Genomic DNA, 113543 nt, shown 5'->3' with positions numbered 1-113543 from the left:
CGCAGCCGCTCCCGGGCTGACCCACGGCCGCCCCGCAGCTCCCCAGCTCTCTCCTGGGCCTGGTTCTCGTCGGCATTGGCGGTTTTAGGAGTTCGGCGCAATTTTTTTATGTCCTCAGTGTCCCTTCGGCGGAGCGTTCACAAGATTTCGAGCTCAGCGGCTCGGCACGCCGCCTCCCCCGCGCACAAGGCCAGCTCCAGCAGTTTCCACGAGCAGGGAGAATGCATTTGTGTCGTGTCGGCTCTGCCGCAGCCCGGGCACGGGTCTCCCCGGGAGGATCGATGCAGCCGCGGCCGCAGCTCCTCTTGGCCAGCGCCAAGGGCTGTGCAAAGCCGGGGCCAGGCTCACGTCTCCCCCGGGAGCCCGAGCAGAAGCTGGGCCTGAAGGAGAAGCTGCAAATGGGTCGTGGAGATTGAAACTGCTGCTTGCAAGGGTGCTGAGTCTGCGCGCAGCCTCCCCGTTTCTCCGTTTGTACCTTCCTATCTCATACGGATGGGCAAGGGCTCTCTTCTTGCTCCCGTGTTCTCCGCTGCCGAACGCCCTGCGCCTGGCTGGGGCTTCTCCATGCAACCCCAAACCGCCCGAGGAGCGTTAAACAGAAAGGACTCGGGCAAACGTAAGCCAGCGTTGCAGCTCAGCTCCTCTCCTGCAGTCATCGGGCTGGGCTCCATCAGCTCCGCTGCAGGCCACGTCCCCAAGCGACCGCACAACTCCACCTACCTCCGTGCAACCCACCCGCCCGGGTGCTCTTCCAGGCAGATGCTCCCGAGCGTCGACCCCGATTTCATCCAGAGCTCGGCAACTTTGCGATCCTGTCACTGCGATTCGGAGCCTGTGGTGAAGCAGCCTTGTGCCGGGATCCTGCGAGACATCCAGCAATGGCCGTGGTTCCCGTCAGCCGATGCTCTGACAGGCGAAAAACTTGGAAGTGCAGGGTGGGTCTTCAAATACACCTCGGCCCCCCGGTGCGAAACAGGGCCTGTCTGCAAAAGGCAGGAGCAAGGGAAAGGGCTTTTTGGAGGAGAGGACGAGCAGCAGGCGTGGGTCTAACGAGGCGACCCGTGCCCTCAGCATGGGCAAACGCAATGACAAGGGCGACCAGCCGAGCCACGAGCACTTTTCCAGCCCTTGGGGGCTGACTTAAGGCGAATGGACTCTGCATTACGGCAGCGTCATCTCGCAGCCCTCTTGGTGCAAGAACAGAACGCGGGTGCGGTATCCTGAGGTGCTACCGTGATACAAATGGTGGTAACAGACCCGATTTGCTCGTCAGGCACCGCCGGGATGGCAGGAATCACCCCCTGGGAAGAGGGAAGAGGCTCGGGTGAACTGGGACCGCCGGGATGCCCTGCACCGCCGCGTGCAAGCCGGTCCTGGGGTGAACTGAATGTGTCTGAAAACCGCCTGCAGCACCGTGCTCCGTCCTCGGCAAGGAGACAGCGCGGCAGAGGAGCAGCCCCTCGGGCTCAGCCTCTTCGGTGGACCCGAAACCAAGGCGGCAGGAAAAGAGCAGCAGGCTAAACTGCCCGCGTACCTCCCCTGCACGACACCTAGGCAGGGAGCCGACGTGAAGGATTAGGGAAAGCACAAAGCCACCCTCGACGGCAGACGCCGCGGTTCTTCAGGCGACTGAATAGTTCAATTCTGGCTGCTCGCTATGGTGCCATCGGTCGTGCAGGCTCACGTTCCGGCGCGACGCAAGCAGGGACGGCTCCGCTGCGCTGCGCAGGGTTTCACCCACCTACATCAGCTCCGGAGCCTGTTTATGGATTTGATTTGATTTTCTTTCCTTTCCTTCAGATGAAAGCTTCCTCAGAACTTCCTAGTTGGAAATCTCGCAGCAGCTCCTGCACAAGTCGCTCCTCAGATGCCCGACAAATAATAGTGCTTTGCACTTCTAAAGGCCCTTTCATCTGAGGATTTCAGAGGACTTCACGTGTGGATATGCATTAACCCTTCCAGCAGCCCCCAGTTTTATTCCAGTCACTTTACAAACGCAGGAGGCAGCCCTCCCTTCTGGGAGGTTAACGGGCTCCTTTGCATTCCCAGTGGATCAGGCTGGTAAAGGCCAGCGGGATTCCCGACATCCAGCCCCAATTGCCAATAGCAGAAGGTGAAAATCCTGATTTTTCCAAGGCTGGATGCCAGCTGCTCCCGTTGATCCGCAGCGTCTGGGCATCGCCGCGTGTTCATCCTGCTGGGGACACGAGCAGGAATGGGCGGCGCAGCCGGGAGCAGATGGGAGATGGGAAGCGCGGGGTGATCCGTGCGATGGAGCGCGGTCGGACCGGCCTCGGCGTGCTGGGTTTGCAGTAAGGCAGTGAAAGGTGCGGGTTTGGACGTGGGGGTGCTGTGGGGCAGTCGCTCTCAAGTAGGAAGGGAAAGTAGAGAAGCATCCTGAAGAAGAGGGTACCGGCTGCGGGGGGATCAAGGGGGAAGGCATCAGCCGGCTCGGCTGAACCCCGTTTTCACTCAGTTTCCGTGTGATGCGAGTGGAGCCTTCTTCTGGTTCTTTCAGCTGGATCGTTGTCAGGGATGGTGCGAGAGGGAGGACAAGACACGGGAAAAATGCGAGGGTGAGGCAGAGTCGGAGCTGCCGGCGGCGGCGGTTCTGCCCCGGGGAATCCACGGCTGGCTCCGCCGGAGCAGGCACACCCCGGGGTATGACCTTTTCTTTGGAAAACCCCAAAGGAGGAGCAAATCCGAGACGATTGTGGGTCTGTTTGGATACGTTTGGCTCACCCGTGAACTGCTAAGCTTACTTTTGTGACAGCTGGGGTGGACTGTCTGGCTTTTAATGCCTTGGAAATTAAAAAAAACATTGTAAAACAAATTAAAAACTCATAAAAGTCACCCTTCTCTCACTATATGGGGTATTACTGTCCCTTCTGGGGAGAGCGAGATAAAATGTATGTTTATACGAGGTTCCTGACTTGGTGGCGCAGAAGCCAGCGCTCGTTCCACTTGCTGTGAAGCCCCGGGGGCCCCGGGAGACGTCCCCCGGGGTTCAGCCGGGGTTTGCTCCCGCGGGGACAGGGCCAGCGTCCCAGCGCGGTAAAGCCCCGCGCAGCCCCACTGCGTCCGACCGAGGAGCTGATTTTCAGGCTGGCTGCTGAGCTTGAGTTACCCAGCCACGCCTGCGCCCCGGCAGCACTCCTCCTCTCCTCCGGCGACGAGGAACCAACCCAGGGCTTCACGCAAGGGGCAAAACGTGGAGGTTTTCCCTTTCTTTGGAAGCGTCGGGCGCCGGTCATCAGCAGAATTAATGCCCAGCGTAGCACGGGGCTGACACCCAGACTGCTAAAGCAGCAGTTAAACGCCCGGTGTCCTTACAGCACCCGCAGCATGACACACCGGCACCGTTACAGCGCTTTACATCACCGATACGGAGGAGGATTAAAGCGCGGTCTCGACTGAGCGCAATGACTCGCCTGGATTTGCTAGGGGACGTTGGGATAAATAAGAAGAGTGCCGTAAAGAGGATCAGGGATTGGAGTGGAGGGGGATAAAGACAGGGGAGCAGATGGCGAGCATCGCCAGGACACCGAAGAAGTGAGGCGAGGCGCTCGTGAGCCCAGGACCGCCGCTGTCCGGGCGTTGCACAGAAATCATTTCGCTAGTCAGGAGAAAGATGTGACGAGGAAGCAGAGGGGCTGGAGACACAAAGTCTTTTCAGCTTAACTTGGGCTCGACCGGTTAGCCCTGGACTGATTGGCGAAGACGACTTCTAAAGGCCCCAGCTAGCAGGGTTATGAAAGAGCTTTTCTTGCCTTAAAACTCCCTCGACTTTTCCCAAAAACCCTTATGGAGTGGCCAATTAACTGAACATAATTGAGATGTACATGCAGTTTCCAAAAGACAGTGGATAAGGTTCTGGACCCAAAAGGACCTTTGCTTGTTTATTTGCTTTTTTTTTTCCCCTCGTCACTGTTAAAAGGGGAAGCACAATAAGATTATGAAAAAATAATGAGGTGAAGTAAACCATTCCACATAATGAAGCGTGCTCATTTTCCAAGGCCAACAGGAAACCACAGGACTTACTGTAGGCCAGCTCAATAGATGCAGAAATTGTTCCCAAGGCAGTTAATGGAGTTACTTGTATTTACTAATGAGAGATAATTGAGTAGGAAAAAAGACATGCCTACTCACGGGGCGATGACTTTTTTTCCTCTGTTAGAAAAGCAGAGGGTTAAATGGCAGCTGACAAGCAAAGCTAATAGGAAAACAAACTAATTTTTGGCTTCACAGGCCTGGAACTCTTCAAAGATGGAAACTCATCCAAGCCTCATTTTACTCGCCAAGAGCCTCTTTTTTTATGGAGCGCTTTTCCTCAGGAGACCCGAGCGCTGCGGCAGAAGACGTCTTGGACACGAGCATCATTTTAGAGCGTAAGAACGGAGGCACAGGGAGAGGGTCGGGACATTCCCAAGTCACCAGAAACCAGACGCAGAGCCAGGACCGGGACTGGTACGCTGTAAACTTTCTTGCGCACAGGAGAGAGATAGGTAAAGAAAATTATTTCCTATTAATGAAAACCAGAGGAAGAAAACCATCACGAGACATACAGGCACAAGTGTTTCTAAGCAACTACTCTATTTGCCAAAGTTTGCATGAATTTCAGCTCCCCTCTGTGGCAGTCATCTGGTTTTCCTCTCTCCTGTAACTGAAGTTGTTAGCCTTTCACTGACACGATAGGAAGATGATTTTGTTGCCGAACCGAAGATGTGAATTTATAGGAGCAGATGCTTAGTTCCTGGCCCATTTCCAGAGCCGGACTCACTCACGCCACGGGTTGATTTGGCCCCTGGATGCCACAGCGCGGAGGGATGGGGTGGAAGGGGACGCAGGGGTATTTCTTCGCCCATGGTATTTCTTCCGTTAAAAGACTGCTGCTTTTAAGAGGCGTGCAGGGAGATGACCGTCGAACTGACGCGCTGTTTTCACGGCGTACACAAACATTTCCATCTCCTCGATACGCGGGAGCTGACAGAAAGGTGGGAGCTGTCCGTGGCTGGATGCCTGTAGCCGTTGGCTTCCACCGCAGCTTTGCAATAGGATGCGCAGAAGGATTATCTCCTCTTCGCACTCGGTACCTGATGACGTGGCTTTCTGCAGTTTGGCCTTCTCCCACCAGCAGGCAGAAAGCTTTCGAACTGCAACGTCGTACGTCGGCTAACGGGTTCGCCAGGCACGAATGACATCGGTGGGAAGCAGCCGCCGATGTCAGAACGGCTGAGGCATCCGGCTCGAAGGGGCACGTCTAAATTTTTCTAACTCAGCATGTCGTTTGCAACTGGTACCAAGAACGTGTAAACCAGGGAGTTATTCCACGGCGTTGTTTGCGTCAGGGTGGTTTCCAGCCTACGATTTCGACCTGAATCTCTGGGATTTAATTTATGAACTTGTGTTCAATGAGACAGTTTGAGCTGAGCAGTTGCGCGTGAGCGTTGCAACCAAAGGCACGGCTGAAACCGAGAGTAGGAAAAAGTAATGGAAGCACAGTCTGATCCAGTAACGTTACTGGTTTGATACACGGGTCAAATATAAAACAGCCATTTGGAATGTATTCCACGTGAAGCGCAGGTCTGTGGAGTTTCCCACGTCAGTCCCCAGTTTTTAGTGTTTCGCTCCAATTTGGTAAAAGCACCAATATCATCTGCTAGGGCAGAGATGGTGAAAAATGATTTTCCTACGGTAAGAATGAAGTAGAAGCGTTTTAAAGATGTGAGACAGGGATGTGAATCAAAGGTTGCGGAGAGGAGGAATTTTCTGTTATGGGGTAGCGTGTGATGTCCCAGGCAACGCCGACTGCCTTGGTCTCCTTCCTCTTTGAAACAAGAAGAGGAAAATTGACTCCTTTTTAAATAATCAAGATAAAATTTGATCTCCTAAAATAGACGGGACTGTAATCCTTTGACAATCCTATTGACTAAACTTAGGCACCAAAATCTGCCCCTGAAGCTGTTACTGTGCTGTTTAAATAGTAATTGGACTAGAGTAATTATTAGCAAGATTAAATAGATTTTTATTTATACAAATATATATTTGAATGAATTCTTAAGGAAGATTTAAATTAGAAACAATGTCAAACGTTACGTTGTCCAGCAGCAAGTCCCGTTGACAATAAACGGCTCTTCCACCATCCGAAGTCATCCTGTGGGAAAGGAAAATTGTAAAGATTTCCTCAAAATAAAACCACAGTTGCTTTAAATGTCCTAGCTGAAAATAACAGATAAATATCCTACAAATAAGATGGACATTTTCTCTCTCACTGATTAATAAAATGATCATCGGAACTATTTTTACCCTGGAATATTTCTTTTCTGTTACTTTTTATCACGTCCGTTACTTGGTAATTTGTAAAAGCGGTAGATCGGTACAAATCCACCGACTTCTATGGAGATGAAATGTAAATACGAGCAAAACCCAGCACGACAGCCAACAGACGTTTTGCCACATCATCCTCAAAACGACCCAGCCACCTGCGTCCCACACTGACTTTCTGCAGGCGGATAAAGGCCACGGTGGAAGAATAATTATGGGAATCGCGGGGTCTGAACTAAGAAAGCCCGAGGGCCATCCTGGCTCGCCAGCAGAGCGAGTCGGAGTTCGGGACGGTCCCCGAATAGGAGAGCCTTCGACTGCTGGAAGCCGCAGGTTTTATTGTGGTTCCCTTTTGTCCCCAGTTCCCAGAGCGCTGCACCCTTTGGTAGGAACAGAATTGGTCTGCGGCGTTTTAGGGCTGATTTGGAGAGCAGCACCGCGCTCTGTTGGCGACGCTTAGACGGCGGGAGGGGAAAAGGGAAACAGATAAAAAAATCAGTAGCAGCTGACCACAATTTTCTGGATTCGTATGCAGCCGAGGCATTTTAATTACTTGGGCCAGTGACTCTTCACCCACCCAGCTAAGCTGAGAAGGCAAGTAAGATAGAAAGCTACTAAAGATAAAATCTGCATCAGGAGATCTACTTTATATTTCGAAATACGTGAAGTAGATAATTCCTCCAAAGCTTGATGTCGCTAGGCCGGTGTGCCTGCAATTGGTGTTGGGTATTGCTCTTCGGTTGTATTTTTCAAGAAGGTGCTTGGATCCGTCCATTACCGGTACCCTTTTACGCATTTACGGGAGCTTGCGGGACCTTGGTGCCAGCCCAGCTGCGCTAAGGCAGAAGGAAAAGTCCCTGACTCAAAGGTATTTTGCAGAGACATCACAAATGCAATCCCTTCTCTGGCAATTTAAAACCAGGCTCCCGCAGCGGAGGACAATTTACAACCGATTGTGTATTTTTCTATGGTTGAATGTCTTGTAAGCATTAGACTTTATGTTCAGATGTGCCTCCTGCTGCCTAGGTTTGACTAAAAAATCAGTCCCTGATGTCTCAACATGGACACTCAAAATGAGGAGGGAGATGCCGTGTTACAGCTTTTGACGTAATAACAGGTTTCAACAACAAAAAATAGAACTTAGGGTATTTTTGTATCTATTTTACAAGTTTAATGTGAATATAATTTACAGTCTACATAGCAAGTTGGGTTTTTTTAATAAACCTACTGCTTTGCTAGTGCTTTTAGCGTGCATTCACGCTGTTATACATTACCTCAAGCTTCCTTCACCTGTCTGAGTTGCAGCTGTCCTGTAATGAAAGAACATCCCCCCTCAGTAATTACATGAATTTTGAGTCCTTTTTGACAGTAGAATATTAATGTTAAAATAACAAAATAATTCTTGCGTTATACTTTTGATTGGTAATTCATTTAGTCAAATCTATCGCTACAGAAAAATGGCAAAGGCACAAAGAGGCATTTGCGTTCCTTTAAGGACAATGACAAAGATGTATTTAAGAAGGAGACAACACTCTGGGCTTATTTAGTTGAAAAAAATCATCTCTGACATCATTACAAAAGCATTTCCAAGGAAACCGGACAAATAATTAAATGGTAAGTACTTTCCAGACACTAAATCGTGTCAAATCTAAACAAGGCCAGAAAACAATAGGATGCAATTAAATACCAATTTGTTATTTAGTTTGCAATTATTATGCATATAAAGCAGTACCTTTGCCGTGAGCACCCCCACTAACTCCTTACGCACGGTGTCACTCGGTCTGAATAGGAGAAGTAAAATCAGGTGCCTGGAACAGTACGTTTTCTAGAGAAATCCTGAACCATCTGAACCACACAAATCTTTTTTTTGCATAAAGACCTGTACGTATGCAAAACTTCTGGCCTCTAACCGCTCTGTAGGAAGAAGGCCGAAAGTATTTTGAGCAGTGAAGTGAAATTTAAAATGTGATCTCAGTCCTTAAAAGACAACAAAGGTGTAGGTTACTCGATGGAGAAAAAGGGGAGTTGCTTAATTGGAAGCGAACGGCAGGATTTATTCCCTTATCCATTCTCCTATAAATAGTGGTCTGACAGCGAGGGTGCGCTGGCTCTGTGTCGTGCAGCCCCGTTTTAGCTCTGCTCCTCCAGGAATAGCACCTAATCCCAGCTGCTGTTCTTACCGCGATTAGCAGGACCCCGGCTGTTGCGGGTGCCTGGACGTTACTCGGCCAGAGCCAGCGTGCCTGAAGCGGAGCATTACCTAAGTTTCAGGAAAACTAAGTCACGTTCTTGTACTTGGAGCCTGGAAGGACGCTCCTCTGATTTACCAAGCACTCCTCGGCACAAGCACAAATGTAAAAACCTGTGCGATTTTGGGCGTAAGGAGCAGAAGGACAAGTGATGGGAGCGGTGCGAAGGGAGGAGAGGGGGGAAGAGCTCTCGGAAGATGGGATTTGCAGAAGTGTACGAATGGGCGATACAGACAAATAAAAAAGCTCTAATGCCATCCTTACGTTTCCTAAATAGGGACGTAATCTGTGTCAGTTCCTTCCCTGCGGTTGAAGTGGATGAGAAACGGCGGGTTGTCCAAGCAGAGCGAGAAGTTCCTGGGCGCTCCTGTTAACGGTGAATGACAACACTCCCCCGTCTCCTTTACAGGCTGGTTCTAGCCCTCCCGTGCCAGCACGCCCTGGACCAGAGACAGGTTTGTTCCCGAGCCTGCCCGGTTGAAGCCGCGCTGCGTGCCAGGCTTCCCCAGCAGCCTCCCGCCGCTTCCAACAGCCCGGGCTCGGCTCTTACGGCCTGAGCCCGTGTGGCGGGATCATTTTCCCATAGGAAGAGCACCGAGGTCCCCTGACCTTCAAGACCAGGTTCTTTTCTTCCCAGACCTCTCTGGCAAGACATATCGAGATTTAGCTATGGGACCTGCATGAATTCGGTGACCCACGTATCGCAGCTACGCACAGAGTCATCCCAGCCGTATTAATACCGCACAAACATTTTCCATCGGACTGCCAAGTAGATCTCTTCATTACAGCTACATCTTGCGACGGATCCCATTTCTCATTCCCTTTTACTGATGTTGCACCGCAGCTGGTGAAAAGCAGCTTGAACGACATGCCTTGCGTGGCACAGAAAAGGAAGCAGTGGGACACGGGCGTCGCTTGCTCCTGCTGCTGGTTTTAAATTCCCCTGCGGCTTCTGTGCCGGGGGACGCTGAGCGCGAGCCCTGGGTCGCTGCACGCATCGTGTACCCCGCCAGCACGTTTTGGGGCACCGCTGCAGCTCCGCAGCATCCCTCCAAATGTAACAGCTACGACCACTAACCTCTGCGTGATTCTGCGTGGCCATCAAAGCGTCTCCCCGACGAGGCTGCCCAGGCCCCCGCTCCTCCGCTCCGCAGGCGCCCTCTGCCCGGGTGCTGCAGGAATTCAACCACAATTAAAATCCCTGCTAAAATGCCACTGAGCTTTTGTGGTTCGCCCCAGAAGTTGCGTGTTGGGGCTATTTATGTTTAGTTGGTTATTTAACCTAAGCTGCTGCAAGCTTCTTCGATTCCAGTGCTTTAATTAAAACTGATAATTAAATGATACTGACGTGGGGTGTCAATGCTTCTCCAAATTTTTTTCCTAAAACAAAACAAATGCAAACAAACGTTTTACAGCTCAAACCTAAGTACTTTAAATAAAAAAAGATGCATATGTAGCCACCACTTTTGTGAAAACACCTTGGCATGCACCCAAAATTTCTGTTACCTAGCAGGCAAATGAATCACCTCAGCATCTACGAAAAGCTTGGGGTTTCACTTAATTTTTCTAAGCCATTCAGCTAAAAAATGACATTTCGAAAGTGATGATGCAATACATTATCTCATGTTGATATTCCAAGAGGCGTTGGTAAGGCAAACGTTTCCCATTGCTCACCTCGTACGTTCCGTCTGGTTCCTCGGTGCTCTCTTATCTGCTTTAAAAAGAGAAGCACAATCATTTTACCATTTAGTTACCTGCAGACCGTGTGCTTCACATCCAAGTTCTAACTCTGAATGCAAAATATTTTTGTTATCATTTCTTTTAATCTGAATAACGCTACTCAGACTCCTAATACGATACAAGTGTTTTCATTTTAAATCGCCTACAGCCACTACAAAGCGATAGGAAGCATTATGAAGTGTTGATGATAAAGAATTTCCTGTTGGGAAATGCTGAGGTGCACTGTAGATTAACACACATTTTGTTTTATATCGCAGTCGTGAGTTCCGAGGAAAAGAGAATGCAAATAGCAATGAGCACCAATATGGAAACGCTAACAGCGAAGTCTCTGTATAGGAGAAAACCAAAGGTGTTAAACTGATGTGCGTGATTATTCCCTGAGCAACTGCAAAAAGATGTCCCGCAACAAAGTGCCTACACGTTTAAATAAAAATGTAAAACCTACCGCATTTTGTAGCTTCCTATTTTCTGTCCTCAAAGCATCGATTTCCTGGACCTGGGATAGGAAAAAACCACCGCGTTTTGAACATTAAGATCAGTATCAACTTCGTACATCCTTAACGTCGGCTTTCTTCAGGGCTGATTAAGCGTCTTGGATTTTAAAATACCTATAACTTTGCCTTTTAGTCTTTACGCTGCATGCTGTTCCGAATTGCAATACGCAATCGATGCCAAAGCAATATAATCTCATCAAGTTAAACATTCTGCTTGCGCTGCCTGTATTTCTGCTGTTGCAATGTTTATGGCTTTCCAGATGCAAGGGAGAACACACAAATATCTGATCATTTCAGGATGTTTTTATCTTTACCTTACAATAAACGCTGAAACGTACTGGCTCCCCGACGGCAGAAATGACAGCAGCTACCAGATGTTTGCCTCTACGTGACGGATATATTGCGGGGGGTCAGCATGGCACTCGCTGGATCCCACTGGCAAACGAACGACAACCAAATCCAAACGCCTTGAGTTCGTCTGCGAGCCCAGACTAAAGGGAAGGATTTTAAGGCTGTTGCCTCCTGTATTATTGCAGAGACACAGCTGCTTTTTTCCTCCCTCCAGGCCAAGGAGCAGCGAAAGGACACGCAGGTGCCTGCTTTGTTGACACCAAGCAAAAGCATTGCTTTCCCTTTCGCCTTCAATCTTTTAGTGTTATTTACAAACGCGAGACAGCTTTGGCAAAACAAAGCCTTGCCTTAACCTTACCGGGGTGTTGCTTTAACATCCATCTTTGTAGCAATTGTATGCATTTAAAAGCCAAAACTTCCTCAGCTCACTTCATCGGGATGTTCCGCAGCGCTTGACTACAACTGCTTTTTGTGTACAGTAGCTGGGATTTCTAACTCTCACCCCATTTACTCGCTAGAAAGGTGAAGCACTGCGGCTTGTAAGGAGAGAAAATATCAGTAATATTCAGCTTAATGTAGCCAGGGAAAGTACGACGCTTCTGAACGACGCCGTTACACCATGGTATGAACAAACTTCACGTCTCATCTCCGTACACAAACTTCAATCGTCTACGTACGCATCGCTAATGTATCGTGATCGTCTCCAAGAACGCTTCCATAAATACACTTACAGACTGGCTGCTGTCTAAAAAGAAGATTTCATGGACAAGCCTCTTTCTCTGATCTTTACTTTTTCTATAAAATACAGAAATTTTAAGCTATATCCCTATTTCCGTAAGGTATTTTGATGTATATTAAATGTAAATCAAGCAGAACAAAAGATGAACTATAAGCATTCAAGAGTTCCTTTGTGTCAGCTTTTATGAAAAGGTACCTACCAGATTTGCAAATAGCTTTCATTTTTCATCAGCACCTGCTCACCATTTTCTGTATAAAACACGCACGTTAGATGATTACATTTTTATGAACATAATAGCCCTTTTCCAAAATTGTCACACTCAGGAATAATAATAGCGGCAGAATAAATGGCACAGAGACCCGCTCTTTCAAAGGTTAGCGAAGTAGGTATCAGCTCGTCACGCGAGTTATCCCATGAAGGTCAAGCGCTGCGCTCCCCGTCCCGAAGATGAGGGATGCGGAGGGGGAGCAGCGACGCGGAGCGTCCTCCCCTCCCTCCGCCTGCTCCCGAAGCCCTGGTACCGCTCGCTGCGGGTCTTTTTAAGACATAAATTATTACAATTTTTATTTGTTTTTGGAAGCCAAGCTGGCTGGCATAGGGCACGGACTTCCAAAACCGGCCTGGATGAATAAATACGCAGTTAGCAGGGGTGCTGTGGCTGCGTGTCCCGCAGGCAGCCGGGCCAGGTTAAACGGGCCGCTGTTTGCCCACAGGACTCGCCCGCGCCTCGGCACACCAGGCACCGTCCCAGCTTCACCTCGCCCAGGCCCAGACCTTCCCAGAGCCGGGTCCCAGCTTGCTTGCTGGGTTATACTGGTGATAAATTACTGGTCAGAAGGAATGGCCCTGATTACTTTATTATGCACAACATTGAAATGGTATTTTAATGCATCTTTTCTACTTTCCGTTTGCTGGAAAACAAGACTGAGAGCAAGGGCTGCTTCTTCAAGCAGGGGCACGGCGGGAAGGCGGCCTGGAGCGGGGAGAGGGCGGCTTCGGGGCCTGCTGCGGGCAGAGCCGGGCTGGGTTTAGTCTCGAACTGCTTCCCCCCTCCCAGGCCGCTCCCACCCCGCTTCCTCGGCCCGGGTCCCCTTCAGGGCCCTGGGGAGGGCAAAGGGATGAGACCCGGGCGGCTGCAGGAGTTGCCCGAGGGGCCCCGGGGCCGGCGGAGGGGCCGCGCCCGCTCCCCGGGGCCCGCAGCCCCACCGGGCCGCGGCGGAGGGGCCGCGCCCGCTCCCCGGGGCCCGCAGCCTCCCCGGGGCCGGCGGAGGGGCCGCGCCCGCTCCCCGGGGCCCGCAGCCTCCCCGGGGCTGGCGGAGGGGCCGTGCCCGCTCCCCGGGGCCCGCAGCCCCACCGGGGCCGGCGGAGGGGCCGCGCCCGCTCCCCGGGGCCCGCAGCCCCACCGGGGCCGGCGGAGGGGCCGCGCCCGCTCCCCGGGGCCCGCAGCCCCACCGGGGCCGGCGGAGGGGCCGCGCCCGCTCCCCGGGGCCCGCAGCCTCCCCGGGCCTGGCGGAGGGGCCGCGCCCGCTCCCCGGGGCCCGCAGCCCCACCGGGGCCGGCGGAGGGGCCGTGCCCGCTCCCCGGGGCCCGCAGCCCCACCGGGGCCGGCGGAGGGGCCGCGCCCGCTCCCCGGGGCCCGCAGCCTCCCCGGGCCTGGCGGAGGGGCCGCGCCCGCTCCCCGGGGCCCGCAGCCCCACCGGGGCCGGCGGAGGGGCCGCGCCCGCTCCCCGGGGCCCGCAGCCCCACCGGGGCCGGCGGAGGGGCCGCGCCCGCTCCCCGGGGCCCGCAGCCCCACCGGGGCCGGCGGAGGGGCCGTGCCCGCTCCCCGGGGCCCGCAGCCCCACCGGGCGGCGGCGGAGGCCGGCGGGCGGCGGGCGGGGAGGGGCCGCGCCCCGCGGGGCAGGCTGGGAGCTGTGGTCCGGCGCCGCGCTCCGCCCGCCCGGCCCCGCCGCTGGCGGACTACAACTCCCAGGGCGGGCGGCGGCGGCGGCGGAGCGGAGCCGGGTGAAGCGGAGCCGGGTCGAGCGGAGCCGAGCCGAGATGAACGCGGTGCTGGCCGTCAAGCAGTACGTGTCCAAGATGATCGAGGACAGCGGGCCGGGCATGAAGGTGCTCCTCATGGACCGGGAGACGGTGAGCGGCGGGGCCGGGGCGGGGGCCGCTGCTGGCGCTGGGCCGGCGGGGTCCGGCGGCCTCGGGCCGGGGTGACGGGGCGCTGCCGCCTTCCCCCCGCAGACCGGCGTGGTGAGCATGGTGTACACCCAGTCCGAGATCCTGCAGAAGGAGGTGTACCTCTTCGAGCGCCTCGACTCGCCCAGCAGGGAGGCCATGAAGCACCTGAAGGCCATCTGCTTCCTGCGGCCCACCAAGGTAGAGCCCCGCGCCAGGCGGCGTGGGACCCGGGGGCGCGGGGCGCGCAGGACCCTTCCCATTCAACGGTTTTGAAATCTGCTGTTTTCGTCCAGGAGAACGTGGAGCTCCTCATCCAGGAGCTGCGGAGGCCCAAGTACAGCATCTATTTTATTTGTAAGTATGTCCCCTTCTCTGCAGTGAGTCCGACTTCCCCGTCAGAGACCGACCTGACGTTCAGTAGAAAATACTGTGCCGCGACCGCTCCCGCCGACCTTTACTAAAAGGCTGACAATGTGTGAATTCTAGTTTTTATGCCATTTAGGTCACCAAATTCTTTTAGCAAAGGGTACATACCTACCAGATAAAATAATGAAACCAAAGCAGCTCATGAGAGATCTTTACAAAGCAACATCATAAATCTGCATTCCTCTGATACGGCTTATCCCTGAAAATTTCTGGGATTATCACGTTGCTTCGTAAACATGAAAGAAGACTAATGCTGGGGTGACGTGCCTTTATTATAAGGAGAGCTGAGATGCACTGGGTGAGAGACCGGCCCAAATCTTGAAGTTAAATAATTCAGAGATGGGATTAGGGTAGACTTCACATCCCAGCGTTGGACTCAACCTGCTACGCAGCACCTTCTAGTGCCCGCTGTATCAGGCGGTGTCCCTCGTGTCCCGCTCACGCCACGGAGTAGTCTGTGCTTTCGGAAGTTAAGCAGAACAACTACAGCTGGTTTTGTGTCGAAGTCTCGTCCTCCAGCAGAGGCATCTCCTGGTGAGGCTCTGGGAAATGAGCCGAGGTGGCCTCTAGATGTCATTGCCGCTCCGCAGGAACGCAGCGGCGAGGAGCCAGGCTCCGGGCTGCGAGAGGGGACTCTGGGTTGGTGGTGACGGTGAGCTGCGAGCAGCTCAGCAGCGTGGCTGTCGCTCTGGTCAGCCATTTAATATTGCTTTTTACGCATATAAATCTACTGGCTGCGACCGGGCTGTACCTGGTGTCGCCTACTCGGGCAGATGATAGGCAGGGAGAGGAGAGGGGAGAGCCAGCGCTGCCGTTCCAGCACTGCCGCGTCCCACCGGGCGTTTAATCCGTCGTTGACGGTTACGTGGATTACATCCACGCTGATCCGGTGCTGCAGTCGCTTGCTGGGTATCGGCACCAGAAAGTTGGACAGGGAATTAGCTCAGAGTATCCTTGGGAGGTAGCTTCTGGGTTATAATGTCTGCATAATAACTGCCGGTGTAAGGTCAAGGGATCTCTTGCAATCTGCTCCTGCTCCGGGGGAAATTCTGGTCATACGTTCTGCGGTGCTCTTGCGTTACGTGTCGCTCGCAGAGCCCGACTGTTCTTTCCCTCTTGTTTTCTTTCAGATTTCAGTAACGTGATCAGTAAGAGTGATGTCAAGTCATTGGCTGAGGCTGATGAACAGGAGGTTGTGGCTGAAGTTCAGGTGAATTTTGAATATTTTAAATAGATCCCTTAATCCAAAAGCACCAGCAAAGTGAACGTACGAGCTAACAAACTCAGGTGTGGCAATGGGAGGACTCTGTAGTTCTTGAACAGTACGCAGCAGCACTGTGCAACAGTCTTGGACGAAAGATGAACGTGCATGTGGGATTAAAAAGTAAAAGAAAGAGAAACTCCTGTGTCTGCTGTTTCTCCCTGCCCTCCACTTGTCAGAGCCGCTGCTGGTTCTGCTGTCATCTGTTTCACACGGCTGCTCCGTGTTTGTGGTGTTGATGAAGAGCTACGTACTCGAAAAATACACCGGACAAATTGGCAGTGGCGTTGTCCGCAGAAGTGTAGGGATTTGAGAGGTTGGGCGCAGAGGAAGGAGAAATGATCAGAGTCAGCGAGTGTGCACTGCTTAGGATTTTGGTGTCAGTGTGGCTGGTGCTGGAACACGTACTCCTGTAGGCTGCATAAGGGTTGGCAAGACACGTAACTGTATTTGCTTTCGCTTGTTGGCAGGAGTTCTATGGCGATTACATTGCAGTGAATCCACACGTTTTCTCTCTCAACCTCTTGGGCTGCTGCCAGGTATGAAAAAGGCTAACGCTCCTCCAGGGCCTTGTTTTACGGTTAATAGAGAGACCGGTAGCCGCAGCGGGCTGGGTGCGGTGGTGGGCTGCCCAGCAGGCAGGCCGCTGTTGCGGGTCCGTAAGCTGATCCTTGCAAGGAGAGGAACACTGGGGAATCCGGACTGCGGCCCCGGGGGTACCTGCTCCTTCAGTCAAACTGCAGTTTTACTCTAAGACTTTAAGACTTAGAAATAAGACTTTATGTGAGAAGGAGTTTGGGGACGGTGCATCCGTGCTAGAGGCAGCCTTTCCTTCTAGGGTCGCAACTGGGACCCGGCTCAGCTCTCCAGGACGACTCAAGGGCTGACTGCTCTGCTTTTGTCTCTGAAGAAATGCCCCATGATTCGGTACCAGCTCTCTTCTGAGTCAGCAAAGAGGCTTGCTGAATGTGTGAAGGTATGGTGAGAACCTACAGCGATGTGAAATAAGTTTGGCAACGTACCTAAATTTTGTTTGATTTTTTTACATACTGATGCATTTGAGAGAAATACCCTTTTTCAGTCGATTCTTGTAAATTGTGTCATTTACGTTGCTGCGCGGCTTTGGGCAGGTCGCATCCCTCCTCTCTGCCTGCGTCCAAGCAGGTAAAGCCCCCTGTTTCCTGCGAGTGTCACAAATTGCAGGGGGTTACCCGGGGCCTTCTGAGAGCAGGTATCATTTCTTCGTTAGCAGCACAGCTGCTTTTTCACCAGCTCTTCACTTTTTGTCCACCTGTATCCAAACGAAGAGGAAACATTTTTTGGGTATACATAAGATCAAGTGGCTTTTCTTTTTTTCCTTGTCTCGACAGCAAGTAATCACTAAAGAGTACGAGCTGTTTGACTTTCGGCGCACGGAGGTTCCTCCTTTGCTTCTCATTCTGGACCGGTCTGACGATGCCATCACCCCACTTCTGAACCAGGTGAATCATCTCGCGGTCGTGCAAGGGCTGAGATAGGAATGCGAGTTCCAGAAGCGCACAGAGCCCTGTGGCGGTAGCAGCGAGTCGGAGTGCACGCCCTGGCAGGGCATGGTTTATACCTGAAAGGTGAAAAGTATTGCCTCCCGCCCCCGTCCTTTTTGAAATCCCTCTTTTATCTCGTGGCCTGATTTTTCAGACTGGTGAGCACGGATTGCGTGTGCTGGCTTCGGAGGCAGGTGTAGCCCGCACCCTGGAAAACCAGGCCGCTTGCGCTTCTGTGAGACATGCTTTACATTTGGAGTCCTCGTGTCTTGGCAGGGTTTATTTGTACAGGCTGCTGGCAGCACACGGACACAGTTATCGAGTGACCTTGCGCTGGTGTCTCTCTCCCTCAGTGTCATTGATGGGCAGTAGTATTTACTGTGTAGCTGCTGTGATTTTTTGCTTCGCTGTGCTGCAGGTTCTGGCCTCAAACAGTCTGTTTGTTTTCTTGCATTTCTGCGGGTATGCACGGACGCAGGCCGGTCTGGCGATCAGGCGACGGCTGGAGCTGCAGCCGGGCCGCCTCGACAGCAGCCAGCGCTTCTGTAGCGCTGGGGCTGTGGGAGCTGGTGGTGACGCTCGTGTTATTGGGGTGATCTGACAGTCAGAAACCCGGCTCACAGCGGTGTGTAGAGTTAAGGACAGCGTTATCTGCTACGTGGAGATTTTCTACCCAGAAGAGAGACTCAAATGAATGTCAGTGGGGTGTCGGGCATGTCGGTGCTCTGATCAGCTTTCCGTTTTCTCTCTAGATTAATATTAGTCTTCCCAGGATAAATACAGTAACTCACTGATGTGCAGAAACACACGCTGACCGCTCCTACTGCTGCGTACGAAGCAAAGGAGCGTGTAGGAAATTGTACGGTTTGTAACTGTGGAACCTCTGCAGCCAAAAACACACGTCCCTTCGCAGCAGAGGAGGGGGAGGTAACGGTGGCAGGCAGAGCTGTTTGAACCGGAATATTAATCCCCATTGCGCTTCTTTTAGAGAGCCGTGTCTTTTGAACGCACCTGCAGTAAGCACCCTGGAACGGGGTGGTTTTCCTTTGTGTTTGCACCAGCGCCTCTCACCACGGGATGCCCGTCTGTTTATAACAGAAGTAATAATTATTTCTTATCGTAACATTCTGGCAAAAGTTGGAGGGACACGCACTTTGGATCCGCTGTGTGTTACTAGAGGAGTAGAAACTGGCTTGCTCGGAGGTCAGCCTGAAATCCGTTCGTTTTCCAGTGCTGTTTGTGATCTGACGAAGGTCACCTCTTGCCTTTCTCTTTCGCCATCCTTGTTAGTGGACGTACCAGGCTATGGTTCACGAACTGCTGGGGATTAACAACAACCGCATCGACCTCTCTCGGGTACCGGGGATAAGCAAGGATCTCCGAGAGGTCGTCCTGTCTGCCGAGAACGACGAGTTCTACGCCAACGTAGGTATCTCGGCGGGGATCTTCGTGAGTAGCCGAATTTGGGGATCAGGTTCCATTCGTGGTTTTGCCACGTGAAAGGAATTTTCCAATGACTTCGAGCATCGGGGTGATGATGTACTGCATAAGCGGTGAAAATCAGTGTGTTGTGCAACAGCATCTGACATGAAATAACGTGTCCATTTTATGGTTTTATTTCCAACTCGGACCAACGGCAGAGCTGCGCGCTCAAGCTTGGTCTCAGGGAGACGATGTGCAATGGCAGGTCACTCTTTCAGGCACAGAGAATGGCGCTCTCTCAGATCCCTGTCTTGTTCCGTGCAGAACATGTACCTGAACTTTGCAGAGATTGGCAGTAACATCAAGAATCTCATGGAAGATTTCCAGAGGAGGAAGCCTAAGGAGCAGCAGAAGCTGGAATCCATAGCAGACATGAAGGTACAGACAATCTACGCGTAACTGACTGGACTTTTTAAATCCCCTCCATTGCAGGACAGTGCGGATCGCTACTGCCTGTGCTCTGACAGTCCACGCTACCAGCACCAACGGTTCAGATCTCTGTGGCGAGCTAGGTTTGTGGGGCGGGAACCTCCTTTTTGCGCTGTGTTCATTACGGTGCTTCTTCACTGAAGGCCAGGCACTGGGACGGGCCGTTCTGCACCGCTGCAGTGTGGTCTGCAAGCTTGCTTGCTCTGACTGCTCTCTAGGCTGCTGCCGAGAGCTTGCTGGAATCCCGGAGCCCTACAGTTGAATCAGGAAGCTCTGGTTTAAGTACTAAGCTTACCCTGATGTGGCCGTGTGGACTTTATATCTGAGTTGGGTCGCTCGGCAACAGCTCAGAGCACGGGCTATTAATTCAGCCACTGCTCAAGATTTAAAGAATCCCAGCAATGTCTTTGGAGATACCGTCTGTATCCTTTTATTTTAAGAGTAAATAGAAAGTACATCCCTTCCAGAAATCTCCTTGCAATTGGAGAAATCCTGGGGCTCCTGGGATTGAGGTGCCCGATCATCCATATACCCGCACTGGCCTTGCTTATATCGATGCAAGCTGGTTTATGCAATTTGTCACTGGGCTGCACGCATCCGCCGTCTCTTGCTTTTCTTTTGAAGAACCGGTTGCTTTGGTTTCCCCGTTGCAGGCATTTGTGGAGAATTACCCGCAGTTCAAGAAGATGTCGGGCACGGTGTCGAAGCACGTGACGGTAGTGGGAGAGCTCTCTCGGCTGGTCGGTGAGCGGAACCTGCTGGAGGTGTCTGAAGTGGAGCAGGAACTGGCCTGCCAGAATGACCATTCCAGTGCTCTCCAGGTACCCTGGGCTCAAACCCTGGCCTTGATCCTTTGTCTGAATCTAGCTGGTTTGATCCTGTAACTCCCCCGTTGCTGGAAGTTTGATGCTGAAAGTCAGTGGGAGTTCTGCCTGCAGATACCCTGCAGGGCTGGGACATGAGATGTTAGAATTACTCCTCTCCTCCCCGTTCAGTTCAGATGGGGATGAATCATAGTTAATAACTGGCTTGAGAAGCATCTTTGCAAATTTGTCTTTACATTTCACCACACAACATTCCTTCGTTATATGCAGTCAGTTGGCTTCTGGCAAGCTGCCCGTGCAGGCACCAGTGAAAAAAAAAAAAAGCTTGGAAGCCCGTGCAGAAGCTCGTTGTATTTGTTGGGGAGGAGAAGAAATGGAATCCATGAAATCGTCTACGCCAGACTGTCCGCTGAGGTGCTGGCTTTTACCTTTTTTTTTTTTTTTTTTTAATAAAAAACTGGAAAGCCTCTTAGATAAAAGATTTCTTTGGCAAAGAGGACTGAAAAAGCCTAACAGAGCCTCCTGTTGTAGCTGAGTATAGACTGAAGTTTTGACCCCCTGCTGGCTTGTTGGATTCCGTGCCCTGACCCAGTATCTGACGGTATGTCACCAGTGATGAATGGTGGCTGCTGACTATTCAGGGAAAATAGCAGTATTGTTGAGTGTGACTGCATTATAGCAGAGTTCAACCAGCAACTCACTATTAAAAACCGATTCCTTTATTTTTTATGGCCAAGGTAGAAGTTACCCCAAGTAACGGACTCCTTTACACACTACTGGAGAAGCACTTTGGCTAGAAAGTAAAGACAAGCATCTTCAACAGATTTGAAATACATGTCCTCTTTGCCTCTGTTATTCTGTGCCCCAAGTGGGTGGCTAGGCGATAATATTAGACTCTTCAAGTACTGTAATCTGCTCCCGGATCCTGAGCTGATGTGAATCAGTACAGGCCTGTTGAAGTCATCGCAGCTATATAGATGGGCGAGCTTATAGATATGATTCGATAGCTTAAATTTGGTAGAATTCGATGACTAAGTATGGGAACGTAGCCATAAAATGCGTTTGTTGAAAACAGCCTCTGAGGTTCTCTTGCTGTGTCATCGTCCCTAGATCAAGCTTTTGCAGTTTAAAAGTCAAATATTGGAGTTCTAATTCCCCAGCCCATCGTCTCTGTGCTGTGATCTGTTGTTTCTGATACTAACGCAGCACAGAGCGTTAGTGTTGACACTTGGTGCTTGGCCTTGGAGACCATTTTGGTCTACTTTTCTGTCTTTGATGAAGTTATCTGAGATCTGTTGAAGAAAGGGATGATGTGAACTTCTGGCGATGATGCAGTTGCATCACCAGCGCTGCGGTTAAGAGGGTGTGTGGCAGTGCTGGAAACCGGACGGAGACGTGGGCAGGTCAGCCCCCAGCCAGTGCCACGCTGTCACCGCAGGGTGGGTACTGGGGTTCACCTCGGTGCTACTTCAGGTCTGCGTCTGCGCTAACCAGGTGTTGCTGCGGTTTTTAAAGCAGAAGGGCTGCCTGCAGTTTGCTTACAGCCACCTGCCTGAAGGGCTCTGTTGTATTTCTAACAACTGAGACGGACTGGAAAACATGTAGCAGCGAGGAACTAAATGCAAAACTATGGAACTGGTATCTTTCTACAGGAGGGATCAGTATCTCTCAAGCTGCACTGCCCCAGGCTGTTCCCTGTTGCAGCCTCCTAATGGCAGTGAAGGGCCAAGGCCACAGAAACAATGAAGAATAAGGCAGCGTGCGAAATAAAGGCAGAATTGTTCCCCCACTGGTGTAACTTCAGCAATTGTGAATTTCTCTGGTGGCCTAGGGCCTCTGAGTACAGTACATTTTGGTTATTCTTCCCCAGTCTCTTATTAATCCTGACATAGTACATGAGCCTCGAGAGATGAATGGGAGGTTTTGAATCCCATCTCCTTAGATGGACAATAGCTTTTCTGTTTAACACGCTTCCCGCTTATATAGGCATCGCCGCTGCGCTGCCTGCACAGGATCAAAAATCTTGCAAGCAAACATCTCCGTGGGACTCTGTCCCTACCCTCACAGGTGAATTCCTGACCTTAGGAAGGTTAATGGTAAAACTCCTGTTGATCCTCCGCAAAGCCAGGATTTTATCCTGTATTTTTGTAATTAGTCAGCATCGGTCAAACAAATTCCAGCAAATACAGCTGAATCAGCGTGGGAAGTACCAACAGTTTCACAGCCTTGTTTCACAGCTGTTCACTGAATGTTTCCACATTGCCTACCTGTATTGGGAGGGTGGGAGAACCTTGCAAAGATACGCTGGGATTTTTGGAGCGTTTGAAGGTCACGTACACTTACAGAGTGGAAAAATCCTAACTGGTTCTGTCCCTCTCTCGGAACTGCAACCGTAAAGCTGGCAGCTCCTCCGCTCCCGTGCATTTCAGCTAATACGGGCCGATTGGTTTGCTTTAATGTTCAGCACAGGGAGAATTTCAGACTTTGCTGGGTCCTCAAGCATCTGTCCAGCCCTAACCAGATGTCTGCAAACACATCTGGTAGTTGATACCTGTTCTTTGAGAGCCATCTCAAAGCTCGGAGTTAAGCAGCTTATTACTCCCCCTGCTCACCTAAGCTCCCAGCTTGGCTCTGGTGTTTGTTCTGTTAACTCCATTATCTCAGCGCTGTGACTCAACGCGAGGACTGAGAGGTTGCAGGGAGGAAATAAGTGCTTTTCGTTGTAATGAGAAGGAGCAGCACTTAGATGGCCAATTGTCAACTTAGACAAGCAGTTATATCCTGCCTGCAGTCCCCGGACGGTACGGGGCATGCACCGGAGGGTACGGGGCAGTCCCCGGAGGGTACGGGGCATGCACCGGAGGGTACGGGGCATGCACTGGGCGTCCTGGAACTTTTCTGGGAAGAGTCTGCACTTTAACAGGCAGCCTCCTTGGGGCGTGCGCCCTTTATATTTATGGCATCGTGTTCTATTCAGCAGGAAAAGTAATGATCTGCATATTACAAGTAATAAGTGTAGATTTCTGTATTTACCTCCAGTGCTGTAATCTTTCGGTTCCTTTTCATGCTTTAATTCCTTTGCTTCCAAATGCTTGATACTTGCTCCTCCGCTTCTCGCACCCAAAGGTTATCTGAGACTGCGATGCTTCTGCCCCGCACCTTCCAAAAGAAAACAGAATCTGCGTAATTGTCCTAGCTCGTTTTTCTTGGCAGCCAATGTTACGATGGAACCTGTGGGCCGCTTCTGGCCCTACTCAAGTCGGAAAGGGAAGGGCAGAGGTTAAAGGTTTCCGTAAGTGCCTGCTGACCCCCCTGCAGGGGGGGCGTACAGGAACCTGAGCTCACCCCACAGCACGTTATGGAGAGTTAAGAATGGACAACAGAATTGTGTTATGAATTCCCAGCTTCCTGAAAAGACCCAAAAGCAACTTGCGCTCCATCGTACTCCAATAAATCTAACCGCAGAGCACATAAGAAGCTGGGCTCTGTTGCTTATGACACAATTTAATTCCCTTGCATTCCTCCTGCATGCAATTTTGTTGCTAGGCAGTGGGCTTGATATTAGTCTGATTTAATGTCCTTTGAAGGCCTCCCCACTAATCCCGCTCTCTGTCTTGCTGCAGAACGTGCGGCGCCTCCTGCAGAACCCCAAGGTGACGGAGTTCGACGCCGCCCGGCTGGTGATGCTGTATGCCCTGCACTACGAGCGGCACAGCAGCAATAGCCTGCCAGGGCTGATGACAGATCTCAAGAACCGCGGTGTGTCAGAGAAATACCGAAAGGTAATCGCAGCATTTCTCCGTCCGCTGGATGAACGAGTGGGACAGGAGGGCACAGAGGTGGAAAGTCATCGCTAATTGGCGTAAGGCTTGCCCGCTTTAGTTTAGCAGAATGCTTTTTTGTTGAATTGCGCCGCACCTTGCGAAAAGAACCCTGAGCTTGGCCGGGGCCTGCAGGTGTTACTTTAAAAGGCATAACGGATCACTTAATTTCCGTTGCCAAAATCAGTGATATTATGAAGGACTGAATAAAGCAGAGGTGGCAGGCATGGCAGGAGTCTGCGAGGACGGGTGTGTGGCACGCGAACGGGGCCTGGAACATGCTTGCTTTCTCCTTCCCCTCTTCCTCCCCACCCCTTTCCCCCAGCTCCCGCTGAACAGGCAATAGTTGCAGCAGAGGATTTCTGGAGACTGTAAAAGGAGCTTGGCTGGAGGGAGAGGGTGGCAGAGGGTGGCAGCGCTTGGCAAATGTGGCGAGCAGCTGGAGAGGAGGTGGAGAAGCAGGATGATGTCACACTGTATGGAAGATCTGCTCTCGCTGCAGCGGACTATGGAAATGAAAGCCTCTCTCCTTCTGCAGGCAGCGTCACGGCAGCCTGGAGTGCTTGGTGGATATGGGGAGTACTTCTTCTCGTCCCCCTTGCCTCTGTGCTGCCTTATCTGCTTGGGATCGATCTCCCTGGCTCCTTGGTCATCACTCCAGTACCTCCATTGAGCCTAACCAGACCAAAACTGCCTGGAGGCTGCTTTCCCAGGTTAACAGGATTCTGGTTTTGCCTCTCTCTGTACAGCTAGTGTCCGCCGTTGTGGAGTACGGAGGGAAACGGGTGCGGGGCAGCGACCTGTTCAGTCCCAAGGATGCTGTAGCCATCACCAAACAGTTCCTCAAAGGACTGAAGGTATGGATCTGCCACAGGTGAAATAATGACAGTTTCAGTCAAAATTACAGCCATGGAGCAGGACTCGCACGCAGTGCAATGCCACGTGTCCTGGATTTCAGAGATTTAATAGTAAGCGCACTGGGCTTCTAGGGCATAGTTCTCATTGAAGACGTGGGAGTTAGCTGCTGAAAAGCCTCTCTGAATCTGGACTTTAGTAGTTAACGCTTGAGGTATCCATCAGATGATGATGCTCCTTTTATGGGCCTTTGCTGATCTTCTCTCTTAGCTTGCTGCCTTGCTGTATTAATTCATAACAAGAGCTTCTCTTGCACTGCAGGGAGTTGAGAATGTGTATACGCAACACCAGCCTCTCCTTCAAGAAACCCTCGATCAGCTCATCAAAGGAAAACTCAAGGACAGCCAGTACCCTTACCTGGGTCCCAACACGCTCCGTGACAGGTATGTGGGGCCTTGTGGGGCTATTAAGACTGAAATACGGTTGTCTTTTCTTGCTGGCCAAGATGTGACATTCGGCTTGTGAGGGCTCAGGTAAAGGATAAAGCCATTGCACCAAGCTGCCAGGATGTTCACATGATGGATTTCAACATGCCCCCTAACTTCACTCCACGCCATCTGGCGTTTATTTGTAGAGTACCAAAAATAGTCCAACTGCAAGCTCTCCCTTCTGAGCCAGTTACTATTCCTGATGAGGATGGGATCTTGCTGAATATGGCTAATAACTGTAATTGAAAAGAACTCTGGCTGTCTGGTTCTAGCTGACTTCGCTGGAGCTCAGCTAATCAGTTGTCAATGAAGGCATTAAAGGTAAATATGGGCCTCAGGGTGAGGGCACTGAATCATTAGAGAGAAGACGACAACTTCTCCTCTGACGGCATTCTGTACAAATCACTCCTTTCTTCGGTACCGCGGTCTCCTTTCCGTAAATTCAGCTAAGCTTCTGCAGTGTGCTGGGCGGGTGTTTCTTATTCCTTCTAGTGGTAGTCTCCTCTGGGGAGAAGAGCCTTGCTTCCTCTGGGTGATCTGTGATGAGGTCATCACAACGATTCCCTGAATCTTCTCCAGTGTCTGTTAAATGCCCCGGGGTTCTGTGGAAGATGTTTCACTTGCAGCATTAGAACAATCGTCATTGCCTTCACACGCTGCATATTATTGCTTTTTATCAGCAACGGCCACATTTTTAGTGAAGCGGAAAATCAACTCAAGGTAATAATTCTCAACAAATGAGGCGGCTGTTGCAGGGCGCTTTGGTTAAAACCACAGTCTCATTGGGAGCAGGAGAGAAGTAGACTTGGGGACCGAGGTTCAGCAGTGTCAAGCGGGTGGGAGGGGCAGAAGCATGTCAAAGAGCGAGCATTCATGTCTGGCTCTCTTTGAGATGCACGCACACTGCTCTTCCTCCTCAGCCCTGCCTCGGGGCATTTCGATCCATCTGATGAAAGGAAAAATGTATTCTCTAGCAGGGAGGCATCCAAATTCCATGCCAGGCTGACAGCAGGGGACGTTAATCATTTTATTTATGAATAAGAAAGAATTATAGTCATACAAGAAACAATTCGTTTGTGTCTGTCCCTGGTAGACCAAAGAAATATCTGCCTTACTCCAGATTTTCCCTTTAAAATAAAATGGTGAATTGTGGATGGGGTGGATGGGTGGTTTTCATAGGTGTGAAATACCAAGGCCCCTAGCAACAGAAACGCTATCCTCTGTCCTTGAAACCAGCTCTCGACTGAGATGGATTTCAGCCCAACGAAAAGAGGTTGAGGGATGCGGTTTGCGGTGGATCTGAAATGAGAACAGCAGTAACTGCATCCAGGCACCCCTGACCTGGGTTTGTTCTGAGCTCACTAGAAACAAATGCTCTTCTCACCTTTATCTTCTCTTTTTTCAGTTCCCACTTACATTTCCCTGAGCTGTGTTTAACTTAGATTCCTCTTTCAATGTTTCCGGAAAAGGGTACAGCAACCTGCCCCTGAGAATGCTGCTACAAACAACATGCAAAGAATTTATTTGGGGCAGCATGAGAAAGGTTTAATTCCTACCTCGAACTGAAGGAAAACAGAAGTTGGATGAAGGGAAATGGAGTTTGTGCCTCCCTCCCTTCTCCGCAGCGGCTGCAGCCTTGTCTCTTAGCTAAAGACGTGAATCCTGTAGTTTTGTTGAAGTAAATCTCAAAATACAAAGGCAGAGCTTCCAAACTGTTCTTTCCCTTCAATGTCTCACGGTCTTCCTTCGGTCTGGGACTGTCCTCGGGACAGTGGCCGGGTCCACCAGTGCTGCTGCCGGGTCAGATGTCTGCAAAACGATCAAAAGCGTAAGGGCACATGGTTATTAGGGTTGATTCCTGATGGGAATGGTAGATCCTGTTGAGTTTAAGACACAGGAGCTGTAGGAATGAGGGTTCGTAACTGACGAAAAGTAGGCACCTAAATACTTTGTGTCTGGGCTTTACTTGCTGCATAAAACGGGGGCCACAGCACAGTGTTCTCACTAAAGTATGAACGTTCAGTATCATGAAAACGGGGGCTCATCTGTAAACAGGTTTTAGTTAGCAGGTTTGGAAGAAAAAGGCCCACTTGATGGTTTTGCCTTAGTGCCAAACCAATTGAGCGAGGAATTTAAATTTAAGAATTTCACAAAACTCAGTATAATAAATCACAGCCCAAGGCAAACTGGGCTGCACTGTCTTCTTGCTTTCTGCTTTCAGAGGATGGTGTTACAGTGATTGGCAGGAGTTCAGCAGAAGGTCAGGGCGAAAAGCTTTGTATTTTTTGATCAAAGGGACGCAGTTGCTTGAACAGCAAAGAATTTGAAAGGATTCTTTTTAACTATTTCTTTCTGTATTAAACATTACACTGTTGTAAGGGAGGAAAAGCTCCTGGTCCAAATTCAGCTGTGGAAATTGGCAGCAGTGAAGGAAAGGGAATCTTTGCAAAGCACTGAGCAGGGTTCCTAGGAGAGAGCAATAAGCAATTCTGCTTTGTTTTGCTTCTCCTCTGTTTCCCGCTGGGTTAAATATCATCCTTGTCCCGTATGCCATCAGCCTGCAGTCCCTTCCACCTTGCTGCTGGAAAGGACTCGCTGGAGAAGTTCCTACAGCCGCTCTCCGTCGCAGCAGCCTGGGGGAGCCCCAGAAATGCCTCCCGAGGTCTGCCACCCGTCGGCGTGCTCCGCTCGCCAGGCTCTGCCAAAGCCTCCCCGTCGGGTGGAGCTTTTGCTTTGTTTATGCTTTCAGCTGGGGTTTTCTCTGACAGGGCATTTGTCCCCAGCAGAGCAACGGGGCCTGACGGTGCTTACCTACGATGGCTAGAGTCCACTTCTTACAAAACCAAGGTCGTAATCAGACCAGGAGACAGCTCGGTCACTGCTGCACTTCTTAAAACCAAACGTGGGTCCTCAACGTTTCGCATGACCCAGGCAACAGCCTCTGAAACAGCAGCAGGAAAAGGCGTGCTGCTCCCTGGGGATCCAGACGGGACTCGGCTCATTCCCTGTCTCTCTCAAATTACCACAGTTACGTACCTGCTTACTCAAAAATCTTGGAAAGTTACCTTGTCTGAAAGCCCATCAAAGTTCAGACTTAAACGTGGAATGTGAGAACTCGCCGATATCATCTAGCTCAGAGTGTCCTACAGCTTGCAGGCTGGACATGAGCTTTCTCCCTCTGATTTTGTTGAAGGGAAAGTCCCTGTTGACTGAGGAGAGGAGGAATTTGGAACCATTTGGAAATGTCTATAGCTGACACGCATCTGAAGGGATGGGTGAGGTATCTCCTTAGGCAGCGAATATAAAATCTCCTTTTTTGGAAGCATCAGCGTGCAGCATGTGATGTGGAACCATTTGGCTGTATGCTTTTGCATCTGAGCTCGCACATACTGCCCTAAAGATTAGGGAAAGCAGCGCTGTTGCTAAATCATATATATCCTCTTGTGTTTAGTATGGTTTGCGTTTTGTGGGGGTTTTTTAAGGCAAAACTCTGACCGTGTCCTTGTTTGTTCAAGGAAGTTGCTTCTTCCTCCTGTCTGAATGTTTGAGCATTTAGCTGTTAAATTGGTAGTTAACCCGAGGAGATACACAGCCACATCCACAAATTGGGTCTGAGGAGCGCAACAGCTGGAGCGAGCGTCGCTGTAGATTGCTTTCCCACTAATCCTATAACACTCTTGGGGTTTCTTCCTATTCCGAAATTGCTTATTATTTGCCCTTGATATAAGCAGCAATTCGCTGGGCGCTTCGTGAGAACACCGAGATCCCTTTGTTCTTTCCGTAGCAGTCTGCCTCTGCGTGCCTTAGCTCACTTCTGGGCTGCGAGAAGTCTGCAGGGTAAATGCCGGCTGCTTTCAGCAAGGCACCCGAGGTGGGAGAGAGGCCGTAGTTCTGCCTCCGCTCCCCCATACCAGGCTTAATCCTGCCAGAAAGGCAGCAGCAATATAAAAGCAAAAATAAGCATGTTCTGTGCCGTACTCCTCCTACCTGGCAATCACAACTGCTCGGGAAGTAGAGGCAGACCAGGATACAATGTCCAGGCAGGAAGGTTTCTTACCTGCGACCCAGCATCTCGGGCATTACCACTTCAGTTTGCAGCCCAGCGTAGCTATCGGCTCTCCCATGCTGGGCCTGTTTGGATTATCCTTCTTCCTGGATTTCTTTATCTGTTTGACATCTTTTTAGTATAGGTTTTTCTGGATATCAGTCGATCTATTCCTCTCTTCGTACAAAGATTCTCCACCACAACAAAAACTGCTAATACGCAGTGACGGAGCCCTGCCCAAGATGTAACCCAGACTTACTGACCGAGGACGGCAGAGAAATTTTCTTGCTGTCTGTGATGGCATCGCTGGGCTGTTTAGTCTCCCGAGTTGGATAGTGCTTCGTAAAAAGTGCAGAAATGACTTAAAGGGCAAAGGAGCCATTTTCTTACCCTTGTTTTGTACAGCACCCAGCACAGGGGAATTCTGTGCCATGAGAGGGTCTTCTAAACGCAGCAGCTAGGAAAACACAATATATTAAAAAACTCCCAACTTCCATTCATAGTTTTCTTAGCGCAGACCCGTTTGCCTTACCAGTCTGATCAAACGTGTAATCCTCAGCAGCGTCGCGTAAACCGCGGCCGTACCTGCCAGGCTGTGCGCGAGACTGCCTTCATTTCACAGCTCCTGGGGAGTGGGAGGGAAGAGGCCAGGCAGGCAGGGCTTCATGACTTGCTGCTAACTTCTCCTGTGTGTGCTTAGCTCCTCCTTAGCCTGATGTGATTCAAAATGCACTTTATCTTTTTCAAACCTGTTGTAAGACAGCTGTAAATGCCCTCATAAGGTATTTTTCTGTTCTTGAGCCTGGGGTTGAGAAACTAGCAGATCTCCTCTCCTCTGCATCTGGGCTTTGCATGAGCAAGAAACACACGGTTTCCCTGCCGGTGGATGTAATCTTCAGTCCTGCCTTGAGCTGATGAAGTGACTTGGCTGACGGTCTCACCCTCATTTCTGGGGATCCAGCATCTCGTTAGACTAACTCCTCTAACGCCCTCCTAGGAGAAAGCTGTGACCGAGCACTGCATAGGCCTGACTTCAGGGACTGTTAGGGGCATCAGTGATGTGCGTTGGCAGGGGCGGTGGCATGGTGCCAGTGGAAGGTGGTGGCAAACGTAAAGGCTGGTACACCTTAAGATATTCCAGAGGAGTATACGGGAGCTAGCCACGCGACTTCGGCATCTAAATTCCGTAGGTGTTTGAGAGTTCCAACGCAAAATGCATAAATGATGGTACCAGGAGACCGATCCTGTGGATTTCGGTCTGCACAAGACTTCTTGGTAAGAAATTGCCTGGTTTGTTTCTTTGTTGCTCCAGTGATCCAGTTAGTAACGGCACCTTAACCCTAACGGTCCTAACTGACTGCCTGGGCTTCGGGGAGGTGCGGCTTTCTCAGCCTGAGAGGCAAACTGTGGCACGGCCTACTCGGCACCTCTTCCATGCATCACAACAGAAGTGGGCTTGTAGAGATTTTAGGTCTACTTTTTCTGACAACTAACAGCAGCTTATCAGATTCCTTCATTGCTGTGCATTCCCTTTCCTTTGATTTCCCTCCCCAGAAGACTTGGGCACATTTGCATTCAGTTTCCGAAGCCGTATGCCTGACCGTAGCTAGGATGACAAGGTACAGCACTCTGCTGTCCTCTGGGCCGGCTCGGTGACTTGCGTTGTCACTAGGGTGCAAAAACCTCCGTCCGCCTCGGTGAGATGTCTGAACCTGCACAGCCCGAACGCATGGTTGCTATATATAACCTGCTTATCTTAATGCTGCAGCGCAGTTTTCACAGGCTGTTCCCGTGCAGGGGACACGGTGGCTCTGCAGGGAGAGGTGAGCACACCGAACCCTGGGGCTCTGGGAGGGAAGGGAAGACAGCACAGACCGCGTTGCTGAGGTCCCGAGGGCAGCACTGCCTCCACCACCGCTCCTGGCTGGAAGGGGCGAATCATCTGCAGGGTAAAACTCGTCGCTCCGTCCAGAGAGCGCAGGCGTAAGGCATCTAACGGCACGCTCCGCTATTGCGGACTTCTCTACAAAGGATTCCACTTTGAGCCTTGTTCTTTCCAAGGAAGCTGTGCGGTAAACCGCAGCTGGGAGTCTTGGCCGTTATTAGAATTATTAGCGTTCTCAAGGATAACAAGTTGTATAGGACCTGCAGAAGAACTGTACTGAATGCAACAACTTTTTTGTTGTTGAATTAGCAACGCTGTGTGTCACCAGAGGGTGTGCCTGAAGTGATGGGGTCCCCGCGTTCCAGGCATCCAGGCTGCAGCGTTCTCTTTCCACTCTGCACGGGGAGACTACCAGCACCTTCGACAGCATCTCCGAAAGCTCCGTTTGTCTGTCCAAGCCATCCTATGCAGACCTAACCCAAACTTTCTGAAAAGACGTACGATTCGGAAGGTTATTGGTACCAAAGATCACCTTGGGGAGGGGTGTGCGCTAATCGTTTCCATAATTTTTCTTCCGTTTCTGCATCCCCTCCAGGGGCGGGGAGGCAGTTGTGTGGATCTGGCGGCTAACACGCTTGTCCTGAGCCCGTGTCCCGTTCTGACGGCAGAAGCAGTTTTGCTCTGGGTGGTACAGCCCGTTCAGTGATGCCAAGAAAGACATCCCCGACGTTCGTCCTTCCGGGGCGTGTGTTGCTCCTCCGGGCAGTAACAGGTGTCGAGGGCTTTGCAGGTTGGCTTCTCAGCAGGGAGTAACCAGAGACGCAGCCGGGGTGCTATGCTAGGTGCGTGCCGGGGTCATCCCTGTCTCATGCTCCATTTGCTTTGTCACTGATCCAGAGCTTGCACAGACAGAGCAGATGAACGCCTGCCGCTTCCACCGCTGCAGCAAGCAGCTGCGTTCTAGCAGAAGTGCCTGCGTGGAAAGCAGAGATGAGTTTTGAGACTGCAACAGAAAGTTAATTGTGTCGAGGCTTGACTGCTCTGACTCAGGCGGATGACTGACGGGATGTGATCTGCACCTTTTTGCTGTAGATTCTGCAGAAATTGTTCTCTCACCTTGTAGATGGTAGCAGAGCTGATTTCTGGGTTGCAAGCGCATTCTGCTATCCCTGGGAGTGGAAAACTCAAGTGATTGGGTGGTGCAGGGAAGGTGCAGCCTTCCTTTAAAGCAGAATGTGCAGGGCATATGGCTGGTTTTGTATTTTGTCGGGTGAAGGCTCTTCCCTCGTTTCCCCCCTTTCCCCTCACGCTACTTCCCTGGACCATCCCGTATTTCCAGGCTGGCTAGGGAATGTAAGCTCAGAGGTGAACTTAGGCACAAATCCCAGCAGTTCTGTAATCAGCCAGCAAAACTGGAGCTGATCCGTGCCCTTCAAACCAAGCCCGAGAGGTCTGAAGCACCGCTGGTGTCCTTGTTTGACTCCTGAATTGATCTTAATTTAACAGCCGCAGCCGTGTCTCGATCATGCATTAAACATCGGCGTGTGTGTCATGGTGGAGCTCCACAGGGATGCAGCGTGTGGGTGTTGCTGAGGAGGCTTTTAAGGACTGTTAGCACGTTGTGTAAATGTTTAGGAGAGACAATGTTTTAAAAGCGATTTAATGGGCTACGCATTGTTGTCAGACTTGAGCCCAGCGCATCACAGAAATGAGACATGGTCTGGGCGGAGGAATGAACAACATCGTTGCCTCAGCGCCCATGAGAGGTACAGGATTTATCCTTGTGTTTTCTCTGATCCCATCTCAACATTTGTGCCTTTATTGCAGGCCCCAAGATATTATCGTGTTCATCATTGGAGGGGCAACTTATGAAGAAGCGCTGACTGTCTATAACCTTAACCGCACCAACCCGGGGGTCCGCATCGTCCTAGGGGGGACCACGATCCACAACACGAAAAGGTAATAACCGTATTTTTTACTGTGGATCCTGTGTATGTAAAACTGCTGACGTGAGCGTGAATTTGTGACGCCTGAGGGATCTTCATCGCGCAGTAAAACTCAGAAATGTGTGTAAATGGTCCGAGCCCAGCTCTGCTCATTATGGCTGAGGGACATATTACCAAGCTGAAGGTTTAATGTGCATTTTACTGAATTCAAGGGCAGGGAAGTAGATGTGTATAGTTTTTCCTGCTTATAATTCACCGCACACTCCAATAAGAATGAGAAGGCAGCGCAGCACACAGGAATTCAAAACTGACTGTGGTCTCATTGCTCCTGTTGAAATCTGGAGCAACTGCATTCAACAGCAGTGAAGTTAATGTACCTGTGATTAGAACTGAGTTCTATGATTACACTGCTCGCAGGCTCTCTGCCGCCCACAAGCCGGCAGAGCATTGGCTGTGTCTTTTGCATTTCTCCCTGGAGAACGGAGCTTTCCTTACCGGTTTGCCGTACGCTCCGAGTTGCCTTTCCTGGGAGGCCAGGCATTTGTAAGGGCTTCATCCCTCCAGGGACGGAGCGGTGCCAGGGAGCGCTGGCCACGCTGAGCGTCACTGATTTCCTAGGTCGCTGTCTCTGGCTGTTCCGGCAGCTCAGCGCCGGAGCTGGGGGGGCTCGTGCCGGCAATGCTGATGGTGCTTCACGTCCCCTGCGCTCAGCTGAGCGAGCCATTCCTGAGGGTCTCAGTCGGGATTTACAGAGTCAGACGGCTTGTACAGCAACCTGCAACCTCTTTGCTGTAGCTGGCCTAAAATTCCAGTCGCTATGGAATGCCTGGTTTATTTCCTATGAAACGTCTGGTTTATAAATACAAATAATGTTTCCTGAACCCCAGTTATTCATCAGTTATGAGCACAGGTGAAAATTTAGCCCATGCTGGGGATTGTTTCCTATCAGCACGACTTGTTGCTAGCCCAGCAAAGGAGCATGGATTCCTTCAGTCCGTGCCTTGCTCCCTTCCACCACGCTGTTCTGTCCCCGTTCGTAGTGACGCTGCCGGGAGCCGACCGGTTATCGGAAGGAGGGTAATGGCAGGAATGTGACAGGTGACCCACGTCTCTCCCATGTGTTGTAGCAGGAAGCGTGGTGAAATCTAAGTCCCGGGAGAGTCCCTGGTGTTGTCCAGCAGCTGCTCTGAGCCTAAGGGGAGCACCCTGCTCTGAGCCAGGGTGGAAGGAGAGCTTCACCGTTACCACGTAGAAATGCAAACAAAATGCAGTCCTGCAACAGGAAGGAAAAGTTATGCTTCTCAGCATTTGGGATGAAATTTTCAGAGCTGACCAACAGCTTTGGGTGCCTCAGCAGCCTCTTGGAGTCCAGAGAACGCATGCTATTAACACCACAGGCGTTGTATGTCAGAAATACAGCTGTCGGGCACTTCACTGAGCTCAGTTACTGACAGGTGGACTCAAGTGTAGCGAGCAGGCTAAAAAACGGCTTGGTTTTCAGGCCATATACGTGCACTGGTGCTGCATCAGCGTCCGGTGTGATATTTATAAAATCCTTGCACTTTTGCCCTTCCCTTTCATGCCTGTAAGGGATCTTCAGGCTCCAAAGCTGCCTGCACAGAAGCAGTAACAATTCTCTCGCAAGGAAATCCAGTGGCTCCTATCATCACTTGCTCAGAAAAAATGCCCAAACCCTCCAAATTCACAGTCCTCGCTCTGAAATTTGGCCCTTACTTTAGCTTCATGTCAGATGATTGGAAAGCTCCTGAGCTGATGCTAGCCCAGAAGCAAATTGCTTTTATGAACTGGGTTACGAAGGCAAGTCTGTATTAGCCCACATATCGATCAATTCCTGCCCAAATTACCCAGCTTCCTCAAGCTTCTGCTTTACAAAGTAGCCTTTGAACTAAATCCTGTTTTAGCCAAGCCTAGAAATAGTAAGAAAAAGAGATCAGCGGACTTACTAGCCACTCTTTGACTGATAAAAAGAAAGAAGTAAAGTACATCGTCATCTTGCGAGGACGCAAAAAAGCCTGGTTCATATTCAGCCTGGCATCCCCTGTAACCTCTTAGTCTACCAGCGCTTTTTGAGGCTGATTTTGACATCTACCAACACGCCTGCATCAAACTTTTACCAGCATCTGTGCTGAGAACCTGGATGGTACTGTCATCGCGCCACGCTGAACACAAAAAACAGAGTAAGCGATAAGGAGATCTCTGGGATGGCACAGTTTTTCACACCATATTGGAGGTTGAGACCTGCCCCAAAAGCCTATCGGTGTAGCAGATTCAGCAAAAACTGTCGCTGGGGGGGGAACAGAGAAAACTCACCAGCAGCCTCTTGAGTAGGAGAAGGAAAGCAGTAGTGTGGCGAGCAGGACGGGTGCGAGAAGATGGTTTGAGCTTTAGGCTGATGTCCCAGCTCTGCTGTTGACCTGTTGGTGACGCTGGGCAACTTTCTCCTTTGCCTGTATGCACCAGGAGGCCTCTGAGCGGGGACTGTCTCTCACTTCGGCTTTATGAAGTTCAAGATTTGCAGCTACATCGTCGGGCTCCGCTTCTTAGATTTGTGCTGTAATGAGTAACATTAGCTAGTTAGCGTTTCTACCGTGACTACGTTTTGGCGCAGTCTCTGAATTATTTACAGAAAAATGAGGATACTGTATCAAAATTTGCATTTCAAAGAATGAAGTGGAAAAAAAAAAGAAAAAAAAAAAGGCTGTTGCTTTTTAAGGGCTGACTACTACAAGGTCCTGCCTGGGAACTGCGGGGTGAGGACTGCCGAGGGTCCCATTCTAAAAATAGCCCTGCCCCAAGTTATTTGCTTTTCCCTAGTGGCTTGAATAAGATTTCCTAAATGATGAGAGGCCACATTAATAATAACAAAAAATCAGAAACTTGAGTCAGTAAGCTGGAGCCCTTAGCAAGGGAAGACTGGCCTGCTTAGCGCTGCACAGAGAGGGGGAGCAGCCTGCGCAGCGGAGCTCGCTCGCTCAGGACACCCGAGGAACGACGACGTCTCCTGCGCACCGAGTGTTAACCCCAATTCTAGAAAAGCGCATGAGGCTCACAGATATTTCAGCAACTACACCGAGGTGTCTAATGTGAGGAAACCTAGATTTTATTGCGTCCTAACTCCTCCCGTAAGCCACTGGCCTTCCGTTAATGAACCGTTGCTTATTTCTGCTGGATTAAGGTTGATATATCACAATAAACAAGGAGATTTTTATATTAATGCGCTGAGCAGCCCATGTAAGCACACTAATCCTGTGCTTTCATTGTTCTTACCAGTCCAACTTAAATGGTGATCAACATCTGTGCTTACAGGGTGGGGGATGGCTTAAGGGATATCCATTCTGCTTTTTTACAAAGCGGGAGACAAAGAAGGCTTTGGAGCTGGTTATGTTGTTAGAGCTGGATATTTGCGGGAAGCTTATCTGTTTAAGAGACCATCTGCATTGGCCGTGAATATACTGTAAGTAGATGCTTTAAAGTGTGGGGGGGTGAAAAATACTTGGTGTAGGGATGAGAAATACAAGGTTCTGTGTTGGCAAAGAGGGTCTCAAAGTGGGCCTCGGAGGTACTTGTTTAAAGTTTCCTTATGCTACACAGTCATGTCAAGGAGAATCTGTCCCTTTTGATCTTTCTGGATTTATATCCATACAGATGGAAAATAGGGGCAGGCATCTAATAAAAATGCTCATATCCTGAAACGAGGCAGGTAGGCTAAGGGATTCCTTATCAATAAATCATGCTGCAGAAGCTAACAGGCTGTACTGCTGGAGTTGATTCCCCCATTTGAAAAAATCCCAATGGTTTTACAAGGTATGAGAAAAACTTTGTCTCTTGTCTTCCCTCCTCTACCTCTAACAGATAAATCCGTGTCGTGCACCTATTCCTTGGCCTCTTTGCTGACATTACCCACGGGCAGGTCGGTCAGTGATAGGGTTGGGAATGCGGCTTGGGTCCCCTGGTCCTGGCTGCAACCAAGAGTTGTGAGAGAAAAACCCATTAAAGCAGCGGGGGTGCTGAAAAGTCAAGTGATGAAAGCCAGAGAAATGCAGAAATCCAAAGATCAGAAAATCTCTTTGATTATGCACGCTCAGTTTTGTTGCAGATGAGGCCTTAAATCTGTCCCATCTCAGTTTACTTAATTCCTTTTTTCCTCCGTTCCCGTTAACAGGCAACCCTCGCGCTGTTAAGTCTCGGAGGGTATACAGATAGGCGTTTGGTAAGGCTTTGAGATCCTTTGAGAAACGCCAGCAGGGTGGAAAAAAATCTGTTGTTGTCAAGGAATTTTCAGTGTTTTTCTAATCAAACTAGATTGGCTGCCTCTGTTACTTTTGAAATTTTGGCAGCCCTACTAAAAATACTTCTATTATGACTTGATTGTCAAAAAGGTAAAAAAACCTTCCTGGCTGTGTTTTCCTGCATGACGAGCCCAGGCAACAGCTCGCTGCGGAGCCGTGCCCGGCGTACGAGAACTGAAATGCCACATCTGCCCACTTAAGGCCGTTCTTCTACAGCGGACTCGCGCTGGGGACTCGGTCTGCAGCTACGCCATTGCATCTGGCCACGGGTCGACCCAGTTGACAAACAAAGACCTGAGTGTAGAGCTCCTATCTGGTTTTTTTTCCTGCAACATAACGAGCTGTAATGGAAGGCTGGAGATTATTAATCACAGGTTCTTTAAAAAATACATATGTAATATGTATTTAAATTATATTTATGGTGAAAGTGAGAGTTCTTTCTTGATTTGGTGCCATTCCTTAACACTGACCATAGCAACATCTGTAATTACCTGCAGGAACCAGATGGACTTGGGCAAAACTGTGCTGGAGTTAAATCTGTGAGTTTTCAGTTGCTCACACCAAAATGCAGAATGCAAAGAGCTCTTAAAGTCAGTGGCTTTGCTGTGGCATTAGGGCAGGGCGAGAAAAGCCAAGAACACAATTACTGGACTTTGAATTGAAGACACGAGAGAGCCTGATGTGGCTGGCAGCACCTCCTGACTGCTCCCCTTCTTTGGGGCTGAAAGCTGGAAAGAAGTGGCTCTGGCTTCCCCTGCTTCCTAAAGAAAATTCAACATGAGGGAGCTGATTCCTTGCTGTTGGCAAACAGTTTTGCCACCAGTCCCACGGGCAACTAGCTCCCTTCTTTTCCGGTACGGGCAAATGGGTTTCAAGAAAATTCTGCTGGGTTTGGAGGAGAAAGGGTTAAAAAATGATCAATAATCATCTGAAAATGGAAGACCAAGACGAGGAGGAACATCTGGCGCATGGGGCTGATTCATCCAGAGCACAGGTTAAGCACAAACCTGCTGTGACTAATCCAGGGGGATATCTAGCCTGACCCACTTACCCAGTTACAGTAATAGCCTGGTGGTGCCCAGCGCGGCTGCGGCGTGCTTAGCCAGCGGAGCCTGGTCGCTGGGTACCTGTGCCTCTGGGAGGAGCGGTCGGACCAGCCGCGGTTCCTCCTGGCTGCGGAGGGAGGGAGGGTTTGGAGTAGAGCGGAGAGACCAGCTCAGATTCTCCGTGTGGTTTGATATTCGCACTCCGATCAGGGGCTTTCCCAGCCAGAGCTGGGGTAGCCGTGACCACCGCGCTAGATGCTCGCTCTGTTTCTCGCAGGATCCTCGGCGTCCTGGGAAATAACAACAGCCGCAGCACGGCGCAGTTTGCCTGGGCTCAGCTCACCTCACCGCCGCGGGTGGGAGTTTGGCTCCTGCTTCAGCTGCAGTCCAGCCGGGGAGACCTCTCCGCAGGAGATGCTCCGAGGTGGTCGTGCTGCTCGCTTTTAAGTCCTCCCTGAAATGCAAAGTGACAGCGTCTCACTGCATCTCCCTCTCCACACACACAAACTTTCTCTCCAGATAACAAGTAAACAGGAGTCCCCTTTAAAAAGAAAAGCAAGTCATTCTCTGTTAAGGACTCGGTCTGCCTGACTCTAATGCCTAAAAATAAAACTGGAGGAGGGACAGCTCTCTAGCGGTAATCACGGAGCTGAATGACCATAGTGCAAGCAATGTTCCTGTACACCGCTTATAAATCAGGCCGCTGCCCTCCCAGAATGCGTATTTCTAAATGGCGCGGTGTTGAGATCTGGAAATTGGTGCAGGCATTTGCATGAGATTTTCTTTCTTTTTTTTTAAACCCTCACGATTCACAACCTTGGCAGGTAGACCTATTTTAGACCTGTTCTAGGGGAATCACATTTTTGTAGCATTCGTGGTATATCCTGATTTTTATTTCTTTATCTTCTTTTTTTTTTTTAAAGCATTAATGCTCAGATAACTTGATCAGCATATTGAAGGAATGAGTCAACCTAGAAACTGGTAGCGCTTTCTCGCATTGCCAGAGTAACCATCTTCCTGGTAACATATCCTCGTTAGATCTTACGTGGGAGCGTTGCTGTGGTTTTGCGAAGTATTCAGCTGCCTCCCAAACTGCACAGACCGGCAGGTGTGAGTGCCTGCGATGAAGCAATGCCGGCGGGCCAGAGCTGCATTTTGTGGGCCGTCGTCGCAGCTCCTTTGGCTTCAGAGACTTCTCGTACAGATGGCATGCGAAGGTTCGCTCGCAGGCGTCCTGCTCTGGTGTTTTATGACAGCGGCCGCTCAGGAGCTGGATCAGCGCACAGGAGAGGGTCTGGTCGGTGCGCGCTCCAGACAAGGCCAGTCACACGAAAGACGGAGGCGGGGAGCAGCAGGGAAAGGCGGGAGTCACTTGCTGGTGAAACTGGGGCTAGCTCCAAGCTTCGGTCCTAGCGTAGCGCTCACCTCTGTAGGCCGTGCTCCCGTTCGGCTTTTGCAGGCAGGACTGCCGTAGGAAGGCATACAAAAGCCTATAGTCAAACAAAAACAATGCAAGGAGCTTTAAAGCATTATTCTTTCAAAGGTTTTTTTCTTCCTCTTGAAAGGCTTGAATTAGTCTCAAACCTTACCCCACTTTTAGACCTATTTAAACAACTGTGTTTCCAAGGTTTAGCCTTCCTTGCTTTGGCGTGCTTTGCCGGATTAAGCTCCGCTGTGCTTTGTGAGGCAGGGCTGAGGCTGCCGGAGTGCCGGCGCGATGCGGCTGACCTTGGTGCAGCTCCAGCAAACGCCACGCCGTGTGTACCTACTCTCAGCTTGCTGCGCGTACCCGGCCGCCCAGACACGAAATGAATCTGCGCTCGCGACAGGAGTAGGGCTGGCGACCGAAAGGCCGTGGCATGTTTCAGGGATAAAACCGGCCTTTGAAGGCTGCCTGGGGACGGAACGGGCGAAATTCATTTTGCAGACTCATCAAGGTAGAAATCATCTCCCTTGGCACCTAACCCAGCACCATGCGACCCCAGTCCTGCAGGCAGCAGAAATGCTTTGCTGACAAGCAGAGTTGCCTCCGCAGTGATCGTGACTCCCGCCACGTCCATACAAGGCTTTTAAGACGCACCGCAAGCATTCCAGAACGGGACTTTCCAAACGATCAAATGCTCAGCCTAACTCCGCTCCTAAAGACGTAATGGGGCTTAAATGGAAACAGATTTGGGCTAGGAGTGAACGGTCTTGCAAATTCCGATTTCAGGATCTCAGGATCTGAACCAGAGCGAGACGCAGAGCCCAGCCCTCCCGACTCCCAGACATTTTCCTTAGCTGCTGCACGCTCGCCGCCTCCTTCGACCTTTTCTCCCTCTGCGCTTGGCCAACGCCAGCCCCCGGCAGCCGATCTCCACCTGACAATTTTTACCTTAAGAAGCAGTTCACCTATTCGAACGTGTCTCTGAATGCGCTGTCTTTTGGTTTTTGCGTGGAACCATTGCTCTGGCATGCGGTCAAGCCGTTCACTTGACTTTATAGGGCAAACTTGTACATAAGCCTCAAACTGACACGTTCCTTGGGGTCTAGCCCCCAAACTCCCTTGAGTTTCCTTGGAAAATCATACAGAGGAGAGGCTGGGATGAAGCTGAGCGTGTACATAAGCATTTTACTGAGTTAAAACTTTCTTGGGATGCGTCTGAATGAATAGTTAGTGCCCAGAGGTTTCCATGTGGCTCCTTAGTGAGATTTGAGTGTGGTCTGAAGAGGCTGGAAGGCGGAGGGAGGGTCTTGCTGTGGATGTGAGCCCTGGGACGAGGCTGAGGAGCCGGGCAGTGAGGCACAAGCAGTGACCCAGGCTGCTCAAGGGGCCGCTTTCCAGAAAGGCCTGGCTGTGAAATGTCAAGGATGCCTCAGCAGGAGGTTTCCACCCTGCCTCTTCCTGCCTTATCATCCACACAGGAAGACTGAGAGTGAGCAGAAAAACAAGCCTGAACGCTGGCCTTCCTGGCTTTGTTACGGAAAGGCGAGCGGGGCTGCCAGCGCGGGCCAGATGCTGAGCTGAGCCCACCAGGAGCGGCTGCCCTTGTTTTGGATGCCTTACCGTTCACGGCTCGGGGCGAGACAGGAGACCTCCCGGCCAGGATGGAGCGTTTAAGGATGAATGGCCACGTTAAGTGAAGATGTTGACCTGGTGATCCATGCTGGGAGCCCCAGATCTTGGTGCTCCGGGTTTTGGTCCCCAGGGCGGGTCGTTGCAGTCCCATAGCTTTGCACTTTGTTCTCCCTCATTGAATTCATCCTGGCTGGTGGGAGGATCTGTACTGGAAAATGGGAGCGTTCTCCAAGGCTGCCATTCACTTATTTTCTCTTGGATTAGTGTGTCCTAACTTCAGCTGTCCCAGGCTGAGGACATTTCCCCTTGCAGGCAGGTGGAGGAGGCCAGTCCAAGGGTGATCCGTCCACCCTGCCGCTGTCCCTCGGCTGCAGAGGGAAACGGTTAGCCCCGATGCCAGCTCGGGAGGCTGCTTTTACGTGGGAGGAGGTGGGTGTCTCTCTGTCACGGGCTCCTCCAGGGACCCTCGGTCCCTGGCACTTCCTTGCTGCTGTCCCCTTGGGGAGGGAGCTGCTGGGTTTAACGTGAGCCTGATGAGGGGAAGGAGCATCACCGCTGGGACCGGGATCTCTGTTCTGGGTGGGTTTTTTTGTTGGATCCCATGCTGTTGTGGGCAGGTCTTCTCCTCTTTGCCACCGTCACCACATATGAAGGAGTGACTCTGTCCCCCCATCCTGGTGACACCAGGGGAGAAAACGGATGCTTACATAGCTCTGAGGTCGTAGAGCACTTGTCGGTTTTGTTCAAAGGCTTGACACCAGGCCGCGTGGTTACTTTTCTATCTGCATGAGTGAAAAGTTGGCCCTTGTCTCTGCTAACCTTAACTTTGTTTGGCAGCTTCCTCGAGGAAGTTACAGCTTCGGGGTTCCGCGGCCGAAGCACTGAGAGCTCTCAAGTTACGCCAAGGTCAAGCAGCAGGCGGTGAATCTTGGAGAAATCGCCGTCCCGCCCATCCGAAGCTTCCATGAACTGACCGTACGGCTTTGGAGCAGAACTGGACGTTCCCGCGCTGCGCTGCTGCCGTAGCTTCCCCCATCCATGCCAGGAACCTTAATGGGCACGAGAAGCATCTGGGCAGTGAATGCTGGAGTTGGCGTCTGCCCTGATGAACCAGGACATGCCCCAGACTGCAGCACCCTCGCTGTCTGCTCACAAACACAGCTCTGGACGGGACACGGCTGCGTAATTGGAGTTGTCACCTGCAGGAGAGCCTGGGAAAAATGTCCCTGCAGAAGCACCGAGTCTCTGCAGCTCTGCCGGCCTGTGGGAAAGCTGTGCTCTTAGCTGATCTGTCAAAACACGTGGTATGAGGCCCCTACTGAACATCTAATGATCCTGGCCCAGGCTCTGTGTGCATCTCTGGAAGGTGAAGCTGATGGGCACCAGAAACCCTTTGTTCTGCTCAGTTGTCTGTATATTTTGAGTCCTATTAAATAACCCATTTTGACTGAACCTCTTGTCTGTTAAATGATTCCTAATATCCCTTTCGTAATGCCACTGAGGTGTAATTACATTCTTAATCTTCTTTAATAACTTCTGTTTACCGCAAGAAACAAACACAACTCCATGCCCCTGTTGTTGCTCCCATGTTGTGAACTGGAAAAGTGTTGTCGTTTTTTTTTTTTTAACAATAAAAATCATTCTAGCAGTAATAAAACATGTTGGATTTGAAAAGAAACAAGGGAATTGTAATTGTGGAGCAGACCTGGGAGCAGAGGAGGGTGGCTGGCGTCCTCCTGGGCATGCGAGCTGGACCAGAAAGTGCTCGCTCTGCGTCCCGTACCCTGGCTCTGTGGAAGGGGGAGAGACGCAGGGCGAGAGCTGTAATCCCAGCCCTGCCTCCCGCGAGGGCGCAGGCTTCCAGGAGACAAACGCGGGCTCTCTGCACCTTCAGGAGGATTTTTTTTTTTTTGAGTTTCCTTTTATTTTAGGTACAGGAACTGTGAAAAGCAGCACAGGTTAAGAATCAAACAGAATCAGCAGACTGGATGCCTGGCTTCTGTGAATGTCCGCTACCAATGAGCATGTCTTTCCCTTATCTCTTGCTTTCCCATAATTAAATAAGACTGAACCTCGAGCTCCCCGAGAGCTCTGCAGAGCTGCTGTGGATGGAAAGTACTTGAATTCGCACTCATTTCTCTGGCTTGATTCCCTGAAGCAAGGTCACTCCGAGCCTGGGCGCCTGTCCATCCGAAAATCTCCCTGCAGTGCTGAGGATTGATGGTACGTGCGCTGCGGAGCCGCGCCAGGGCTCTCGCATGGAAACAATGGGGTCGGGCTGTGGGGCAGAGTTCCCACGCCACATCATTAGGGAGCATTTCCTTTCTAACTCGGGAGCGTCGGGCGCTGTTTTGGAAGGGATGGGTGCTGGCATGGTTTCCAGTCCATCGCCTTCATCCTCGCATCTAGGAAGCTGACACATTTTGCTCCTCTGCTCCCTGTGGGGTTAACGCCCTGCCGCGCTGCAGTCCTCGGCAGGCAGGGGAGTTCCAAGGTGGGGTTGATGCTGTTGCTGGAGGCAGGCGAGGTACCTAACGAAACAAGGTGTTTGGTTTATTTAGCCAGCAGGCTCTAACCTTATCAGGCAGCTCAGTTTCCTGACAGGGTGCTGTAAAAGGTTGTGCTCCTGGTACTGGATTAAGTGGTGGATTAAGAGACTCCTACGACGTGTGATGTTGCATCAACCTTTCTGAAGTGAAACCCGTCTCCTGTGTATTGCCTTTTGCAGCCTCCTTGGTACGCATTTTTGCTTACTGGCAAATACAAGCACTGAAAGAAAGCGAAAAGGGCTGAAAGAAAGCGAAAAGGGCTGAAAGAAAGACCCTGGACCTGGAGCATCCCTCCTCGGCAGAGCGGGCGCTGCGGGGGGGCTGCCTCCCGATGGGCGTCCCTGCTGTCACCTAGAGATTGTCAAGAACAGCTCCCGGGCGGGTGCCTGGGAGGCCGAGTCCTGCTGGGGAGGCCGGCATCCCGCACGCCCCAGGCTCCGACACCCCTGTATTTTCTGTGCTGCCAAGAGCTTCGGCTCCTGGGTGTGACACGGGCTCGCCCCTGCTGAGCCCGCAGCGATCCGCGTCCCGTTTCCAGGCACCTGTAAGGATTTTGCTCCTGAACCGTTGGCGCTGGTATAAAATGAGTGCGCTTTAGCGATGAGCATGGAATCGGGGCTTTTGGTTCACGCAAAGCTCTGAACCCAGCCTGGGCCACATGAGACAAGCCAGAGAACTTTACTCAGTGGTTTCTACATCTCTTTTATAACTCTGCTTAAGCTGAAGTGCACGTTAACAATGTACCCAATCTTTGTTTAAAAACACATATCCCCCGACTGCCTATCCTCCCTGGATTTCTCTTTTTTTCTTTTTAAGTACACACTGTAGCTAAAATTGGACTTGCTTCAATTTTCAGCCGCTGGATTCTGCTCTGTCTTCTCTTTCAGAGCTGTCTGCCGTGCCAGTGGATGCACAGATGACACTCAAGACAATTTTAGCCCCTAGTATACGTGGGGCTATTGCTTTGCCTCCGGGAGGCCGTGTAACGTACTGGCTGGGTGGGGGGAAGAGAAGCAGCTCCCAGGGGCCTTCCTCTGACGTCTTAGGAAGATTCTGTTTTCCCCTCTGGAAGGAAAGGCGTATGATGCCTCTGGTTTAGGGCATCATGAACAAAAGTCCCCCCCACACTGGAGAATCAGTTTCCCAGGGCATTTTCTCATGGAAAAATCACTGAGCTGAAAAGGAAACAGCAGGGCCCTTGGTAGGAGGTGGGAAGACTCTCTGCGAGGCTGGTTCCTTTATCACTCTGCTGAGCCACGGCTTTTTGTGGCTGGGCTTGTATTGTTCCTGCGCTCACAGAGGCAAAATGGGAGAGTCTCAGTCATTCAAACCCTCGCTTCTTTCCTTGGCACGGGTGACTAATACTTCTGCAGATGGAGATTTATTGGGCAATTGCTAGGCTCCTTGCAAAATGGGAAGCGCCTTGTAATTTCTTCTTTTGGCCACAGCTTCAATCTGTTCAAGGAGCAGGAATAAAAGAGAATACAGATGGAATAATGTCCCTTGCTGTTTTCCGTACCCAAGTGCTGGAATACAAAGTGCGAGTTGCTGTTATGTGGAGGATGAGATGATAATAGTTTACAGAGAAAGGGAGGTGATACCTCTGCATGATGCTGAAACTGGATGAGGCTGGAGCTAAGTGAAGTTTTTGCACCCAAGCTGCTTTTTCAGAGAAAAATGCAAGTGTGGTAGCAGTGGAACACTTTGCAAACGTGTTTTGCTGAATTGTTGGGGAGGTTGTTGTTTTTTCAATATCAAAACTCTGGAGAAACTTTTCATTTAGAAAATATCAAAACATTTTGAGAGGTGTGAAATAAAAAATCCTTTTTGTTTCCAGCTTTTCCTTTCTTTGTAACTGAAGGAGTTTAAGACAGCTCAGAAATAAAGGATTTTGTTCGTGTTTTATCTGCTGCGTGCTGACCCAAGCGGGGCTCTGCTGGTTAGCGGCCCTGGCTAGCACAAGCGATACCGGTCCTAACGCGGGGCGAGTCCCCTTAGCTCTGCCCAGTACATTTGTCCCTGGGGGGGCCTTGTGAGGGCCAGCAGAGCGCTCGTGAGCACTGCAGGACCTGAGGACCCCCGACTGTCCCGGCTCCCTGCCTCCCTGCTCTCTCCTACCCGCGGCATAACCGCGTTGAGCGGCGGCAGCCACGGATGCCGGGACCCTGCAATCCCCACGGTTACGTGAAGGGTCCCGCTGAGAAACCTGCAAGTGAGTTTCCAGATCTCTGACACGTGGCCTTTAATCAGCGATTGACTTGGGAATTAACAAGCCAGATCAAATGAAATGAGCTCCTAAATCCCTGGGAATTATCTTAGCATCACAAATAGGTCCTCTTGATGTGGAGCAAAGCGAGAGAGAGCAAAGTCCTGCAGTGGCGAGGGGGCCAGCCAAGCCTGGCTAGCAGTGTCCCTCGGGGTGTGTCCTTGACAGCTCTTCTTCGTGTTGGAAAAAGCACGCGGCCATCGTCAGGCAAGGAGCCGATCCCTCCAGCCAGATCGCGCAAGCCGTACCTGAGGGACGCGGTGAGGAGCCGCAGGGACGCGGATCCCTGTGCTGTGGACCTGTGTCCCGCTGGGAGCGGGGGTGAGGACACAGCACCAAGGAGGGAACCTGGCTGGTGTCCCACGTCGGCATCGGTGTGGCCTGGGGGCTCCTCCGCTCTGCCGGAACTCTCCACAGAGGCAGGGTTGCTGGAGCAGTGCCGGAGGGGTAAGTCAGGGCATAAAAACCCTGTCGAGATTAATGGTTTTCAGGCTGTGTGCTGGCTGACAGAGCCAGGCAGACGTGTTGGTTTCTCTCCTCCTCTCTCTGCTAATGTTTTAGCTCCCGTGAATGCTGCTACCTCGTTTGCCCCCGCGCTGCAGGAAGAGCTAGCCCTGCGCAAGGTGTGAAGCTCTGGGTGAACGCCAACCTTACCAGGCCCGTGTTTACCATCTCAGCACTCCCCGCAGACCCCTTCTGCCCTGGGATCATTAGTCTGCAATTTCCCAGGCCAAGGCCCACCTTATATCCCCCTCTGGTTCCTGACCTCTCCCTCCTGTGTTATCTTTTCCGTCTTGAGCTATGTTTGCAGAACTGGCCAATTTGTTAGCTCTCCGCAAATTTCATTAGCAGGCTGGTTTCCTCCCCCTTCCACATCATTAAATTAGAGATGTTAAATAAAACTGGACCTCTGGGAGGAAAACCAAGGCAGAAAGGAAAAACACATTGCAGTAGGAACACACAGATTTCATTTAAGGTAAAAAAAACCACCAAACCCAAACTTCCAAACCTGTCTATAACGAATATCACCTGCAGGGGAAATAAAGGCCTGTTTCTCTGTTACATGGAGGCTACTTTACAGCAGATCAGCAGTGCTGCAGGGTCAAGGGAGAGGGGATGCTAAATTTGCAACTGCTTTAAAGCACCAGTGAAAGGAGTCACCGAGAATGGCCATCAGGTAGGAATGCAGTAGGTGCAATGGTTTAGCCCAGGTTTATACTGGTTAGACCTATACTGGGACAGTCTTGAACGTACTGTGAAGGTAGGCTGGTATAAAGGTGCCTCGTCTCAGCAGAGTTTACCTTCACATGGGAAATGCCACGCCAGGAGCGGGCAGAGCCCTGGCCTGCGTCTCTGGAGACCCTGGGTCTACTCCTGGCCCTGCCACTCACTCTTATTACTGTTGCCTTAGCTCAGCTTCAAACTTGCCCTTGACCCCAAGTTCCCAGCAGCCCAAATTTGTTTGCCTACACCCTAGCTCATGTCTAGCCTAAGCCAACCTGATCTCCAGATGCGCTTGGCTCAAATTCTGTGAACGTCGAAGATCTCCTCCTGCAGGCCGTGGGCCAGAGATAGGTTCCAGCTCCGGCTCCAGCTCCATCTCTGGCTCCGATTCTGCTTCTGCCCTGCTGGAAGCCCCTGTGGGATTTAAGGCACTTCATTAGGACACGGAGACAGCCTGACCTGCTCAGAATGACACCCCTGTTGAGCGCTTCTCTGGACAGGAGCCTCTCTCTCTTTCCCACCCTCTCCCTGCCCCATACAGTAAATTTTAAGTTGTTGGGAATGGGGCAGAGCCTTGAGGGAGTCACTCCACAGCAGGCAGCTCTCAGATCTTGCGGCCAACCTGAGCCACCAGACCCTGAAAGAGTCTTGCAGAGGGGAGAGCTGTCTTGGGCTCGACGATCTTAAAGGTCTTTTCCAACCTAAATGATTCTATGATTCCATGGCCCTGAAAGGAAACTTGGGCAGTCCCCTGGCCGGGTCCTTTCCAGAGGGGTAAATTCGCCCATCAAGCAGACCCCTTTCCCGGACAACAGTGCTGTAATTATCTTCAGAGACAAGGAAAAACACATGTCCTAATTAAACTCAATTCATCTCCTAAGCAGCAGTTTCACACTTGATATCCAGAGGCAAAATTATGCGGGGGGGGGTGTTAAATACATAAATAAACTGAGAGTGTTTGTTGTTCTGCTTTTGCAGCAAGAAGATATTTTGGTAACTGTTTATTATGAATCAACACATCATAGGGGAGCAAAACTGCAACATCAGGGCTGAACGGAGCAAATAGGATGTTTGAGGACAGCAAGCAGGAGGACATAAACATAACTTTAGAGAGAGCTTCTCTTTTCATTTTGCCCACATTTCCAAGGTCCTTTCCCTTCCTCTTCCACCCTCCTCCCTCTTGTGAAAACAATGATATTTTTGTGCTCCGTGTAACAAAATTCGAAGCCGTGATATGAACAATTCCCTGCAAGTCCGTTATTCCCTGCTCCCTTAGCGAAAAGATGGTCAGCCGGGAGCGAAACGCGGCCCGGGAACGCAGCCCCAGGCTCGCAGACCCCCTGCAAAGGAGAGCGCAGCAACCCAGCCTTCCTGCACCCGCGACCACGGTGCACGCTTCTGTGGAGACCCTCCCGCATTCCCCTGCCACGGCAAGGCCTCCTTGTGCCCAGATTCAAAGCCCTTTGCGCCGGCGGAGCCTCTGCGGAACCAGGTTTTCAGATTGCAGCTTTACAAAGCAAAAGGTGGAGACTTTGGGCGGGTTTGTGTAGCACGGAGGAGGCCTGAGCATGGCAGGGGCTGTTGGAAATACCGTGCCGCACCTCCAAACGTACAGCACCGAGCGCCAGGACCGAAGTCGCTTGGCGATGCTCACAGCAGGAAAATCACATCCTGACACGGACTCCTCAGAGCTACCGCAAGAAGGTACTAAAGAAGCGATCACCGTAGTTTTGTAACATTATAATCTAAATATTTCTGGTTCCATCTCTCCTGCTCAGGGCCAGGTGGTTGCTCCCAGCTCTGAGCCACAAGTTGCTTTTTCCTGCCGTGTTATTTATTAGGTACTTTTGGTGCATCCTGCAACCACAATAAAACGTACATCGCTACTGAAAATACAAACTGGGAAGACAAATCATCCCAGAATACAGTCTACACAAAGGTTGTTAAACTATGGACTGAGTTAATTAGCAGCTAATAAAAGACTAAATTCTTCCATTAGCTATTCCGGTATGCGAGATCCACCGATTTCACTGGGGCCGTTCACGGCTGTGGGCACAAGGCCACATTTACTGGGGTAACCATGAATGCAAATCACAGGACAACCAGGGCTCGCCGCAGCTGGGGTGGGGACGGGGACGGGGACGGGGAGGGGGATGCGGAGCTGCACAGCCGTACAGGCAACTTCACGTGCCACACCGGTGCAAGCGCGGCTCAGGGAGGCCACAACCGCCTCCATCCCTCCCCGCCGCCTTCCCCAACCCAGTACATCCAGCGTGAGCAATGTCCGGGGGTCAGTTCCACCGCTGGGAGTGTGACTGCCTGTTTCAAGCACGGAAATTGGAGCTGGACTCCCTCCTATCTCCCTTCCTTCCTTATAAATTGTTGATGTTTCCAGATCTGAATGACTGGTCACATCCTTTACAAACGTGAGTCACTGTCGTACTCCTGCCTGCAGGCTTGTTCAACCAGCTACGCCCCTTGTGTTTTCCGAAACAGCCCGAGGATTTCAGCTTGAGCTAAATTCCTCCTCCCTGGGACGGGTGTGCAGGTGCTTTACCTGGTGCAGCTACGAGGCGACTTCCCTGGCACGAGGCACAGCCACAACGGCCAGGGATGTTCGTCTGCATGGCACGAGAGCCCAGCTCTGCCGGGTGAGCGGTGCCAAGGGCCATCAGCGCCCGTCGAAAGCCAGGCCATCGCCTGGAGGGCTCCCAGGTGGCTGAAGACCCTCCTCGGCCACCATCAGGGCTGCTTGGCCGTTGCGTTTCCTCATCTTTGCGGTTCGTGTGCGAAAGGGATGGCCCCTTCCAGCAAGGAGCCCTGCACGCTCCCCCCAGGACGAGAACAGACGTAGAAGTGCCACGAGATTTATGATGCCAAACGCTTTTTATATTTTTTTTCAAAGCCCCTTTTACACTGCCTGGATAAATCGATTACCTGCCGATGGGGGAGTGGGAAGGGCTGTTCATTGGGAAGCACCGAACAAGAGTTTGTTGGGATCAGAAGAAACCAGTAGGAGTGACCCACTGCCCTTTCCTTTGATCTCTGCAAGACGTGCCCGGGGAAGGCACGCCGGAGCCAGAACAATAACGCAGAGCGTGCCGGCAGCATCAGCCCGACTGCCGCCCAGGCAGCCGCTCCTCCGACGGCGGCGTCTCCTCTGCGCGCTGCCGGCACCCAGACCACGCTCCGCCAGCCAGGGCTCGCCGCTGGCAACGTGCAACTGGGTGAAAACAAGTTTTATGTCGTCAGACCGCACCGTGGGTACGCATTGTGTCGTGAAGATGGCAGGCGGCTGCTTTAGTAAAGGCGACTTAGGTGGCAGCCGAAAGCCTGCCGGTGGCAAACTTTCGGGTTTAAAAATTGTACGGTTTAAAAATTCGTGTGTGACAATGGGGCATCTTACGCCAGTGACTTGGCATACGGCTGCGGGAAGTGTATAGCTAAGGCATGATACAGGCTCTTAAATGGGATTTCAGTGGGCGTGAGGCATCTTCTCCGTCCACTTTTAAAATTCCCATGAGGCACCTAACGATAAGTCTTTTGGCACATAAATCCCTTGATAACACCCCAAACACGATCCCGAGACAAATGGTACTCAGAGTATCAGAGATCTGAGTTAGACTGGTGAAAACAGCCCATCGCTGCGAGTGCCGGGCTGTCCCGGCAGCCCTGCAAGGAGGCCATTTGGGAAGGGAGCGGGCCCTGAGCAGCACGAGCCTTGATTCAAAGGGCATGACAAAGCTGTCCCGCTGCTACCAGCGTCGTGCCATCTGGCGTTGGCCTGCAGCCACCTCTGGGGTGCTCCGCAGGACCTGGCCGCTGAAAACAGGACGTGAGGAGTAGCAAGTCCGGCTGGGAGGCAAAATGTTATTAAATAAATTGGCACACTCCAGCGTGCAGTAAGAGACCCTGCAGACTGCACCGGGGGCTTTAGACAGTCAACTTTTGCTGCAGCGAGCGTGACTCATCTCCGTCCCTCTGCCGCTTCGCCAGCTTTGCCCAGGTGCCGCAATCCAGCTGCCCGGGGCAGGTGCCACCGTCGGGCCTCTGCAGCCCTCGCCGGCCGCGCGCCGTCGCTGTGGCTCTTCCCCCTCCGCCGTACCCGCCTAACCCAGGGCCTCTCAAGCAGCACGGAGCAGCACCCGACACCGCTGAATTTCCTGAAGAGAATAAGGGAAGCAATACTAAAGCGTCGAGCCACTTCCTAACTCCACGCTATAATTGTCCAAAACCCAATTATCCTCATGGTATAAAAGGGGAAACTGAGGCACAAAGATGGCAACTCCCAGTTCTGGGCCCCACGGAGTACGGGGCTGCACAGGCACGGAGGGAAAAGGCAATCCCTGCTCTGAGCATCCTAGAGGGTGGACTTGGCTTAGACAGTAACTTGTTGCACTGTCCCAGGTATTCAGCTCCCGACACAAACAGAGAGCGCTACAGAAATGCCAGCACTTGAAAAAGAAAAGATACAAACCCGCCAGCCCCTCGCTCACAAAAGCTTTGAAAATACCCTCTAATCCAAGCGCTCAACCGCTGCTTGTGCTTCCAGCGTATAATGTTTTAAAAGATGTTAGCAGCACAAGTACATCATCGGTATTCTCGACGCATTAATTCCGAAGTACTTGGGTTAAAATACGGTCTACAGTCGGTGGCGTGGGTGTGTGCCAGCCTGCGGATGGGGTGGAGGGCTTTCACTGTACAGCATACAACCGATCAATTGATCGATGACTGATCGATCTCCTTCTTTATCCGTCTAGTTCTGAACAGAACTATTCCCTCCTTTCTCTGTTTTTCTCTCTTTTTTACACATCTCTCACATAAACCTGGTCTACGACCTCAGTCCCACACTCGGATAGTGCTGCGCTTGCAGGACATACAGGAGGGAGACCAAATAAGCAGAAAAAGGGTATTTTTTAAGAAGCCGAGCATCTCCTCGCTTTTGGGAAGCTGTGCTCTGCATCTCACTGTCTTTTTGCAGCGCAAGTCCCTGCTGCCAGACCCGCGGTGCTAGGAAGCGACCCCTTCTCCCCTGGCCCCCTCCCCAGGGAATCTCCTCTCTGCAGAGCGCTTTTGTTTATAACTTCTTAACACTCAGCCGCTTTCTTGGCAGAAAACCCTCCCGGTGCCACCTGGCCGCTCTTCCGTCTCCCAGGAAGTTTCGCAGTGACCTGTGACACAGCCGGGAACGTGGCTCGGACACGGGGGGGACGCGGGACGATGCGCTGTCGGCTCCCGTCCCCCCCGCTGACCCCAGCCTCGACACGCTCGCGTCCAGCCACACGCACAGACACTCACATCAGCAGTGAGTCAGAAACAAAGAAGAAAAACCCTCGTGGGCTGCGATTCGCCCTTTATTGTGAACTCCAGACGTCATACGCGCACGGCTATAGATGGAGCTCGGGAGCCCAGGCCAGCCCAGTGCAAGCCCACGAGAGCTCAGTGATGGTGGTGGTGGTGCCGGTTGGTGGGGGGGGATGCCGTGTCTGTGTGGCTAAGGATGTATTACAGAGGCGGGCTGCTCTTAATGTAACTAGAGAGCTTCTGTGATCTACAAAGGGTGAAGACAGAGAGGGAGTACGAGGAGGCAGCCTGTGTATTTCCCAGCCACGCTCTCCCCAAGAGGAGGCCGCCGGGAGCCCCTCTCTGATCCCCCCCCCGTCTCCCTCCAGCGCAGCACACCAAGGAATGATGAAAAAAAATAATTCTGCAAAAAGGGTGAGTGGAATCGGTTCTTCTTTGGGGCACGGTGGGGTGGGGGAGGCTCCCGGATGTTTTGGGGAGGGGGGCTTGGCTCTTGATTTCCAGTTGTTGGCTTTGCCTCTGCTCCCCCCGCCCTCGCCTTGCAAAAAAAACCCCAAACCCCAACCAGATCAAAACAAACCCCAACCCAGCACCCGTCTCTCCCGCTGCCCAGCGCCTCTCCTTCCTCTTGCATTCGCCAGGAGATACTATTCGCCGTTCAGCGCGGAGCGATGTAGGCAGGCAGTTTTCATTTTTGATCACAAGGAAACGATAAAATACGGAGACACCATCTATCTGTCGCTCTCTGTCTGCTCTGTGCCGTGTGTGTGTGTCTGCTCTGCCCAGAGATCTTATCGCTGTCTATGAAGAAATCTTAAATATAAACCCATACAGAGATTTCGCCTCTAGGATTAATTGTTCATAAAAGGCTCAAAAATGCAATTTTCACTGCAGTAAAAAATCAGCTAGTTCAAATTCTCCCCAACACCCTCCTGTTCCTCTTTCCACGGGCAAATGCCCGTTGGATGAGGCGAACATAACACAACATAACAGCCTTTCTTATATAATGCACAGAGTGAAACCCTGCCTGCGATTTTTGCATCGTCCCCTCGGTATTATTGTTGTTGCTTCGTGTCTGCAGCAGAAAAATCTATGTAGAGCGAATCAAGCAAAGTACCTCGGTCCCAGCTTCGGTGGAGAGAGGGGCCGGGAGGAGGGGGAGGCGAAAGTTGGGCAAAGAGGGAGAGGGGGAGAAGAGGAGTGTAAAACCAAGAATAATACCATTTTCCCCCATTTTCTTCCCTCTCTCTTTGTGTTAGGGGCAACAGGATGGAAACCAGCAATCTGTGCAGCCAGAGAAGGTCGGCTGGGTGCGGAAATTTTGCGGGAAAGGCATTTTTAGGGAAATCTGGAAAAACCGTTATGTGGTTTTGAAGGGAGATCAGCTTTACATCTCGGAGAAGGAGGTAGGATCGGTTTCATTTTCCTTTCCCATCCCCCCTTTCCTCCCCTTTGCATATGAAAAGCAGGCGCGGAGCAGCCCCGGCCTTTCCCCAGCGCCCCTGCCCAGCCATCGCCCCTCCATCGCCACCCTGGGTCCAGGAGGTTTCTCGGGGGCTTCTCTTCTCCCCAAGCCGGCACCGGAGAAACCTGGCCTGGGTTGGCGTGTCAGCGCCAACAGCGGCTCTCCCAGACAGCTCTGGCTGGGAGACATTTTCCCAGCACTGGACACATGAAAGGATTCACTTAGCGAGAGTTAAAACCCTCATCCTTCTCTCCGCCGCGGTGAAACGGCAATGCCAGCTTCCTTCTGTGCCTGTCCTCTGTCATTAAGTTCGACAGTGGTCTTGTTCCCAGCTGCTGCACTGCTCTATTTGGAAATAACTGTGGTCTCCCAACTGGAATCGAGCCACTTACGGGTCCCTTATCTCTTGTATTTTTTTCCCCCTGAACCACACCACAAGAGGACGACGGGGAAATTTAACCACAGATTCAACACCTTGTTGAAAAATGTGCCCCCTCTCCTCCCCCTTGTCTCCGCTCAACATCGGCTGGGGCTTGGGGTTTAATGTCGTGTTTACGTGAGGCTTAATTGGGTGTGACTATCGGGCTGAGCGTTGCAGGCTCTGGCAGGCTGGGATCCGGCTGTCCTTGCACAGCCTCCCCCCTTAGTTTTTGTCTTGATAAATTCATCAGGAAGAAATCCCCAGGCAACAGCACTCCTCCCCCTGATTACCCTTTAAAAACTCAGGGCTAGCACTGGGGAGAGTTGTGCCCACGAGAAGCGGCACGGGGGCTGCGTGGAGTCCGGCTGGTGTTAGGACAGGGTCGATCCCCAGATCTGGGCCCGGCTCTCGGTGGGTTTCCTCCCACAAGTGGAGGTTACTCCCTGACGGGCGTCGCAGGGCGCGCTGTCGCTCAGATGCGTGCCTACCTGGCCCAGCTTTATCACTCTGGGATCTGGAGAGATAATAGGGTCCAGAGCGCCAAGCATAATTTGATTTAGAGGCTAATTGAATCAGGGGGCATGGCAAAGTGCAGATGGCTCAGGGGTTATTAGAACACAGAAATAGCCTAAAAGCGGACTGAAAGCCCAGGTCGCGCTTAGCTGTGTGTCGGCATTTCACGGCTCGCTCCCATTATCTCTGGGCTGCTCCACAACCAGAGAGAGACACAGGCCTGGGGAATAAATGTTGTCTGCAGGCTGGGGGTTCGGCGCCTTAGAAATGCTCAGGTAAAGAGACGACATAAGAGAAAGATTGGAGACTGCAGACAACACTAGTGGTAACGAAACACTAAACTATGGTGAATGTATAGACAGATTCATGGATGGGGAAAGTTAGATGGAAAGATGGATGCGAGAGGTACGCAGCGAGTGGTACAAATCTCCTTTGATTTGTGGTCCTTCCAAATTTCCCAGCAGTAACGCAGACTGTACGGTGTGTATTTCTCAATGGCAGGCCCGCTTGTCTTGCCTGACTCTTACAAGCAGCTCACATACCTCTGGGGCCCCAGAGCAGAGTTTAGAAACTGCTAGACAGAGAGATTACACGGCTGGAAGGATTTTACCTGCTGCCTTGTGTCCTACCAGTCTGGGTCAGTGGCTCTTCTGTACTGGGGCCCCAATTCAAGGCAGCACTGCAGCACGCGCCTGAGCAGAAACATACACTTAAGCCCAGTTAACGGGGATCGAACTGGAGCTTGTACTTTTTGAGCCAGGACCTGGAAGAGAAGTAATCATGACTAAGTCCAAATGATAGAGGAGCTGCCTGCTTGGATCAGACTGCATCGGCTGTGCCGACGCAGTTGGAACTGCCGGGAAGGGATGGGGAAGAGGCTGCAGTAGGCGGCTCTCTAATGGCAAAGCCACTGCAGGCTGGGCAGATGCTTAACAGCGTTAGCAGGGTGCTTTGTGGTCCTTCAAGCAGGTGTGAAGGTGCAGTATCAGCGATGGACTGAATAATACTGGAGTTCACAGCTGAGTTAGCACAGAGGTTGTGTCCGTGGTTTGCGGGGACTCAGAGACAGACACGGGAACTTCGCAGGCTCCCTCTCGCCGCCGTTCAGCGGGGGAAGGAGCCACATGGGGGGGCAGAGGGAGAAACTTGGCCCCGCTGAAGCGAAGGCAGAACAAGGCGGCTGGGACGTCACCGCACTGTCCCTGCAGGCGGGACGGGAGGCCTGACTGCCGCCCGGGCTGCACCGGCCGCCCGAGCCCACGGGTGCGTTCGGCCTGAACTGAGGACCTCCTCAGAGTACCCTCGCTAGGGAGAGGGACGGGGCACTTCCAGGGAGCGATTCGGCGCACATAAGCCCTGAGCAGCCTCTGGAAGCACCCATTACCGACAGACACTGGTGCCGGTGCTCCTAACGGGGCAGTGCACGCAGGGGAGGCCAGCCTGGCAAACTCCTCCAGGGCTGCCCCGTTTGGAGGATCCTCCCAGGCCCTCCCTCCGCAGCCCAGACCCGCACAGCGGCTCTCCGGGGCAGCAAAGCTGTGCTGTGGGGCACAGTACACTCCTTTAAGCAGTGTGCGAACCCTCCCTTTGATGGGAAATACTCTGGATCTTGCCCGGGAAAACAAAAGTGTTTTCCAAAATCCTGGCCACCCTGAAGTCACCAGCTGGACCGCCACCGGCTGCAGCACCACCGGGACGTCCCGGACACCCAGCGCTGCCAGGGGGGTGGTTGTGTCTCTCCCTGGTACCCCGACTGCTGGAACCCTGGAGAATAAACCGGCAGCAAAGGCTCTACTTGGCTAAGGAGCAGGAAAGCCTGCGCAAGAGAGAATATATTCATACAGGAATCAACACCAGTGAAGAGGTACAGGAAAAAGATGTCTGTCTGTCCATCCCTCCCTCCCTCCCAAATACGTCCAGGTAGCTACCGCTCAAATATCTCTGTGCTCTGAGCCTAGAAAAGGGCCGAGGCTGGCCGAGAGGCCAGGCGGGTGCTCGTCCTGAACAAGGAGCACTTGTGTTTGTTTCAGGGAGCGCGCGCCTATTTCTTTACGGGGAAAAAAACCAATGCATGTGCAACCGAAGCAGCACTGTGGCTCTACGTGCACGAATGTGTGTGTGAAAGACCATAAATAACACGCGGCAGTGCCTGCCTATGTCTTTATATGGAAGAATCTGTGGTTGTGTAGAAATGTGGTTACAGAGGTAACATCTGGCTGCCTGCATGTGCACTGAAGTGACTCTGTGTGCCTGCGGGACTGAAGAATACGCCTGCGTCGCTGGGTCCGCCATCTCCCGGAATCTCGATATCCGAGGTGGCTCCGGCCACCTGGCCCGCGGTACGCTGCACTGCCTGCACGCTTGTGCGCACGTGTGACGGAGGGCACGCGTCTGGTGTGGCCGCCCGTCGCTTCTGCGTCCCCAAGACTTTCTGTTCAAAGACAGACGGGGCTTTTAACACCCAGTGTGGGTTTTTGGTACTGACTGGACCTTTATTCCTTAGCAAAGCCAGGCCTTCGCATATCAACAAGACCTGAGACCTGCCCTGGGGAGGCGCGTAGCCGCACTCCCTCCTGTCCACAGGTCTTAACGCGCGTTTCAGAGCTCTGCTCCCGGAGCACGAGGCTCCCTCTGCGCACTCGCTTTCCTGGCAGCAGGTGCCCGCAGCTCCCGCAAAGCTTGATAAATTGGGATTTGTCAAGCAGAACAGGACGGAGCCTCTTTTGTTTTTTCACACACCAGATTATGCCCAGTGGAGAAAATGGAGCCACTGCTGGGTTGTGCTGATGAGCTGTGCGAGAGGCTCTTCCCTGCTCCGGAGAAAGGCCTCCCCGCTTGTGAATCCCTGCCGCTGCCGGTGTGGCTGATGGGGCAGGCACTGGATGCAGCCAGAGAGAGAATTAAACAGCGGAGACCCCGAGGAGACGTGAATAGAAAACTCGGGTGGAAATGGCCACGAGACAGGTTGAATCTCAGCCCAATTTCTGCAGTGATGGGAGAGGAGACTCAGTTGTCTGTTTCAGGAAAAGATCAAAGTCCTCCTCTGCTATGAATTATTTTTGCTCCATCAAAGCCATCGGAGCAATGTGGATTTGGTGGATGGAGCTTACGAGTTAACTCTCATATTAACCTTGGTGTTTCTTGTCAGCTCCTCTTAAGCTCAGCGGCTGCTCTGGAACAGAAGGCGGGTTGCTTAGCAGGTAAAGCCGGACTCCCGGCCTCTCCCTGTCAGCTCAGAGCACCGCAGAAGAAGGGGTTAAACACCAGGACTCCTGGATGCTATCCTCGGTTCTGCCACGCACTCACTAAATGAATTCAAACCAGACATTTATTTACTTTCCCCTGAATTTCTCCATCTGGAAAGCAGGGCTAATAATACCCATCTCCCTAAGGCACAAGGTGCCTAGGAAGGGGGAATTGCGTGTCACAGACTGTGGGATCCCTCGGGAAAGACGTCAGCTCAGGGCAGGCAATGATGTTGCACGAAGACAAGTGCTCAGAACTGAGCGCCGCTCTGATATCTGGAAGGGCTGAGCGGATCGGTTTCCAAAAGGCTAACTCCCACAGGCAGAGTCAGACTACCAAAACCCCATCGATATCCACATTGATTCCTGCTGGCAATCTGCGTGCTTTTTCAGTTGCCTGCCTCGGACCTGGGCTTGCAGGTTAGAGACAAGCCCTGATTTAGCTATTCTGGTTAGGAGAAGATGTGAACGCCTGATGGAAGCCTGGGCTTTCTCCCTGGCAGAAACCCAGTCTGTAAGGAGAGGAAATATATTTTATCAGACCAGCTGATATATCTGGAAAATGCAAACAGGGCTTTTGAGTCATCTTCTTTTATTAGAGCATCAACCTCTGGAAGCTGTGAAACCTGCTTGAAGACCTAGAACCTTTAGCTCTTCCAGCTGTGCACCAAGATGGTAGCCGAGGCTTACAGACCTCGTTCAGCCAGGGGCCCTGAGCCTGCAGGGCGATCTGTGCCCCCGCTGCAAGCCGAACTCTGTGAACTTATGCAAAAAACCCCTTCATTATTTAGCATTTGGTCATCAGCCAAAAAAAGCACTCAGGGCAGAAATATGCAAGACAAGATGTGCTGAAGTGAGCTGAGCTCCGCTAAGCAAAAGAACACCTTCTAAGTATCATTTTTGCATTCTTTCTCCGCTCTCTCCTCCACACCGGTTCCCTCCCCCCCTGCAAATTTCTGGTAATTGTTCTCTTGTTTCTAGCCCGGCTTTGTTATTGCTTTGCGCTTGGGAATAGCAGTCAGACTACCACAGACCCAGCTGGGCTCCTACCACTTCCTGTCAGGAAGCCCAGGGCCGTCCAGACAGCATGAACGGGCTGTGGGATGACGAGATGTTAATGAGGAAATGCTTCTCGGGGCTTCCTTAAGCCTTTTCTTGTTTGCTACCAAAAGCATCGGCTCAATTAGCACAAGAGCACTTGAAAAGTAGTCTGTTCTCGCTCCTCATTTGTTACAGCACCATCAAACACTGCGCAGCTCTGCCTGGAAGGGGCGTGTGCGTGCGTGTGTGTGTGTGTACACGCTCCAAGTAGTGTCTAGAGTTCACACGTGGTTCACGCGTGTGATGGCGCCTGCAAAGTAGTCGTGGTGTTTCTGTGCACGTGCTGTTCGGGCGCTTCGTACGGTGACGATGCTTCGTGGTGTGCATTTGCACTCGCTGAATGCCTCTGGGTACGGGGAGGCCGTGTTTTCTGCCTCTGTGGCATGTCTGCACGGAAAGGCTGTCGGTGTCCGTTGCGTTCAACATGTACAAGGTGTTAATTGGAGCTGTGCAGTTACGTACGTGTTTAGGGACAGCGGTAGTGCTACGTGTCAGGCTGGTGTGTAAACCCTTGGCTTTCAGACCTGCTGCCCCTTCCATACCTCTCCTGCTCTTGCTCTTTTAAGCCATCCTTTTCCCTTCCACCTTCCTTCTCCTGCTCGGCCAAGCTCTGTTCTACGCTCTGCGGAGCAGGGTGACAAGTCTCGGTGAAGTGTCTTCCCTGTCTCAGTGGCACCATCCTGCACAAGCAGAGAGAGGGCCAAAGAACACTCAGGCAGAAACGGCACGCAGCCTGACGCCCTTTCCCTGCGACGGAGGCAGCTTGTGAGAGGAGGCGGCACGGCTTTAGGATTCGAGTGCAGCACTGGGATGCAAAAGAGCTGGTTCCAGCACAGGGTGTTCTTCAGGGGCCCGTTGATTCTGAGAGCGCTGTGCTTCTGGTAGCCTTGGCTGATGCCTCTTTGGGTCAAGGGACTGGATTGGATAGCAACTTTCTGCTGCCATCCCCTCGTTAGCTCGGGGCAGCAATCTGGCAGTGGAAAGGCCTGGAAGGTCACGCTCGTGCCCTTGAGCTACCGAGTTCATGGTGCAGCCTCCCCCTCGGGATGCAGGTGTGCAGATGGGGAGGCAGTCTCTTGGAGCCCTGCCATTTCTATTCCACCAAGGTCCGGAGGCTCTGGCCGAAACCAGGGTCCCGCAGCGCCGGTGCCTGCACAAACACTCCGGCTGTATCCCTGTCTTCTTTCCACACATGCACCTTAACTGGTACCAGAGAAGGAAAAAGTGGACCCTCTGCAGTGTCCCACTCTACACGGGCCATTTTACCCCGTGTTCACGGCATTTTGCAGGTCCCTCTTACTGGAATACCTGAAACTCTCCCAACGCTCCCTGTATTTCTTCTTCTAGTTCCCGCGCAGACCAGGGCCGCGCAGTTACCCCCTTGCGCAGCCAGTGACAGGCCAGGCCATGGCACTCGGGTCTCCCCCGTCACCTGCAGTCCCCTCGCCAGCGCTGCTTCCCGGCGCTGCCAGAGCCGCTGTTGCACACACGCGTGGGGATTCCTCCCGTAGTGACAGCCTGATTTTAGCGAAGCTCTGCAGAAATTTCTCTCCCTTGCAAGATGGTAGAACCTCTCAGCTTGAGGAAGTGAAACCTTCGTCTCAGCTTGAGAGGGGAACACGCTGGCTGATGCCGTCCCCGAGACTGCCCATGTTTGGATATTCAGCTTTACTGAGAATCTGTAGGTTTCTTGTCACGCCCCGAGCCACGTTACGACCTCTTGAGTGTCTCGTGAATACGCTACACTTGGTGTCTTGTGATTATCTGTACCTTCCGCATTTGCTTTGAGCGTGTCCCATCTCAACAGGGAACTGCTCAGGCAGATCTCCACCAAAAAAATCTGAGGAAAACGGCAGAACTTTGCCTGGTGACCGAGCGACTGCCCTTCCACTGCGCTCCTGGTTTGGCCCCAGAGCACAGCCCTGGTCTGAGAGGTTCGGAGTTGTTGCAGGTGACAACTTGATGAGGGAGGAAATTTTAACTGTCCGTCAGCAGGACATCCAAGGGGCAGGTAATTTAACCCAGATTAGGGATCCTCCCGTTGCCAGAGTGCTGCGAAGGAGCATTCGCGCAGGAGAAAACAGACCTTTAGAAGCATGACTAGCTGCAAGGCTAGAAATAAGCCCTACAAGCCTTTGAGCGAAGGTACTTTGGGTGCCACGGCTGATGTTCTGACCCACTACGCGGCCACGGGACCGCCACGTCCCACGGGCGCAGGGAGTGCCGTCGTGGCGGGCTGACCCTGCTGGGGCAGCAGCTGCGGGGGCGAGGCGTGTGAGGAATGCAGCTCCCCTCCTTGAACTTTAGCAGCGCGCCAGCAATGTCAGCCTCAGCACATCTCGCCGCTGCCTGCGGGCCCAGATTAGCCGGTGGCTGCGTGGCTGGCTGCAGCGTAGCTACACCCCAAGCAGCGGCAGCTGCCGTTGGGAGTGCGCGGTCTAATGGCTCCAGGGTCTAACGTACCCTGCTTTAGGGACCTGGCTTTGTCTTTGGAGATGGGGGGCACTTTGGGTTCCTTCTCTGTGCCTCAGTTTCCCTTCCCTCGCCTGGCCTACTTGGAGTGTGGAGGCATTTCTGGGAGCATGGGGAGGAGCCCAGCTGAACCCCAGGATAAGAAGTTGTTCTGTCCGCCTAGGGCAGGTGCAATACGGATAGCAAAGCCAGCAGACAGCCATGGCAGCGATTGCTGGGATTTATATACCTTAATCCTTTCAATCCAGAGCTTCCCTGCAGGGCAAGGAGCGCAGGACCCCCCTGTCCATGAGGCTCTGAGATCCGACAGCTCGCTGCATGCCAGGCACTCAGCAGCTGTGAGAAGGAAGGACCTGCTGGCCACCTCCCAGCTAGGAATGATTCTGCCAAACTCGACCATCCAGGCCTCTCCCTTCCTAGCCCATTAAGCCAAGCGGTCCCCGGTTCCTCTCAGCCTCAAGCTGCAGTGTGGGAGACCTTAAGAAAGGCTAATGAAAGCAGCAGGATCCAAAAAATACCCGCATCTGCAGAGCCCCGGCTGCTTCACAGGCAGGTGCGCAGAGCCGTGCAGTGGACAGGAGAGGATACGCCGCCCCAGGCAGGGAAGCTGCTTCTTGACTCCCAAAAGGGGCCGTAGAAAAGAGGAACCGTCAGGCCCTGGAGAGCCTGTTTAAGCCACCTTCCCTGCATGTCTGAGAGCAAGAGACAAACTGTCTGGGGATGGGGAGCCAGGCTGAAGGCTATTCAGAGATGCTCAGCCCTGCCCAGAACTCAGACCTTTTCTTAAAGAGTTTCAATTCAGCATCTGAGACTAAAAGTCACCCCTCACTTTCAAAAATCAATCTATATTCAGCAAAGAAGAAGAGAGCAAACGAGCAAACGTAATGATAAACCTCCACCACGAGTATTAACTCCACTCAGAGCACCCTGGGTGCGTGACGAGCTGCAGCAGGTCACCCTGACACAAACGAAGACCGGTGCTGCTGTGCTGCCCCTGCCACCCCCCTTACAAACCCCGCCGGGCGACAGAGGAATCGCGCTTCATTCCCTCCTACTAAGAACCGACACCTGAGGTCCTCCCCCAGGTCCCAAAGGTCTCCAAAACGTTATCCCAAGACCCGTGCGCTGCCTGGGTGCTGGGAACACATCAAGCCACATTCTCTGCCGGTAAAACCTGAAAGGTTTTATTTGCACGGCTCCAATCTCACTGAAAATGTGGAGGAGGGCAGACACGCTGAAGGTTTGTCACCCACCTCCTATTGATGTAGGTGACTGGGATTTAGGCTGTGCTACCATGTGGTTCCAGCAGTTTTGTGGGTCTTTAAGGGTTGCTTTTTTCTTTTTCTTACAGAGGATGGGCTGCACGACTGTCCTCAGCCTCTGAGCACTCCTCCTCTCCTGCCTCTGAGGTTGCTCTGTTCTGTAATTTGTGCCCACCGCCTCCCTCTTTTTGGCCTCAGTAGCCTCCCACAAAGGACAAAAGAGCTGGCTGGTACTTTTGAAGTTTGCCTTTCACCTTCCTTCTCTCTAGTTTCACTGTTTACACACTGAATGCTCTGTTATTTTGCTCTGCTGCTTACTGCTCTGCCTGCGTGTCCCGGTGCGGGAGAGAGGGGGGAGATCAGCTGGCAATGCCCCTTGTGAGACCAGGCTGCTGTCCTGCCCGTGCCCCGCGAAATCGCCGCCACCGCATCACCGCGATGGAGCCCATTTCAGGCTGATGCTGAGACCTCTTCCCACCACCAAGGCAGAACAAAGCCACGTTCAAATGACTAAATTACAGCCCTATTCACTTCATGGCCTCATTATACTACCAAGGCTGTGTACGAGAGGGAATCAATTCAAAGGGAGCACGAACCTGCCTCTCCTCCCTGCGCTGCAGCTCCGGCTGAAGGGCAGACGTACCCTTAGGCACCCGTATCCACGCGTGCACCCACCCCACAGAATACCTGGGGGGGCTCAACCTGCCCACCTTGTCTGAAACTTAGAAATGGGACCCCAACATCGTCCTTTTAATGCAAATAGATGTTGTTTATTCTTAGTTCTTCAGCATTTTAGAACTGGTCTACACATGCACACGGCACTTTGGTGAAAGACGGCTGGGTCTCCCCTGTGTGTCCTGGGCAGACAAGCACGGTGTTGTCTTGTCACTCCAAGTCTTTCGAAGGACTAGCTACACACGAAGGGTGCTTATCTGCACCGATTACACCCGTCCTTTCTGCAGCCTCCTGTAGACATTCCTAGAGATGAGCTATTTGAGTCCCACTCCCGTGAGTTCGCAGCGCAGGCTCTGCGTGTCTGAGAAAGGAGGGAAGGGCTGGGGAAGTCCCAGTGACCTACAAGAGCAAACATCTGGAGCACGGACTTGTGCCTCAGCCGCTGTGGCACAGCCGGGGGCTCAGAGGGGATCGGCTTTTCCTGCTGCAAATGAATCCACCAGGATTCTTGGAAAGAGGTGGATTGTAGGATGGTACTGGGAAGAGAGAAAAGCCGATTAGAAATGCACGGGGAGGATGTACAGATAGACGTTATCTGCGAGAGACATTTTGGTACCGGTTCGTAATAGCCCATACACAGTGGCTGTTGTTATGAGCAGAAATAATAAGCAATAGCTTCTGGGGCTTCAAGAATAGCTGTGTACAGTCTCTGCCTCCTAGTCCTTGAAGGCAAACTCGGGGGATAGAAGGAAGAAGGATAGAGGGGGAACTGCAGTCATTATGCAAGGCCAGATGGTCAGTTTATCTGTGTCTCTGGTTGGAAAGCTGGTTACAGCATTTTAATCAGCCTCTTTGTTTAAATTGTATTGAAAAAATCACGGGGAATTCCTTCAGTGCTTCCCAAAACGAGGGAGGAAACATATTAAATGGGGTGGAGTCCTTTCAGGAAATCCCAGAGCAAAGAGCTCATCCCTGTCTGCCGTTCTGGCACCTGAGTTACTCACACTCCACTGCGGATCCCAGCCTGTAACGACCCCGGCTGGAGGTGGATTAAGCAGATGGACGTGGATTTGAGCCTGATACAGTTCTGGCCTTACGGACATGCAAAACCAAGTTCTCTCCCATCCCAGTTACCTACATTCCTCATGTTTGCCATGGGAAGAGTAGAGCTGCCCTGCTGGAGGAGTGGGACGTGAAGGTAGTGCATTAAGACAGCAATGAGAAGGAAAGCCACACAAAACTACGGGGGGCCAGGCAGAAGACAGGCTGGGCGTTCTCTTCTTGGTTCCAAAGGTGACGGCACCGTCAGGGCAGGGGTCTGTCTGTCATGGGACAGTGCACGGGCCACTCGATGACTCCCTAAAGGACAACCAAGAAGCGCTTCTGTCAGTGAAGGCCAAGCCCTAGCACTCTCTTCCTTCTCGAAATCTTCTGTGAGCCCGCTGGCTGCCGAAGGCCCCTGGGGGCCTGGCCAGCCACCCAGCCGTCAGAGCCTGGCAAGCGGCTGCCAGCCAAACGCCACCGGTGCCCGGGTGAATGCTGCCATAGCCCCTTCACAAGGGATGCGGCTCAGCAGCGGGGGAGAGCAGCACACGCGTCGTGTCAGTAATCTGGGACTGGATGTGCTTCATCCACCCCCCAAATCAGCTGTCAGCACAGGCTTCAGTAATACCACCAGGTTAAAAATAGGAAGTGCTAATCTTTATCCCTCAAACTTTTGTTATGCTGTCTCCAGAAAAGCAACAAGCGCTAATATGATTGCCCCTTTTAATCAGCAGATGAAAGTCCACCTCCTCCCAGCATCTCCTGCCTCCGCACCAACCTCCTCCCAGCAGACAGGGTCCTCTCCTTGCTGCTGAAGTAAATCCTATTCATTTTGAGGGTCCACAAACATGAACACAGGGAGAAGTCTGATCACATCTGCGTGTCCGTTCGGCCTAGCCCCCGTAACGCTGGGGGTGGGAGAGGCAGTTAAGTCCCGAAGGAATCTGTAGCAAAGCAGGAATTAACCGAGGAGACTGTGATTTTCAAGTTATCCTTCTAAATACGTTCCCCTCATTCCAGAAGAGACTGGAGTCAAAACTATCATGTCGAAATCTCTGCTTCTCCCCCCCAGACCCAAGCGTAGCACTGCCCAGCTAACAGCACCATTACTGTAGTTGTGCCTCAAGGTGGAAGACGCTTGCACCATGTTTCGGTGACCACGTAACACGGCAGAGGCTCCAGCACATGCTCTGTGTATTCAACCCCCCTGTGCAGCCAGCAGCTCCAGCCAGGCACCCCGCTGTTACCGCCTCTCTGTCTGACATCTGCAAGGCTGTCATTTTATTTTTGTTTTGCAGGTAAAAGATGAAAAGAACATACAGGAAATGTTTGACCTGAGTGATTATGAGAAATGTGAAGAGCTCAGGAAGTCCAAAAGCAGAAGCAAAAAGAACCACAGCAAATTTACCCTCGCCCACTCCAGACAGCCTGGAAACACGGTACGCTTTGCTCTCAAGCATGTGGTCAGCCCGAGGAAGCCATTAGCTCCTGGTGCAGAGCTCTGCCTCTCAGTTACCTGCTCCAGGCCTGAGGGCTTGGCACAGTGACGGGGGGGTAAAACTGCATAGGCTGAGCGGTGTAGGAGTCCAGATCACGTCTCGTGGTTTAAAATATATGAACGTCCATTTACCATGTCAGGATTGATAGCAACAGTGAGAGACGGAGAGAGAAGCAGGGTTTCTATTGGGAGAGGACACGGGCCTCTGGTGCACTGAGTAAACACGACCCAGCACTTAGCTCCGGATCCGCTTACCTGCGGGTATTCTGGCTTCGGGAAAGAAGGTATCAGAACGTTTGCCAGGAGCAAGGACAAAGCCATTTTACTGCCGCCGCTCCTGCAGCTGTGCTTTAGCTGACTGCACTTGTTTATGCACAGGGGGAGGCAGGGAAGGGAGGGAGCTGATGGTCCTTGAGTTTGCTGCTCAGATTTGGGCAGCATCAAAAGAGCTGCACGGGAATTTGTCCCAGGAGTACTTTCTGCCCAGAAGAAAGCTAAAAAGTGCCGGAACGGGGGCACTGCTACCTAGGAGCAGGACTTTCCGTGAGGTCTCAGTTGCCACTGCAAAAAGAGAGCCAGTCTCTAACTGCAAACCGTCTCTGGCACAGATGCACCCACCCACAGCCGCACACGTGAGCTGGATTTACACCGTTCATTCTGACTTGTTGCAGCAGACCAAGCTGGCCCGCCCCACACGTTGATAAGGATTGTGTAACACCATGAGACGCGAAAAGGGAAGAGAAGGGGAAAATGGAAAGCGCCTGCGCTGTCCCCAAGCGCCCTGAGCAATGGAGAGAATTGAACAAAATGCTGTGGAGGCTAAAATTGATTTCTCCTGAGTATCTAACTTAAAAAAACCCGCTAGCATCCTGGATCCCCTATACAGGCCATATTTTCAGAACTGCTCTGCCCTCAGTGTGCACCTGACATATCAAAGTATGGAAAATCCGGCTGCTTCTGTGGGTACCTGCTGTAGCTGCTTGTCTAACAGACTCTGTCAAAGTCTGAGGTGGCAACAGATAAATCGCATGTGAGCAGCAGATGCACAGAAAGGCTGCATCATCGTTTGATGAGGGCAAAATCTAGGATGGTGTGTGGGAAGGCAAAGAGGGGGAAGGAGGAACTGCAGCCACGAGGGAAGTAAATATGGTACACAGCTTTTGGTTTGAAAAGCTGGGTGCCGTGAGGAATCATGGTCTGCTCTGCAAAGGGCTGCCAAGAAGCAGAGAGGCCAGGTGCAGTGTGTGGCAGACCAGTGCCGTTTTGCAGGACTGGAGGATCAGGTCTGCTTTGCTTTTTTCCACTAAGGCAAGCCAGCTGTAAAGGCCGTGTAGCTTTTCTGTGGGCAGGGACAGTGTGAAAGCATCTCTGTATGAGTTTAGTCACTGGCACTGACCTGAATTCTCTCTTTTGTAGGCACCAAATCTGATCTTCCTGGCTGTGAGTCCAGAAGAGAAAGAGTCCTGGATTAATGCCCTCAACTCTGCAATCACACGTGCTAAAAACCGCATCTTAGATGAGGTGAGCAGGACTCTGAGGGCTGGACCCAGGCTCCGTTGTCTCAACTTTAATCTTGGGTGAAGATTTTAGACTGCTGGAGACAGCAGCAGCCCCTCCTACCCTCTCCGTTTCCTATTTAAAAGGAGTGCAAAGCCATTGGGGTTTATGGACCGCACTCCAAACACAGCCACCAACACCTCTAGGGTGAGCTCTTCTGAAGGTCTGGGACAGTCTGATCCTCCTGGCCTCGGGATTACTATGCAGCACTGATTGCAAAGCAACGGCAAGGGGCAGCTGCCAAGGCTCTGTCACAGCCGGCCCCAGTGCGGTGCCTCCACTTTGCAGCCCAGCCTTGCCTCGCGCAGGGATGGTGGGACTATGTTTGGAGTGCTTTCCCAGGGCTTTGGAGAGTGTTTCCTCGCTGCTGCTGATCATGCAGTGGGCTCATGTGCAAAGGGGCTTTAAGTAGTGGAACTGAATTAAGGAATTAACTGAAAACCAATATAGTCCCATGCTATCTTCAGAGCACCCTAATAGCGCGGCACCATCTGTCAGCCCACCTCAGGCCATCTCCATCCCGCCTGCCCGCCCCTCTCCATCTCACCTCCAAGAGACAGGCCCATTTCCACCGCTCGGCCCAAGGAAGGGGACCTACGGGGCATTTCAACTTTGCAGGTCCTTTCCTACTGTTCAAGGGTCAAACCACGAGTGTTTAATCCTGCCTTCTCAGCACTGTGTGGCATATATATTTGTGCCAAGACAAGTCAGGCTCTCCATTCAGTCAAATAAGAAGGGACACCCAGCGAGATGAGGCATCAGGGCACTGTGGGACAGCCACAGGAGGAGCCTGGAACAGTATAGCCCTGCCTACTTGAGACCACGGCCACACAAAGCGTAACTAGCGTAGCTCCTACCGCTTCCAAACTGGCAGCATTATTGCTGCATGAAACTCCCAGAGTAACTACCACAATTATGCAAAGCAGTTTCTACTAGAAAAAAAGAAATAAAAAAAAAAGCGTACACTTACAACCACAGCTGAGCTGACAGAGGCCGGGTTTAGATCAGGATGAGCATTCCCACATAATTTATTCCAGTGTGAATGAGAACTAACTTGAGAAGGCTGTGGCCCTCGCTACCACGGCTGCAGTTTGAAAGAGCATTTCAACGCTGCCTCACATTAATGCTTCATGAAAACTATTCTTCAGTTTAGATCGGTCTCAGATCTATCTCATCCACATTCAACTTACCGCAATACAGGCGGCCCACTGCTGTGATGCTGTTTGTTCTCTTGGATGGCAACACAAAACCCTGTAGTGAAGGAAAACGAAGGTCAGACCATAGGCAAAGCTGTAGAGCAGAAAGCAGCAGAGCAAACAATCGTATAGATTGCTTCAAGGAGAGTCTGTCGCTGAAATCTTTACAAACAGATTCAAGAGATAATTGTCAGGAATGACTTAAGTAGATCCAATCCCATCAGAGATGGGGAGAGACCAGGGAAACACTCTAAGACTCTTCTAAGGCTGGATTCCCACACCCCCTTCCCCGCTGGCTCTACCTGCAAATCTCCTTCTGTGCACCCCTGTAAGCACACAGATCAGCGAGTCCCACCTGCAAGCCGTGGACCAGTGCTGGCCCTTGGGACCAGTACGCTGTCGACACTGTGCAGGCAGGTTTTACAAACTTATCAGTCTGTGTGTGCCTGGGCACACTCGGTAGGGAGGGTGGCACGGCCTGTAGCCATCCGGTAACACCAGGCGGTCAGGCTGTGCTCCCGGACACAATCCTGGCACAGCTCGGCAGAGGAGCCCAGCAAGTTAGCACGTCGGGAATGCGTTGCTTTCCTCATTCCAGCTCAGCACGAGGTTTGGTTCAGGTGGTGATCACAGCTCTCCTCCTGTTCAGCAAACATTTGCACTACAGAACTGCAAACTCTGTGTTCGAGTTCAGGATTCGCTGTTTGCAACCCAAGCTTCTGCCTGCTGAGCACCCCTGCCTGACAGCCTTTAGCGAAGGATCCTGGCCCAGAGGTATGTGGGCTGAGTTCACCCTCAGCATATGGCCAGGTCACAACAGAAGGGGAATCCTGGAGGAATAAATGATCTGCCACGGTGCATCTGGCTGATTACAGCTCCAGCAACTAGGAATGGCTCGTATTTCCCATGCTCCCAGGCATTCACTTGCCTCTGTCACCCCTTTAGGTTACTGTCGAAGAGGACAGCTACCTCGCCCACCCAACGCGCGACAGAGCAAAAATACAGCACTCCCGACGCCCTCCAACACGGGGACATTTGATGGCTGTGGTACGTATAACAACCTCCAGGCACCTGTTTAGGTAAAATTCCCTTGTAACTATTTCATTTATAAGTAAATGCAAGACCTGGTGTTTGAGCTCTGGCCTGAGCTGAAAATTGTCGTAAGACCCAGGGCTGTCCTGGGCCACCCGATCTAGTCCGCCGTTCTTGTAGACCACTGCACTGTGCAAACCCTTGCCATCACTGACACCCGTTTTCCTGACGCGGAAAATGAAACGCTCCTTCAAGTTCCTGACAGAGAATAGCCACGCAGCTGGGGAGCTCAGTCACGGCTTAGCACGGACGGCTTGTCCGAGGCCGTTCCGCTGATCCGCATCGCAGCTACGAACCCAGGACACCTGGGGCTCTGCCACTAGGTCACACTTGCTATTATTCCTGGTCCCTCTTTGCATCCCGGTGCAGGTGACGTGTATCTTCGGTGTAAGACACACTCAGAAGTAGTGTGCAGCCACGCCTGTTCCTGTGATAACACAGCTCTTCTTTGTCTGCTTCTTCAGGCATCTACCTCAACCTCTGATGGCATGCTGACACTCGACCTGATCCAGGAGGAAGACGCCTCTCCAGAGGATCACAGCACCTGCGAAGAGAGTTTCCGGGTGGACCTGGATAAGTCAGTGGCACATCTTACTGCTGGCCGGCGCCGGTCGGATTCTGAGAACGTCAAGTCGTCAGAGAAAGGCCGGACAGGGAGCCTCCCGAGACGGGAGGTGACCTCATGGGACAGATCTGGGCAGCGCAATGACTCCTTTGACAAAGGGACCATGTACACACCACAGGTCCCCAAAAAGCTCTCGCACTCAGAAAAGAATAAATGTGCCTCCATGGAAGAAATTCTGTCTCGACGGGACTCTTCCACGCACCGGGCGGTGCTGAGGAGGGGGCTGGAGGCTCAGTTTGCCTCAGCAGAACCAGAGCAGCTGTCCCGGATACAAGAACTGGTTGCACTGAAACTGGAAAAAACTCAGGAACTGCTGACAGAGGTGAAGGGCTACGGGGAAGGCAAGAGAAAGACCAAGGATTCCAACACCAGCACCACCACCACCACCTCTTCTTCCTCATCATCTTCCAAGTCGGACTCTGAAAGGATCCTGCAGGAATCGGAGAGGTTGCTGGGGGAGGCTTCCTCCACCTGGAGCCAAGCCAAGAGGGTGCTGCAGGAGATCAAAGAGCTGAGGGACCTGTACAAACAGTTTGAACTGCAGCAGTCGGACTCAAAACCCAAACAGAGCTCACAGTCTCAGTACAGGAAGAGCATGATGTGAAGGCAAGCCTTGGGATTGGGAGGGAGGGACAGGGGAGGGCGGCCATTTGGTCTTTTTTTTAATTATTATTATTTACAGTGTTCAAAAGAGTGAAAAGGTGCCTGTTCTCACCCAAATTTGCTTCTCAAAGCTTGAACCCTTCCTTTCCTCCATCACATCCCCTGACGAAACCACCCTGTGTCCCAATAAATTCAGTTACAGTTTATACCTCCTTTTTTAAAGAGCACCCTTTGCACCACGGGCCCCCAACTTCTGTCATGCTCGGAGGACGGAAGAAAGCACCGGTTCCTAGAAAATGCCCCTGCATGCCTGGAGCAGCACGTGCATAACAATGGGGACAGATGCTCTTGCGCTGTATAAGCCCTGGCTTTGCTGCTCTAACGTCTGAGCTGTAACCTGCATTACAGCTCCTTGACCAAGAGTCTCGTCTCGTTCCCTCACTGTCCTCTTGGAAATAAATGACAAAAAAAGGTGTCTGTCCCAGCCAATGCTTGGAAGTCCCCATTATGCAGGAACTGTCTTGAAGATGCTTGGAAGTTCAGGCTGACCTCAAGTTTTACACGAGTCGTCTCGCTGGACTGCAGCTAGCGGGGTTCTGTCCTGGCACAGGTCCCTTTTGTGAACTCCGGGGGTCGGCAGCTGTTATTTTGTGGTACATATACAGCCCTCCAGAAGGAGGGCAACAGGTATGCAATCTGTGTTCAAACTAATCCTGTCTGTCCGTTGACGCTTTACAGAACCCCCTTGGCCCTGCGCAATGGGAGTTAGCAGCTCTATGTCTTCCTTTCTGTGCAAATAGAGGATCAAAGCCTTGACTCTAACAGACAGCCCGTATGGGTTGTTTGGGGGGATTGTTTTCTGGCTTTTCCATTTTCATTTCATTTTTTTTTTCCTTTTCTTTGAGCTGAGGGGAAATGGAAAAATCAGGGTTGTGTACAGGCGGCAGCCAGAAACCAAGAGCCAAAAGTAGTTTTGGTAGGTTTGATTCTGTTCTCTCATGCATGCACGCGCTCGGTTTCTGCCAGTCGGACTGCAACAGATAGTCCTTGTTGCTCCCCTAAGATCAGGATCAGGCCTACTGAAATGAAAGCTGAGCCTGTAAGAGAGCTCAAATACCCTCATCTCGGTGATGCCAAGCACTTTGCTAAATAGGTGGCTCAGTTTTCACGCCTTTAAGCAGAAAGACAAGAAAGGAGGATGTTAAGATGTCTCACAGGGCTTAAAGTACACCGATGTGGTAACATCCAACTGTCACTTTTTTTTAAAAAGGAAGCCTAATTCCCTTACCTACATTGCAAATAATCCATGAAAATATTAAAACCAACAGAGTTATTTCCTGGTCGCAGTTGGTGTTGTCTATTTTCTTGCAATGGTTGACCTCCCTTGGAAAGGAGATTGGTTATCCACTTGTGCCTGGTCAGCTTTACTATTCAGGCTCATGTTGCTGATGTAGAGTTGCCAGCGCTGCAAAGAAAGCGTTTCTGTTTTGTTTTAATTAGTCCTTCTCCCACTTTCCTGTTAGAATTACTGGTAGAATTATTACTGTTGCCACTACGTTCCTGAAGATCTTATTATTTACAAACTTCAGATCCGGCTCTTGCAACAATCTTTCGCTCGTTCCTGACTCTAGAACAGCTCTTCGCCCACTTAACCGACAATTTTGAAAAGGCAGCACTGATTCACCTAAGCTCTTGCCACAGAGCTGCATGCTACAACTGCCCAGGAGCATACATGTCACCCTTCCAGCATTTTTGTTCTTTTCAATTTTTTTTCTTACCTTTTGTATCACTTGAAGGATCTCTTTGGATGCATCAGAGGAAAAAACATAATCCCTAAAAGAGATTAAAAAAGAATGCATGTGAGCCACTCTGATAAAACCTTTCCCGTTCAGCTCTTTGATCGAGAGAGCAAGAAAAATATGCAAATATTTTCCAGATGTGACATTCAGCATTAAAATTAGCCCTGTTTTCAAAATAAGAAAGCTAATCTAAAAACCTGGAGGTTTGAATTGCACTCGATTGGGATGGATGTGTGTTGTGGCTGGCCTACCGGACCCATGTCACAATGGGAGCATGAAAATACACCTGATCCTGACTGCGCAGGGGTCATTAAACGCTCTCGAGTCTCTCTTAAGCAACAAGGTAACATAAAAATTGGCCGATTAAGGGTCAAAACAGTGCCAGAGGCAGGGATGAAACATCGAGCCGTCACCCAAAAGAGGTGGCTTTTTTTGTTAGACAGGTAACCAAGGGCATCTTCATTTCACTGCTGCCTCCACAAGACTGGAACTGAATCACATCTGGTAAGACCCAGAGGTCTGGGCACAGCGTTGCCGCCGGTAGGTCTCTGCTGTCCAGAGACAAGGGATGCGTTACACACACGTCAGAGCCGGGCAGAAATACGGGACCGTTTCTGCTCTTCAGACCAACCTCTGCAAGCCTTTTTATTTTGTCACTAGAACAAGGTTTGGAGGAAACGATGGAGCTGACTTAGGAAGTTAGGAAGAAACTACTTCCAACCTGGGAAGAATTGCAGTTCTCATCCCGCCAGTTTTTAGTCTGAAAACCCAAGGGGCCAAGTTTGATGCCGCTCCTGGTGCAGCATTTCCGTCTGGACAGCGGAGCGCTGCCGGGGTGCTGAGCCGCGGCGCAACAGCAGGAGCGGCAGCTTTTCCGCTCCTAGAAGACGTCCAGCTCCCTGCTGGTCGTGTCTTACCCCAGGCCCTTCTCCTCCGCTCGGCGGGGAGCAGAGCATCGGGCTAGCACAAGTACGACGCGTGATTTAGGACAATTTTTCAAACTGGTACAGCACAAGATGCCAGATCTGATCCGTACATTGGCTTCTCCCTCCCTTCTCTCCGCCTCAGCGCATCACCGCTGAGTAGGATCTTGTGAAGATTTACTATTTCCAAAACTGATTGGAAACTCTCTTTCAGAATATGTTCCCTGTTAGAAAGCATCATTTCTGACGGGGCCCAGGGAAAGGGAACAACTAAGGGAGAAAAAAAACATGAGTTTTCAGAGTAGAAAAGCTATATTTTTCGCTTGGGAATATTTTTGTATTATACAAAATGTGAATTTTTCCTTAAAAATCTCTCCGAGTCAAAATAAAACATTTTTACAGTAAAATAAAACAGTTTTACCAACTGCCCCCCTTCAAGAAGCCTGACACTTTTTTCCACAGGCAATTTTTACATTGTTTTCATTCAAACCAAAATCAAACTCCAATTGTGGAATCCGTCACAAGGCAGAAATGCCGGGCTCCAGCCGGGTCGGATTAGCAAGCTGTGAAAACTTCAAGCCTGGGCTCAGCCTCCGTGCTGCTGAGCACTGGGCATCGCTGGGCCACGGCTGCGACGCAGTCACGCACCAGCGCCAGAGCAGAGGGTTCTCTGCGTGATCAGATGCTTCACGAGAATATCTATAAACTCCTTCCTACATTAGGAGCCTCTGACTGTAGACATTGCACAAATTGAAAGGATCGAAATCTCTCTCCCGTTCTCCCACATGGGCTCTAATTCTGCCCTCTTTTTATTCCTTTTTTATTTATTTTAAATGTTGCAAAGTTCTCCCCTCTGTCAATCCCGCTTCTGGGACTAGAGACAAAAAGCCAATTCTGAGCAAGAATGGCATGTGTATGGAAAACATGCCAGTCACGGCAGCGCTGCTGCTTCTTCCCTTCTTGAGCACGGGTTCCCGAGCGGAGAACCGCCGGGAAGCGTGGCTGGGCCGGCCGGAGGGGACCCTTCCCGAGGGCCGGGAGAAGTGGGCTGAGATTCCTCCCACCCGGCGGCTGCGGTTCATTGACAGATCACAGTTAGCGACAGTTTATTCTCTATTTAGCCATATAAATGCATAAGGAAGGGGCTGAACACACAGCAATTCTCACCCTTAGTTTCTCTTACTGAACCACATTCGAAAGGACCGAGTAGAAATTTTGCTTTTTTTAAAAAAAACCCAAAAAACTACAAACTGCAATAATAAAAATGATTCAGCCGCAATTGCAGTGATTCTCTCTAGTCTCTGCTCAGCACGCCCACGCCGAGGAAGCCGCTCGCAGCGGGGAGGGTGGGCCGCAGCGGGAACCTCCCTCCAGCCCCGCTCGCCGCTGCCCGGGGGGGTCCTCGCGCCTGGGGACGGGGAGGAATTTATGATGCTGCCGTGAAAGGGGATCTTCCTCGTGAATGGATTCGCAGTCCGTGCGCTGTAACACCCCTAAGTCCTCAAAGGAAGGGAATTGTCCCTGAATTGCCACTGGAACCTCGGAAAAGGATTCCAGCAGATTTTGTGGAGATTTGGGAGGGTTCAGGAGCCTGTTTGAGTTTTATCACGCAAGTCACTCAAACTGAAAACACACCTGACCACTGAAGTGCTTCCCAACAGCTAAGAATGAGGGTCTGCTGTTCTCTAAGGCCCGGCTTGCGGCTGCCTCCTCCCCAGTGCCTCGGGCAGAATTCAGACGGTCCCAAGGCAGCAATTCACCCTCGCTTCCACCACAGCCCAGAAAATCCAGCACAGAAAATTCGAGCTTCAGTCCAGCAGGCCTACGGGAAGACTGTGCTTTGCAACCTGAGACAACCTCCCAGTCGTCTCCAAGACGCTAAACTGGAGAGCTGCAGCAGTAATCTCGGCTTCCGAGCTCCCTGGGCGCATTGCTGTTCTTGTCCAAAAGCCCCTCGGAATTGCGCTGGGCACTGGGCAGCACTTTTTCAGGAAGATCAGATGTTAACATGTGAATAAAACAAAGTTGAAAATGAAGAGTTTCTTTATACCTGGTCTCTACACAACAGGATGAAGGGCAGAGTCCACCTGGAAGCTGAAAGGTTTTGTATTTTGCTTTCATGCCTTTCTGGTACTTCAACCTTTCCCTCCTGTCTCCTTCCCTCTGGCTGCGCCTGCCCCAGCCTCACCGCAGCGGAACCGTCCCCACGGGTGGCCGTGTCCGCCTGCGCCCGCAGGCACCCTTTGCCCGGCTGTGCCACGGCACTCGGCAGCTGGCTATGCCGAGAATAAATCAGTCGGCGTGGCGGCTCAGCAGGCACACCCCACGCGAGCATGCGCCTGGGATGCTTCACAGCATAGCAAGGAAAAATTTGCAAGGGGAACAAGCAGTGTCAAACGCAAGCAAATCGTTTTTATAAAAGCAGTTCAAGAATTTGAAGAGCAAGATCCCTTTCTGCTTCATGCACCGCATGCCTGAGCCTGGAGGGAATCTCGAAGCTGAAGAAAGCCCGTCCTGCCCGGACCGCGCTTGCCGCGACCCCAGGAAGGGCAGGCAGCTGGCCCTGGCCGTGCTGAGCGCAGCACTGCAGCAGCCACGCGAGCTGTCGCGCTGGCTCTCAGGGGAAGGAGCATCTGTGCTAGGAGGGGGGCCAGGGCTTGCCGACCGCGGCTATTTGCAGCACCCATGTTTGGTATCATTGAAAGGACGAGAATGAAGAGCCTCAATTCCCCGTATATTGAAGAGTCGACACATAAATCAGAGCGAGATGAACGCCTGAAGTAGTTGGTGCAAGAAGAGCTATAAATGTAAAATAGGAATTGGTATCATAGAAGTGCTGACTGTGGTTTGACTTCTGTGTGTGCCTGGGGGAGGCGGGGGCTGCGCTGTCTGCCTAAAACAGAAGTCAGGGATGAAGGTGTTGAGCTGGGTAGAGAATTGAAACTCCCTTTCACAAAGGAAATTTCCAGACTGCTTTTATTCCAGAAAATCATTCCCAACTTCTCCTTCAGGGACATTTCCAGAAGCCTTTCATTTTGATTTCTGACTTTCTTCCCTTTCAGCTGTCATCTACAGTGTTATGCACACGTTTACAATGAAAAACATTAACACTGAAATGGCAAATCCACTCGGAGCACTGAGCACTTCAGCGCTCTCCGAACTGCTCCCTTCCTCCTCCTCAGCCTTCCCCTGTGGAATCCACCAGCCGAGCAGCACATCTGGGGCTCGGAGCAACCCTGGGTTCTCCTGGAACTGGTCCCCTGAACCGCCTCCCAGGGGCTTCGTGAAAAGGAAGACGACCGCCTGTTTGCTCCTCTCCTTCCCACTCTCATCGTTTCTATCTTGGTTTGCGTTTGCCGTTCAGCAGCTCCTGGTTTCCAAAGCTCCTCCAGTCCCGTTCTCTGCTCAGAAGGGTGATGGGAGAGCAGGAGCGGTGCGATTAACCCGGGGCTCTCACTTCGCCTAACTGCAAGATGCTTGTCAAGGTCAGGTTTTGCTGAACAGCCCTTAGGACCCCTACACACACACATACACACACACACGACCGTGGTCTCACCACTGAGACCTGTCTGGCATTGGACCAGCAGAAACAGCAAGGTTATGCTGTGCAGAGATGTCGCCAGGTCCCGAAGGCAGGGTGATGGCACCCACCGCTCCGCAGCCCCGTGCGCTGCTGGGTTAGGCGGCTGCCAGGCCCAGGGCAGGCTGGAGACGCGCAGGGCGAGTTTAGGGAAGCAGCCGGAACACCAGACGCGCTAGCTGGGACAGAGCCACAGGACCTTCGCTGCCTGCCAGTTGAGAGTGCACCTAGATGACAAGAGCTGGCCATCCCTTGCGCCAGTGCTGTCACTCTGTCCAGTGTCGAGGGCCTAGAGAAAGAGTGGGGATTCTTTAGTTGAGTAACAACTTCATTTCGGCTTTGTGCCTGAGGGTTTCGCTTAGCGCAGAGCACAGTACGGAGTGGAAGCTGTTTCCTGAAGCACCCCTGCCACATACTTGTTTCTCAGGTGTTAAAACTTTGAGCAGCATTTAAGACTTTTGCTAAATCCCCCTCCCCAAATCCTTCTTTCTGCGTGGCTGTAATGTACTAAGGAACCCGCCCTTGGTCCGGCTGTGGAATATTTTTAAATCTAAAATTTAAAAGCTTGTACCTGCTTGCCTGCTTTTTCAATAGGAAACAATTTTCCTTGATTCCATTGTAGGAAACAGTTCACAGCTCCCCTGACCCTCCAAAAAAATGACAGAAAGCCTCCTTAAAGAAAACTTCCTCCCAGCTGACAAGTGGCAGAGATTCCCTGACGGACGGGGACCACAGCCCCTAATTACAGCCTCCCAGCAGAGCTCTGCTCGCAGGGATTTGCATCACAAGCTCCCCCCGCCTGCTTACACACCACCCAGCCCTGCGGGGAGAAGCGTGCCAATACCGGCAGGCAGTAAACAGGGCATCAGCCTTTCTCCTCCTCAGGGCCCTGTCGGATTGTTTCAGCCACGTACTCCTAGAAAACTTGAAGGACACATATTTCTGGGAATTTCACCTCACCTCCACATCTGGAGCAGAAGACGTCGACCATCCAACCCACCTGCCCCTCCCATACCCACCAAACTGGCAGGGAATTTCAATTGGCAAAGCTGGGAAGAAGCCTAGGGCCCCCCGTCCTCCCCTCAGAATAAATAATGAATGCTTTCCAGAGACCGGGAGCTATTTGTAGCTGAGCTGCAAGAACCCCTAGCGAACAAAAGGCCCTGGGAAGAACTGAACAGTGACTATGATGTAAATGGAGCAAAGCTGGGGGCGACGGGGTGGGAAAAGCGAGGGTTTAGAGACGATTACATGAGTCTTTAAAAAACAAGCAGGCAACACGCTGGAGAAGTGTGCTCTAGGAGACTGTGCTGAGCTTGTTCGAGGAGCGTGTGTACTGGTTGAAGGAAGGATGGGCGAGGGAAGGGAGGAGTGCTCTTCCTGCCATCTTTACATCTCTTTTGTGTGAAGGAAACCGAACGGAGTGCAGGAGGAGCAGAAAAGCCAGCTGCGGGCTGAAAGGCCGCTCCAAGCGTCCCGGGGCCTGTGCAGGGATCAGTTAGGTTCAGGCTGCTCCTGCTCCATGAGGCTCCCAGGCTCTTACCGCCTTCACCGATACGATAGACCTGAGCACGTGCTTAAGCATTTGACTGAATCTGGCTCCTCTAGCAGAGCCTGCAGATGTGTTCATGCTGCAAGAGGGTGGGTGTGATGCTGAAGTATCAGGGCTTTGCGTCACAGCCCAGCCCAGCCCATAACCCAGGCCAATTCCTGGCCTTCTGGCAAAAGCAAAGGATCTCAGGGACTCAAGAGTTTTAGTTATTTGCTGGAAGGTTTCTTTGGGACATGTTGATCTGCCAACCCAGTCCTCATCAAAACACCAAAAGCTCCAGCCTGTAAGAAGCAGCTGGGCTGCTAGGCCAGGTGATTAACAGCCACGAACGGCCCTCAGTTGCACCAGCTTCCGCAGAGCTGCATTGACTCCTGTCAGCCGTGAAACCTGTGGGAATACGTGCCTGAGGACCTGCTCCACACAACCGGCACGGACTGATGCTGGGATCAGGCAGCTGTAGACAGGAGACACCTGAAGGATGCTGCGACACTTGCAATCCATGCTGCAGCTTGCGAGGCTGCAGCAGCCCTGCCCTCCGGCTCGGAAATCCCTGCTGTGCAAGGCGGTTGAGCTCACTGACCCCAATGTTCTGTCGCCCGTATTACTTGGAAATCCAAAGATCCTCTCCGCTTAGCTTTGATTCATCACCCAGCAAAGACCAGCCCCAGGAGCGACTGATCAGAACTTCAAAGCACAAGGAAGCGTAGATATTAGAGAATGGTTCAAAATCCATTTAATCAGAATTCCTCAAGATTCACTTTTACGTCTGCTTTGCTGTGTGAGAAAGGACCATTCTCCTCTTTCACTTTTCTGTACCCAATAATCGAAGGAATCAAATCGTTTGCAAACCAAGACGGTGAATGGAAATCTGACCCGGAACTTTATGAATACTCATGTCTACCGAGCCACATGGGTTCATCCCCTACCGAGTCATGGCTCAGAGCAAAACAACAGTGTTCAAAAAAGCTAGAAGGGAACGCAACGGCTTGAGTCCCGCCCCGAGAATGCCTAGACGATTTAGGGATACAAGTGCCACTGAAAGTCAGGAAGGGATTCATTTTGCCTACCTTGAGTCATTTAGCTTCCTTCCACAGAAATGGTACCTCCTAAAGTATTTTAGGTGGATTATTTTAGGATCTAAATATTTTAGGATCTAAATATTTTAGGATCTAAAGTATTTTAGGTACTTATCTCGGGATGAATAAATCGCCTCCCACAGGTACTGATTTCTTTCCATTAACTGTACGCAAGCCCAAACAGTTAAAAGTTGGAGGAGATGATTCTTGTCCATAAGCAAAACATCATGTCACGTCTCTAACTCATTCAGACTCCATGGAAAGCCTTGGTTTCCACATACGTTGTACAAAGGGGCTTTGAAGGTGCTATTTTTTGCTGCAACTGCTCAAAAGAATATTTACAAACATGATATTTTGTTGTTGCTCGATGTATCAACTCTTTTCCTCTTTGACTTGTATTTCAGGTTCTCTTTTCCTCTTCTTAAGAAGGGGATTTGGGAGGGGGGAATGGAATGGGTTGTTGCTTTTGGAAGAAAAACCTGCACTAATTTTTATGTGAATTGAACCTTCCATATGTACAGACTCCAGGACATTGTTCCAGTCTGCTGCAGCTCTGTTTATTTTGATTGATTTTAAGGCTGTGATGAAAATAATTTTTTAAATTAAAGGAAAATTAAAAAAAAAAAGAAGTCTTTCTTGATGGTTTCTGCACAACTAGAATCAAGTGATGTTTCCAGGACCAATGTCAAGCACTTTTTCATGCTGATGAACTGGACTGCTCCACAAAAAGTCTTTTGCAACGGAAGGGCTACGCTCCTGACCCAGCGAGATGGGTGGCAGCAGTACAAACCAGCGTGTGTCCCTGTTCACCCTGACGGGTAAGGGCAGCGATCAACACGCCCTGCTAATGCTGCAACAGCATTGCCAGCAAACTCAAGCAAGTCAGCCCCTTACAGTTGCATTAAAGCAGTGGTTAAGGTGGGAAAGGCATTTAGTTTCAGTTTTAAAAGTACTGAACCACCTGAGAATCCTGTGTGACCCCTTGCAACCCGGGCAGCGCCGACAAGGTGCTGGTCTCCCCAGTGACTCTGCTCGTATCTCAGAAAGCCTGTTGCAGTGCTGCTGTGAGCTGAAGCCTTTAAAAAAGCCAGCACAAGCTCTGTTTCATGCTGAAAACCAGCAGCAGAACAGCTGAAAGGTCGTGAAGAGCAGCTGGCAACGCTGCATACCTGGTACGCCCGAGCTACCCTGGCCAGCCTTTCAGGCAGGGCTCGGTAAGTCTCTGAGGCACCTCAGACAGACCGTGCTTTGGGGACTGGGAGCAGAGGCGGATGACAAGGGACGTGACCAGAGGGCAGACAGCAGCTGACAGCTCAGCTGGGACTCTGAATATTTCCTCCCTAAACCTGTGTCATTAACGGAAAGCTGGTTTAGGCTGGAAGAAGAGAGTGAGCTCCTGTCACTTCCAGGTTACTGTCAAAGCCTCCTCTAATGAGGAGTAAGGAGGGAGAGGTTTTAACTCGGGAAAATTCAGGACTCGCTGTAGCTGAGGGAAGGCCAGCCCCAGAGGCCCAGCCCGCAGCACACCAGCTGCCTTCCCTCACCGTCTCCTTAGCAAAGATCTGGCTACTGTTTTATCCAGCACCGCCGCAGCAGCGCAGCCCCATCGGGACTGGGCACCAGGCGTGCCTGGCCTCACGCAGAAACTCCCTGCAGCCTATTGATTTCACAGGCACTGCCAGAAGTCATCAGATCCTACAGTACCACTGGCTTCATCTGTTACATCGCAAGCTCAAGCCCTGGACATTTTGCAGCTCTTAGAATTACAGTTCCCTCCTACATGTTTCCTTAAAATATGCAATAACATACTGCACCCAGCGGTAAGAATCGAGGCGATTTTGTGTTTCTTTCACTACTATGACCTACCGCAGTGTCTGCTCTCACAAGATCAGTGTCACAGAGGTATCTAAAGCTGCCAAAAAGACCCCTCTTCAGGCTCACGGAGGGTTTAAACGGCCCTCGGACGTGTCCCGGCCAGGCTGGCCGCAGCGCAGGAGGGGACGGGACGGGAGGCAGCGCAGACTCATGGAGAGCAGAGCTCCCGCCCAGGTGTCACGCGCCGCAGGGCTCTGAGCCGAGCGCGCTGCCCGTGTTTGCCAGGCATCTTCGCTCACCAATCCCTGTATCAGCTTTCATAACCTGGGCTTGAATCCGAACTTTCTGTCTTAGCATAATTCTGTGGGAGGATATTTCTCTTTACTGGTGTCAGTAAAACCACTCTGTCTGTCGGTAACGAAGGACAAGGTTTGTTCTCTGTGACCTCTTCAACAGTAACGGGTAGTTTGCAGAGAGAAAGCGCGCAGGCTGCTTTTACAGTAACAGTGATCCAAGCGGAGATAGGAAGAACAGGTTGGAAAAATAGATTTAAAACACACAAAAATGCATTAAACTCTTCCACGGTTTCCACGATTTCTAGGCTTGCTCTTAAAGCCTAAGAAATGTCCTATTTCTTGGTTCATATTTCAACAACCTCACCTGCGTATGCCAAGTCTTACAGACTGGTTTCAGAAAATCACTCTCTCAAAAATCAGATGGAGAATAAAAACATTCAACAGCTGTAGGAGTTGGCCTATAGGATTTCCACCCCCACTGATGGATTTGCAAACCCTACTCTCAATTTATAAATCTGAGCCTAGTTTTATTAACCCTGCTGCAGATTTACAGATCCTATTAGAGATTTACAAATCACACCAATCTACCCTAAAAGAAAAGTCCTGATTTATAAACCCACGTGTTCTGCTTAGGCAACAAGGCCATGTCACGATAAATAACCAGCCGTATAAACTTGTTCCCGTATGTTTTTTTTCTCTCAGGCACGCTCGGTCTGAGCTGTCTGTTGTGATGATGCAGAGCCTGATGAAGGAGGTCTCCACAGGGAATTTTTCTCCCGAGAGAAGTCCAGATATTGCAAAAACATTTGCTAGATGGACAGACAGATGCATACATACGTGCGTACGTAGATCTGTTCGCTACTCTCGGTGTCACACCACGGCCTCTCCCCTCTCCAGGACCTCATGTACCTGATACCGCGGGCCAGCCTGGGCTGCGAGGCACCGGCAGCGAGTTTGGCAGCTGGGGCGGCAGCAGGAACCACGCTCCACCACGCAAACTGCCAGGCCCTTTTTCAAAACCCACAACCTGCGGGCCAAAACTAACCACAGACCAAACGGGTCTGCAACAGGTCCGCTGCCGATCAGTCGCCAGCTGCGCGAAAAAGCCGCCTGGTGCTTTGCGATAGGAAAACCTGAAAAAGCGCTGTGTTCAGGGCTCAGCTGGATAAGGCCTCAGAAATTCAAACGTTGTTCCAAGATACTTCAGAAGTCTGAAAAACAGGCTGGGCAGATTTTCCTGTGCTTCCTGCATCGAGATAGTCTGGAAAGACCTGAAGGAACAGCGCACTCGTTTTCCGAGGCTCTGTGTTGAGTCTCATGCAGAACTTAGAAAAGCAGAAGCCGTTACCCGAAAAATAACTGACAACTGTCTGCTGGACCAGTGAAGCAATAGAAATTACAAACCCTCTGAGATGAGGAGATCGGCTTAAAGGAAGAGCTTTAGAGAGTCAGTACAGAAGTCTTTTTGCCTGCTAATGTCTCCAGCTCCATGACTCCAGGAGCCCGACAATTTAAGAAAAACACCAAAAATGAAGGTTGTTGGCAAAGTGGAATACTGTTGCGACCACTTTTCTCCGCTTTCTAATCTTCACTTCTGACTACTCCTTTTTTTTTTCTGAAGCCCATTCCTCAAACCTCTGCTTTCCCTCTTCTTATCCTATAACTCGCTTCGCTTCCCAAAGCATCTGTTTGTGGACATTTATTCTGGTCTTTACTTCCAAGATAATCCCACCATGCCAGTATCAGCCCCAGCTCCCCTTCCTGTCCTCCTCCTTGCATCCCATCACCTCTCCTTACCCCTTACTAGTTTCTTCCACCTCTGTGTCTCTGCTCCCTCCCTGCCAGCCCCTTAGACAGTCCCCCGCCTTTGATGGCATTTCCAAAAACACTGGCATGTTGCAATGAACTCTAATGGAGCTGCAAAGCCAAAGGGAGCACAGACGTTGCTTTGTGCATCGCACACCGGTTTTGTGGGTCTATCCATGCGGGAATAACGCTGCACAAAGAGGGCGTGCTTGGCCAACAGAGGAGCAACGAGTCTGCCATTCCCAGAAAGCGCTGGCTGTATTGTCCAGTGTGTCAATTATGTCGGCTCTGGAGACAAAAAATTGTATCATTATAAGAATAAAGAGCACCCTGGCAGAGCAGCACAGAAAAGAACAAGTTTGAAGCCTGTGAATGGCCAAGAAATCTTGCTCATGCACAGCTCTGCACAACCGTGCCTTGAAAACACATGCAAGGTGGGGAGAAGGGAGGCTGAGGAGAGGTATTTCTCATTACACTTCAGGGAGATCAGACGGGGCCCTGGATTCTTAGTTAAGATGTAGGCAAAGCCTCTCCTATAAAAATAGCTGCAATTTGCTTGACAAATGCCGATGAGCCTGTGAGTGTTGTTTGGCTGTGCTTGTCAGCTGCCACTCCGCAGGCAGCGAGCTCGCTTCCCTTCACCCTCTCTGCCTGCTTCTCCTTCCCCGTCTCCGCTGCCGGCTCCCTCTCCGCAGCCAATCCCCGGCACGCTCCAGCTCCCAGCCAAATAAGGAGAAGCAGCGCGAGGAACCCCGGGTGCCTGCAGGCACCCATGCGCCCACCCAGCTCAGCAGCTGAGCCAAAGCAGCTTTTTTTGGTTATCTCCCCCTCCCCGGCTCAAAGACAGGCTCAGACCCCCTTCTCCCCCCCTCTTCTGCCTTTCTGAAGAAATAACGGCGAGGCACCTGGGAAGCACCTGGGGTATCATCGGTACACGAGGGTCGGGGAAAAGCGGTTTGAAAAACAAACAAAAAACCCCAACAACAACAGCGGGCCATGCATCGGCCTGCAGCTGAGCTGATCCGGAAAACAGGCACCGAGAGAAGCTGCCACGGCGCACAGCAAACCCGCCCGCAGGAGCACGTTTCGGGGTGCAAAGGGCACCCTGCTCTGCAGATCAGCACCACCGGGGCTGCTGCGTCTGCAGGCAGGGGGGACTTCCATGGTGTCCTTAACACCCACTGCATGTTTTAATCACCAAACCAGCGGCTCTTGCCTGTGAATCCTTAAAGATATTTCATTAATGAGCCCCCCGTCACACAGAGCATCAGTCTGCCGCCTCTGCCAGCCTTGCCCTGCTCTCCCCAAGTCTGCTGCATTTAAAGCTGCAAAGCAACTCAGTTTTAGCAGCAACCACCTACTCCGGCCCCACGGCAGGGCCGGAGCAAGGAGCGCTGTGCAGGGCCGCGCTGCTCGGCGTCAGATGACGCCCTCCCAGCTTTCCGAAAGGCATTTCAGAGCAGAGACCCAGGCAGAATGGGGGAGAACAGCAAGGTGCAAAGTCGGATTTTCAGCCTTGCAGTGCTTAGATCAGCCGTGAACGGAAACTATCTTCATCTCGTGACTCGTTCAGCCGTCAACAAAGCCGGGGGGTGGGGGATATGAATTGAAGATTTTCCACAGACACTTTTGATGAAAACAATGACAAAATGTGTATTTTCAGTTGATTTTTCCACAGAAAAAGTTGGGCCTTTTGTCAAATGAGGCACACACAAAATATTTCGGTTTTTAAATTCTGCTGCAGCGCCTCAGGGGAGTTGTAGTTCTTTGCTGGGACCCCCAGGCAGCCTCCATCCCTGACACTGCACTGCGGTGGGCCTTTTTTGGAGACGGGAAGACAGCCTCATAGCTGTGGCCCGCAGATCATTTTCACACTGTCCTAATTTTTCTTGAGAAAAACAGAGAAAACAAAACAGCATATCTGAAAGTCTTATGGCGGTTTTTCTACCAGGATCCTCTTCCAGCACACGCATGACCTTCTCTTTCCACTTTGCAAGACTGGAGGGACAAAAGAAATGTGGCCCCCCAAGGTAAGAAATCGTGACGGTTATGGTGAGCACTGTTGAGAGCCCGTCGGTCTCCGAGCGTCGAGGAGCCGGGGACCCTCGCAGTCCCGCATCTCTGGGCTTTAATGGTCATTTAGCTGAGGATAGATGAACCCTGAGGAAAAATGGTTATGCACGTTGTCAACCGTGGGGCACACGCAACCTGGACCTCCAGCCCCGGGAGCCGGAGCTGCTGTGGTTGGCGCAGGTTAGGCTCTGTTAGCCTTGCCCCGAGAATTTTAAGTGGGAGGGAAAATAAGGAACGTGACGGTCTTGCTTGTGCTACGGATGTTGAGAACGTCTAGCCGCCATTTTGGGGACACCTCTGTGGTGGCTGCCACCTCGTTTGACACTGATGATCAAGCACAGGATCTGCACATACAACGGTTACTGCTGAAGGCAGCGCTGCTTAGCTGGTGCTGTAACAGACTTGTACCCCCTGTGGAATTAATAGTCTGTCCCGTGTCTTATTTTCATAGGTTGCTAATGCCCTTCAGAATCCATACCTCAAAGCAAGCGTAACAGGCCGGATAAAGAGAGCAGCTGCAAAATTTCTGAATTACTGCAAGGCCTCTTTAAAGCGAAGAAGACTATTAAGAGGCTTTTGGTGGCTATAAATAGAATTTACACACACTTCGAGGCAACTTTTACACTGCTGGAGTGAGGTAAAGGACTTTGGTATAAAGAAGAAATAGGCCTGTGGTATTTAAATAGCAGTGGTCCACATCCTGGAATTATATCTTACAAAAACAGTTCACACGGATAAAATTTTGGTGGATAAAGTCATATTTCTCCAGCAGTTTCCAGTCTTGGAGCCTTCCACTGCATTAAGGGGAAAAAAAAAGCAAAGCCCCCGAACCCCAGAACGGAGCATAAACAATTGTGACTCATGCCAGCGGGCTCTCAGTTGGCGAAGTGGGCGGATAAATACAGTTTTGCGATAGAGCTGATAGTTCCTGCTGCGCAGAAGTATTTTGTGGAGTTACTGATGAAGGAAACTGCAGTTGTTGGGGTTTTTTCTCTAATAAGGCAAATGCCTTAAAACGATAAGGCGAGATGTATTCCTGGAGGTCCGCAGAAGGTGGAGAGCTACATGCCCTCTGATAGCCCAACTGCGATGGCAAAATATGGTGGAATAGTATGTTCAGAATACACTTTTAGAATAAAACCAGTGGGATTCACCATTATGTTATCGGAGCTGGGTGGATTATTTTCTGGACACTTGTACCAGCAGCTGTAGGTGAATACCCAGCCATTGAGGCTGGGGGGCTGAGGGTGGCCTGGAGCGACAAGGAAGCTTGCTTGCCCGACTGTGCCTCATCAGTTTTACCCCCCTGGGGCAATTAGTTTGTTGAACTTTTGGAATAAAATGTTCCTCTGGAGATGCCCGTCTCTCCATTGATCAGAGAGGGGGTGCTGGCAAGTAGGTTACTCACGTCGGGATCCTGTAAATTACCTGCTCCGAGGCAGTGCCGGGGATTTACTGCCTGAGACGTGCATGTAAATGGGCCGCTGTCTGCCACGGAGAAAAGCTCTCAGCAGAACGGAATGCACCGACACTGAACTCACTGATCATAACCCTCCGCTTTTCAGTAAATTTTGCGAAAATCTTAAGACTGTTTTGAAAACTGGAGTGTATCGAGAAGACAGTTTTATTTCTGCAAATTTCCTGCTTCGAGGGAAGGTGCTCTATGGGAAAATCTACTTAAGCATATAGGAGTATATTTATCGTGAATCCCTCAAGTCTTTCTGCTTTGTTACTGAGAGTTGTCTCTTGCTAATGGAAAGCATGGTGCTTCTATCCTGGGAGTACTGGAGTACTGAAATCCTCTTCCAAGTCTCAAGAGGGAGAGGAAAAAATAGAAAATAGTTTGACCTACATTCACAAGAATAATTATTGACTTAACAAGTTCCAACCAGTTTTTCAAATTAAAGCTCAGCAAGAGCAGACCCACTTCCCTAAAAAAAAAAAAAGAAAAAAAGGAAAAAAATCAGTCTTATTATATGTCAGATGTACATGTGTGCAGTGATCACATGTAAACGTAACCCTGGAATATGCACGCATGAATATTTGTGTGTGCTTGTGTCTCTTTAGGAAGGAATTCTTCTTTGTGGTACATTGCACAGGGCCTCGCAGTGCGGGTCTCTGGTCTTCGACTGGCCATTGCCGCACGCTGTCAGGCCAGGGAGATGTATGGCAGGACACGTCCAGCCAGGCAGGCCACAGACCGTCTCTGGAACCTGCGTGAGCAGTGCTGGGAGCACAGCTGTGAAGCGTTAACAAACTCCGCCCGAGAAGGGCTCGTTTAGCACTTCTCTCTTGCGACCATAGGGACCAATGGAAGTCAGAAATCCAGCAGCTGTGGATCCAAGAGGTTCAGGATTATACCTACAAACAATCGGCATCAGAGACGCTTCTTGTCCCTGGGATTAACGTCTGAGAAAGAAAGGAGAAAAGGCCTTCAAATATCAATACTTGGGACTGGAGTTCAAAAGAAAGAAGTGAGGAAAAGCTGCAAGAGTAATGATTAGCATTTGTGCCTTGGGAACCCCTTCCTGTATCCTACCAGAAACTCTCAATGACATCAGCGTCTCCATTAGTGTCCCGAGTCCACAGAAATCTACTCTTTTGAAGGTACTTTCTCTTTAAAGCTCCTTTCTGACTTCCAAGATTCTGCTTGATCCCAAATCAAGACATGGGACAATGATACAAAATATTATTCATGATAGATCTGATCCTGCCTCAGGCCAGGCAGATGGACTGGATGATTTATTATGGCCCATTCCTAATTTTGATTCTGTAAGGAATTAATTGTAGCTGATTTTTCATAATAATCGCAGTTAATGAATATATAGAGGGCTTTTGTTCCTAACACAAACCTTGGACAGACGTTTGTATCCCTAATCTTTCACCTCAAGAAAACAATATCCTACTTACAGATACAGATTCAGGGAAACTTCCCTGCTCAACCAAATACTTAAACAGATGCTTAATTCATCATGGGCTTAAGTGCTTTCCTGAATTAGGGCTACCAAGAAGGAAACAGTATCCTACGCAAAGCAGAACTGATTAATCTCCTGATTATTTTGCCATTACTGGGCTCAGTTTTTAGAAGTGAGCTTGGGTGTTTCATTACATCGCAGGTGATTGAAAGTGGCAGTGATTGGGTTAGGATCCACATTTTTACTAATATTTTTATATGCAAACGCAGGCAGGTTCATTTCTCCATCTAGGAAAAATGCTGCACAGTCCTATTTATTTTCATACAGTGTCTGACACGCAAAAGACAGAGGGCAGAGACAGAACTGAAGACAGCAGCGCACAGCCAAGACAGACAGCCGCTAAGTGATAACGTGTGTCCATACGGAATAACTATTGTAAAGAGCTGGTACTGAGCGTCTGGGCAAGGAATGACAGAAAAGCGAAGAGAACCACCGATTGTTTGAAATCCAGCCTCTGAAAAATAGTCCAGTGCTTAGTAAAGGCTTTTGAATGATAATAAGAATTTAAGATCCTACTGTATCACTTCTGCGGTATGAAGTGAGGATGATTGACATAATATCACTGAAATTCATGGCAAAGAAAGGGCTCAAACCTTAGTTTTAGGCAAGCGACCGCTCCATGGAATCAGTCTGACAACATCAAAGAAAACCTCCTGTGTAAGTAACGACATCCGTGATCCCAACACTGCTGTGGGAGCTAAAACCAGATCTGATTGAGTTGCTCCCCTGAAGCTCTTGGGTGTATTGCCCAACCGGGGGGTTTGGAGATCGTAAACTGAAGGTGTTCCTAACGTACCTTCCCTTCCTGCAGTCTCTCTACATCTTCCAAATGAGCCGCCAGTCAGCCAGACCATCCACAAGATGTTTAATCCCTTTTTAAGCTATAATGGGCTTGGGCTGAATTAATTCTGCAGGTAAAAGTCATTATGCGGCCTCAGCTCTCCTCAGGCAGAGCATCCCTCATTTGAGAGCGACTTACAGAGCTAATTAATAGGAACGCAGGAATTGCTGCTCTGGGTAAGACCCAAAGCCCATTGGTTCCGTGTCTTACATCCAAACCAGACCAGGACTAGATGCTGTAGAGGAAAGCGTGAGACTCTGCTTCCCAAACCTGGCCACCTGAAGAGACCGGCTCAGAACCCAAAGCAGGAAGATTCCTGTTGCTCCTGGAATCGCTGTTAGGAATCACCACATCTTACCGCATGCTCGGCCTCCAGGTTTAGGAGTTTCTGCTGCCTCAATACGCTGTCCTTGCTGCGGGGACTCTCCCCTGGTCAAGGACGGCGGGGTGCCGCTGGAGATGGGTGAGCCAGCCGTGGGGGTCGCCAAATCACCCCACGGACCTCACGCTGTTTTACAAGCACTTCACGCACCAGAGAGTCACTCGCTTCGCACGCACCGGTTCTTTTAAAGGCTGACTGCTTGCCTGGCCTGGCTTATTCCACTTGATCTTTTTTGAATACTAGAGCGGAACAGGTATTTTTCATTCTAAAAATTTCCACAAATCCACGTATTTAACAGTTAATATTAGCTGGCCAAAGGTCTCCTCAGTCAGCTCTTTGAGGACACTCTGTGTAAGCTTTGCAGGCTGGCTGTTTTAAACAATCTTTCCTACTTGCTGTTTTCTGTTACTAACGAACTGGAAAATAGCGCATCATCGCTGTATAATTCTGGCACATCATTCTTGATTCTTTCCAAACTCCAGTGAGAAATATTTATTAAAAATTCCTGGCTTTTTCTGCATAATTATGAACAGTGTTAGTCTCTCCAGCTATTAAAAGTCCTGGACTATTACTAGGATTTCTTTTCTTGAAATACAGTTTTAAATATACCTTATTTTGTCCTTAAAACTGACAGCCAGAGATTTCTGTCTTAAGTTGCCTTTTTTCCTTCTGTATTTCATGCACTTCATAAAACTAATTGATATTAATTGCTCTCAATCCCTCCGTCTCCTCATTTCTGTTTGTTACATACTGCTTTTCTGTTCTAATTGCTGTCTTTGCACTGAGTCTGTGCCAGATGGACTCTCTTGAAGGAGGAATTACGGCTCTTTGGCAACTTAATGCAGTCTTTTTACAGACTTATCCCCGTTAATTTGTGTCTTGCCGCGTGAACTCTTTTGCTGTCAGTTTTGACTCACAGTTTCCTTCCCCTTTGGGAATCGGTCCTGCAGCAGTACATGACACGGCGCCGCGTTACCGGCTGGGACACCCCGCCCTTTGCCTGTCCTGAGCGTCACCAGCTCACCGCCGCCGAGCATCCCTGGCCGGCCTGCCTGCTCGGGTTGGCTGGGCCACTGGCGGTGGCCACGCCACCACCCTGTCACTTTGCCGACGGCTCCGCGCCCTTCGGTACCGTCTCCCGGGTTGGCTGCGTTCACCGATTTGCATAATCAGCATGCAGCACTCCCGCCAATCACCGTGCAACATGTAAATCCCTGCGTTCGGATTGGTTGGTGGCTGTTCTCTGCCAAACGAGGGGTAAACAAGCACGTAACCGTATTTCTCCCCAAATCCTGCTGAGCAGGTGCTAATCTTTCCTCTCTCCCCAGCGAGCGGAGACTTCCAGCCCACGTCCCCATCTCTGTCCCCATTCCCGCCCCCTCCGGCTGCCTGGGTCCTGGGTAAGGTTTTGTGGGGCTCGAACTTCCCTCCTGTGTCACAGGAGATGCTGGGCGGCCGGAGGGGAACCCTCAGGCAAAGGCAAAGAGGCAGCAGAACCGCAGGGGCAATGCCACGGAGCACCGCGCCCCTCGCTCTGCTAATGTCACCTTTGGCCAGCTCCAGGTGCCAAAGCTCCGGGAGACACCCGTCCTGTCTGAGTTCCGCTGGAAGCAGAGGATCGCGGGAAGCTGAAGCCAGCTGTGGACAGCTCCCAGACTTCGGTTTTGATTTCTGGATGCTTGATATCCCGGTCACATGTCAGACGGACTCCCCCTGTTTCCCCTCTCTTCCCTTTCTCAGGTTCCTTCTCTTTATTCCCTGGAGGGGATCTGGGAGAATCCTGGGTTTTCTGCACCTCCGTTCCAAACCTGCTTTGGAGCAGAAGCCAAAGTGGTTCTCCTCTGACTGCCAGGGAATGGCAGCTGGGATAAAAGATGATATTAAGGAAAGCAAACTGATGAAAATGCAGATACATATACACATATATGTGTACATATGTTTTACATGTATACTTTTTTTTATATATCTATCCCCAAGTGAGTCAGGAAGAGCCGACACTAAAAGGACTCGTGGAAACTGTAGTAAGAGATGTACTGACAAGCCCGGAAGCCTGGCTCCTGCCATCAAGTGTTTGTTTTCAGGAACTAGAACGCATGGTGCGAATTGTGCAGCGAGCATTCAGCACGAAGCAGTCGGCATTTCAAAAATGCTTCCGGTCCACTGGGAAACCAAGCTCCAGGAAGACAGCTCCGAGCCGGCAGCTTCTCAGTTATTAATTCCTTGGCAACTTGGCCCAAGAAACTTGATCTCCGTGTCCCAGTTTCCCCTGTCTGTATGAAGTTAATAATCCCTCATCCACCTATAAAAGGATGCGGTGGGATTGATTAAGAAGGAGTCAATGCACGACACGTTCGTTTTCAAGGCACAGCCCGTTAAGTAGAAGAGCTGTGCATGGGAGTTACTAATAAGTCTCAGAGCATCCCTCCACGCCAGCGCTAGTATTCCTTCCCTTCGTGTCAGGTCAGAGGTGGTGTTTTGACACTTGGGCTGTTTAACGTGACATCTGGTACGGAAAAAGTTGAAAGTTGTAGCTGTGAGTTATACTTTTTGGAAATGTTTCTATCAGCGTGGCACAAGAATGGCAAATCATCGCTGTATTTTCAGACATATCTATTTTATTTGACTTTATAAAATGTGCCTGAGGGACTGAAAACTATAGCGAGCCTTCCACTGCATTAATTTTTAATTTTTCAAACAACTCTTTTGCTCTGCTTTGCTCTGTTTTGAAACAACTCTTCCCTGCTCAGAGGGAAGACAGTTTTTTGAAAAAATCTTTATTTTGGGAGAGGTCAGGCAAGCCAGAGTTCAGAGTGCTGGAGATCAGACCCTCATGACACTAGTGGCTTGGGAGTTATGCATATAAATGGTTATTGCTTCTTCCAAAACCCGTCCCTTCAGGCTGACAGAAAGGAGACATTTCATAGCTCTGCGGTTAGAATAAAGAGTTCATACATGCGTGATAGGCAGACAGAGGGTATTATTGAGAGCCGTAAGAATTAGTGGCTTACAGTCTGATATTGAACAGTATGCAAAGGACTGGCATGAATTGCAACTACCCAGCAGCGATGTGGACATGATTATTTAAAGGACTAACTCTCAACAGATGGACTTAGTCATGGCAAACGCATAGCGTAACTATCTAAAGAGGAAAAATGCAAATGCCCCAGATGGGAATTATTATTTTGAAGGATGCAGGCAGCCTTTGGCTATTAGGTGGCACGTTGATTCTTTCCATCCACGGAGAGCCTAAAGAGTAGCACCTTTAACAGTTTTCCTCAAAAATCTGCTCACCTCGTGCTCTGTGCCTGCCAGCCTCACAAGCCTACGAGAACCAGCGAGGGGTCTTGGTTGACTGGAAGAAAATCAGCGTGGTGGCGATGATGGGTGCTGTGAGCCCAAGCCATGGGACGGTGACTTCCCTAGAGATTCCTCACGAGGCAGCTTGTGGGGTGCCGAGACGGTGGCATGAGGGAGACAATAAGCACACATCTGAGACAGGCAGACACAACTGAGAACTTGGGAATTTGCATTATGGTCCTCCTGTTCTCCACAGCCATGTGATCAGACGGCATCACCCTAAAGATACTCCCCTTGGCCATCAGATCAGACATCTTAGATCCAGTAGGGTGAGGAAACTGCTGGGGGGGGAGAGGAACAGCAGAGACAGCTAGACCATCTCTCAGCTGAGAGGTGCTTCAGACGGAACTTCGCCTTTTCCCAACCAGGAGTTCCAATTCATGAGCAGATGGCTCTGCTAGATCCCTCTGCGTTCTCAGTATTCATAAATGGGCTGAGGAAATCACGATTTTAGTTCAAAAGCTTTTCATCACCAGCTGAAGTCCTGTGGCTACCGATAAAAAGGAAGGACAGTTTTATAACCAAGAATATCTTCCTTTCCTCATTAAGCTGCTGGCCCTTAAGCACATGCATAATTTTGGTTGCATCTAGTTCCCTAGCCTCATAACTTTTAGTGTGGATTGCTGGATCCCCTCTTTAAAACAGGGGACCCCTGGACAGACATTACTCCATGCTAAGAGTAGCCCTGCAGCCGCCCCTGCCTTCTGGGCAGACTGTGTGCCTCAGGTTGGCCTCAGCCCCCTGGAACACCTGGGATCCTGCAGGTCGTAGCATGCTTGGCGGGGTAGCTTGCTCCCCACGGGACGGATCTTTGTATGCGAGCAGGGAAGAAGACAGAGTAGAGAGCAAGGAATCAAATAGAGTACGCCCCACCTAACCCTAGCAGGCCAGCGGCCGGGACTCGCCTTCATCTCCGTCAAGCTCTCACCAGTACTTTAGTGCCTACTGGTGTAACACCCAAACAAGTCTCAGCAGGGAGGAAAATACCGATGACGCTGAATGTTCAGAGAGCCTGAACGTACGAGATGGAGAAGTAGCATTGCCTAAAGGTTAGAGCCAGCAACTGGGAGGCAAGCCTGGTTTCATTACTGTTTATGCTGTAACATAAGCAAGTCACTTGATTTCTTCAGAACAGCCTCCCCCTTCCTGTGAGCCAAGTGTTCTTCCTTCCAACCCACTTGCTGCTATATATAATCTCAGCGCTGTCTACCTTTTTTGCAGTCCAATCTGGGAGTCATGCTTCCCAAAAATCAGGAGATGGCATTCAAAATCATGCAGATTCTTGGAAAAGCATGGTTTGAATGCCTACTCTTGGCTGCTTGCTTTCTGATCCTTTATGGGTCAGAGGGTCACTTTTTTTTTTTTTTTTATGTCTGTTGGCAGAAAAGCAAAATGGTAAAGTTCTATAAACAAGAAGCCTGGCTCATAAAAATAACATTTGGCTTCTGTATGTCAAATATATCATTAGGAAAATCAGTTTATCTGTCTCCTTGTTCAAGTAAGCTAAGCAAATTTGCCTTCTGCCATCTGCTTCCCCCCTGCTTGCAGTGAAGAGTTAACCTACCAGCTAGTCAACAAGAGGCAAAATCACAGAGAAATCTGACTGTATGCTATCGGGAAAATAGCGGTTTGTAGCAGCAGCCTCCTCATCTATTATGCAACAGTAAAGTTAATCTCTCGAGAAATTTAGTCTTGAACAGAGATCTGTCGTCAGGTATAAACTCTGCTTATTGATCGCTGCAGGGATCGCAGCCCCCGCTGGAACGAAACCAGGCAGCTTTTCAATACCACACATCGTACGCCAGGGACGGACAGATGCTGTCTCTCTTTAGCAAACTGATGGGTGCCTGGGATTCAGGGAACCGGATCAACTAGTTGATTTGGGCCAAACCAGGAGCACCAATCTTTGCTTCCCAGGACAGGACCGAAAAAGAAAGACATCATCAGCTGGAACAGGAGGGGGACTTGAGGTGAAGCAGACTCACGGAGCAGCTTGCTCCACGACACAAGGCTTCTCTGCGTGTGTTGGCGTCACAACGACTTTTGTGGGCACCCAGGTTAATTACAAGCAGCTGCTGATTTGCTCTCAGCTGTTACTGGTGTAGCTTTCCCTTGATTCCTGCTTTCTTATTTCTTCACGGGCATATCTCTAGAGTCTCTGCATCTATTGACCTGTCCATCTTTTTTTGTTGGCCTCCTTTACACTGTATCTGACCCTTTGCACTTTTCATATGGAAATCTTATTTTCTTATAATCCATCTTTTTAGCCAAAGACAGTATTCTCTTCTGATGCGCATGGGTAATTCTACAATGTTTGTCAACTAGAATCTGCTTCACAAAACCAAAGAATCCAACACAGCACATCCAGGTAGCCATCACCTGAGCACTACTACTACTACTATTACTACTACTAGCAGGGTGCACTACTACTGAAAAAAATGGCAAACAATGGGAAAATGTAGACAAACCAGTATAATTCCTAGTACGATTTCAGCAGAAGATGTTGTATTTATCTAGGATTCTTGCATGAATTATGTGACTAAACACTGACTTCTTTATGAGTAAAAAAGTAGAAAAGATTGCCTTTTATTAGGGGGAAACTGAGTTGTAGAGCTGGGGAATGCCTTACTTGGAATCGTTAGCAAAGCTAGGGCGGAAGGAGCACCGTGGTGCCCATTCATGAATGTGGTCACATACTGAAAGGATGAGACTTGAACTCCTTAAAACACCCAGGTGAACTCCAGCACACGAGAGGTGGAACCAAGCAGATGGGAGAGCAAGGGCCAGGGTCTCCCGCACTTCAGCAAACGGGAGCATCTGCTGCATGGAACAGTTGATAATGCCTTGTTAGACAAAATGTGGGTGATAGCTCAAGGGGATGCATTTAAAAATCTAAAAAAATGTATGTATCATCTCTCAACGGTTTTCCTCTGACAGTCCAGTCACCCTTCTAGTGACCCAAAATTTTTTGCTGTTGTAGCTTTCCTCAGACTCTCAGACAGCTTGTGACCTTGTTTGTTCTTTAGTTTCAGAAACATCACTGTCTGTATTTTAAGATGCCTTAAAAAACAACTTCCCCTTTTACAGTGCCTTCTATACAGTTTTCTGTCTTTTTCTTACTGCTTAGCAGTTTAGAAAAGTTTCCATTACAAAGAAAAATTGCCTGCCTTAAATCCCAATATAATTGTTTGGTTTTAAGAACAATCTTCACGAATTCAGAGGCAAAAAAGAAGATACTTGGTCACATGAAACTCTCATCATACAGAAATTCTTATCATTTCAGCTGAACCTTAATAAAGAGCCGCCTGCTAAAGTGTCTGTTCAATGGAGTGTGTGAAATAGCACACGAACAGGTTTGTGCTTACACAACGGGCATGCAGCGTCAAGGCTAGCTCTAGGAAATGCAGTACCTTGTGCAAGTGGGGCAGTAGGCCCCTGTGTTTCATGGCTACCAGTTCTGCTTCCTTGGAAGCCCACCCGGAACTGGTTTCCAGGGGTAAGCTTGGCTCTGGCCTCCCGAGCTGCAGGGTAGGCAGCTGCATAGCTCCGGCCTCTCCTCTGCCCGGCGCGGGCCCCGCTCTGCTCGTTCAGACCCCTCTGGCTTGGTTGACCAAGGGGGCTGTTGTGCCTTGCAGTCCACGGATGGGCTCGCTCCTGACCCCGCTTTCACAGGGCTACCTGGAGTCTTGGGTCCCCTTCCAGAGCAGAGGTAGGACGCATCGAAGTTCTCTCCGTGTAGTCTGAACTGTCGTGTCGAAACACCCTGCGATGCAATGGGATGACAACGGCAAAAGCGATACTAGGCCCAGCCGACCCGCCAAAATGCGGAGTTGGGCTCCTTGCGATACTACAGGGATAACGCAGGCCTCTCCGATGCCTGCTGCCCCTGTGTGAGAGACCCCAATAGCCACCGGCTCCCTGATACAGAGCTACAGAATGGGAGAGAAGCACCAGCGCAGGGCTACGGAGCGTGAATGCTCCAGGCCAGGCTGCGTGGGGAGAATAAACGGGAAGCCAGCTTACGGGCCTAGGCGCCAAGAGTTGGGCAGTCCTGGGCTGTGAAATAATAGGGTCAGAGCGACCCTCCAATACAAACGCGCAACTGAGCGACCATGAGGAGCAGAGGCAGGGAAGAGAGGGAGCGGTGCGTTTAAGGCAGAACCGTTGTTCAGATGCTGACTCTGCCAGTTCCTCAGTGCATGACTTGGGATGAATCACCTCGGTCTGTGTGCCATTTACCCCGCTGCAAAGGGCAAGCATGAGATCTTTCTTCTCAAAATAGGAAGCTGCTGCTACGCCCTTGTGACTCACTGCAGGTGATCTGTGTCTTCATATGCTCAATGGCAGTAATTCCCGCAGAAAGGAAGCTGATGCTTGTATACAGGAATGGCTACGGGAAAGGAGGGGGCACATTATTAATTAACCGATGGTGAAAGCGATTGCGAGGAAGTCTTACCTGGCACAGAACAGTCCCAAAGAACTTCCCATTTCATTTAAAGGGAAAATAAAAACTAGAGGTGCCAATTTAGATCAAGGGAGTAGAAGGGAGGCTCTTCGAATTGGAACAGACCAGGTGCTTGCTACAGGGTAGAGCAATGAGGGTGCCAGATAGAAGGGAACTGGATAAGAAGGATTGTGAACATATTTACAGCCATCTGGCACCCTCTAATTATCCAAATGATGAGGCTGCCTGAGTGCGCACCAAAATGTGGAGAGTGAGGGAAGGAAGGAGTTTGTTTGGGCAGAGGATCTTGAGTGCTTCATGCTTTCAACGTATGTTTTTTGGAAATGTTTTATATCACTTACAAGATTATTTATATTACTGGAGATGTAGGAAAATGATACCAGAAGGAAATGGAAGGGCTACTCCTTCTGCAGTTTTCCTTCCAGGTTTCTAAAAATCAAGTCAAAGGAAAGAAAAGATACGGATTCTTGGGAGGCAGCATCAGGGATCAGGAACGAATCTGGAAAGCTGGATTCCTTCTCATCTGTGCCACTGATATCTTGCTAGTGTTCTCTGAAGCCTTGCACTTTTCAGTGGGGAATCCGCAACAGCTGGAATCATGCTATTTAGGAAAAAAATCCCCGGTTCTAGAACTACAGAGTAAACATTTTAAAACAAGGTCATGGTGCTTACTCAAAAAGCGAGAAGGAAATTGAAAAGTTTATGTTTCTGAGCACCAGTATTATGCTTTTATTGGCCTTATTCACGATTTTTTAGTGTCTGGATTCAGCAACATTACAGTTGTGTTATCTTTAAATTACTTTGCTTTGTCGTGCTTGCTGTATGTGAACAGGAGTTTTGACTGGTTTTCCTGGGTTTATCACTGTCCAGCTGTGAGGACATGAATAAGAGCTTTCAGCTCAACTCCGTCTTCTTTAGAATGATACTAACCTTTCTTTCGTCTGAGAGTTTTAATTTTAGAGCTCTGCAGAAATGCAAGCAGCAGTATAATTCTGGCATTGCAATTACAGTATATGTACATCCCTTCACCTGACAGGGTTGAATAATAAAAACCAATCGTTTAATGCAAAATCTCAGTATGTTTTTCTCTTCTTTCTGATCTGGGAGATATCATAGAGGCAAATACAGCGGTGTGATATTTTTAAAGGTTGGATAATTTTATGACCGCTAATAACATCTGCTGTTATGCCTTTTAAGAGAAGGGTAATCAAATTTCATGCTTCAGGGTATTAACTGATGACAGCAAGTGTCAAAACTGGCTCTGTGTTTTATTCTTCCATCAGGAGCTAAACAGTACTGGGCTGACTGGTATCCTAGTCTCGTTCAATTGGGAACTAGACTTTAGTGACAATTTGTCCTAGCATGGTAAAAAGCAAGGTACCGGATTTAAAATTTGCCATTTGCCATTGCTGACATGCCACAGCGGATGCCAAAGTAGAAGCCATGCCCTCTAAACAACCTGGAGTTTTCTTTCTCGATAGTGAGACGAGTGCACCTCACCTACAGCACAGCGTTAGCGACATTAAACCCGCGGAGTGGTTTCCCCGTCAGCAGCATGTTATTGTCATGGGATCTAAGGGCAAAAGGCTTCGGCTTCTGCTCCTTGAAATACGGCTCACTGAAACGAACGAGACTGTAATTTTAGCCGTTCGTAAACAAGCATTGTAGAAACAAGAATGTAATCAGAATTCAATATCCAGCACAGAAATAAAAGATGATCATTAGCTAAATAGTGCTCAACAACTCTAATGAGGAAGAACAGGTCTGAGGACGGCATGTCACAGTTAGGGAAGGAAGCCATTTATTTACTTTGGCAAGAAAACAGGAGATCATCGTGGTCAAACGTTTTGAATGAGAGGTCAAACCAAGGCTTCACTGTGCTGCGATCATGAAACTTTCCGTGGCACCTAGTGTAAGAACAGACATAAAAACACCGTGTTCTGTCAGATTCAGACCACTGATTTCTTGCATTTTCTATCTTTGATTTCTTCCTATACTCAACAAAATTGCTTTTCACTTCCCTGCCTACGTGTTCTTGATATTGTAGTGAGCCATAACGTCTATAGAGCGTTTTACGTCTCACAGCGTACTCCTTGTCATTATATCCTTTTGTACTGGATTTCTCATTTTTAAATACATTTGCGTAGTTTGAATAAGTTCTTGGGTTTTGCAATGTAGGTATGTTGTTTTGTTTCCTCCCCTTTCAGTTACAGTTCCTTTCTTGCCTTCTGGCAAGTTTGCCTTCTCTTTTTTTGGTCATTTATGGGATGCTGCCAGAAATGCTGAGCATTGCCATTTCCTCAATTTTGACTTGTTCTTTTTGACTGATTTTTAAAAAATAAAAATCCTTTGCATTTTTCATTCACTTGATTTGATTAATTCTTCGTTCATTCAATCTTTCTGTCCAATCGGGAGGTTTTGGTATCCTCTTTCAAACAAAAAAAATCAGATATAATGAGATTGTATTACAATTATATTATCCTCTTTTGCTATGACGTCTCCAAAGAAATTGGTTATCGTTAAGCCGATAACGTATCAATATTTCTGGTTAACAAGCCGATCTCCGTATTTCTTTTCAGTTCCCTGGTGATGACATGTCTGCCTCTACGTGTTGCCTCTTCTGCTACACTTACATCAAGGCTTTTCCTTCTGTGTCTATACGATACTGCCCAAAGAGGATCTGGTTTACAGCCACAGTTCCCAGGCACTGCGGTAACACAGAGCAAATAAGGATTTGTCGTAGTGACTGATTATGGTTCAGTCAAAACAGAAGGGTCGATCTCCCTCCATTGGTATTAGAGGGAGCCTTGGATTAAAGACGTCTCACCTAGGAAGGCGTAATCTGGTGTGTCCTGCATTCAATCCTGCATGCCCTCTGTTGCAGAGGAAGAGAATTCATGGGAACGGAATCCGTGTTTCACACGTCCAAGGTTCATACCTAAGTCACTAAACCGTTTCCCTCGGCCCATAAAGCTGATGGTGCCTCCGGAACAAATGGATCAGAACAAAAGCAGAGAGATGTCTAAGAAAAGTCGGAAGAGCCCTTCTAAAAGCAGCACACGTACCATCTTTTGTGACAACACAGGCAGGGACAAGACACTTGAAGAATGTTCTGCGAGATAAAGGAGAGCTGAAAACGAACCGGTCTCACTGTCACTTCTGCCACGTACCGGTACCAAGTACGGAGTGCTCCCAACCCAGCAGAGTCACCGGAACGCGTGCCATTGCCTTCTTAGCGTGCAGCCGCTCTGGGGCGAGGCCGGCAGCCACAGCTCAGCTCGGTCAGGACTAGCGCAGCATAACCTTCCCCGTGTCAGATGTTACTAGCGGCGCGAGACCCAGCCAGCTCACCCTCCCGCCCCGACAGAAGCAGGTTCACGAACGCAGCATTGCGCTGAGCCGAAAGCCCAAGCTGCCCCGATGACACGACGCTTTCAGGGCTTTGGGTGAAGTGGCTGAGTGCAGAGTAACGTTGCTGTGGTCCAGCTGCTGGTTAGAGCGCAGTCGGCAAAGTTATTTCAGGCTAAAATCCCGCCTGTCCTTGCCTTCTGGGGGAGGCAGATGCGGGTATTTTAGCGTGGAAAACTTTGCCGCCAACCTGACCTCAGTCTGCCCTTCCTGCATGAAGTTTGTTGGAAGGTGAATGAAAAGTTGTCTTGCTCTGCCCTCTTATGATGGTATCATGCTTCCAGCTGTTTTTTATTAGGTATGTCCTGTCTGCAGCTCCAAGACAGGCTTTTAAATTAAAATATAGGCTAGCTATACAGATTCTAAGGTCTAAGTGACTATATCGAACAGTATTGATTTTAAGTATTGAGATACGCATTTTTGTATCGCTCACTTTTTTCTTCTCCTCTTTCAAATTTTCTTTTCAATGACGTATTTGAATGTTTTACAGCAGTGCGTTTACACCATAAAAACTGAAGCATTGCGAATGAGACCCGCGTAAGGGAAGTCCGCACAGTACAGTACAGCAGAGGCCGGGTCCAGCCGGCCCCAAACACCTCACTCCGAGGGTTCGGCTCAGCGCTGACCTTGGCACGGGCCAAGCCAGCCCCGTCTACCTGCAGGGCACGCAGAAAGTTTGACTGCAAATATTTGCAAACAATCTGGGCCTAGATAAATTAAATTATATGTATTGTTCTTCCAAACAAAATGCTCTAGAATAACATTTGCCTCTGGAGAACAAAAGGAGGCTAAAAATATTAGACAGTTATAAAATAATAAAGAGAAACTTTGCAACTTCGGACACCCCCTTATTCGTCACGTTTAAACAGCGTGTGCAGAAGTGAATGTCACGTCCAGTACGTGCATTCCTCAGTTCCAAAAGCTGGTATACAAAAGGGTGGTCCATGACGTTATTGAGAGTTCATACACTCATCAGAGCGATTGCAGAAGGCAGTGATGATATTGCAGCACTGTGCTAACATCCCAAGGTGCTCCGTTTTTCATTGTCCTTTCACACAAACCCGGGAACACATGCAGTCAGGCCATTGTGTAAAAACACCGGGGGCCAAAGGAAACGGTTGCAGCTTGACTTCAGGCCTGGAATCTTATTATGAGAATGCCTAACTATATTAACTGAAAGGGAAAGGCTATTCACAGGGGACACCAAAGGGTGTACGTGAATGCGTGTGGCAACACTTGTGTTGCAGTTGTCACTTCCACTCACTGGTTTTAGCCTATAGTTTTCCTGTTTAACTCGACTTAGCAGTCAGTAAATATCTGAACCACGCTCCAGCATTTCCACGTTTCCCAGAGCTCCCCTATCAGACACGCTGCGGTACTGTGGGGATGCTGGGGTGCTGCTGTCCTTTTGAAATGCCTGCAGTGCACTTGTTGGTCTGCACTGAAGCGTTTACCTGTTATTCCCAAAATGAAATAACCCCCACACCGCCAAAGAAACGTGCTTAGACAGTTAGGAGAGTTTTCCTCATCTACTTCTGCTTTCCCCTCTCCTCTCTGTTTTTCATTCCGCCTTTTGTGTTTCCTAGGGCCAGCTAGGACTGCCCCTGAGTGACGGGCAGCCCCTCCTGTTGGTAGAGGGAACCTTGATTTTGGGAATATCTTAACAACGACAATGCAAATACACAAAAAACCCAATTCCAGTACTGTGAATGGGTGATTTTCTACTTTTCATTAAACGTGTTTTCTTTAAAATGTTTGCTTTTGATGTAAGTTTGAAGGTCACCTGTTCACAGGTGTGAACATACTTTGTGCCTTGTGTGGGGTCAAAACACAGCTGCTTCCTGAGGTCTGCCCGAAGCGAGCAGCAGCCACCTCCGACCACGCTTCCTCTCTGCCCAGAAGCAGGGAGAACAGGAAAGGGCTTTTGCAAAAGAGATTATGCTCTTGATACCGGGAGCTCCTCCGGACAGGAACAATCTTTCTTAACTGGTTGGAAAGCATTCAGTAAATTTCACATTCTTAAATAATAACAAAATGACGGCACTGCCTCAAAACCCAGAACCAGTTTTACTGAGTGATAAACGTCGCAACGTGCCAAGCTTTGCTCCTGCTCTTGAACCCACAGGACGCGCACTCGGGTACAATGAAGATACGCAGCGGAGGGAAACAACGGCGTTGGGGGTAAGTGGAAAGCAGAGATGTTGTTGATGGTACAGCGGTTCTCAGTTACCTTTGTATCATCTTTGACACCCTGGCCAGGGTAATACACCCATTCGCATTTGTCCAGTGCTATCCTGCATTTCAAAGGCCTTGCGTTATTAAAAATACCTATTACATCTATGTAATAACTTTAATTATCAAAACTACTCCATAGAAAGCAAACCCAAACGTACTAAGACTTTAGGATTCCAAATTTCTAGCAGTATAGCCAGCCTTAAAAGTTCAAAAATCACAAGTCGGGTTCCAATGAAAACATGAGGTTTAAAAAGAAGTCTTTATGCTTTTGTCAGAATGCTTTTTGCCTCTTGTGCGTTTACGAATGCCCTAGAATCATGCTTTCCTTTAAAGCTTAAAGGGGTTTGATGGATGTGTTTCTTAAATGATAGTGAAAATCATCCTACATTCACATGACTCCAGGTACTGCAATTTTAAGATCTATTAGTACAATATTCGTAATACAATTGTGAAAACTGGCAACACTCATTTTGATATGCCACTTTCCCAAAAGCCCGCAGAAAACAGATGGACTTTGCGACATGCCTGGCAAATTAATTAAATCTGGACGCTAGTGGACAAAGGAGAAAGGAAGAGCCAGATTCAAGGACACCTCCTGAAAAATGTTTCTTCCTGTTCACAAGGGACGCGGGGCTGGGGATGCACAGGCCGCGCCAAGCGAGTGAATACCTCCAGAGTACGTCTGCTGCTCTTAAAGAGATAGCGAATGAAACCGTGTTTGTTTACGGTCACAGGCTGCTGAGAGCACTGTTAGCACTGCTGGATTTGTGCTAAATACAGCCTTGAACTTGAAGGAATTGGTATAGTTGTGAACCTCAACTTTACGCTAACAGAAGTTCTGCAACTGTTGACTACAGCTGCAGCCATTTCTGGTTGGTCACGCACCCGTGGTTTTGCATCCCCAGTAAACACGAAAGCTCTGAGGGAAGAGGGGAGGAGGAGGAGGAGAGGGGTGACAGACGGTTTGAGAAATGGAGCAGTTGTACAGGATTCTACAAGTTCATCCCATCCACTGAACCGAACCCTTTTTGACCCAGTTGTTGGGATTCTGTTTGCGCGCTCCTTTGCTACACAAACATTTTGTTATTCTTGTACTTGTACAAATGCCACCGTCCTAGGGTCAGTACTGCGTGAGAAAGCAGGTAAATTCAGTGACAACGCAGGAGAAAAGAGCACAAACTAGCTGTGGCCTGCAGCCATACAGCCCCAAACTGGGATTTCATTAGAGTTTATGAAATAAGCATCCTAAGTCCTGACGGGGAGGAGAATAAGAAGCTGCCAAGAAACTCACAGGTATGACAGGAAACAGTGTTGACGCTCAAAACCCCAGCCACCTAGAAAGACAGATTGATAACTCAGCGTGTGGCACTTCTCAACGGCGGCCAATAATTAACCTTATCACCTTAGCTGCGTTAGCGATCAGTACGCGCTAGCCCTTTCGATAAAGAGAAAAATGCTCATTATTGCGTCCAGTTATCGCTCGGCGCCTACTCTAGCATCCTGCTTCCAGAAACAGTTATTGCTTAATGCTCCAAAGTAACACACAGCTCGCTAGATGCATTATTTTTTGTAATGCTGTTCACAGACGTGGGAGAGGAGAAATACCTCCCAGAAACCAGCAGTCCCTGAGCGTAAGATTTGATTATCTTATTTTAGCATGCGCATTATGGCCCAGATTTTGAGCTGCAGCTGTGTTGTGCCGTGGGGACTGGCTCCTGTCTAATTTAGAGCAATGGCAGATTAGGAATTGCTACAATTACTATGGCACAATGTTACTGCAGCCACAGCTCCATTTTCCCAGTAATTAGCCCCTGGACCAGAAAGCTTAGAAAGAAGATGAGAGGAAAGTGGCTATACATCTCCTGGGGAGGCTCCATGGCAGGTAGAAATACACCAGTGACTCAATCTGTTGAGAATACAGCTGCTTTATGTAATTAGAGAAACATAAAGCAGTTAGCTATAGGACCAGATCCTCCATTGCAACCTACAGAGGTTACTCTGGCCCAAAGGATGTAATTAATTACTATGATTACTTGTGTATTTAGGAAATATATTTAGTAAATGTAATAGGATAAGAAGAGTGTTGGCCAGAAAATGCAGTGAGGACAATTGTCCTTCATGGGTCACGGTAAGATACATCATGATAAACAAACCTTAAACAAACTGTGATAAGCCCAGAATATATTGGTTTGGAAAAGAAAAATGAAAACAACCCCCAAAGCCAGGAATCTCAGGGACCAGACCAACGCCCGCAAGACCAGGTCTATTTTTCTACATGTATGTAAGACAGGGAAACAAAGTGGGGCTGGGGGCAAAGGAAATGAAAACGTGTGAACGCCTTGGAAAGAAAAGTACTGCTGTGAAGCTTTTGGAGCAGTAAAGGAAAATTCTGTTTGTAGAAGATTTACTAAGAACTTGAAAGATATCTGTGGGAAAAGCATCAGATTGTGCTGCGGTTACTATCGCTTCAGTGAGCGGAGCGTGTGCTCAGCGGGCAGGTTTCCTAAGCGCTTGTAGGCAGGACAAGCCCCCAGGGTCAGCCTCGTACTAATCCAAGAGGGGGTTTTTATCGGCATGTGTACCTGGGAATTTTATGGGGTCCCCTCTAGTAGAGACGGACTGCGCTACAAATAAAGCATCCCCAAACCACTAGCACGCGAGCAACGGCCTGCACGATGCCAAGAAGAGCTGCTGTCCTTTCAAGGCCAAGTTAAACTAAAAAGCAGTGCAACAATTACAGTATTTTGTAGGGTTTTTTTAATTCTTAGGCTATGAAGTACAGAGGTTAAATGATATATAATATGGTCACCTCAAATGTTTTATGAGAGAACAGAAAGAGCAATATCGTTTACAGTAGATTCTTCCTTCTGTCTTTCAGGTACACTGAATTTTCATTATCTCAGAGCAAATTCTGATGTAGCATTACATTTTTACTAGACTATCAAGAATATACTCCCCAAAATGTTGTGCCAGTGGCCTCAGTGGTGTGCGAGTCCTAAACATGACAGACCAGCAACTAAATCTTTTGGACAGTTCATTTAGAAGAGCGAATGTAGACGAGAAGGCAAACTTACTTTCTTTTTTTGGTAAGAAATTTGAAGTACTAATTTCACAAAGCTAATGCATACCAGACAATGTAGTACAAGCTCCTCCAGGCTGTTAGATGAATAAGGTCTTTCAGGCACCGCACACTGCTCCGCTTGTTCCCTAAAGTAGTGCTTTCTGGTAGCTAACCTCTCAGCTGGCAGCAACAGCGGACGCTGGACCAAGTGCCATTTGTCTGCCAGCTTAAAAAAAGTAGAACCACCCTTACAGCTGTTCCATCCCGCACTTCCTATTACGCACTTTTATTGCGTCCGACGCTAGAGATGAAGACACACGATATTCTTTAAAATGAAAAACTCCCGAGTTTGAAGAGCTCAGCTGTCAGAATCCCACTGAAAGCCAACTCGAACTTTCAGAATCCATCACACCTAACTTGCGCGCTCTGAAAATCACAACACGCTAAGAACTCAGTCTGTAACTTCTCATCCCGAACAAATGCTCCTGAAGTGAATCAGGAAGCAATAAATATTTTTAGAATGCAGCCTTCTGTCATAGTTCCCTAATGAAGGGGGAAATAATTACCTGTTATTTAGAACTCCTGAAGGTTGTAAAGACAGCAGTTATAGATGAAGCATTGTGGAAACTATGTATAATTTACCATGTGAAGCCAAATAATTTTTTAGATCACCTTGAGTTCTTCAAGCATCGTTACAGACAGACGCACATGCTACTTATTTTGCTGCATTTTCATCCTTACAATACCAAGTTTAATGAAATGAATGCAGCTAATGAGTCCAGAACCTTCCAAAACATGCCATTGTAAAGAGTTCCTTTGCCTCCTTTACGGTTAGAAGCAGCTCAGAGATAACCAGCCTGTGATCCCCCCCTACCCGGCGCAGAGCCCGTTACCGGTCGCACTGTCGTGTAGATGGTGCCCTCTAGTGCTGGCGCTTCCTAAACCAGGGGCCAGGTCCCCTCCAGGCTGCCTGGAGCCCAGCAAGTTCACAAGCAGAATCGGCAATATGGGGTTAAAGAATAACCATCAGGACATTTTCATGGAGCTGCAATTTTTTTTTAACAATTTTCCCTTCCTCTTTCTTCTGTCTCCCTCCCTATCCACTGAGTGGCAGATGACAACATCATACTGGTATTGCAATGGCATCTAGGTGCCTCTATGAGCGGCCCGAGAGCCTCGTTTCCCACGGCGCTGCGCGTGCATGTATTAACAGAAAAATATATACGTAGAAGAACAGCAAAAGCACAAAACGACAGGAGGATCAGGGTCAGCAGCCGAAGTGCTGACCGCTCCCAACTCCAGGCCCCAGGGGCCCGCCGTGACCCGCGGGCCGGGTCCCCGGGCCAGGCGGCCACCACCACACCAGGCACTTGCCAGGCGAGGTCACTCCGCAACCAGAGAAAGGAGATTCTCCCATCGTGCCTCCCCCTGCGTTTTCACAGCATAAAAGAGACATTTCCCTGTGTAGTTTCAAGTGTCTCAGGACAAAAATGAAGTTTCGGTTCTGCCCCGCCAGAGCACAGCACCGCTCTGTATTTTTGACAGCCGTTATTTCCCCCAGAGCACGCTGCAGTGTATTCCTAAGTGACAGCGACCGCTGAACTCGGGAGCTGTCAGTACAGGGTAACCGCATCTGATGCGGGAATTTGCCACTGGTGTTTGTGGAGCTGCTAACAGTCATCGCAAAGAGCTGGGGAAATGAAGCAAAAAGTCTGTAGCTGAGTGATTGTACCTTGTGTGTTCTTTGAAGTTCCTTTTTTTTTAATTACGCCGTATTGGAAACACCTGAGAGACAGCAGGTTTTACATACATTCTAAACTACCTTCTAAACAATAAATCCAGATAAATATAATTGCTTGTAAAAGCAAATTGAGTTTTAATAAATGTATTTGCTTTCACTGTCTTAATTATGTCACTTTCCTTAATTATGCGTAGCCGTTTGTGAATTATCGTGATTTGCCCCTGAGTAATTCCATTGCTTCAACTTTAAGCGTGCGGCCAACACTTACACAGACTAAAGATAAAGAACTACGAGTACCATTGGTCTAAACACTACCAACCGCTCAGTAATTTCCAACGTTCAGGGGCAGATTCACTAAACGACTTAAGCAGGCTCTTAGTACTTCAGAACAGAGTGCTAAGTCCGTTTCTATTAGATGAGTAGTAACTATACGCCTATGTCACAGGGACTTCCCAGTTCCCCTCCCTCTCCGCCCCTGGCCCGCACAAAGAGGCCGGTGCCGCTTCCTCCTCGCACGGGGCAAGGAGAACTCGTCTTGCTCTCCAGTTCTCCCTCACCTGCTCTTCCCTCTTTCTAAACTACACCTTTCCCTTCTACACAGTAAACAATATTTGCACTAACCTCGCACACAGAACTGATGTTTGATTCCTAGTGAAAGTACGTGTTCTATGCCACTAGAAATTCAGGTGTACTAGAGAAAGGAAAAAGCGACCTATTTGGGGAGTTTGCAAAAGTCGCAACTAAAGCACTTCAAAAGACTTGCAGTAAAAGACACACAGCAAGAATTTCCAAACTTAAAGGGCTGTCTCAGTGGGTGTTTCATATTACTGCCTTCTTCATGATTCCTCACTTTGTTCTATGAAATATTTTTTGCTTTTCAATAGTGTGATGCTCCTGGAATCTTCTTTGTAGTGAAAATGCTTAACCTTAATGTAGAAATTATGCAGAAATTTAAGCCTACAGCTATTCAGAAATTCAGAGCAGAGATATATTAATACTCTTCCTCCTTCCATCCCTCCTCATTCGTGCAAAGGTACAACTAGTCTGTTCAGACCTGTGATTTGAATGAGGAGTAACTCTAGATGCCTGTGTAAAAAAAAGAGGCTCTCTCAGGGAAAGCCTCTCGTTAATTTGTGTAACATGTTAATGTAAGGGATTTCACTAACAACCAGCCTTACTACCCCTGGCGATATACATCAATTGAGATGGAAATACCCCTCATTATATCATAAGATAAAACATTTTAATCTCAAGAAGTCCGTGCTTCAAAGAAAGCAAGCCCCAAACACATGCATTTATCTTTAACACCAAAAGCTTTAAGCGTTTCAAGAGGTACAATCTCAGCTTTCAGAGCTACGTTAACTTCAGCAGGAGCACTGGATGGATGTACACAGGAGGTGTGATTACACCCAATATTTAGCATTAAAAAGCCATAGCTTGATTGCATACGGGAAAGAATTAAAGACACGGACCACCCTGGGTGGGCCAGCCCACAAACCAGACCCCTTTCCTACACTGGTGAACTCTGCGTCAGTGCCACCGAGCTCGATACAGGGCAGAGGGGGGCAGAGGCCGACTGGTCGGTGCAGGAAGGAACAGGCCCTGCAAAGCTTCGCCTTTTCCCAACAGCCTCTTACAAAATCGCTGGCGGATCTGGGCCTTTCCTACCATTTTGTGCCAACTAAGCGACCTTTACCTCCCGTGACCCGATCTGGTTTGCAGAGTGTTCTCCACAGCTCAGGTCCAGAACTTCCTATGTGCCACGAGTTCTTTCAAGATTTTATGGGACAGGACCGGAGCACGATGGAGATCGTCGGGCTGTCACAGCTTGCTTGCATCTCTCCACCGTTTTGAGCCTTCTGTTTAAAACAGTTGAGAAGGCTCCCCACCTGCTCCAGGAGCTCCCAGAATCACAGCCACCTCTCCTCTTCCACATCTCTCCAAACAACCTTGTTGTTGGTTTCACCACCCCTCTGCCTTCAGTCTCTTTGGGGAAGTTTTCCTAATCGTTTGAAACTGGCTCTGGCTTTGGCTGTTCTATGATTGGCCTCACCTTTGAGCCCCTGAATGCCGTGCAGAGTTTACAGAATCCATCAGGGGAGAATTAGGAGTCCGCTCTCTAATGATTTAGAGAAAGTCAGGTAGGCGCCTGTTCGCTTGCAAGTGATTATGAAAATATTTTATACATACACGTATTAAAAAAATACATCTGTACATCTGTGTGTGTGTATAATATCTATACATTTAAAGGAACTAACTTATTCTACTCTGACAAGAATTAACCAGGACTTTCCTAAGCTATTACTGTCTTTTAAACAGAACGAGAAAGGCAGTAGACATTATACAAAGTGCTTTCTTGTAATTGGAGAAAAAGACTTTGCAATATGCAATTAAAAATAATTAGAAGTACTAAACTGTAAATCACTATCGTGAAACAAGCACTGATATTGAAGTTGATTTCCTATCGTTTGAACTCTTATTTAGAGGAATGACTACATCTTGCTGATGTTTGATTCTTGCTTAATAGTGTGTACTGTGACAAAGCAAACTATTTCGGGGTGAGGAAAATTTCAGTTTGTCTTTTCATAAGATTTTTCCTCAAGTGAAAAAATCATGATTGGGCCTTTAATAATAGCAAAGCAGTTGGTAACGCAGTGTGGTTTAACAACTGCCTGATTACCAGCTCCTTCTTGACAATTATTCCTTCTGTGGTCTCATCATCCATTTAGGCAAGTCCACTTGATATTCCTCATCTAGAAAACATGCTTTAAAATATTTACTAACCTACACACTACGCAGATTAAGAATTCTAAATTGTAGATATCAGAAGTCCTTCTTATTCAGATACCACGCTGCAGAGCAATTTGCTTGTTTGCAGGACTCCTGCCGAGGTTAGCGGTGGGCTTTGCATAAAAGAAGAACCGCTAGCTGCCTCGTGGATACGAGGCCTCGCTTAGGTACGTGACGCTTGGCTTTATGACTAAAATGTTGATAAGGCAGCTGATGAAAATCAAATTCCAACCGAGAAAAGTTGATAGAATAGGTAGCACATCATCTGTAATTTTTTTAATTGGTCAGTCCACTGAGGAACAATTCATTCTTGATTTGAGGAATTATTATTATGCGTGTGTGTGATTTTATATCCTGACTTAATTAAGCTTTAGTTACTCATGTTGGCATTAGTAATGTTTCGTCTTTTTCCTTTGAATTTTGGCATTGAGGTACCCCTGTGTTCTGGCTGATACTAACCACTGCTGCTTTATACGAAATACCGTTCCTTTACGCAGTCCGCTCGTACTAACAGCGTGCACATGCTGCACAGACTATTACACCACCGGCAGTACGTGTACACCTCCACCACGCTCTGGCTAACGGATCGCCACGAACGCCGCTTCTGCCACGGAAGGTCTGCAGGGCAATTACGTTACAACTAGAACGGAAATGTCACCCTTTTGTTCTCGTTACTGGTGTGTGTTTATTTTCCAGTGACAAAACCGGAGTCAGAAAGCCATATAAAAGTTACAGAGCTATAAAGGAGATCAAAGGTACGGCTGTTAAAGAATGAAATGGAGCCGAAAGACCTAGGACCCTTTTAAGAACATGGTCTTGCAGCATTTTTAAACGGGTTTTTGTTCAGTTTAGGCAAGTAACTTCAACTATTGTAAAATTTATTGTTAATAAGTCCATAAGGACGAATGCAGAGAAGGATGAAAAAAAAAATATATATATACAGCTGAAAATGAACTGTAAAAGTCAGTAAACCAAACTGTATTTCCGTAATACTGAAAGTACATTAAACAGTAAGAAAGTTCAAATATTTGACTTTAATGGAGTGTAACTTGATGTCGCTTGGGTGAACAACATTAGCTGGCTGAATACTGACTCTTAATAAACAAACTAATGATTTCGTTTCCTGAAAATTAAACAGTAAGTTTCCTTTTCTTCGCTGCTAGAGGCTGAAGCTTTACAAAGTTTAACTTTTGTCCCTGCAAGTTTGAAGAATGAGAACTTCTTGCAACTTAATGTTTTTAGATTATTGTAACTTACGCGTAATAAAAAATTTAAATTCTTAAATTTTAAAGTAGATCCAGGGTACTTTTTAACTGTCTCAGTCCTCATGTTCTTACCCCCATTGACACTTTGTAATGAGCTGATAGTTAATAAGTATGCTACGCTACCTAGGAGTGCGTGTGTATGTGTATACAGGCAGTTTTATTAAACAGAAGGTAATTTTTTCTTTTTAGAAGCAAAAAGTTTAGCTTTTTGTGGCATTTTTAAATACCACATTGTTCTTACAACTTCTTGCACAAAATAGGGCACGAATTACTTGAATTGTCAAGTCTGATCCTACTACTTTTTGTGTAGATCCTCTAACAGTGATACTGATGAAATGATTGAAGAAAATATTCTTGCTAGTTTTCAGAAACACAAATTATCAAAGTCATTCATTTCAGTACTAATAATAGTTTTTGCTGTAATATGGGAGCTCATTAGCAACAAACGGCAGTGTAGAAGAAATACCACGGTGTACTTTTAAGCAGAAAAACAATTACAAGCCATCACTGTGACAAAGCCGAG

The 113543-nt window shown here is 50.0% G+C and overlaps 2 protein-coding genes and 3 long non-coding RNA genes across 11 annotated transcripts; 2 read left to right on the top strand and 3 right to left on the bottom strand.

The window, feature by feature from the left end:
* Positions 1-8778: 8778 nt before the first annotated feature.
* Positions 8779-11350, bottom strand: LOC309600764. The gene is made up of 5 exons (XR_014230472.1): positions 11122-11350; positions 10759-10809; positions 10248-10284; positions 9652-9745; positions 8779-8940 (listed from the first exon to the last, which is right to left on the bottom strand). It is a non-coding gene; the product is annotated as an uncharacterized lncRNA (long non-coding RNA).
* Positions 11351-13865: 2515 nt separating this feature from the next.
* On the top strand, positions 13866-43164 carry VPS45 (vacuolar protein sorting 45 homolog). 6 transcript variants are annotated; one of them, XM_082332796.1, is made up of 17 exons: positions 13866-14030; positions 14133-14267; positions 14363-14423; positions 15626-15705; positions 16227-16295; positions 16595-16732; positions 17127-17237; positions 18570-18704; positions 19026-19139; positions 19844-20011; positions 23638-23796; positions 24585-24692; positions 25012-25133; positions 32936-33067; positions 38688-38837; positions 39449-41897; positions 42306-42377. In XM_082332796.1, coding segments are annotated over exons 1-16 (1776 nt in total). In that variant the 5' UTR covers positions 13866-13937; the 3' UTR covers positions 39450-41897; positions 42306-42377. The 6 variants fall into 6 exon arrangements, with proteins under 6 accessions (XP_082188922.1, XP_082188921.1, XP_082188923.1 ...); XM_082332795.1 differs by having other exon boundaries at positions 38688-41897; positions 42306-42385; XM_082332797.1 differs by lacking the exons at positions 38688-38837; positions 39449-41897 and having other exon boundaries at positions 42306-43164.
* On the bottom strand, positions 20411-32904 carry LOC309600457. Of its 2 annotated transcripts, XR_014230432.1 has the most exons (4): positions 32225-32904; positions 26735-32081; positions 23048-23173; positions 20411-21306 (listed from the first exon to the last, which is right to left on the bottom strand). It is a non-coding gene; the product is annotated as an uncharacterized lncRNA (long non-coding RNA). The 2 variants fall into 2 exon arrangements; XR_014230431.1 differs by having other exon boundaries at positions 26735-32904.
* LOC309600456 lies at positions 35538-75355 on the bottom strand. The gene is made up of 6 exons (XR_014230430.1): positions 73359-75355; positions 69255-69315; positions 47783-47921; positions 46532-46751; positions 38754-38864; positions 35538-35626 (listed from the first exon to the last, which is right to left on the bottom strand). It is a non-coding gene; the product is annotated as an uncharacterized lncRNA (long non-coding RNA).
* PLEKHO1 (pleckstrin homology domain containing O1) lies at positions 52946-72862 on the top strand. Its single transcript, XM_082332801.1, has 6 exons — positions 52946-53225; positions 54071-54217; positions 66308-66448; positions 67924-68028; positions 70206-70307; positions 70817-72862. The coding sequence occupies exons 1-6, from the start codon at positions 53196-53198 to the stop codon at positions 71579-71581; spliced, it is 1290 nt and encodes a 429-aa protein (XP_082188927.1). The 5' UTR covers positions 52946-53195; the 3' UTR covers positions 71582-72862.
* Positions 75356-113543: the final 38188 nt, after the last annotated feature.

Source organism: Platalea leucorodia (assembly GCF_965183815.1).
Source record: "Platalea leucorodia genome assembly, chromosome: 24".
Classification (NCBI taxonomy): domain Eukaryota; kingdom Metazoa; phylum Chordata; class Aves; order Pelecaniformes; family Threskiornithidae; genus Platalea; species Platalea leucorodia.
Note: the sequence above shows the minus strand (reverse complement) of the source record. Positions and strands in the feature narration are given on the sequence as shown.

Bases quoted from the DNA above. Each gene is read 5' to 3' on its own strand.
- VPS45 (XM_082332795.1), top strand. From the start codon at position 13,938: ATGAACGCGGTGCTGGCCGTCAAGCAGTACGTGTCCAAGATGATCGAG. The intron at 16,296-16,594 runs GTATGAAAAAGG...CTTTCCTTCTAG, and splicing joins ACCTCTTGGGCTGCTGCCAG to GGTCGCAACTGGGACCCGGC. The intron at 20,012-23,637 runs GTACCCTGGGCT...GTCTTGCTGCAG, and splicing joins ACCATTCCAGTGCTCTCCAG to AACGTGCGGCGCCTCCTGCA.
- PLEKHO1 (XM_082332801.1), top strand. From the start codon at position 53,196: ATGATGAAAAAAAATAATTCTGCAAAAAGG. The intron at 54,218-66,307 runs GTAGGATCGGTT...TTTGTTTTGCAG, and splicing joins TTTACATCTCGGAGAAGGAG to GTAAAAGATGAAAAGAACAT. The intron at 66,449-67,923 runs GTACGCTTTGCT...TCTCTTTTGTAG, and splicing joins CCAGACAGCCTGGAAACACG to GCACCAAATCTGATCTTCCT.